The 144,179-nt window shown below is 38.9% G+C and overlaps 2 protein-coding genes across 7 annotated transcripts; both read left to right on the top strand.

Annotated features, from left to right (window-relative positions):
• The first annotated feature begins 17,171 nt into the window (after positions 1 to 17,171).
• Positions 17,172 to 57,844, top strand: znf618 (zinc finger protein 618). Of its 5 annotated transcripts, none has more exons than XM_026354982.2 (15): positions 17,172 to 17,532; positions 27,641 to 27,926; positions 29,247 to 29,324; positions 29,605 to 29,649; positions 36,609 to 36,698; positions 41,425 to 41,505; positions 41,915 to 42,004; positions 42,372 to 42,461; positions 42,742 to 42,831; positions 43,986 to 44,054; positions 45,636 to 45,680; positions 46,292 to 46,369; positions 47,282 to 47,440; positions 47,994 to 49,093; positions 49,352 to 57,844. In XM_026354982.2, exons 2-15 carry the CDS (start codon positions 27,668 to 27,670, stop codon positions 49,895 to 49,897), a joined length of 2,820 nt encoding a protein of 939 aa, XP_026210767.1. In that variant the 5' UTR covers positions 17,172 to 17,532; positions 27,641 to 27,667; the 3' UTR covers positions 49,898 to 57,844. The 5 variants fall into 5 exon arrangements, with proteins under 5 accessions (XP_026210767.1, XP_026210766.1, XP_026210768.1 ...); XM_026354981.1 differs by having other exon boundaries at positions 27,641 to 27,980; positions 49,352 to 57,843; XM_026354983.1 differs by lacking the exon at positions 46,292 to 46,369 and having other exon boundaries at positions 27,641 to 27,980.
• An 8,530-nt stretch (positions 57,845 to 66,374) lies between these two features.
• On the top strand, positions 66,375 to 143,973 carry pappaa (pregnancy-associated plasma protein A, pappalysin 1a). Of its 2 annotated transcripts, none has more exons than XM_026354889.2 (22): positions 66,375 to 67,608; positions 72,893 to 73,988; positions 80,726 to 80,871; positions 81,230 to 81,523; positions 81,818 to 82,010; positions 82,213 to 82,334; positions 88,300 to 88,801; positions 96,845 to 96,973; positions 97,127 to 97,218; positions 99,825 to 100,021; positions 112,572 to 112,682; positions 113,206 to 113,341; positions 113,552 to 113,765; positions 116,880 to 117,054; positions 121,187 to 121,370; positions 121,503 to 121,704; positions 121,806 to 122,010; positions 122,631 to 122,778; positions 123,094 to 123,209; positions 126,441 to 126,512; positions 127,209 to 127,307; positions 137,516 to 143,973. In XM_026354889.2, exons 1-22 carry the CDS (start codon positions 67,218 to 67,220, stop codon positions 137,618 to 137,620), a joined length of 4,929 nt encoding a protein of 1,642 aa, XP_026210674.1. In that variant the 5' UTR covers positions 66,375 to 67,217; the 3' UTR covers positions 137,621 to 143,973. The 2 variants fall into 2 exon arrangements, with proteins under 2 accessions (XP_026210674.1, XP_026210673.1); XM_026354888.2 differs by having other exon boundaries at positions 121,806 to 122,040.
• Positions 143,974 to 144,179: the final 206 nt, after the last annotated feature.

The raw sequence follows: 144,179 nt of genomic DNA, 5'->3' as shown, positions 1-144,179 counted from the left end.
ATTTTCTTTGATATTAAAATTTCAAGTACAAAAGGGGGGTGATATTTCACACATATACAAAACTAAGTGTCACGTCGCAGCAATAATTAAAACACGTGGGCCACATCATACAGTAACACAGTTTAGCCAAAACACACAACTCAAACACCTATTTGATATGTTGTAATTTTCAATTTTTTTAAGCATAAGCAGTAAGCTGAGTCACGTCCACTTAAGGAAGCTGCACGGCGCTTTTTCAGACATCTGAGCGACAGAAATAATCCTAACTGAGTGACCTTTTTTCCACAGTGGTTAAAATATAGTTATTAAAGGGGAGGCAAAGCTGCTATTGTGAGGGGTGGCAGACGTTCCACTCCTTACATGAAGATCTTTGGTTATATGGAAATAAGCAGACAAGGATCAGTCTGTTTTGCAATGTCCAGCTGGGAAAATGGGTTTATCCCTGCATTACAGTTCCTTGTTGCCATCATTCAGGTTATGAAAATGTTACTGAGCAAACAAAACTAAAAACAACATCAACCTTATAAACTGAATTATTTCCAAAAAGGAAATACTGTAATCCCGTAATGTTTCAAAACACTTCCTTTAGTTTGTAAGAAATGCACACATGTCAAGAATCATACAGTACCTGGGCACTTTTACTGCTAATCTAGTGGTTCACTGTGTTTCCAGAAGGAAGTAGCTTTTTCCACGACTCGATTCCAGGACAACAAATGTGTTTTCAGAGTGTTTTTACTGAATAACAAAATTATAAATAGTGAGGCCTGTCAGCGACGCACCGGCGGCACACATCTGAGACACCACCTACTTGTTACATCACCGAAAGCGCACAAATGTGAATTGTTAAGTGTTGTGGATGACTTTGGAAAATATCATGACATAGTGTTTGGTCCGCTCTACTTCATTGAGGCTGTTCTTGTCTTTAAAAGATTTCTTCCTTGTTAAGAAGGATTTAAAATGTTTACGTGGTTGGTGGTTGGACAATGTCAGAATAACTGGCTTTGAAATGACAACAGCTGCCACATAAACCTAGTAAAAACCGTAGTGATGACAAATGAGCTTTTTCCACTGTGTGAATGCTTTCACATCCTTTGGATCTATTCCTATCCCAGACAGCGTGTTCCACATCCTTATGCGGTGGATAGAAGAAATACTGGTATACAAAGAGTTGCAGCGGCTCCAAGTCTCCTACAGTCTTTTCTGCGAGCCTCTTCAACACAGCAGGGACGTTACTGATGTCGTAGATGATACACAGCAATAAGATTATTGCACTCAGAGAGGCTTATTTTGTCATTCTTTGATGATATGCACAACGTCTTACATGCTGTCTTGACATCCGTTGATATTTTCAGAATAATTTAACATCAATTAAGAAATTCCTGAACCACACATGAGCAGGTTTCACTTTCTAATTTCTCTCTGAAATCAGCAAAGTTTGCCGGTGCCACTGTGACTAATTTACATGTTTGAGGTTTTACTTTCCACAAATAAGACTTTCTTTCGGTGACTGTTGTTGAAACTGCACAGTGAAGCAATTTTGTAAATGACATAGTGCTTGCCTGTGTGCTGAAACAGTGCTGCGTTGTACACATCAATCAAGCTGCTCACTCACTGATTTTAAACCTGTCTTTGTGATAAGTTTATTTTTTATATTTGGCCTGTGCTAACGTGTGCTTGTTGTGGATTTTTAAAACATTAATTATCTTATAATCTTTCTGGGTGTTTTTTCATCTGCAGAACCTTTACAATGAGCGCGAGCTCCATCGACTGCAGTTCCATAAAAGCAGCTCTGTAACACACACTCTCGCTTGTTGAAAATGTCAAGGAAAGGCCTCGGTGAACATGCAGTTAATCATGATAAACCTAACAGGAACACATGTCCTCCCCTCGCCCACAGACACGTTACCTAACACCACAATGGTTAATGTCAGCATGTACGTCCAGGTTTTGGATGTGGTACTTAGACCAACTCGACCAATTCTGAACAGAAAAGCTTTAACAAGCTTAAGGTGAAGTGGAAAAAGATGTCACACACAATATGTGTGACACAATTAAAAGGAATTAATCAGTTTTTCCTTCCACACAAACAGAGAAAATGACCAATTCTGGAAACTTACAACTTGTTAGTAACTGTGTAAAAAGAAGAAGAAGGCACCCCACACTACAAACATTTAGAAGTGTGGGTAGGCATGAATATCTTTTATTGCTTTATAAGTAGAACTACTTTCATCGTGCATGTAAACTGAGTATTATAAAAGTGCAGTGTATATTATAAAAACAGCAGGAGTTGTAAATACAAGTGCGCCAGTAGAGTTGCTGAGGAAGGAGCAGATAAGAGAGCTGTTCACATCAGACCTCCTAAGAATACAGCAGAGCCGATGCAGTTCTGAAAGGACCATCGAAAATTGGTCCGGTCTAAAATTCCACCTTGATTTTCCCACCATTTTGATGTTACTGCTGCTAAAAGTGGTTTAACCAGTTATTAACACTGTTGACATTACTTTTTCCACCCACACCCTGTATGTTTGATAAGCGTGTTCAATAAAGACATAAAAGATCACGACTGTTGTGTTTTATCAACTTAGAAATATTGTCTTTGTTGATATCTGTGACTGTGATGGATTTCAGATCACATTTCATGACCAGTGTACGACCAACCAGGAAACTGCAAACACTGCCACGACCTAATTTTTCCACTGTTATTCCAGGAAATCGATGGATCAGCCAAGAAAAAAAAAATTCCAACACGTATTCTGGAGTTTATTCTAATCAGCAGATGCTAGCATGCTAATAAGCTAAACAGTGATGGAGATGATGGTAGGTCCTTGCTTATCCTTGCTTAACTTCAGCATTTTAATGTGTTGTGAAGATATTAGCATCCTGGCTGCAGCATTTAATTCCCCACATTACTGTGCCTAAGCACAACCAAGCAGGGTTGTAGAATTTCTGCTATTACTTTGTAAAAATATCCTTTTAACTAAAAAAATAAATTTCTTATTCAGGGTGTGGTAGATACTTTTCAACGTTTATCCAGTATTTCAGTTTCTGTCCATGAAATAATCAGTTCCTGCATGAGTCCAGACTTACTGTAGAGGCATCAACAGGACATTAACAGTATTTGGGCCAAGTGATGCGTTATAAATGCTTTTAATTTCTCTGCTCCGTGACTCATTATCAAAGACATGTTGCACAGATGTGGATGTGCAATAACACTGACTTTATTTTTAAGAAACCCGTCCAATAAACTCATTAAAGTTCCAGAGGAACTTAGCGACAGCGTACACAAATATCACTGTGTCAATCAAAAACAGCCATTAAGAGCCGGGACTGAGGATTAATGGAGTCGTATCTCGCACGTGGACACAAACATGTGACACATTTGTGCATCACTTCCTCTTCGAATTTTCTCTTTTGCTCATTTCACACACACACACACACACACACACACACACACACACACACACACACACACACACACACACACACACACACACACACACACACACACACACACACACACAGAGTGACTCACTCTTGCCATTCCTTTAGCCTCTGACTTTCCATTAGTCTCTTAGCAACCAGGTCTTGATCCCCCACTACACATGTCAGGAAACTCCTCGTCTAATTTACTGATAGAAAATTAGAAAACAGGTGCCAACGACGACGACCGGCAGCATAATGCGTCATTCTGCTCCCTTCTAACTTACCTAAAAAGATTTAGATAATATGTGCACTAGTGAAGCTGCTAAATCGTATTTGCAATCATCAAAAGAAACACAGGCTCTATTCATTTCTATAGACCCATGAAAACATCTAATATGCCTTATCTCAGTTTTTTCATAATTGAAGAAATTTGGGAACTATTTATGTCATGTCTTGGAGAAACAAAGAATTTTAAAACCCATTAAGCGGACGATCTGTGGTGGACAGAGCCCAGAATGGGGGAACTGTAATGCTGGCCATGATCGACAGGTGTCAGATCAGACAGTGCATCATAGTTTGCTGTGTGTGGACAGTGGACCTGTCAGAGTGAGCATGCTGAGCCCCGTCCACCACAACATTAAAAGCACCAGAGGGTTATAATGTTGTTGCTGAATCGTGTACCTTTCTCTAATATGCTTATTACTGAGCCCTTATCGCACATGCGCAGTCATTTCTGAGTGGGGACAGATTTGTTGCTTACAGATGGTTCTAATGTTTCCAATTTAATTCCAGTTACACAACTTTTTACTATTAATTTAACAATTTTTCAGTTTAAGCTCTTAGGTATTTTTTTTTTACCTCCCTCAAAATGCCCATAGCCAGCAATAATATTTTAACTGGCGGTTCTCCTCCTCTTCAGCAGGGGAAGGATGATAAAACACATTCTGCTGAACTGTCTGAGACTAAAAATAACTGGTATTATAATGGAGGCTCTACCAGGAAGGCCACCTCACCCTTTACTCCTCGTAGCAGCCTAAAAATTCTCAGTACCCTTTTACGTAACATGCATCCTACATCACATTTCTTCCTTTTCTAAAGTTACTCCAAAAACAGACCAATAAACTATTGTCTTTGTTTGTATTTCTTGCTTAGATCGTGAAAGAAATCACCATCTCACCTACAAATGATTATTAACAAATATTTAACTACTTGAGTCAATGTTCCAGCCTGTGCCAAATAATCCTGTAAATAAAAAAGATAATTATGTAATTAATTCTTATTATTATTACTATTATTAGAGAGCAACAAAAAACAAGCCCTACAGAAACACTGAAAGTTTTCTTTTCTTTTAAGGCTGTAATCAAGTGTGTATTGAAGTTTCAGGAACCAACAACTAATAAAGACCATGTGCGAACACTGAGCAACCAACCACCACACATGGCATTTATTAACTGTTTCCTCAACTATTATATGTTTTAAATATCGGTAAATCAGCTGAGTTTATTCCGATTGAACTGATGTTATAACAGGAAATGCCTGAGTGTGCCACTTAAATCAACTCCCACTTAAACACCAAAGTCCATGCGTACAGTGTAAACAGACCATTCAGCAGAGAATTAACTCACAGAAATGTAGGAGTCATACAAATGAATGAGTGGAAAGCCACACACACAAACAAGTCAGACGTGTGTGTGTGAGATGCCACATTTCAATAGCGCTACCCAACACATGCTCAGTTCTCAAATGAGGTATGTTTCACGTCACACTGTGACTAACAGGCTCGGGCAGCTGTTGAAAAAGGGCTGTGAGAATGAAAAACAAAAACAGCAGCAGGGGAAGGTAAAACATTACAATGTATATTAGCTTGAGCCCCTTACTGGAAATCCTTCAAGAGATCGTGTCCAAACACCTCGGCTGCCAGAGTGACGTCTGAGGAGGAATGAAAAACATATAGCACATTATGTTTTGTGCAGGAGTGTCTTGAGTGCGTCACCAGTTTCACTGTAAAGAGTCAAATTCAGATGCATCTGTGGGATTGATGCCATTGTATGATACTATGATGGTTGTCGTGCATGTTTTCCAGATCTGAAATATGTAGTTATGAGGCTGCCCGTGGCCCAAAGCGAAAGGTCATCTGTTACCTCGACAAGAGGCACAGACAGAACTCGGCTTTGTCTGTTTGTGAAGGCCACTCATCAGGGTTCATTTTATTATCTGCTGATTCATTTGAACTCAGTTTCACTTGGTTGGTTTTCTGGTTTCAAAACGTTTCACTTCAAACAACCAATGTGACGTTAGTCGTGAAGTAACAACAGACGCACCAAGAACGTGTTTGTGTTCAACTCATAATCTCACAACTAACAAGAAACAGTTCTTTTTTTCCATTCAGTCTCTCTCTGTCTCTCTCTGTCTCTCTCTCTGTATATGCGTATGTATATATCACTATGAGAGGGTACTCTCCAAGCTGAAGTAAGTGTGCTCTGACAATGCTCCGCTGTTTATGCCTCACACTTGAATTATAGTATGTATGGGCAACAACCTGACAGTGGAGTGCTCAACCCTGAGAGCTCTAGCAGCTGTATTTGTATGGATCCTGTAGTAGAGTTTGAGAAAAAGCACAACTGTTTTTTAGCTTCCTGACTTGTAGAAGAAAGGTGGGCACCGCTGGAGGAAAGTGCACCAAGCAGTATTTAGTAGAATCTAAATAATACTTCACTGGATTTCATTCATGTAAAAAAATCACAGTCTGGTACAAAGCATCTGAGTCACCATGAAGCTTCATTCCCACTCAATCGCCCCCCCCCCCGAAAAAGAGAGATAACTGTTTGAAGCTCAACCAGATTAGAGCTCACGTTTGGTTTAGCGTAATCCGCAGCTCTGGCAGCACGAGCAAAGCGGCGTTATGATTGGAAATGATGCACAGACAAAAGTGCACATTTGCATGTGTGTGTATGATGAATGTGTGCACAGCTGGATTTGTCATGGGGGGAGGGGGTGTGTGTCGTCCATTAAGGATATTTGCTGACTATTTTTAGCTGTGTGCAGCAAAACAAACCAAACGGATTTTGGCACGTTAATACTCACAAACTTCCACGAAAATCCACGTTGGTATCGTGGTCATCAAAGAGGCCAGTAAGTTTGAAATGTCTCTGCGTTTAGCCATTAGGGGCAAAAAAGTCTCACACATGGAAATAAAATCAGTGCAAAGCGCATCTCATTCCCCTGCTCTCTAAGTCAGTTATACCTGTGGGTCAATTATGTAATTTCATACAATTAGAGCATGTGCTTGAGTGACTTAATTTCTGCTGCATGTAAAGATAGGAAAAGAACTAGCATATTCCCCAAAGGAAGGGAGAACAGGACAGCACAGAAATACATAATTGACAAAGGCACAAGTGTACTGCCTTGCTGGACGGATCGTTTTCTCCACAAGCTTTGCATAACATTTGCACATGTGCCCATAAAAGCTGTAGTTTTTCAAAAGGAAGACATTTAGAGGCGAGCTGAAGCCCTTATTGAACTTTGTGATGAAATAGTTCAGTTTCTCTGTCTTGCTCTTGTGTCCTGTGTTACAGTAGGAGTCTGCTGTTGTTTGTTTTTGAGTCATCTGCAGTTACTGTGTTCACAGAAAAGTGGGGATGGTATAAAAGGGTGGAAACAGATGTGTGGATGCTAAAAAATGATTCTCTAAATGAAAAAACAAAACAAAATAAATGATTACTGACTTCACTCAACGCCCATGTGTCATGCACCGGAGGCCAGACATCAGCAGCCCTGTGCAAATTTACAAAAGCCTTGTGCTAAATCCAAGGTGGCCTAAGTTTGAAGTGGAAAGAAAGACTAGAGCACAAGATTGATGAGCCAATTAGTCATTTTGCAGTGTGCATAAATATAATCTTTATCTTAAATGCAACTTGAGTGACAACTCAGGGTTAAGTGCACTTTCATTCTGCATTATTTGCAGTAAGCATACACAGATGTGGAGCTACTTTATCTGGGAAACAATTTGCATTTACTAAGGACCAGTTATCTAACGTAGGCAATAAACCACAGGGGTAAATAGCCTTCAGCTCTACCTTCAGGGATGTCAACCTCACAAACAGACTGTGCTATGTCCCAAAATCAGCAGTAGCAGTGGCTGATGCAAAGATTATGTGATGCAGTGTAAGGATGGATATATTTATTACAACAGTCTCCGATTAGTTCTGGTATCAAACCTACACACATGAATCACTTATTTTTCGATATTATAATCATAGAATGTGTGTATCAATCCATTCACAGTGTAGGTGTGCATACTTATGTATAGGTAGTGATGAAACTAGGCCAGCACTATGAATAACAAGTGCTGCAGTATTTTGTAACATTCCTGTGTAGGCCGCAGAGCCCCAGTTGCAATCTCAGTCACTGACTCTTCATTCACAAGAGATAGAAAAGGCAGCGATAGAAAGGCAGACAGACAGAAGGAGGAGAGGGGAGAGAAGGGTGGGTTGAGGTGGAGTGGGGAGATGAGACTGAAGTAGAAACAGGAAATAAAGAAACAAAATGTGAGAGACATTGAAGAGGACAAGATGTGAATACAAAGAAAGGAGAGCATGAGGGATGGCATGCCGAAAATAGCAGACGCTGGGTCAAGTAATGAGAGAATCAAACAAGTTATAAAGTGAAATTTAAAGAGCAACAACATACAAGTGCAGAAAGACCCAGGGTTTGTTTTTCCTCACACACGCTATAGGTAGAATCGTCAAATGTCATCCACCTACTCATAAATTAAGATTAATAAAGCACTTCTTTTAAATCTCCCTCTGGCTGCACTTATCTTTAGTAACTTGTCATGCTACATTCAGGACAAAGCAGACAAAACCAAGCTGCACAAGTGGACCCTGAGTGCAGATTACACAGGCAGTGATGAATATGGAAAATGAAAAAAAAAAAAAAAAGGCTCTCGACATAAGAATAGTCGCTTCAAAGAGCTGAAAATGTAGCTGTCATCGAAATGTGGCCCGTCAGGTAAATATATTCAAAGGATGAACATTACATAACCTGTAAAATGGCTAAAAAAAATACAAAGGTGGGTGAGGTGACACGAGTATAAACATAGAAGCAGTGGGAAAATTAAGACATATCTAGGGCCAGAAAACTTTACTCTATTTACCATCTTAACCAATACATTTCAAACTCAGCACCGATATTATGATGCAGTTGTTGCTCATATAGTAAGCATTATAAAAATACACCTACACAAGGACAAATCTTGCAATAAAAAATGGATAAATAACATAAACACATATAAATGTTATTCTTGCAGTATATTATTTACATATATGTACGTAAAGTTCAATCGAATAATCAATTACACTAACTATATGTACAACAATGGCTTGGCCACTCCGGTTTACAGTATAATATTGTAATAACGTGAGACATGAACTCCTTTGTGAAAGAGCCTTAGTGTTGCATCACTAGCAGAATTTAAACCCGTAAGGGTCCTTGAGATGCCCTGGCTCTATTATAACAGCCCACTAATGAGGTTCCATTTATAGACTGCTCATTTATATGATGTCAATGCTCAGGTCAAGCCAACACACACACACACACACTCACTCACACACACATTCTATATTCTCTAAATAATGTGAAGATAAGTGTAACTTGTGTAAAGTAAGGAAAAGTCTTACTTTGCTAATGTGTTAGTTTAGTCATTTGTCAGGGGTTCCTCTTGACCCACATATATACTGTTACAGTTACATAACTGCCTTTCATTTGATTAGAAAGTGAAATTGGAGGCTGTACTTGAAAATGAGGGCATTTGGTGTGATCTTAAGAAACAGCTGACAAACCATGGAAGTAATGTCATTGACGCCGGGACAGGCTCGTTCTTTTTTGTCTGCTTTTTGTTTTGTGGCTTTGTGACTCAGCTCTTTTCTCACCACCATGAGCCTGCAATCCAAGGCTTGCATGTGATTTCCTGATGTGTTTTACAATCTTCTGCCTGCACTTGCGTCAGCTCCGTTTCTCATTGTTAAACTAATAAACTAATTTTCACTGATCGTTCCCCTGCATCCATTACATGCACTCCTGTGCATGAGGCGAGGACAATATTAGTGAGAAATACAAAACAGGTTGCGGTGTGTGAATGTATGCATTCGAAATAGTGGGTGTTGTGTGTGTAATCAGCTGTCACTGCAGTGTCTGTCTGTCTGGTCGGAGGTCAAACAGCCTCTGCTCTGGGTCAGGTCAAAGGTCAATTATGAGACGATGGATGTGCCATATGGAGCCAAACATACACACTTGTAAACAAATCCCTACAACAGTCACAGATTGTGTTTATATGGGTTCTTATATTACTCTGCGTGCTGTACTCGTTAATGTAACCGAAATGATTTATAATCTAATACTCTTTAAACAACATGCGTCCAACTCGCGGGTCGCGGTAGTAGTCTCAAAACATATTGTAACTTGAATCGTGTAACCTTTGCTTATAACAACACAAACAGAGGGTCATTTATTGAACAGTTGTATTTGTTCTCCACTTTATAAAAAGCCATCTGCCCCTTTGAGAAAATTTGTCACCATCTGTAATTTCTGGCAAGTGTACTCCTCCATCTGCAGATGGAAAAATCTTTTTGTTTTCCTTCATACTTGGGGTGCTTTGTAATCTGTCTCTGTGACTTGGCTGGCTTCCTGGTTTTGTTCTTTTGGCAAGTTATGACAGATGGTGCATTTAGGTCATTGTCACTGTTTTCAATAAAACTAAATTCAATTTATCTATCAGTGTATGTTCTTAATTTAGCTGGTAATAAACTCGCCAATGCGGAGAAGGGAGTCGGCGATTCAGAGCCAAGATGGGATACAGCTAAACTGTACATCATTGTACAGAACTGAAGCTTTGTGTTTGGCTGTTTGTAGTTTGTCTCCGTCTCATCATCACATCTTTGAAAACCTTTTTAGGCTCAGAAAACAAAGTCTTCCGAGAACCCCTTTCAACATTAAATCACAAGCTCTAGTGGTTCTCCAATGTGTTTGTCTAAAGAGGTTCATTTTCCATTTTTGTCTTTCACCTGAGGGACGAGAACAGGGTTTGTTTTTAGGATGAATCAGTTCTGGAGGACAGCCAGATGGCCGAAGAATGACTCTGGCACAGAAAGCCAAAGAGAAAAAAAGCAGAATAAAAGACAGATAAAGGATGGAACAGAATGACCTGACTCCATATATGTAATTTTTGAACTCAGTGAGCTGCAGATACTGAGTACTGAGGCACTTCTGTGATAAGGTACAATCAAGTGACCAGAAAAATAACAATAAAAAAATCTTAACATGTTGGTAGAGAAGGTGTAGTTTGTTCAGAGCAAAGAGGAAACGTTCACTTTTATATAGTGGGTGTTGGTAATTTCAAACCAGTGCCTGAAAGAAATGAGTCTTTTAGATTCAATAAATGCTTAAAATGTCTTCTTTAATGAAGTCGTGCAGAAAATGAAGATGGCTTGTTTGTCAAATGGAAGATATCCAAGTCAAATGAATCAAACTCTCCAACATGTTTGGGACAAACTTTAATAAAACACAGAGGGTTACGAGTACATGATTTAGTCCTCTAATAATTTACTAATGTCCTCTTTCATAATTGCTACTCTGGCATAGCCAGGTTCGGTGAAAATTATAAACACACTGCATGCATCCTCCTACATTTTCAGTTCTTTGGTGATGATTTTAGGTTGAGGCTTGACTGTACAGTTACCAAAGGTAAAAACAACATCTAAGTGCAGAAAGTGTATAACTATAATTAGCTTTGGAAAGGGCATTGCTGTAATCAGATACATTTTGTCATTGTGGGCAGCAGAGGTTTACTGAACAATCACTCTATGATTTATTCTTAGCTTCTTCCTCAACCTTTCTTGACTTGTAATGCACATGAAAGCAGGTTAAGTCATTTCATACTGCCCTATCATAACTATAATTACATTACTCACTTCTCTTTCCCTAATCGGGTGCTCACACTGTAAGTAAGTGTAAAGATGGCATTAAAGCAATTACGGGCTTTTTTTTTATGTGCTCTTGTGATGATTTGAAATTATATTAAGAACAAAACAGCCTGGAAACTCTGATTACCTGCAGGTTTAGGCTGAAACATTATGAACATTTGTCTTAAAATAAGCTAAATGCTGCTCATGAGGGAATCTTTTTTTATTATAAAAAATCAGCATAGGTATTACATTTTCGTTTTTGTATTATATTTATATTATATTATAAGAGATTTTCTTGCTTTGTTTTTTATTTTTATAGTTATGCTAAACAGAAGTAAAATGATGTCTGCATACTGGTAACACTTGAGTGAAAAACACAGTATGTTGATTCTCTAATCAGTCTTTACTCTAAGCAAGCAAACAAACATATTTTTCCAAAACATCTAACTGTTCCAAGTATAGCTTGTTTTTTTTTCATTATTTGTGGTTTATGGTCTATTTTGGCTTGGTTTGAGCATCACAAGTGAACAGGTTCACAGAGCCCAAATAACACACTGTGCATGGAAACAAGAGGCCTTTGATTGGCCTTTGACAAAAACCTGCAATTACCAGTGGCAAAATAGCAAACAACAGCCAGGATTCATACCTGCTTTTACTTGTTTGTGGTCGACTAACAACTACTGTTTCCCCCCACTAACAATACATATTAAGGAAAGTATGAACTTTTGCACTGTAATGGCCGGTTACACTGAGGTCCTTGACATTTTACCTGACAACAGATATTGTTCAGAGATTGTGTCATTCTGTTTGCCGATCACGCTGGTGCTACTGTTTATAACATATTTTGTTTAAATCAACACTGCTGTCATTCTGTGCTGCGGCTTAAAAGAGACCATCTGCTGTCTTTGCACATAGATGTCGAGGTATTCACAAGGAAAATATGCAGCATAGGTACAGGTACATCCATGCTCTGCTTTGCCTTTTGGTGTGTATCTAGTTTAAATATTTATATGTCTATGTGAGTGTTTTTGTTTTGAAATACTTACTAGTGTTTGATATTATCAACACCTCTTAACCAGTGAAGATGCTGTGGCCAGTTGCAATTGGAGATGGACACACTGAGTTTATGGAAAAGCATGGTATTTGTACTTTTATTTTATAATAAAACAATTGAAAAGAGTCTCTGACAGTAGAACGAGAATCATAAAGTCATAAACTAAGGCAGCATGTGAGTCACAAGGCAACATCTATCTTACTTTAAAAGTCATAGAGAGACCTCCAGATGCTTTATAGATCTTGAGATGAAGAGAATGTATGCAGACGTGCATACAAAAGATGTCATGTTTTGGAGCAGTAACAATATATAACTCTAAATCAAAAGTATTTTAAATAAAACCAGCCTCTCAAATAACAGCAACAACATATTGTTTCTGCTCTAATTCTTTCCATGGCACAGAGGTACCTCTCTGCAAGTTGTTTTTCTCTTCATACGGTTTATTTTTGTCCAGTTTTGGAAGACCTAGATTGTAGCAACAACAGTGTGGTGGGAACTGTCTTCTAATTTATGCCTTGCTCTTGAGCATGCAGCAAGGGTTTAGTGTCTCTCAAGCCCAAGTGGGTCACGGAGAAAAAAATAGCATCCTTGTCAGCAACTCTCACCTGTTGGCTCTTCTGCCAGTTGAAGTAATATTTCTCAAAAAGTAGGTTGAAAGAAGGTCAGGCCAACCTTGAGCTGCAAAAAGCGAGTGTGCTTTGTAATAGTGAGGATAGTGCACTACAATAGCTTCCATCCCAGATTCCTATCACAGTTGTTCCATCAGCAAAAACTGTTTCCTCGCTATCAGGATCCAGTTTGTTTTCCGTTTCTGTGAAAAATGTTTTTTTTGCACCCTCTACTTCCTGAAACATCCATTTTTGTCCTAGTTGAGCGGACTTTTGTTGTCATCACCTTGAAAGAGGTCAAAAACCTTCTGTAACAACACGGTGATTTAAGACGTAACTGAGTGTGTCGCCAGGAACTCTTGGGCACAAATAGCAAACTATTGAGCTGTCTTCAGAAATCACCAGCATCTCAAACCACTTGCTGTCCACAGGAAGCCTCTCGTGACAGGAGCTTTCAATGTAGCTTTCCATCATCCTGGGGGACAGTTCAAAAATCAATGCCTTCATTCCCAGTCAGACCCGGAGATTCTTGCACATGCCTTTGTCACTAGAAGAATAGATAGCTATGATGTCTTTTATATCCTGGTTTTATGTAAAAGCATTCAAGTTCGACCAAAACAGTAGAAACTTATCACTCAGTTTATATCACAGAATCAGGTTTGCTTGGCTTATGTTAGTTTTTATAACACACTCAGCAGTCATATATGTACACGGCACCCATGATAGGAATCTCTGCTGCCATATAGAGACTATCTATACTATCTGCATAACATCCCTGCAATAGTCTTTTTAGCAGCAGCACCTAAAATTTACCACAGTGCTGCATGAACCTGCACCTGAACTGATGAGAGAACTATCGAGGCCACAGATAACACACTATTCGGTGGAGGCAGAAGGACAAAAGTTGGAAATCTGAAACCGTTGGGATGAGACAGAAGAGACCTCTGCAGAGCATTAACAGCAGAGGGAGACACAGAGAGGAAATGGAGCAGTGCCTAATGTACAGATGCAGTGTGCTGGCACCTGCATAGGAGCAACGGAAGTAAGATTGGTTGGAATTCTGGTGCTCTCTGCTGGACAGAGTAAATAAATGCAGCAGTTTCTCACATGGTTAAAACACTGAGAGCAGATAATAAGGACTTCACTGTATATGACCAGTTACTAGTTTCTGAATACATCAGTCCTGATTCCAAAGAATTGTTTAAAATGTAAATAGTTTTTGTGCTATTCTTTCTTGATGTGGGATTTCAGCCGCTCAAACAGTTCAGGGCCTTCTTTGTTGTATTTATTGCTTCATAATGTTTGCTACGTGTGACAGGTCAGGACTGCAGGTAGCCCAGTTTAGCACCTGGACTCTTTCACTATGCTCTCATGCTTTTGTACTTCATGCAGGATGTGGTTTGGCTTTGTCTTGCTCAAATGAACTAGGCCTTCCCCTGAAGAAGACATTTTCTTGGTGGCAGCATATGTTGCTCCAAAACCTGTATGTCGGATTAATGGTGTCTACCCATGCCATGTGTACTACTGCAACCCCATACCATCACAGATGCTGGCTTTTGAACTGTGCGCTAATAACAAGCCAGATGGTGCCTCCACTCGATGATTTCCAAAAAGAGCTTCGAATTTTGACTTGTCAAAGCACAGCACAGTTTTCCACTTTGCCTCTGTCCATCTTTAAATGTGCTCAAGCCCAGATAATGTGGCTACGTTTTAATAGCCTATGTTGTAGTCTTAGAGTTTTAACCTGCATTTGTGGATACAGCAATGAACCATGTTTACTGCTAAAGGTTTTTGGAGATGTTCCTGAGCCCAGTGTAATAATTTTCACTACAGAATTGTGTCTATTTCTTATGCAGTGCAAAATTGGATTTAGTATCTGGATTCTCTGAGTCTCTTAATGATATTATGTAGCATACACGATAATATCTCCAAATTCAACGTTCCCCATCCTTACTTCTGATACTCTTTTTATACCCAGTCATGAGATTGTGCTGTTGCCAAATAATCTAATTACATGATATTTTTTGTTTCTAGCATTACACAACTTACATTAGTGTTGAATTACCCTTGTGTGGTGCTTTTTGTAACATGTTAGTGGCATTATGTTCTAAATTAGCATAATAATGATCTAATCTTCTTTTTCCCTATGTTGTTTTAATCAAATAAATAATAAAATCAGAAATTAGAGAGAATGTAATTTAAGTTTTTCACATGGGTAACAGAGAAATTTATCCATAAATTGAATTAGACAAATATTAAACACAGCACCCTTCAAATCAACCTTTAACAGAGGCACCATTTACTTATAGCCTTAAGTCTTTGTGGTTGGTCTGTATCAGCTTTTTACCTCTGCAGTGTTTCCCCTTAACTCTGTGTGGTTGTACTTGGGGCTTTTTGTAGCTCACACAGTAATTTTCAATAACTTGCCTTAAATTCTTTATTGGATTGAGGTCTGGACTTGGCCACTCCAAGACATTAACATTGTTGTGTTTAGTCGGAGTTACACTTCTCTTGCAGACCACAAAAAGTTTTCCTCAAGAAAGGTGTTCATATTTACCTGCATTCGTTTCACCCTCTACCCTCACATGTTCCCCAAGGTAGAGAAGCATCAGCATGATGCTTCCTCCACAAAGGCCCACGGCAGCAAAGCTGTTTCGGGCTGATGAGAACAGAGATGTGCAAATAAATTTGACCAGTGCACTTCTGCTTTGTTTAAGCCTCTCGAATGCCTTCTATAAAACTGTTCAGTGAGATTTTCTCTTTTCAACACTAATGCAAATAAGTAACTTTAGCCTGAATGATGTGTGGTGCCTGGCAAATTGTCTAGTACACTTCTCCTCTTAGTACTCTTCAGGAACTGTTTAAATTAGTTTGCACAAATTTGTTACTTTTACTTTTGTTATTTAACATAAAGTAAAAATAAATAAAGTGACTCCTAGGGGAGAGAAGGCAGTTGCAAATAAATCTAATGAAAGTAAATCCTAGCTGGATAACATGATATTAATGTATTGCACTTGTAGATGTATTTCTTTCAGTATTGCAGAGGTTTCTGATTAGGTAACTTGAGACAACAATAAAAAAGAAGAAATGTGAGAAGTTCTTACCTGTGAAGTTCACCTTAACCTCCTCAACGTATAAACTAGGATTCAGTGGAGGACAAATGACTTGAATGAGCAAAAAACAGCCTTGATGTTCTCGGTTTTAATGTGAGTGCAGGCTAATCGTGTTTCTTTTTCAAGGAACTGCTGCCATGACAGATATATTATTATAACCTTTAAAATATGGATTTTACTGTAATATAGCTGCACAATACAGCAGAATATGGCACATCACGCCATATCATTGCTGTTGTTTTACTGTTGTTGTTGTAACTTTACATATTACAAAATGTATCTCTAAATAATTCCACCCTGTTATATACAGCCCAAACCTACATGTAAAATGTATTGTGTATTCAAGGTGTATGTATAAGTGAAATGCATTTGTTATTGTGAATATTATTATAAAAAAACAGAGTTTATTAAACATCCAGATACAAAACTTTAGAAATAAAAACTCGACTATTTCTAAAAAGAAGGAAAAAAAAATATTCTTAATTCTCAGAGTGGGGTTTTGAAATCATAATTTGTTGGCCAACCAAAGGCTTTTCCCGAGTAACCTTAAACAAACCGCATTTGGGGACCCTGCTGTTAACAGCTGTGACATCAGTGGCTTTCACCAGCTGCGATTTGCTCGGGATTTATTTGCGCACATCGATTACAGCTTGTAACTCTTCACTTGAAATCATTAAGGACGCAAACATCAGAGGACATTTAGAAAATGTGAAGAGTTGTGTGTGATCATTTTACACCTTAATGGAGGAAAACAGGACTAAACTTCACCTCACCCAATCAGATTCTATTAAAACATGTGAGCAGCACATTGTTTTCCCAGTATCACTCCTGATATGATCATATTCTCAGTTCACATGAGAATTTCCCCCTCTGCGCAATTTCCAGTCTCCTTTTTTTTTTGTCCCAGTGTAACTTTATGGTCGACCAACCTCTTTTTGCTCTTTTCTTCCCAGACTTTTTTTTATTTATTTATTTATTTATTTTTCTTTTTTTTGCCTCATGTAGACTAATATACAGGCCGGCGCTGCAATTTCGGAATCTGCCCTTGTATATGGCGGACGAAAATTTCCACAGGAGGAACCGCAACACCAACCCCGGTGCGCACGGACCGGAGAGCTCGCACTGGACTGATCCATGATTCATTACGCCATTACTCTTTACTCCAATGTAACGCGGCGTGTTGCGGAGGAAAAACACGCCGTGGGGAAATTTTTTTTGTCACATTTGGAATTTCTCATAACTAATTCACAATTTTTTTTTTTTTTTTTTTTTTTTTTTTTTGGAGGAAGCAGTTGTGCAGTCACCTCTGCTCGGGGAGGGAAGGATTTTCTGGAGCGGGAGCCTGTTTCGCATGAGCTGCATCGTTTTTGGAGGTATGTCAAACCGCAGTGTTTGCCTTTTTTTTTTTTTTTTTTTTGCCTTTTTTTTATTTTTTATTATTTATTTTCTCTGAATTAGAAATCTTAAATTTGAGAAATTTCACAAGCGGGTGTCAAGTTTGTGTCTCCTGTGCTCGGTACGCGAGCTGTGGCGCTGGTTTTTGCACTACTGCCTCTGAACCAGGTGCTTTGAAGCCGTCCGACACAAACCTAATCTGTTGATGTGTTTTCACTCAATTTTCCTAATGAACTTTCCTGTAACTGCTGACTAGTCGTCTGTGCGCATAGTTTGCTCGCGCGAAAACGCGTCGACGCGCTGGGTTTCGCTCCGCTTTAGCAGGGGAGATAGTGGCAACATGAAGGACGATGAGGGGAGGAACAATCTGAAACACAAAAACCTCCTGCAGCCATGTTTTATGAATTTTTTTTTCCTGCAAATTTGAGCAGAGCTCCGGAGTTGCTCATCTGAAACTCGCCCAGCACTGACGGCTCCTCTGTTTGCATTTGACGGCTCGTCATTCATTGCAAGCGGTCGAGAGAAACCAGCAAAGTGTCGACACGTCAACATACATTTCGACTTTTATTTTTTAGGCAGATAGAGGATTTAAAAAAAAAAAAATCTGGGTGTGAATGGCGCCACCTGTAGGCAGACATTTAAAAAAAAAATTAAAGAATTGCAATGAGACTAGTTTTGAGACTTGTGAATTGAATTAAATATTGGTTTAGGTGAATTGAGACACATGCTGTCATGCATCAGATATGAATGTGAAGTGAAGAGTGTCTTGTGGTTTTCATGGTCACTAAGTCAAAATGACCTTTTAAAAACTGCCTTCAGAGCAGTGTGCAAACTTAATTTGGTTTCTTCTTTATTTGCTTTAGATGATAATGCATATTTTGGCCTCGAATGTCCTTTTGCTAAAGGTTTAAGCACAAAAAACCTCGTGTCATGCAGAAAGTCGTTTGCTGTGCCGGCACTCGTGGTTGATCAACATTTAAAAAAAGCCAGATATGTTTAAGCCACCCTGTATTTGTTCGGCCTAACATACACATAACGGCACTTCTGCTGAGCCTCTTTGCTTGTTTTCGCTTGAATCTGTATTTGTGTGTGATTTAGTGTATACAGATGTAATTTACCACTTTGTAAACAAGTCAGAATTTGGACTTTTGTTTTATTTGTAGAGATTGGAAATGTGTAAGCGGAAAATAACTATCCAAAGTGAACTGAATAGCACTGGAAGAAGAAGGACCATGTCAGCATAATTTGAGGGCAGGAAAAACAATCACAACCAGTGCCTCTACTGTTTATATTAATCTTGCAGACACCAAACAGTTTCCCATCTTGCATGGCTTGCTTTTATTTTAATGTAAGGGAAATTGCGGAGGCCATTTTGCTGTGGGTAATTTTAATACTGACCTTCAAATCTGTATAAATTCAAAGAGCTGGTGGAAATTGTGTGGCTGGTATGCAAAATCTGGGTGTAAATTTTGACCTTTGCTTGGAAAGTATAATCAAAAAGCAGCTGTTTCTGTTAAAATAAAGAATTGAAAAGAGGCAACCAGTGTCATGAGTTTAATAGACTTGGATCACTCTGAGATATGGGAATGTTTATATGCAGAATACCTGAAGGAACAAGTAATAAGTTATAAAGCCCTGTGCAATAATACTGCAGTGTTACAACAACAAAAACAACTTAAACCATTATTTGGTTAATGGGAGCTTTTATTCTGGAAGGGTTGTCATTTTAACTAAGGTAGGAGGAATGCTGGTTTGTCATTACTTTAATGAACAGAGGCTTTGTTTCTCTGAAGATTTGTGCAGTGAATAGTTTGAAAGGAGAGGTGAAACGCACAAGATGGTGAGGGATCATATCACAGCCTCTGGGTTTGAGTTTTTGAAACATAGTTGCTGCTCTAATTGTCATCAACTTAGCACAGAGGCTTTGCTTTCCATTTGATAGGTAAGGGTTGTTCTGCAGACAGTTTCGGTTTTTCATGTTATGCCAGTTGAAGCTCATTCACAGATTCATTTGTGCTTAGAAGAAACTAATGAAACATACATCATCTTTAAATGTTATGAACATGTTATGTTCTGTTGTTCTCCTAGTGGCATGTTGGAAATGTCTGAAAATGGCCTAACTTAAATTAGTCTCCAGGGAAAGGCATTTCAGGGGTTGGGGCTGCCTGCATTAAAAAAAATCTGTGCATTCTGCACATATTTTTCCTGCCTTTTCCTTTGTAAAAATGAACCTTATTGGTTTCATGAATAATGCATAAGGACGTTCAATTGCTGCAGCAATGAAAATTAGGCCTGTTTACGTGCAGTGGTTATGTACACAGAAGCTTCTTTTTTCCTTGACCATTTTCTGAAGGTAGAGCACAGCCTGAGTAGCTTGTCTTAAAATACAAATTTTCAGCAAAGAAAATCTCATTTCTTTGAGTGAAAAGGGGAGGAGTGAAACTCCCGCGGGTTTAATGAATCCATAAATCACAATAGTGCCAGGTTTGCTGCTCCTGCGTCAGTGTGCAGTGTAATTTTGATTTTCATCAAAAATTTAATCTGCCAGCCTACAAGGGTTTAGCAGCAGACCGGATGCCGCCCTGAATTTCTAATTTTAGGGGCCTGATTTTGAGGATTTATTTTTGTATAATTCAAGTCTGCTTTTCAATATCTCTTGTTATTAAATTTTAATTCGTGGCATTAACATATAGATTGAAAATGTTTTTATGGGGTTTTTTGAGTGTATGCTGATGGAATTTTACTAGACGACACAGTTTTTTTCCAGAGCATCGTGTGTATGTGTGAGGAGGGTGGGGGGGGGGTTATCCATTTCTCTGCATTATTGCTTTTTGAAATCATTGGTCATACACCATCTTGGAAGACATTTATTACAGAGGACAGGAAAATGTGCATTTGATTAAAGAAACAGAGAAAGCAAAAGCATTTAGTGTGAAACAGGTTTTGGTCAACCCTTGCTCCTAGTCACTCACTCTGCTCTGGATAATACAAACATGCAGTGATTGAAGTGACCCCCATCCATCCCTCATTTTAGCTGATTTCTATTTTTAATCCCTCCCGAGTGGAAAGATTTTCATGAGCCTTAAACAAATTTGTATTTTATATTTGGAATCTCTATTCCAGTCTACTCAACATGCAGAGCACAGTGATTTTTGGCAAGGTAAGATACCATTCAAAGTAAAATCTCTGTATATTTGAAGCACACAATTATATTTTTGCTTTAACCAAGCATAGTGATTGATTTACTTCATTATTGTGCAGAGCCAGATACAGTACTGCCCAAATATAGGCCAATTATTTTAAGTACTTTGAATAAGCACTGAATTCCGAACAGCAGTATGTAGTGGATGTAGTAGTTTTATGTTTTCTGTGTATACCTAATCTCCCTGTTCTATAACCACGGGTCCATTTTGTGCACACATATATTGTTAATATGCACGGCTGATATTTTACAACACAGCTGGATCAAATCTCCAGTTTAATAAATTGGCATAAATCATGATGTCAGCTATGCATGCTTACATTAATACCTATCCCACTGATACCATCTATAGATCCTTGATATGCGAAACCGATGATTTAATTTAACTACGTTTCCTGCTCTTGTCGCAGTGTTTATCTCCTCTATTGGTCTTTTGTTTAATTTGGTTTAGGTTATGCTTTATTTGTAAGCAACATCAAGCAAATGTGCATCTGGTTTAGATTTTCTTTTTGCCATTGTGTTGTAGGTTACAGATTATCAGAAGCCTCAAACTATGAAAGAACAGAAGGCCAGATGGCTAATTTAGCATTTTGACTTTAATTAGAGGAAACTAAGTTTTTTTTTTCTATATTCACAATATGCATTTAAAGGGGATTGATTTGATGCAGATATAAGTTTCTTGTCATTATTTCATTTGATCGCAGAAGACAGAAGTAAGTTAAATTTTGTTCAAAGAGGCTATGAGCTGCATTTTTCTTTTACTTACTGTAGGGCTGTTTCAATCACTCAAGAGTCAGTATCAGTCACATACAGCAGATATTGCTTAGCTGGCAGTATAGGTGAACCATAAAGTTGTCTCTCATCACAACATTAAATTCACTGCTTGATGTTTTGCTCACAACTGTGTGAGGCAGCTCTTTAACCCAACAACAGAGGTGGCAGTGTAACACAAACTAAATTCTAAAGTAAAAGTGCAAGTACTCGCCTAAAACAGCACTGTACTACAAGTAGAACAACAACATTTAATTCTTTACTCAAGTAATTACATAAGCTAGTATGTACCTGAAGTAAAAACAAAATCTACTAAGGAAACAGGGTCTTTTGAAACTACTGAATTTGATGCTGTTGATAACATGAATGTCCAAGTCTAGTACAGATTTGTTCCATGTGTGCCTCATCACAATAATGTCTCTTCAGAAATCTAAAATGTTTTGGCCTTGCTAGGATTAATTCATGTGCAGTTTCAAGGAGAGAACAACTTCAAAAACCTTATTTCTGAGAAGTTCATTTGAACAGTCATCCAACATTCAGTTCATTTCCTCTATTCATAAATGTAACCTTTGGTTAATAGGAATAAAAAAACAAATGTTGAGAGCCACATGCCAGTAAAACAAAACTTTCTTTAAACGGAGAGTATATTTATTACTAGACTACATTTATTGATACCTTGGTCTGCAAACATTACTTATTAGTAGATCTTTTTTTTTATTAAGACTCTGCAGCAAATGCCAAATAAACTGTCTGGTGAGTGTATATAATGTAATATAGTGTAGAAGACGTAAAAGTAACATAAAATAGAAATACTCAGATGAAGTACTTATAGTAAATTTACTGTATTTTTACTTTATTTTCCACCATACAGATTGGCTGTTGACCAATTTTTCCATGTGATGTTGATTGTAATTGCATAAAGATAGTGTGAAAATGTGGATTGATTTTGATTTTGTCCAGTACTAGATATGTAAGAAAAGTCAAAGGCTGTTAAACATTTACTTGTAGTCATTTAATGTATGGGGTAGCTCTGTAATGCAAATCTTACAATGTATCTAAGAGAAATTGTTGACAACCTTGAGTTAAAAAAGTAAAATAAAGTGAAAAACTTAATAAGTAGCCTTAAAATGTTTAGTTTAAGATTTTATGGTGCCAGTTATTCTGCTCACCATGATGCTAGAAAAATAAGAAGAGTGAAAGTATTGGTTTTATTGGAGAATCTTTACTTTGAGAAAGAAGCGAGAGAGAAATAAGACACGTTTTCCTCCCTTTTAAAAGGCTGCACTGTTTGGTATACACACAATAATTCACATACTGGGAATTTCACTAATTGTGCAGTACTTATCTAGCCCAAAGACATAGTCTTACTATGTTTATTTTCAGGTGCTCAGTCAGAAATTTTTTTTCTCATAAAGATCATATTTACATTCAAAACTCACCTTTTTCTGCAGTTTTGTTCTGTTTTTAGCCTGAACTCAGTCTATATTTACAGGGGACTGGTCTGTTGTAGATATAGAGTATACGGTTTTGTCCAGTAGGGTCCACTCCCAAAGGGTAACCAGATAAATCTGAGGGGTCAGGACATAATTAATGGGAGAGGAAGGAAAATGTAAAAGGCAGATCTGCTGTTGAAATTTGTTTTCATCCCAGAGTAAATATTCAGATCAGTTCTTTGCCTTTAGCGTGAAATTTATAAAGAAATGATAAATGCATCAGTGTAGAGTGACTGTATATGTGCTGTCTTCATTTTTGTTGTCAGGTATTTAAGCTGACAGAAAGCCTTTACAATGATGACACATTGCTTTTTGTATGTGTGAGGGATTAGACCTGTCACGGCAGAAATTTTTCATACCAGTTTAAGTTCTGGCAGAACGCTGCCAAATACTGGTGTTGTTGTCTTGAAATTGTTTCCCTTAGGCTACATTTGGAGACATAGAAGCCTGGCTTTACTGTATTTTTTTTTTTTAGTGACTGTGAAATTTACACAAACGCAGTTTGCATTGCATTTTCAGCAAGAAGATGATTGTAAAAGCAGAGCCAGTTACTTTCAAAGTGGCTTATTTAAAACATGCAGTCCACAATCTACATGGTCTAGTAAAAATGAAAAAAAAGGTCTTACAAAATTTAAATTTCCTGTATACGTTGAGCAAACTGGCCTGCAGAAAGAAGCAGGCTCCAGGCTAAACCTAAACTGCTGTCACACTGGAGCAATTGTACTGTTCTATATTGTATATTATTTTAGTAGTCAAATTCACAGCCATAATGTATTTGAAATTACGTAATCTCATTCTCCATGAGTCAGAAACTTCTCTATGAGGTGCTGTTTTTTTTTGTGGACATCATTTTTGTTTTCACAGTGACTTATATCATAAATGGTGCTGCAAGTATGGTAAGGCTCTATGAATTCAGTTGACTTCTCCAGAAAGTTGCATGTGCATACTCCAATGTAATAAAGTAGAATACATGTTTTTTTTTTTTTTTTTGTCCACTGCATCGGCCTTTTAAGAAGCTTATTTGTAGAGATATTTTTACCATCAGAACAAAGTAGAACATCAGAAAAGCTTGGTGCTTCTTTAAAGCTTATTCTGTAATTTTTTTGGTTCATTTCCTGAAACAGAGGTAGTTACGTGTAAAATTCATAATTGACTAGAACATTTGAGTGTGTTACATTAACATACAGTAACTTCATAATTGCTTTTAATAGATGTTATCAGCAGTAACGTCTAAGGTGTCCTTGAACAGGACACTAAAAGGGGAATTAACCAACCACAGCTAGAATTATCTTGTGCCATATAACAGTTCAGTCCTAAAGCTAGAAAATGTAGAACTGACTATTTAATTTATAATGTCACTAAGATGTAAAATTTGGCACTGCTGCGTAGACAATAAATGGCCCAATAACTTTGCTGACTCAGATTTGTGTGTGAATTGCATCCAAATGAGGTATACATTTCATTTTAGTCTTAAAACCACTTTTATGACACAACAATTTCAAGGTTTCTCTTTTTTTCTAGCCTCATAAAAAATAAACATACATTTGTATTTCCCAAACCTGTATAGTACACAGGGGTAATTCATGACCTAGTGTTAGGATTGCTGTGTAGTCTGTTGCCTTGATTGAAGACTTAGAGTGATAATATTGAATAAACAAATTAGAAATAATGAAAATTGTGACTGGTTTCTGCATTGGTTTAGATGAAAAGAGAGCTGGTCACATAACTAACTCTGCTCCGTTTGTTTTGGATCAAAGAAAGGGATAAAAGAAACATGAAAGTTGGGAAAGAAAAGAGCACTTTGAAATTAAAAAATTGGAATTTAATAAAACAAACCTTCAATAAATCATTATTGTGAAAAGCAGCAAATGAAGAAATATTTCAAAATAATGTGTTAACTTTTAAACATTTAAGTTATTTAATAAGGACATGGTTACCTCTTATATATGTTATATATTTATTTGTATGATTAGATGTTATGTATGATTAGATGTTCTGTAATTCTTTATTTGAAATATTTCATGTTGAACACATTGACTCCTATTTATAACTGACATTATTGGCCAACATTCAGGTATTACAAATATTGTTGGTGCATGCAGTGCCAAGAAAATGTATGTGAACCTTTTGGAAATTCTGATCTTACGTCGTTATTGAGAACATCCATAAAACCCTCATAGTGCTAGTGGAAAAAGTATTTGAACCCTTGGAATTAATTACTAGTTAACCCCCCCCCTGGGAGCATTAACCTCAACCAAGTGCTTCCTGTAGCTGTAGATCAGACCTCCACATTGTTCAGGAGAAATTCTAGCCTATTCTTTCATTCATGTAATTTCTTCAGTTTTTCTGAAGCCTTTCTGAAGCCTTTCTGTTGTGTGTTGTGGGTCATTGTCCTGTTGCATCATCCAGCTTCTACAGATTTTTAGCTGACGTACAGACGTTCTCAGGTGTCCTTCAGGTGTGCAGCAATGTTCTTTTTAGTAAGCAGTGGCTTCTGTCATGGTGTCCTGCAATAGACACCCTGCTTGTTCAATGTTTTATCTGCTGTAGACTCATGAATACAGATGATAGCCAGTTCCAATGACGCCTATAAATCACCCGGGGTTGTTTCTTTACCTCATGAGTGTTTATTGTGCACTTGGAGTCATTTTCACTGACCGCCCACTTCTTGGTAGAGTAGCCACAGTCCAAAGTGTCTTCATGTGTAGGTTGTTTGCCTAACTGTAGACTAGTGAACTTCTAAAGGCTTTGACATCACTTTGTAACCCTTTACAGGTTTATGTAAATGAACAATTCTTGATCATAGATCCTCTGAAAGCTTCTTTTGGCGAGGCATGGCTCACATAAGTGCAATGCAATAAAGAGTGTTTTTTGTCAGCCGAAGTAGCTCTACACCCTCAAAATAATTTTAACTTATGCTAAAATCGGACTCCAATGAGGTCGAAGAATTCGATCAGAATTTTTTTGTCTAATGTTCTATGTTTAAGACTTAGTTGAATTGGTTAGTCATCATTTATACACATATAGATGTGGATTCCACCAGTGCCCATTGGTGACACAGCTTTAAAAAAAAAAAAAAGGTTAATGTGAAGTCGACATAGATGATTACTTTTCCACTGCAAGTGTAATGATCTGTGACTTCAAATTATAGTTACAAGAGATTAAAGCTGTGTGATTCATTTCTGTAGTAAAGTACCGTAGTTGGGTGACATTCATTTTAGCAGCAGTATTTTTTTTTCCAGTGGTGTTAAGATGCTTAATAAGGTCCCTCAGATAAGCAGTGAATGTAAGCCCAGCTTGGTGGCTGTTTTCTCCTCACATTTTCAATCCATGGAAACTGTGGCTAAAATTACACAGGTGTACAAAATTGCTGCTCACTGTATGCCACTGGTCAAACCATATACTGTGACAAGACTAATGGAAAGGGAAATTGAAAAACCTCAAATGGAAATTCACTGAAACATAAAATGCACAAAAGTAAATGCTTTAATACTTTAGCATTGAAAATGGCGTGTCTAGTTAATGAAACTGAAAATGGAAAATGACCACATTGCAAAAGCTAGATTAGAAATAAAAGCTTAAATTACAACTTTTTGCATTCAACAGGTGGTTTACCATGAGTCTTACTGATTTCGGTCTGATCTTTTTTCTGTAGTGCCATTTCTTTTCAAGCAGTTTGGTTCATGAAAGATACAAAAATTCACTAAAGTCTCATAAAATATTATAAAAAATATATGTAAAATATTATATATGTGTGAGTATCAGTCACGTGTAAAAATTACAATACAATCTTATTAAGCCTTATTCAGGGTTGTTACATACAAAGAATATACAATGTATTAATAACTTGCACAACTTTGCAATTGAAAATGTTGCACATAAAGTTGATTTGGCTAACAGCACTAAATAAACCCGATGAACTGAAAACCAAAAATGTTTTGTCTTGACAATATCCAGCTCATGGGCATATTTGCTGAGGCTTGTTAGTTGTGTGTCATATCCAAAGAAAGGTACATTTGGGCTATGAAAAGGATTGTTGTTGCTGTATTGGTGTGCTATTATTAGAAGACCAATTTTCCCTTTTTCCATAATATCAGTCATCCTGGCACAACTCTGTTTTGCTTGGTTGCATTTTGAGCACCTTCTCTTGACAAAGCCTTTTATAGTCTTGTGCTGAAGTGGCAAGTTGTGTAATTTGGCTATTTCTGAAATGAGAGCATTTGGATGCCATAGAGCTGTGGAATTTGTCATCACAGGTCACTTACAAACAGTTGAGCCATTCTGTTCATCATGGCTAGCACATGTTTTCCTTTCTGTTCTCAAAATTACAGTGTCACTTTTTGAGTTTAGACAGGGAAGGACGTTGACTCACAGTTTGGGTCTTCTTTTAGACTTTGCATAGTTGTCAGGTGCAGGTTAATACTGTTTTCTGTTTGGCATCTAGACTTAGTTTTCTTTTTACTTATATATTAGTTGTGTTTCAGTGTATAAAACAACACTTTGAGCGTTGCTAATACTGTGCTTAGATACTGTTCTGTATATAGGTTAAAGCTACAATTCATGTCCCAATCATGAATTTTAACATAGGTCTTTGTCTCTCTGTGTCTTCCCCTCATACAGAAGCACAGGCTCACAGGAGGTGGAGTCATGAGTGCAAAAGAGGCACCCAATCCTGGGAAGGAGCAGGTGGACGGTGGGAGTTCGGCCACAGATGGCCCCTCGCCAGCCTTAGCCTCAACAACCAAGAACACTAGTCCGCCACCTGTCACAGTAAAGAAAGAGCCTGGGACCTCGGAGACGAGCAATGGGAAAGTGGGCGATGCCAATCCTGCTGAGATCTGTGTTGTCATTGGAGGAAATGATGGAGGAGCAAGTGGAGGTGGATCTCGTAGAGCTCAGACCGAGGGTATGTTTGCCCTTGGTACCCCTCCTCCAACGAAGAGCACAGACTCATGTATAGGTGTGTGAATATACATGTGAATGTATACATGCATCTGTGGAGTGCAATTATATCCAGTGTCTTGACACTGGCCTTGCTTTCTGACTGCAGAAACATACTGCACAGCAACGGTCTGACAGTTTTTATTGGAACTACTTTCTACAGAAGAAATAGCCCCATTAAAAGCTGTCGACAGGGTGTTGTTGCTTTTGAATGTTATAATTGTGATTTTCCAATCCTGTGAGCACAAACAAAATTCTTTTCTTCTCCATGTATTGGGGCGGCAGTTGAAATCTTAGAGGGAGATATCTCAAAACGTGGGTAAATAAAGATTTTCTGCATGACCAGAGACTGTGCCATTAGGATAAGGTTTTTTGTCTTTGTTCATATTTAAGTCTGGTTTTCATTCATTTGCTAACTGAAAAATTCTAATGCGGTGATTGTGATAGTGATGTCATTTATTTAACATCCTCAATTGCACAAATACACAAATGTATGTGTACATATACAAATGCATGTACAGTGTGCACATTTCAGTTGCCAGTCTTTTGTGCTCACCTATCTAAAAGTACATTCTGATGCAACAGCCCTGCTATAAATCCTACCTGTATGACGGCTCTAATCTTTAGGGTTCCATAATTAATGGAATTATGTGAATAATTTGAAAGATCTGTCAGGATAATGCCATACAGCACCACAACCCAGAGACTCCACAATTACCATACAGTAGTTAAGTTAAATGAATACCTCTAAAAAACTAAAAACTACACATTATTAACTAGTTAGTTCTGGATAGGTGTACCTAAACTGTGGCTGAGTATCAGTGTTATCTCTGTCTGTTGACTTAAGTATTTCAGCAAAATTTAACAGGATTTTAAAGCTGTGTCTGTGAACATGAATTTCTGTGTTTCATTGGTTTGAGGGGTTAACATTTTTTTTTGTTTACTTACTTAGGACACAATGAAGGATTAGTTATGAAAAATAGCTTTACATAGCTGATACAGACCATCTTAAGGTACCTTCAATATCCCTGATAACAGTCTCAGCTTATCAATTAAGCCAATTTGTAGTAGTTCCTCCTTTCTTAAACAGTAAATGCTGAAAGATTTTAAAATCACTGTTTATTTTACTAACTGATGGTAATATTTTGTAAATACTCAGAAGTACACAGGAAAGATACCAATTGTAGCCTTAACGATGATTACTGTACTAAGACAGTTACATATGTTGTATGTACTGCATATGCACTCCTTCTAATTCTTCCTTGTTTTCTGAATTTTCTTGCAGGTTCCTATGTATGTGGGGTGTGTGGGAAAAAGTACAAGTATTATAACTGCTTTCAGACACATGTCAGGGCACACAGAGGTAAGACAGTAGTTTTTTTAGGCTTGCTTCGTTTTTCCTTTCGTGACAGTGTGGTCTTAAATTTATTTCCTTCCTCTACATGACTCATGCATATCTTGTTTTGGCAAAGAATTATATTCAAATGATTTATTTCATTTTTTTTGGACCCTGAATGATTTTAATCAGAGAGATAGTGACTTACATTGGAAACCATGAACAGATGTGAGCACACTGTGTAGCATTTTATTTATTCACAGATTCCTTTAAGGCTGACTTTTCTTTTTTTTTTTTTTTACTATAGAGTCAGAGAGCATGGTTGGAGATGGTCTACCACAGACACCCAACAGTAAGTACACACTTGCACACTTTTCCATTAAACATGATCAAACTTATCTGCATGTCAGCACAAGCTTTTTTGCTGCTTGGGTGCTTCAACAGACATTTTGTTATACTATGTATATCTGAGTTTTTATAAAGCAGGCTGAAGGCCAATTCACCTACAAGGCATTTCTTTTCTATCTGTCACTTGACACCTGTCATTGAACAGATAGAATTCCATTTTATCAAATGTAGACATGTACAAGATGTGCTTCAAGCATGAAAAACCTCTTTTCTTTTTTTAAAGACTGTGACATATGGAAGTTTTTCAGAGTCACAATTTAATTGGCAATTCATTGGTCAAATGGCAATTCAATATGTGATTTGGTCATGGAATTTGAAAATGCATTTTGCAGTTGGAGATTCATTTCTCCATTTCTTTAAATAAAGGTTTGAATAAAACCTTAATCAATTGCATTTCATATTGCATTTGGCAATTTAATGTGCAGTTTGAAAATGCATTTTGCAATTGGCATATGGCTAATTCAATCCCCAGTTCCTTTGATTAGGTGTTTTAAATAAAAGTTAAATCAATTGCATTTCATATTGCAATGGAAATTTGGTCTCTTTTATTCAAATGGGACAGCGAAACAGCGCCCCCAACCTAATGAATTTCATTTACTTGTCACCATGTTCTTTTAGTGTCAAAATTCAAACGGAAATACAATCTGTCAGTCCTCTCATCAAGGCGAGTCCACACCAGGATCTGCCCCCCTCTGCCCTCTGATTGGCACTTCTCAGTGGATAATGTTGAGTGTTGGCTGCCTTTTCAAATTGCACATTGAATTGCCAATTGCAAAATGAGTTGCCATTTGAATAAAGACACCAAAAACCCAAAGCAATATGAAATGCAATTGATTGAGCTTTTATTCGAACTTTTATTTAAAGAAATGCAGAATTTATTTGCCACCCTTGGAAATGAATTGCCTATTTCAAAATGCATTGTCAAATTCCATGACAAAATCATATATTGAATTGCCATTTGACAAATAAATTGCCAATTGAATTATTACTCTGAAACTTCCATAAATTGTCACTGTGAGCTTTCTGGTTTCTCTTTTCTCCGCCTTATGTATCTGAGATGGGAAAATCAATACAGTTGCTCACAAAAACATCCTTGATTTCTTTCTGCTGAGCCTCCGTGAAAACTATGTTTGCTGTGCAAATTTCTGCTGTCAGTCTGTCTGGGGAAGACGGTTTGATGTTCCACTGTCTGTTTGTCCTGCTCACAAACATACATACAGACATTATAAAACCCAAACAAACCTCAAATAAAAAAAGCTCATCTGAAATAGAGGTGTCCAATAAAATCAAAGCTTGCATGACAAAAGAAAGCCATGTCTCAATTTAAAAAGAATGTACTGTATTTGCTTTTGTTTGTTTGTTTGTTTTCAAAGTATGTTTCCTGCTTTTAAAATAAGGTCACCAACTAGGCTTCAACTAATAAAGAATGCAAGCTAATGTGGCTAATGCTAAAGCACAATCAGAAGTTGTGCTCTGCCAAGACAGTTTATTGCACCAGGAGTAACCTTTCATAGACGTTTGAATTGATTTGTTGTACAGTATAAAAGTTTAGCAATGTATTTTAACAAGACAATGTGGCTGCTATAACACAAAAAAAGACCGAATTTATTATCGCTGTTGCCTGCTGGGCAATTCTATGGTAAATGGATATACAATTCATTTTTCAATTGGTAATTCAATATGCAATTTGTTCATGTAATTTAAAAAGGTGTTTTGCAACTGGGAATTCAGTATAAAAAGTGGCAATTCAATCCTTTCTTTGATAAAACATTTAAAATAAAAGCTAAATCAAAAGTTTTTGGCCTTATTCAGATGGCAGTTCGAAATACATTTTACAGTTAGCAATGTAATATGAAAAGTGGCAATTCCATCCTCTATTCTTCTGAATGAAAAATTAAATATAAGCCAAATCTGCTATCTACAGTGGTAAGAAAAACTTGGTGAACCTTTTAGAATTTCATGGTTTTCTGCATTAATTTGTCATAAAATGTGCTCCGATCTTCATCTAACTCACAACAATACAAAAACACAGTCTGCTGAAAATAATAGTACACAAACATTATATGTTTTCATGTTTTTATTGAACATAACATGTAAAGTATATGAACCCCTAGCCAGGGTTATATTGGATGTGTTGCTGAAAGCTGTCCTGCCCTTTAAAAACACACACCAGTTTTGGGTTTACTGTTGCAGCACTGTTGCCACTCTCCCTAGGCGTGGTCGTCCTGTAAAGATGACTGCAAGAGCACAGCGCAGAATGCTGAATGAGGTAAAGAAGCATCCTAGAGTGTCAGCTAAAGACTTACAGAAATCTCTGGCACATGCTAACATTTTTGTTGACACGTCTACAATAAGGAAAACATTAAACAAGAATGGAGTACATGGGAGGACACCACGGAGGAAGCCATTGCTGTCCAAAAATAATATTGCAGCACGTTTGAAGTTTGTAATGTTTGTGTAGTATTATTTTTAGCAGACTGTGTTTTTGTATTGTTGTGAGTTAGATGAAGATCGGAGCACATTTTATGACAAATTAATGCAGAAAACCATGAAATTCCAAAAGGTTCACAAAGTTTTTCTTGCCACTGTATTTAAATGTGACAGTGAAACAGTGTCTCAACCTAATGCATTTTCATTAACTTGTCACCACACTTTTGTGTTCCAAAATTCAACTGGAAATGTGATCTGTCGGTCCTCTTATCAAACTGGGTCCCCACCACCCACCATCATGACCTGCCCTCACTCTGCCCTTTCATTGGCTAACTCCAACCCTAAGCTAAACGAACCTAACCAATGAAGGCAATGATCAACAGCCAGACACAGGCAAAGTACATTTTTGCAACATTAGCCGACAGGGAAATGGTGAAATCGGCAGCACAGCTCCTTCGAGAGGCTGCAGAGGTTCATCATTCTCTTGATATTGAATTTCCAGTTGCAAAATACATTTTCAAATTACATGACCAAATTGCATATTGAATTGCCAATTGAAAAATGAATTGCCATTTGAATTATGATCATCTTCCATACTTTCCTCCTCTTCTTCCTTACCACTGATTCTATCCCCTGTCAGACCAGAAAATACACATGGGTCGCTTACAGTGGGACAGGCAACTGCCTCTTACCTTTCTTACCTCTCTGACAGCATTTTTGTTGTAATGTATATTACAAATTATCCTATTTGTGTTGTACCTAAGGGCCAGGTTCAATTAAAAGGAGGTAAACATTTATTTTGAGACTTGCAGATTCTGTGCATATTGACATATTTCTCCTTAACTGAAAAATCAATACTTTGTGTATGGGCACTGTAAGTGTCAAATTCCTCCGTCACACTTTTTAAAAGTTACACATTGGATCAATGAGGATGGATGTTGAAGTGAGATTTAATATGGGCACAGAATAACATTTTCCCCACAGCAGTTGAATGTGAAACAACCCTCTAGTGCCAAGTATAACTCTGCACATAGAGGACTAAACATCCAACTACAGCAACAATAACCAAAACACATATAAGTGGAGGGAGGCTTTCAACTAAACCGTTGTCTCAAACTAAACAGTCACACATTTTGTTAAGCATTTCTGGTAGCTTGTCCTAAATGATTGCTTACTACAACAAGTTATTCTAAATCATTGAAATATATTTCAAAATCAACTAAGAGAAATTAAAGGGATCCAGGTGATAATCAGGATTCTCAGTTTGGTGGTTTGTAAAATGTTACTGTGATGAATTGTAAACACAAAGATGGTACAGGTTATAGTGTTGTCGGGGAGTTCTTGGAGTTGAAAAGAGTATTTCGTGAGCTTTCTAGAATAGTCTTTTTTGAATTCTGACGAAGTGGATGCTAAGACCAAAATCAAAACAGAGCCCTGCATTTAAAAAACAGAGGTTGGTTGGGTGTGTATAGCTTCAGGGGCTGGTGCAGCTAGAAAGTCTAGTTTGCCTAATATAATGACTCTATTTAAATCATCAGGCACTAAAACACTGCACTGAGGTTATAATGTGACCACTATGAGACAAGACTTTATAATAAGTTGTAAATCTGACGACAAATACTGTATGTCTTTCATTCTGCTAACAGAAGAAAACCAGAGTTAATGTTACAAAGTAGTCTTCTAGGAATTTTAGCTTGGAAGTATTTTATTGGCCTACTGCATTACACTGTAGCAAAAATTGATCCAGGTTTAACCTCTTTGTTTGATGACCCTGCGTTTTAGTATTTCTAAGCAGCTTTAGTGCTCCTATGCAAATGAATTAGGCTGAGGTTTTTGACACAGGGTTTAAATATTTCTGTCTGGGTTTGAGGTTATGTTTCAATAAGTCTTGTAAAATGTGAACCTGTTGACTTGATTTGTGGCTACCTTTACACAATAATCATTACAGCTGTGGTAGGGCTCCTGGAAACCTGGGTTCATATTTCTCAGGCATCTTAGTTTTTTTTTAATAAGGCTGCAAGTTAGACTAAGAAAACACAAAGTAAGCACAACATGAGAGGATGCTTGACGCTTCCCACACAAACTCATCCATTTTACACCCCAGTCAAAATAAAATGAAAACTTAATTTACAAGTGTGTTCCGAGGCATAACCCTGTCATACCAATTATGGAATAAAATGGATTTAGCATTTTCAGTTTTGTTAAATTGGCAGACAGTCTGCAACCTAAACTTGAAACTTGAACTTGAAATGAAAATGCAAACTGTATTTTGGCCTCTGAATGTGTCATGGTTTTAGTGTTTATCAAATGAAAATTAAATGGAAGTGCAAGTTTGCATTTTCATTTGAATAATGACTGGCGTGTTTTCTCAAATCTCAGTCATCCATTAGTGGGCAGAGTCTAACATGGAGTTGTTTGAGTTATAATGGACGCATCACAATCAACCGAGCATAGAAAGTTGTTGCATGTTTTACTGGAGGACAGATGGGTGCCCTAACTCTATTCTTGCTATTTTGGAAGTGTTTGAATGTGTCTGAATAATACCCAGAACAGGACAGAACCATCACAATTAAATCCAACCTGCAAGGATCGTGTATCCATAACCAGTTATCTTACTGTGTTATTGATTCACTCTGAATGTATTCTCACCAATGCTTGGGGCAGTTATGTTATGTGAGCTTTAATTAAACTGACAAATGCCAGGAACTCAACAATTTGTGGAAAATTGTTTTAGTCACATTAATTAGTTGGGGAATTATAGAATAGGCATAATATTAGAGCCTTGAGGTGTTATAAGTACAATTACAGTAAGGTACCATAATAACTGCAGTTACAGTGGTATTTCTTTGTTGTAAATTAAGCATACAATTCATTAATCTTTCTGCTGCAAAGTGAAGATGGTATTTGTTTAAATCACCTGTGCTGGCTTTAAGTGACATTTTAAAATCTCATTTCTGGGACAGCCATTTGCTTTGTTTTCAAAATAGTGAAATCACATCTTGACAATAGTTATCTAAAGCGGCATCTTACTTTTTAAAGAGTAGAGTATTTTATTGTGCTGCATTGTAAAGTATTTAATCGATCTTTGAAATGCCACAGAAATTCAACGAAGAAGGTTGCTGACTGAATTAAGATAATTAAATAATTAAAATAATAAAACATTTGGGTGTGTGAGGTGAGAGGTCTTAAGCTGGGGCATTATGAGCCACATGCACATTATTATGGTGAGAAGACTACCCTCCACCACTGAATCGGAGAAAAGAGGTTACAAATATATTTTGTCTTACAGTCACTCTGTACCATGCTGTTCATGCAACAGATTGCCTTCAGACAGGATTTCACTCTGTTGTGCCAAGAGTCACCTCACGTGTTCTTAATTGTCAACAGCCACCTGGCTGCACAATGCCTCCCACTGCAATAAAATTAGCAAGAGTAGAACAAGTAATCTGCATCCCTTATGTCCTTTCACTCTTTTTCTCGCTCAGCAGAAAATAATTGGCTTGGAAAGTTAATAAACTTTTAAATATGGAAATGAGAATCAATATTAATGCACATTCTAAAATTTATGCTTGCGTGATTTGGGTCATTATCATTTCAGTTCTGTGTTCTAGTTAAAATAACTATTTTAAATCATGTGCAAACAGGGATTCTAAATAATAATGCTAAGTCTATATACTGTTTTATTCTATATTATATTAAAGTAATTAAATAAAAGTTAGTGGTATAACATAAACATTTAAAATTTTGCAAAGAGCTAATCTGCATTAGACTTTCATATTTTTTGTATGACCATTCCAGTAAATTAAAGATTTATTAGTATACATATATATTTTTTAATAGACAGAAATAATCAAAGCATTATAAAACCTTTCTCAAGATTTTCCCCTCAAGGATTGATCTGCATTTTTGTCTTATTTAATTTCATCCCTGTCTTTCTATGTGTGGGTCTTAATGCAATCAAATCCTATCCAGTGATCTTACCTGCCGAACACAATACACAACTTATAAATATATACATAAGAAGCATAAGTATATAAAATTACTCAACATACAGTATGTGTTGTGTTTTCAAATGCAAAATGATTGGAACACAATTCAGATTTCTCTGACCTCCTTTTGTGGCATCATTTTAAGTGAAAAGCATTGGGACCCTTTGGGATGTTCAGCTGCTTTTCTGAACTCAAACTGCTAAGTGTTGGCATTCAGTTTGTTTACGCACTGTACCTGCAGTGTCTCGCCCTCTCCTATCCCCTTGCTCTCTGTAAGCTACTCTAAAGTTTGTGGCAAATTAAAGCTGTGTTTTTATGTTATTATTATTTGGTTATCTACCTAGATGCAGCATTTTAGGACTCAGACAACTACATGACACAGCTCGTCATTGTCAATAATAGTCATGACACAGACTCATGATCTGACTGCCTGTGTTGGTCACATATAAACCGTTTCTGTCTTTATCCATCTGTTTTTCTGCAGGTAGCTTCCGTTACTCCTGTGACATCTGTGGCAAGAAGTATAAATACTACAGCTGCTTCCAGGAGCATCGTGACCTGCATGCAGTTGATGGTAACCAGCAGTTTTTACATAATTTGAATAATAATTCAGTTTCATCGAAACTCCAAGACATGAACTTGAAAGCCATTCATAAGTGAACTTTCCCTTTCACCCTGTCACTTTACTGCAGAAGCAGTAAAAGCTGAGTATTATGTAAAGAGTAGTAGATTTATTTATTTTTTACTAAAGAGCTACTGAACGATCTATGAACTGAAAAGTGATGGCCTGTCTGATAATGATTTGTACATAATTTAAAACTATGTTTGAGTCAGTAGTATAAAGACAGTGAACCTGAGAATTTTTGTTTGTATGAAAAATGTGTCCATTTTGAACGTGAAGCTAGCAACATGTTCACATGTACGTAGCATATTTACCACAGTAATGCGTTGTATTTGGGAACTGAGGAGACCTGTTGCTTCAGTTCTGAATGCAGTATTGTCCTCCTTCTTTCTTGATGTAGGATTTCAGCTGCTCAACAGCTCAGGGTCTCCTTTGTTGGGTTTTTGCGGCACATTTTTGACAGGTCTGGACTGCAGGCAGCCCAGTTTAGCTCCCGGACTCTTTTAGTACTGAACCATGATGCTACATACTGTACATGCAGAATGCAGTTTGCCAATGTGTTGCTGAAAGTCTTTTCTGTAAAAGCATGTGTTGCTCTGCAACCTGTATATATCATTCAGCATTGATGGTGTCTCCACATGATATCCATGCTGTGTAATATACCCCTATACAATCACAGATGCTGGCCTTTGAACTGTGTACTGGTAATAAGCAGGATGGTCCCTTTTCTCTTTAGCTTAGAGAATATGGCATCCAGGATTTCCAAAAGAAAAAGAAAATAGAAAAGTCCATCAAATTTTGACTTGTCACATTATAGACCAGTTTTCTGCTTTGCCTTAGACCATGTTAAATGAACTCAGATCCAGAGAAGGTGGCAGCGTTTCTGGTTTTCTGAGTTTTAACTTGCACCGAAGTTCTGTGTTTATTGACAGTGGTTCTCTGAAGTATTTCTTAGTCCATGCAGTGTTTTCCACTACAGAATCATCTCTGGATTTAATGCAATGCCACCTGAGCACCCGAAGACCATTTTACAGAGATTTTTCTAGATGCCCAATGCTATTGTGTGCTATAAAATCAGCAAAGTCTGCTAATTTATGTTGGAAAACTCGTAAGTCAATAATTTCTTTGGCCACGTAGTATTTAACAAAATATTAAATCTGCCCCTATTTGATTTTAGAAACGGGGTTCTAATTGGCTGTGTTAAGTATCAGGTGTACAGTATTTCAGACAAACTTGTTCTTGTTTTGGTATAGGTGAATAAAGCCCACTATTTTAGAATTCATTATCATTTGACAAAAATAACAAAAGGTTGGAACTGAGTATAACTATCACTCAAAATCAAAATGTAGAGCAGATACAGTGGCAATAAAAAGTATGTATATGTAGTATGGATTTCATGGTTTTCTGCAAAAATCTCTCATAAAATGTGATCTGATCTTTATCTTAGTTAAGAGTATTAATGAATATAACGTGCCTAAAATAACACAAAAGAAAGTCTGATCTTTCATGTCTTTATTGAAAACAACAATAGTGTTAGTGGAAAACGTATGTGATCCCTTGAAATAATAACCTCATAATGCCTCATGTGAGCCATGCCTCGCCAAAATGAGCTTTCAGAGGATCTACAATCAAGAATTGTTGATTTACAAAAGCCTGGAAAGGGTTACAAAGTGATGTCAAAGACTTTAGAAAATCACTAGTCTACAGTTAGGCAAACAATGTACAAATGGAATTACTTTGGGACTGTGGCCACTCTACCAAGAAGTGGGCGGCCACAAAACCCATTTTTATCCATCTTACATATTCTGTATATAGTGCCTATAAAAAGTATTCACCCCTTTGGATGTTTTATCCTTGATTGACATTATAAATCAGTCATGGTCAATAAATACTTAATTAATATTCACCCCCTTTAAAATGTCCAGATATTTGGTGCTAGTAGTCCCACAATTAGTGAAATGGGGATCACCTGAGTGCAATGAATGCGTCTCAAGCGGTTGCAGTATAAATAAACTTGTGTCTGGAAGGTCCAGTCACTGTTTGTCCAGTATTCCTGGCTACCATTACACCATAAAGACAAAAGAACACTTCCAGCAACTCAGAGAACATGTTATTGAAAAGCATAAGTCAGAGGAAGCATACAAAAAAATCTCCAAGGCACTGAACATCCCACAGAGTTCAGTGAAATCCCTCATCAGGAAATGGAATATGGCACATGTCTAAATCTGCCTAGAACAGGCCGTCCACACAAACCGAGTGACCGTGCAAGAAGGAGACTGAGAGAGGCCACTAACACACAGCTTCAGCAACTGGGGGAGGAGAGACTGTACATACAACAACTGTTGCCTGGGTTCTTTACCATTCAAAGCTTTATGGGAAAGTGGCAAGGAGAAAGCCACTGTTGAAGAGCACCCATGTTAAACTACTACTTGAATTTGCCATTAGGCAAGTGAAAGACTCCATGGTCCAGTGGAAGAGGGGTTGTTTGGTCTGATGAGACTAAAATGTTGCTTTTTGTCCATTAGACTAGACGCTATGTTTGGCGCACCCAAAATGGCAGCATCATGCTGTGGTGATGCTTCTTGGCAGCCGGCCCTAAAAGGTTTGTTAAGGTTTAGGGTAAGATGAATGCTGCAAAATATAGGACAATCCTGGAAGATAATCTTATTCAGTCGTCAAGACAACTACGGCTTGGGAGAAGATTTGTTTTCCAGCAAGAAGATGACCCGAAGCATACAGCGAAAGAAACGGTTTACCAATAACAAGGTGAATGTTCTGAAGTGGACGAGTCACAGGCTAGACCTCAATTCAATAGAGAATTTGTGGATGGACTTGAAAAGGGCTGTTTACACCTGATCCATATTTAACCTGACAAAGCTTGAGCTGCTTTGCAGTGGGTGAAAGCCTAACTTAGACCTATCCACACAGACTCCATGCTGTGATTGCAGCCAAAGGTTCATCTACTAAATACTGACCTGAATGGGGTGAATATTAATGCAAACACTGATTTCACCTTATATATTTTTATTTGACTGACATTACTTTGTAGAAACCTGTTTTCAATTCAACATAAATGATTTATTTTTATGAAATTTTCTTGTCAAAGTTGCCAACTTCTATTGACCTTGACTAATTTATAATGTCAAAAAAAGGATAAAACATCCAAGGGGTGAATACTTTGTATAGGCACTGTATATACTGGGTTTTCTGTACTGATTATTTTGAATTTATGTTGGATATGTGGATATTTTACTGATGTGGTTCTTTTTCTTTTTGTCTGAGTTGAAAACAACTGTAACAAGGCAAAACAAAATTCTCTCTGGGATTAATAAAGTTTTTTGAATCGTCAATCTTGAAAATGATCCTAAGGTTCTCATCAATGAGGTAAAAAAAACAACACTGAGTGTTAGCCAAAGACTTGATGGCATCATTGGAACTGGCTAACATCTGTGTTCATGAGTTTACAGTAGGTAAATCATTGAACAAGCAGGGTGTCTATGGCAGGACACCACAACTGAAGCTGCTGCTTACTAAAAAGAACATTGCTGCACTCCTGACATTTGCCAAAGAGCACATTGACACTCCACAGCAGTATTGGCAAAATGTTTTGTGAACAAATGAAAGTATATTAAACTTTTTGGAGAGAACACAAAGCTCTACATTTGGCGAAAGGGCAATTCTTATCATCATGAAAACATCATCCTAATCGTAAAGTATGGTGGAGGAAATATCTTGATTTGGGCCAGCGATTGAGGGGAAGATGAATTCCCAAGTGTATCAAATAATTCTTCAGCATAATGCAAATGTCTGGACATCAGCTGAAACTCTGAAGAAGTTGGGCGATGCTTCAGGACAATAAACAAAAACACTGAAGCAAGTCTACAAAAGAATGACCTCAGAAAAACAAAATCCACCTTTTGCAGTGGCCAAGTCAGACCACAGACCTCAACCCAGCAGAACTGCAATGAAACGACTTGAAGAGAGCCACACACAAGACGTCCAAAGATTATGACAGAGCTAGAGTAGTTCTGCCAGGAAGAATGGACTCAAATTCCTCCTGAACGATGTGCAGGTCTGATCCACAGCTACAGGAAGCACCTGGTTGAAGTTATTGCTGTCAAGGGTTTGCCTTTATGGTTGTTCTCAATAAAGACATGAAAGATCTGAATTTTTTTGTGTTATTATTTTAGGCACATTATATTTGTTAATACTCTTGACTTAAATGAAGATCAGACCAGATTATGCCAAATTAATGCAGAATCTTGGAATTTCAAAGAGTTACCATACTTTTTCTTACTCGTATAAATATCCAAGTAAACAGTGGGGTGCCCTCTCTGCTTTCCAGTATTCTGTGTAAACAGAAAAGAAACAGTTTGGTTGCTTAACCTTTCTGTTACGATATACGTTGTGTTATTTAAATGTATGCACTTTAAACTTTATTTGATTTTATTTTGAAAGTACATTGGTGCTTGTCAAAGGAATTTAGGACATGACATTTGACTTTATTTTTTCAGTTCTAGCTTAATTATCATATATTTAAATCCATTAAAGGTGAAAATGGGTAATATCACAGTTTTTGTAAAGGACCAAAATTCTATTTAAAGAGAACTAAGATGAAAATGCATGGGAACGGGAAAGGTTTTTAGGGAAAGGCTAATCATCCCTCTCTCTTTCTCAGATCCTTATGAACAGGTAGTGTTACCTGTGGATGGCCTTAAAGAGGAGGAACCTGTTGAAACCTATCAGAAAATTGGACCAAGTAAGACTGTTTGATGTACTTGATTTAGTTTTTTAAAGAAAATGTCCACAAAATGTTTAGAAATATTGATTTGAAACCTGAAATGAGGTCACAAGAACAAGACAACAAAACTATAAACACAGTTTCAGAAGAAGTTTTCATGTACCACAAAGTTAATGTGTTATTTCATATAATTAGTGTTACTTATTACAATTCACTGAGAGATGATCTGAAATTTCTTTACCTGGCATTGAGAATCCTGTGACAGCTTGAGTCCACCTTTGTCCAGTTCAGTGTGTTGGACAGTATCTAAGGAAAGGCCTCAAGTCATGGTTATGATCCATGTTAGAAAACATAAATACCTATGCATATGAGCTAACACCACACTGGAAAGGTTTCAGAGCATGAGTCCAAAAGTCCTCCTTCACAGGGGAAAAAGCACTCGCCCACCTCCGCAGAGACTGCGGGCTCAGCCGACGGCAGCGGGTGTCCCTTCAAACACAATTGGCAGTATTCGCAGGTGGGAAGCCTGCATTTATAACTGCACTAATGACTCCTACTGACTGGGGAGATAGTATGAACCTTACATTTTGCAGTGCAAACTTTGCATTTTTGTTGTGACTACATGGAAACTTAAAATTTGAATTTTCATCTGGGAAAAGACACAGATGTCCCTTTTTTTTCACTTCCCACTCTATTAGGACTAGTTGTTTTCTTTTTCTCTCTTGTGATACAAACATTACTAGCAAAAATACTAGCAAAAATATTGTCCCTTTAGTCCCTCCAGTTCAAAAGTTAGATATAATTTTAATATAATATAAGTTTTTTTTACCATCATTGATTCTGATGAAAAGATAGGGTTTGTTTGTGTGTTTTCTTGTCTGCAGAAACTGGGAGCTATGTCTGTGAGTTCTGTGGGAAGCAGTACAAGTATTTTAACCCCTACCAGGAGCATGTTGCTCTTCATACACCAATGGGTAAGAATGTTTAGTTACTGCTTAAAGCCACTATGCAATGGTCAGAATTCAATATTGCTTAAGAGTTAAGATAAAATTATCTATGTGTCATCATTTTGTTTGTTTCCTGATATAATGTATAATTGTTCCAAAAATGTATTTTACGTGTATTTTAAGTTAAAACCCACTTCTTCCCTACTTCAGTTTTATTTAAAATGTTTAAGAATGATGAGAAAAATTAATCTGTATTGTCAGAGTTGATGCCACAACTACAAATCACTCTGAGACTCTCTTGATGTAGGTTCATTTGACATGAAGACTTCACGGGTACAAGAATGCAGTAGCATGGAAATGAGTAAATTTGGCCACAGCCAGACTGGTAAAATAAAAAGTAAGCAAGCAAGTTGGTTTCTTCTGTAATTTGTAGTAGTTATGTTGATTGATTGCATAATGCTAGTGAAGCTTGCATGCCTCATAACATCATGAACACACACACACACACACACACACAGGATAGCAACTAAACCATTTGATCATCAGACTTCAGTATCATGCACTTTGGCAGTGTGTGCAGCCTCAGAGCAGTGTTTTTTTAGTTTTTAGTCAGAGCCAAGTACAATATTTACACATTATGTAATGTGTAATTTTTTTTATGTGACTGTTGTGATACAAGTGCTGTTGTTTTACAAAGATCTTGGCATTGGGTTTGAGGGTGGAGATCACTACATTCTAGTATCACATACATACCTCACTATGTTGCACTGATCTTGTGGAAAACCGCTAGAAGAAAACCCTAACGGATTGGATGTATGGTTCTGGGTCACCTTGCCAGTGTATTTGTGGAAACCCTGCTGGAAAGTATTAACCTTTAGTGAATGGTTAATTGCACAATTTAAATAATTTACTGAGAATGATCTATTTCCTGTTATGATTGTTTTCTTAATTGCCTCGAGCAGCACATTAAAAGTATCATTAAAAACACAAATATAAAAATACAGACTGCACAATTTGTCTAGTTTTTTACCAAATATCTCCTAAGAGTCACTGTTATCTTCAGAAAGACCCAAAGATTTGCAATTTATCATCATGTATTATATACAACATAGTCAGTAATGCAGACAATTCTAAATTATTTTACTCTAATCTTCGTTGCTTCAACAATTTTTTTATCTGTCATAAATCATTGATGTTTCTTCCAACTAGTACTGTATTTTCTGGTACATGACACCCCTCCACCCCCTCCGATTTTTCTGCTAAGAAGCCATAAAGAACTATTTAAAGCAACGCTCACACTCACATCTTAGAAGTGGGTCAAAAAGATGAAATGAAGAGGGCGAATTATTCCCATATTTAAATCTAAAATTAACATTTGGGTCCATCGTCAAAGCTTTTAGTATGGTTGATTTGCATGCTAAACTAAAATTAAGTGTAAATTGCATGTCATTGACTTTTTGTCCATCTTAACTGTTGTGTGGGCTGACAGCTTATTATCCACATTATTTAGCATGGGCATGTGACTCGTTTCTCATGTGTTTTCACCCATAGACAGTCCATTCAGGCGGAAACTGGAAAGTGCAAGTCTGCTTGATACAAACAGCTCGCAGAATTCAAGTGGTGAGCATTGAGTCAGTTATTTTATGCAGAAGTGTGTTCATTTGTATAGAAATTGATCATTTGTGCTTCGAACAGTGAAAAGTATTTTCACTTCAGCTCCAAAGCAGGTATACTGTATGTTGATGTTGGTATAGATAGAAACAGTATTTCTGCAGACAGTGCTTTGCTACTGACTCCTGGGCTGAACATTGAGATGGAAGGGGAGTAGGGGATGTAAAGAGGTTTTTTTGTATGACCTACCTTGCATGAGTTGTTACTAAATAAAACTCAAGTCCAGAAGATCTGTTGTTATAATGCAAACTATTCTGCCAATTATGAAAGTCCTAGTTTTGTGTGATGTCTGTGATTTTCTTAATGATTTGAAGTGGGTTGGTTAAGTTGGAAAAATTATGTTACACATTCCTGTGCATCAATCAATAATGTTTGGATGAAAATCTGATGACTGTTTTGAGGTTATTTGCTTTCTTTGCCATGCCAGTGGCAATTAAACCTGATCAAACCAGACTTTGTTTATGTAGTCGTGACTAATGTTATCTAGATGATCAAAAATTCAAGACTAGAGCTTTGAAACCAAGTTTTCAAACACTTTAAGTTAAAGCGGGCTATACGGACATCAGTGCTTCACTTAAAGGCTAAAAGCTGATGTATCTCTCTTTCTGTGTGTCTTTTTCACCTTCAGTGGAGAGCAGGCAGGAAAGACATACAGGCAAATGTGAGAAATTGGTTGTCATACCACTAGTGTTTGGTGATAACTTTTGCATCTTGTTACATCTCCTTTCCTCAACTTTGGAAGGTCACCTCTCTCATTGCAGGCATTTCATTTTACAGTGCTGGTGAGGCTCAAATGAGCTTACATAGGTTCCTATATGAAGACTCACAATTACACCCTGTTATTAGTAAATGTGGAGCTGCTGGTGAACGCTATTGTTTATGAAGTTAATAAGTACAGAAAACAGTAGGCAAAACAATATTCTCTGTGGGTGTGATTCCACTGATGTGATCACTGTGTATATGGTTCGTGTGATGACTTGTAAAGAAAAGATTTGTTTTTTATCTGAAACTACACATCATTATGCTTATGTTTTAGTAAAAAAATGTTTTCCTGCAATCTGTACCTGAAACAAATACAGTAATTGAACTGGTTATAGGGTAATGGTAGGATCGCTGCCCTCCATGTGGGACTGGGGTTTAAATCCCAGCTGTGGCCTACCTCTAGTAGAGGTCTTTAGGCAAGACCTCATTACACTTACCCTGCCTGTACCTTGTACCTCACTTATAAATCGCTTTGGATAAAAGCATCTGCTAAATGACTAAATGTAAATGTAAATGATTATATACAGTTACCATCACCATCTGCCCCTGATCACAGTTACTGACGTCATGCAATCCTCTGCACCAAATCAGATACATTAAATGTTTGTATCTATATTGATAAAATGCTCATATTTGCACAAATGAAGAACATTTTCGGATAAAATTAAATAATAAATGAAGAGTTTATTGAATAAACAACGGAAAGAGCAATGGAGAATAAGCCACTGTGCCTGTAGTCTGACTCCCTCCCTTTTCTCTTGTCTACAGGAACTCCGAGCCCTCTGGTGGCGAGCTCCTTCCCTGCAACACAGAGTAAGTCTAACTCCACCTTCCTTCTCAAAATGAAATCTATGCATGCTGCATTCCTTCTCATTTCACCTTTTTGTCTGGTATCCATCAAACTTTGTTAATCTGCCATTGTTTTGTACAAATACTTTGTTTATAATCCACTTTATAATAAACACGTTGTCTGCATGGTCAACATTAGTCCTAATGTACAACTGCATTATGTTCAGATATAGCTGCGTCTTGTAATGACCGACATCTAAGCATTAGCTGGCACATACTGTTACAAGTATCTTTTGGTAATCAGAAATGCTGTTGCAAATGTTAGTATTAGGGTGTTTTAATCTAAGGATGTAAAGATTCATGGTGTGCTTGTATTAGAAGATTAGAGGGGATTTCAACTTCAGCCAGATTTTAACAGCTTTGCCCCAATGTGCAATTTTTGAACCTTTAAAAGTAATGCAAGAATCTTTGCAATTTCCCTCAGTTTTCAGAAGTGAGAGCTTTGAGAGCTGTTGCAGTTGGCAGAGATCCATTATACAGCAGTTTATAATAGAGGCTAGTAGGTGGGCAGAAAGTATTTTCATTTTTGCCTCCGACAAAGAGTCAACACTCTTCTGGGCCTTTTGATTTTTTAGAACCCTACACTTGTGGTGCTTGTGGCATCCAGTTCCAGTTCTACAACAACCTGCTGGAGCACATGCAGTCCCATGCTGGTGAGTCCACAACTACAAACTCACGTTAAGGTCAACAGAGAAACAAGTACAGAATGTGAACACACCCTCAGTGGCTGCAATGCATGCCAAAGACCGAATGGTTGCATATAATACCTTCTATTAATATCGAGGTTTAGGCATAAAAGTTTTGTCTGTAAGCCAACATTGAGTTTCACATGTTGTTGTAATGAGGGTTGTTGTTGATCTGGACCTGAGAATGCTGGAAGCAAATGTTTTGTGTTCTTGCAAGAGCTTTAGTGCAGTGTACATGTAGCCATATGAATATGCGGCAGGTGTCTTGTGTGGTGGTTATTTTATCATTTTCTTAATCACCTTGTCAATAAATGTCAGGAATAAAGGCCTTTTAGTGAAATGAAAATGAGGATTACGAGCAAATGTGCAAATTTAAGAAGCTGCAACAAGATCTTTGATATTTTTACTTCATAAATGACAGAAGTGTAGTTTCTTTACCCACTTTTATATGAACTTGGTTGACCATTCCTTCATGCAGTTTAGTATAGTTAGTATAGCCTTAATTCAGGACTCATTGAAAACCAAATTTACAGTGGTTGATGATTTATGTTAAATTACACAGTCTGATGTTACCATTGGGTTCTTACTTATTTTTTTACTGAATAACATAAAGTGCACAATTTGTTGCTGATCTTATTTTAGAATTGACTGAGAAAATCATTGAGTCAAAATTCTCAGTGTGTGTGTTTTAAGGCAAAGACTCAGGGAGGTATTTTTGTCCTTTTTGTTGCTGACAGTCGTTTTGTTTGTTTAATTTTGTGTTGTGATTTTAATCTTTACATTTTTCTCCACTGGACACACTTAACATACAATTTCTCCATTTTAAAAAAGTACAGTTTTCCCGGCTCAGACTGATCTTTCTTCTCTGAATCTCTTCAGCTGACAACGAGAACCATACCAAAGGGGACTCTCCCAAAACCTCCTCTGCCTCGGGTCCTCAGGAGCAGCTGTGGAGAGGTTCTCAGGCTCAGGCCCATTCCTCAGTTAAACTACAAATCCAGCCTCAAAATATCTCCCAGAGAAACCATACTCTCAGTCGTAAGTTCCCCGTCAACCTTAATTATTTCAGACACTTATTGGTCTGCAGTAAAGAGACATAACTCCAGTACAATTCAAGAGGGAGGAGAAGTACTTTTTACTCCACTATTTATTTGTTACTTTGCAGATAAGGTAACAAATCTGTCTTTTAATCATTTATGTAGTATTATCATAGCTCCACCTTTACCACCTACAACAAAAGTATACATGTATTATCTAGTAATATAATGTAAATACTTCTGAAACGGGTCAATCTGCATAATAAGTATTTTTGATACTTTTAAGTATTTTACTTTACTTAACACTTGGGTAAAGAATTGTGCTTCTTGTATTTATAGTGGAGTACTGGTTTAGACAAGTATTTTTATTTGACAATTAGCTTTGTGTACTTCTGCCAACTCTGCATCTTGGGCAGAACTATGAACTTTCTTAAAGTAAATCTGCTTCCTAACACAAAATTGAATTTGTTACAGTTTTATCTGTGACATTGTTATTAGCACTGATGATACTGCTCTGCCCTTTTTATCCATCTTTCCTCTGTTTATTCTGGCAGAGAATAATGGACTACCTGAGAAGGAGCGACAGCAGGTGGCCGAGCGCCTCTTACGGGTAATGTGCTCAGATCTGAGCATGCTAAATGTGCTAAACAGCAAAGACTTCCTGAAGCTGGCACAAACCCTTGTGGATACGGGTGCTCGTCATGGTGCCTACTCCACCCGTGATGCTCTTGGCAACATGAGTGCCTTGGCTCTGCGCCAGCTTCCTCGCATGTACAACCAAGTAAAAGTCAAGGTCACATGTGCTCTAGGCTCCAATGCCTCACTTGGCATCGCTGTCACCTGCCACGCCCAGACATCTGGCCCAGATGCCTGCTATGTTTTAACGGCCTATCAGGTGGAGGGATCGAGATTGAAGCGCTATGTGCTCGGTGTGAGGGAGGCTGAGCTGAGGGAAGGTCCTGAGCAGGTTCATCACTGGGTGCAGAATGTACTATCTGAGTTTGTGATGTCAGACATTCGCACTGTGTATGTCTCAGAGCCCAGAGTGTGGGCAGCAGGATTTGCGGGATCACCACTGGGAGGCGGTGGCCGCGGGAGGATATGCTTGCGATGTGCAGGGTGTTCACTCGGTGCCGTTGTCCAGGCTGTCCTTGGGAAGCGCAGCCTCCAGGCTCGAGGTCTGCATGAGTTAGCTGAGCTTCTCTCAACATGCAGAGACATTGCCTCCTCCACCACCCTGGCTCTTCGTGAGGAACAGTGCATCAATACATCCACAAGCACAACTGAGGAAGGTACTCAGGGTAGCCCTCCACAGTGCCCCACTCCTCCTTGTTGGGATCGTATGGCTGAAGCACTTCTGCAGGTTCATGCCCACTTTGAACAGATTTGTGAGGCTTATGGACGCAGTAAGGCTACGGCTCCATTGCTCCAAGGTCTCAACAAGCATCTCCTAGGCACACTGGCTTGTCTGCTGGCACCCCTGCGCCTGGCAGCTCTCGAGCTAAGTAGCCAGAGGAGACCAACCTTACAGCAGGTGCTGCCTGTCTACCTACGCTTGGAGAAGTTTTTCACATCCAAAGCTGGAGAGGCTGGAACAGGCACAGCTAGCAAACTCTGCCACTATTTCCTAGAAGCACTTAAAGAAAACTTCAAGGTATTCTACTGGTATTTCTTTTATCAGTTCCACTTCTATTGCTTGCGTTGACAAATCTTTCTGTGGAAATGATAAAATTCCTCTTCAATGACTGAAATTCTGTAAATATGTCAATGCTAAAGCTACTGTATTACATTTGAAATAAAGAGAACCTTGATTAATGATGGTTTCATAAAAGTAAAGATAATAAGTAATGAGTAGCAGTAGGTAGGTTTTCTAAAACAGTCAGAGTCACTGAACAGTTTGTTCTGTCTCCAGGTTGAACGAGCTCACCAGGTAGCCATGGTCTTGGACCCACAGCTCAAGCTGCGTTCGGTGCCAGCCTACCAGCATGAAGATATAATTTCCCGTGCTTGTGAAATGGCTGCTGAAACCAGAGATGGTATGACGGGTGGTGGAGGCTCAGGTGGTGACGAACGGGACACTGATGGCCCACCAACCCCTAAAATAAGCCGCATAGAGGGAGGCGGAAACAGTGGCGGCACCTCAAGGGGGACTTCCTCATCATGCACAGTGTCTGGTACTGATGAGGGTCAGAGCCAAATTAGACAAGAAATTTTTCAGTACCTGGCAGAGCCTCTCCTCCAAGGCACACCTGATCTCTTCCAGTACTGGAGCTCAACTGTGGGTGACAAGTTCCCCAGGCTTGCTCGCCTGGCACTGTGGCTCCTTGCTGTACCTGCTGTGGGTATACGTAGTGAGTGTGTGACTGTGTGCGAGCAAAGCCTGGCTATGAAGAGGCGGCAGCAGGTAACCGCTGAGGAGATGAACAAACTCATTTTCCTTCGTTCTAACCTAGGCTAGAAGAGAATCCCAACCAATCCTAACCAACCAAACCTTCACCTCCAACCAATAACTCAAGACTATTATTTATATGCTGTAGGTTTAGACCAACTGTAAACTTCAATGTGTATGGACATTTATTACTTCTTGAAACAGATATCTACAGGAAAACTCATTGTATAGGTGGCAAACACCCATAAAATAATATGGCTTATTACATATTTGATATGGAGAAAGGACTGTTGTAAAGTACTGTGGACAAAATGTAGGGGTGGAACGGTAACTCTCAAAAGGTTGTCTTGTTTGGTATTGTATCCTCGGTTTGGGATGCACATGTACGCAGGATGGGCTTTAGTCTTCTTATGGCCAGTGATTTAAGTTACTCCAGCCTAAACTGCAACAAGGCTATAATGCTGTTATTCTCACAGGATGGCAACATTTTCAGGTAAAATCAGCTTTCACTGCTTGAAAGTACCGTCATAGACCTCTGGAAACAATTCTACTGCATTGAAGTAGTCCAACAAGGAGACAGCAGTAAATACTGTAGTACATACAGCATGAGGTAGAATATAATGTTCATAGGTGTATGACAATCAAAATCAAGCAGTGAATCTTCACTGCCATTGCACCTCTGACAATTAAGTGTACTAGGTCTATGATTTACAGTTCTGCACCACTGAAAAGTCTATTTTTTACAAGACGGGCAGATAACAGAGCTAAATCACTGCAGCTAGTTTGATAGCTGCTTCAATGGCCTCAAAATGTAGCTGCTGATTATTTGCATGCACTGCACTGCATGCATTTTTAAATCCACTAGGGTACACAAATAGCTGATTAAACATTAATTCCTATATAATGCCTTCCTCTTGGTTTTATGTAACAAGTTGTAAAGAAAATCGCAGTGTTTTTTTTTTCACTTTTTAAAATGAACTCTTATGCTGCTACATATGCAAGTCAGATTGCTAGACTTGCACAAAAGACTGACAATGGTAAAGTCAATTGAATCAAATTAGGCTTATGATTGTGTTTTCTTTACAAGTACTTGTTTTAAATGCACAAAGAGGACTTAGCATTATATTAGGACACAAGTGTGGTCAGCTTTTACACTCAGTCTTACTAATTCCAGGCATTGAATAAATTAATCTTATATTAACCTTTCATACTTGATGCCACAAGCTAACTTGCAAATCAGACCATTTTCTCTGACTTGATTATAGTTTCCAGTGCTGGTAATTCAGGAATGTCAGCGATCAGTCAGCTCTGTGAAAAGACACACCTATGGTTGTGTCTCCACAATAGCATCATTACGTGTCTTTTTAAATTCACGTTTTTCCTGTGCATTGCCGTCAGATAAACTGCATTAATGGTGTTAGCCATCAGTTTTGTAAGCTTCAGTCTTCCTTATGTGAGCCACAAATATTCTTTGTTTAAAGCAATACGCTTTATCATAGGCCTTGGTTGTCTCTTTCATCTATGAAAATGACTGTTCTCGTTATGCTCCTACAGTTAATCATGAGAAGTCAATTCTTTTCTTTGTTAAATCAATGGGATTTTTCTCAGGAATGAGTGCACCCAAGCAGGCACCACCACTTTTCCTTCACTGTACCGACAACACACCAAACTGTGACCTCAATGCCGAGGTATGTACTGAACCGTGACTTTTGTGAAACGTTCCACCCCAAATGCAGTTAGTGCCATTCGCAACAAACAAGAGAGAGAAAAAAGCATCTCTGAGGGTTTATTTTTTTCAAGATGAAGCAGATTCTGCCAGTACATTCACTCAAGTCAACACATGCATACTAATGAAGTGGAGATTTTTTTTTTATTTTTATCAACTCTAGAATACATTTAACTCAGCTAATACCTCCTAAATGACTTAGATGAATGGAAGTTATACTGTAAAATTTGTTTGTTGCCTCTGGTACTAATTTGTCAAGTACTAGTTTGTCATGTCTGTTTTTGGGCCTTAAGTTTCTTTCATGTGATCACCTTAAACCCTAGAGTCGGAGCCGACATCATGCCTTTATTGCTGTTTAATGGCCTTCTTTTCACCATGTTTTCAAAAGCTTGTAGTGTTATTATTTTTTTCTAAAAGATTCTGATGGACTTAATGGCTCATGCTTGGAAACAGTGTCCTCTAGTGGTCAAATGTGGACATTGTACTTATCGACAAGTGTCACATTTGATAAGAGATTTATTCCACTTTCCCATGGGTTTTAAAAAGGTTGGAGTAATTAAACATGTCTGTTTTTAGAGTCATGACACAGTTCATAAACTAGGTCAGGAATAGTTTTAACAATTACACACTGAAGCACAAGTTTCCACTGTATAAACTGAACTTGAACGAGTCAGTAGTAGATTCAAAACCAAACCAGTGTGCGACACATTAGCACATTTAGAGTAAGCTGCTCCACATGAAGGAACAGGGAATGTTTCTAACTGCTTGGCCAAAACTGACACTTTTTCTTGCCAGAGACTACATCATCTTTCCCTTTTATCGTCAAACACTAATAGTTAAGCATGAAAAAAAAAACAGAATGGTGTCTATTACTGTTCACATTTCCCAACTTTAAGCCCCAGTACAACTTAAGGTATAAACTAAGACACACTCCTGTTCAATGACTATTCCCTCAGTCTCACTTACTTTACAAATACAAGCACCAGAGTTCACCTTTTTGAATTTGACACCATAATACTTTGTTGTCTATAATATTACATAGACTACAGACTGCTACATGTTTGTGATCTCTCTGATAACATAATGTGACCACAGCTTTAGGTCACAGGGACAGAAGGAGTTGGAAGTCAGTGCACTGTACACAATAGATTGAGGGGCATCTGAGTAAACGGTCCACTGTAAAGCCAAGAGCAGCTCTTGCTCTCACAAATGTGCATCTTCTTTGTCTACCTAAATACTAATCTCTTTTAAACCTCACCTCACCTTTCATTAGACATGCACATAAGTTCTGTAATGCTTAACTGATGTCGTTCAAAGCTGAATGACTTTCCATTGAAGAGAGTTTCACAACTACACAAGACGTTCAAGATACTGTAGCCCTCCTTACCTCTGTTCACAGCTTTGTTAAATGAGTTTCTTTTTAATAATTACTAAAGAATTATGGATCTGTTTGTTTTACAAGTAGGTTCTCAAAAGGAATTATTATTATTATTGTTATGTCTGGGTTAATTTTGGCTATTTAACATTTAACACCGTTTTAAATTGTTATTTTTTTCTGTTTTTATGAGGCTTGTGGAGGTCGGTTTGATTCAGTGTAACCAAGACATACAATAATACTTACAATCAATATGTACACTGCTGTTTTTAAAATGATTATGTCACATTTATATTTTGGTAGAAAAAAAAGTGCTGTAAATTATATTTTAAATTTAATTTTTTTAAGTATCAATCTACTGTTTTACCTCAGTACTCAGAAGGTAAAGTCATTTAGTGATTGGAAATCAGTGATTCATGCCAAATTTAGCTTTGGTCAGAGAAATAGTCAAAATACTGTACTTTGTTTTGCAGATTTAGCAGCGATTGAACTGATGAAGGGATTTTTTTTTCTTACAGTTTTTAAATAAGTATTTTACATAGGATATGCTCTGGGACAAAATGCCATTGTTGACGTAACGATGTCAACGTAATTTTACCTAGAAATAGTGTTCTTTTTGTTGAATAAATGAGAATTATATCTAAGATATGCATGCTTTTAATAAGAGTACTGATATATAAAGTTATAAGCCAGTGTTTCTCATCAGATGAAAGCGAATCATCTTGGCTCTGAGTAGATGTTACCTTAAGACAGTCATCAGGAGTCAGATAAGCAACACCAGACTGAATTGCAACCTTTCGAGGTGGGAGTAGCGATGCTGATCATAGGTTGGTGTTTATGGATCAACATCATCCATTTTCAGAGGATGTATTATGTAAATACAAGAGAACTGCTGTTTTTATGCCACAAGGGGGCGCCTTCATTTCAGAGATAAAGTAGGGAGCACCAATAACATTATACCTCTTTTTTCTACAGTAGCATTTCAAAAGATTTTGATATACTAGAAAACTCAACTTAGATACTGTTATTAGAAAATTGAAATCAGCTGTAAGTTTTATTTTGTTTCAGGAGTTTAACTTATTCAGATAATAAAAGTTCAATTGTAAAATATGGTATAAGAATGCTTACATGGAGATCTGTTCTGTTTTAACTATGGATTATAGTCTGTATTATCAATTCAGGTTAAGAAATTAGTGTTGCTTTCATCCTATTTTACAGGCATTTCTTCTTTTTATACTCTGCTAAAATGCAAAAAAAATGTGTTTGATTCTCTTCATTTTGTCTTTTTTATCGCACTTTGGCAGCAGATTCCTGTGTAGATTCAGATCTGAGTTGTCTTGTTAGTAAGCCTAATTTATACTTTTGTAGCAACACTATTTTTATATAATGGCAAAGAAAGGGTTCAATGTCTTTTTTTTTTTGTTTGTTTGTTTTTCCTGTGTCATATATGACAGCGCTGTTCGATGTTTCTTGAATACATTACCCACTGTAGTATGTGATGTGTGAATAAACTCCAAATCTGTGTCAAAAACTGTTGAGAGAGGGTGGACGCTAACGGACCTGGAACGTAATTTAATGCCAGAGGTCCAGTTTTATTCTACTAAGTGTGCATTGAAAGGTCAGACAGATATTTAAACTAAGATGTTTTGATACCTTTCCCCTGAATTTTGGATGAAAGTATAGTTTCTTTTCCAGTCAGGGGGGTGAAGTACAGTAAAATATTTAGAAAACCAGCTTCTTTATGTATGAATCATGTGAACTTGAGAAGATATTTGACTACATTCTCGTAAATGGGAATGGTTGCTTATTTTCAGTTTAAATGAGGACTCCCACCCAGAGCGAAATGAAGCAGAGCTTTCCACAGTGGTGGAGGGGAAGACTGAGGGCCTCAAACACATGTAGAGGGGAAAGAGGCCTTATATAAGAGCAGAGCGATTGAGGACTCACATATACAGAGGCTGCTCAGAGGTGCGTGCAAGGGTTCCCCAGGGACTATGGACAGGGCAAAGAGCGAGCGAGTGAGATAGAAAGAAGGAAAGAGCGAGGAAGTGTTCGTCCCGGCCTGCTGTCTCTTATCCTCCTCTCGTACCCGGGTCAGTCAGCTCCCAAGGTGCAGCAGCCTGCAGCCATGCAGAAACACCCGCACTCTTGTCTCTTCCACAGCTCCCAATACAAGGGCTGCCCACCAAAGCTTAATTTGCAGCACATGCATTTGCACAAGTTTTGCCTCCCCCACTCTTCCTCCACTGCCTCAGCAACCCCCTCACCTACCACACGCACTCACACACACACACACACACACACACACACACACACACACACACACACACACACACACACACCACAACTTCCCTTCCTCCACACCCCACTGCTGAAGGTGACGTTTTTCCACAAGCTATTACTACAGTGAGATGCTAAGTATGTTTTTGCTTTATATGGCACAAAGTTTTGCGAGCAGGCCCTCATTTTCAGTCATTAGGAAAAGCAAAATGTGGGGAAAACGACCCACCCGCCGGACAATTGCTTCCGTTTTGTTCTGCCTTACAGACTTAAGCAGTTGCAGATCAGCTATTTGTCTAAGTAAGATGTAGGTGGGGCTGCTTTGCATTCAGCATACATGCACACAAGTCGTAAAAGCTGAGTGTTTTAAAATGCTTTATTTGGGCTTAAACTGCATTGGAAAGGGGGTTTCCCTCTGTGTAGCAGTATGTGAACACCAGGTGGCACTATCTGGCTTTTTATAACTAAAAAGGGATCACCTGTGCTGTGTGCATGTTTAAACCCTGTGAAGAAACACTGCACACTAAGGCCTCAGACATTACCCATTTGAAAACCTGATCAAAACCAAGTGATTTCTTTTTATTATTATTACATTATATTTGCCCATTTTATTTCTTTTCTCATGTAAAACCCCTAACCCTAACCCTTGCTGGAAACATTACTTTTAGTTGCAGATTATCCAGGTAGGACTCATGGAAGACGGTCTTCCTTCCTACATAACATGGGGAGAGACTTTTCAAGACAGCCACATGTCCGTCCAGTTATCCAAAATGGGTTTCGCCTAATTTTTTAGCTTACGAGCCTGTGTTGAGTCCAATTCTGTGTTTGCAAAAAATGTATTTTGCCCTTTCATGTTCCACTGTTGTTGTTTTATTAACTCTTTTACCGTGATGCATTAAACATTTCAGTGTTTGGCTGTAGCCAAACGTAGCCGTCCAGTTACATTTGCTGTTACAGAGAAAGTTCCTTAGACTTCCCTTTGCCCTTGTCAGTTACGCAACTAAAAGTAAGACATCCAGGTTTTGTTTTTCAAGCCCAAATCAGGTGGTGCCACGCAGCTTTGTTCCCACCTCTGGCACTGACAAGGTTGGCACCTTCACCCCTGCCCAACCAATGGCCATCACAGCTGTCCCGACTTGTCTGCTCAGTGAGCAGCGGAGGGACAGGGAAGGACAGGCGGAAGGAAGTGTTCACATCCTCCTGTTCTCGTCCTGTATGGAGGACCCGGTGCCCAATGCCGGCACTGTAGTTTCTCCTGCTCAGCAGGCGCTGATTTTATCAGTAGTGACATGAATGTACAGAACTGCCAGGCCGCATCCACCCAGTTGCTGTCAGGTGTCGTTCCTGCTAACACTCCACCTAGACCCTGACCTCACAGGTACCCAGTGCGCCTGTCTGTTTCTCTGCCTGCTCCCTCTGCACACCTGAGTAGACTCACACTTATACACATGCACACACATCATACACTGACTGAGATTTCCCTCAGTTGGCCACATGACTGAGTTTGTGACTTTTTTATCTAATTTTTTGTCTAATACCACATTAGACACAATATAGTGACAGAATAAAGTAAAGCTTTCTGATTTTTACTCACCAGACCCGGTGTTGCCAGCAACTTACTTCCTGTAACTAAGAGCACACAGGCTGTGATGCCTGTGATGATCCTATCACAGTACGCCGAGCTGAATTTAAATGTTTCAAATCTAAGTCAGACTGATGAGATAACACTGAAGTGCTGAAATATGATGTTTGACTGCTCGAGGAAGACGAGCGTGGTCACTGTGGAAGAAGGAGGTCAAGGTTAAATTTGCTCCTGTGGATATAAATAGCCTTACAGTGATGTCCCCCCGATCTCACCATTATTATTTATTAATCGTTGCCATGATCTGGGGAGCACATCCAGCCTCACCGTGCGGTTTCAGACAAAGACACATATTTTATCTAACCGGATTATTCGTCTGTTATAGCGAACCTATGTCAGAGTGACGCTGCTCTTTAAAATTATTGGTATTGCCACGGAACATCGTTGGTTGTGTTCCCGACAGGCTCTGCCTTTTGTTAAGTCATTTTCTTTCACTGACATCATTTCTCATTTGTAAAATTAATTTGCACCATGAGAGCCTACAGCTTGACAGGTAACATTGCACACACCAATAAAATTGTGTTATTTGGCTGGGAAGTTATTACAAAATGTCAGAAGTTGAAAATAATCAACTCCTCAGCTTTGGCTCATTATACAATCTGTTCCTTCTGGTCCCTACTCGAGTAGGGAGTCTGCACAGTCTTCAGCTGCGCAGTCTGTTCACCTTCTACAGTATCTTTGCAGCTTTTTTCTCCACAAATGAGTTGTTTGACACTGAAGTAAACCATAAACCACGCACTTGGAAAGGGGTTCGTTCTTCTTCTTTTGCCTCTCTTTTGTTTCCCCTGTTTGAAGTTTGTTACGCTACCTCGTACAGTAGGTCCAGCTTCACATTCAGTGCACAGGTACAGCGGTGGAATTAATGGTCTCCTCTAACTCTTGACATTCCTAAAATATGAAATCTTTCATGTCTGACATGTTTCATCTTGCAGGATGTCACAATTCGCTATTCCTTATTCATTCTTTGTGTTTTTAAAACTATTTAAAGAAATAAAAACTGAGAAGAAACAAAGACAAATCAGTGGTGTTTGTTTCCATCTTGGGTCATCGCATGTGATGTGATTTTAATCCTTTTTATATGATATTTTTCCCTTTTATTTCCTTTTTTATCATTCTTTTTATAGTGGAGAGGGATGAAGCTGGTTAATGAATTTACTGGCTTTTTTTTTTTATTAATTGTAATTGAAGCATGTGTTATGTGGTCTAAAAATTACACAGTAGTGGGATGAGAGTAGTTTTGTGAGTGACTTCTTGCTTCCATCATCACTTAAGTATATTGTTCCATCTCATTTTTGAGTACACAAATATTATTACAAACCTTTTAAATCTGATTTATGGCTGCATGTCGTGACTGTGTTGTTAGCATATTGCCCTGTGGTTAGTCTTTTTTTTATTTTATTTTATTAGAATTACTATTATTTCTTACAGCCCAGACCTGCTCATGCTTCATGCTTGGCTCTCTACCAAATAATGTCATGTGAGGCGTCACTCTGGAGCTGAGGTAAAGAAAGTACACTTTTAATGATTTAGCATCAAGTGCCTTTCTATTCTATATTCCATCATCTCATTTCCATGATTTGTAACTACTTGGTGGCTGGAATTATTCCTTAGGGGGAATAATTCCTTGGCACAGAAGCAGACATTCAATTGAAAATACACACTGGGCAATTTTAATTTGAGAGGATACTGAAAAATGACCCATTTATTAAACTGGTTTTAATAATCAAAGCTAATGGATCATTTCGATTTTCTTAACTCTGCAATTGCTAAAAGGAAATGATGAGAGGCTGCTTGTGTCTTGTAATTTGGATATATAAAAATGAGGTGATTTACAGTTAAATGTAAGTGTGCTTTTGTAATAATGTAGTTATTTTGTTAAAAGCAAGGATTTTTTTCCACTGTAATGATTTAAAATTAGTGTATACGTCTACAAATATTAACATTGCTGCTAAAAAGATCACAACGTGTGTGTATGTGTGTGTTAATGCCATAAGGAACTGATCACTATGCAGCCACAGATCTAAATCTCCCACAAGGTGTCTCAGATGTGGAGCCAACACAGAGGGACCCAAGGGCATTACAGGTGCATCCTGATGACGCACACCACTCATCAATGTCCTAGTCCTTGACAATGTCATTCTAAACTGAGAAAAAACAGAAGCTTCTGGGATCTGTTCACTGAGGCAGGCTTGTTTACATTCTCCGTTTTCATACTCCTCCTAATTCTTTCTGGCGTTCTTTTTCCTCTCACTCCTTTGTTTTGGTGAAAGCTAGTGTCTTATTGGTGGAAGCGAAAATTCAAGTTGATTGATCAGCCCGGGGGGTATTGATCAAGCTGATCCTCTGCCGTGACCCTTGACCTTCCAATTGACAGCAGCCCCTATAATGAGGACTCAGAAAAGAGACCGTAGGATTGGGGGTTTTAAGAGCAGCATCTGTTGGGGGGGGGGAAAAGAAACCTAAGAGGCACCAAGTTGATCGAGCTGGGTTGTATGTGTGTACACCACAAACACACACACAGCCCAGCTCAATCAACTTTGTGCCATTGTTACATTGTATTGCCCTCGATAACCCCAATTTTCATAATTGGCTTTTGCATTGTTTGGCTCCGGCAGATGCGCTAGGTGGTGCGCTATTGCATTGTTGACTGCAAATCAGCATGTGCCCACTGTTTTCTCCTCTCTGTTCAGCATTAGGCATTAGTATTACATTAGGTTTACTTACGCTGCAGCATGTGTTTTTCTGCTTACTGACTTTAGCTTCGCGTTACATGCATTATTTTTTCCTTTCCCGGTCAGAGAAACAGAAACATCACATCTAACACAGTGTATCTGTAGAAATCCTAACATTGTTTGTGTCGCAAAGCACTTTGATTATTTACAACACACCCAAAGAGCCAATGGTAAGTATGTTCTTTACAAAATGCTGCATTTTACGTTGTTTACCAACCACATTCTACACATTCCTGCCATTTTTGTCTTGCTAAGAACCACATCTCTACTGTGAGATGTTTGTACCTTGGATTTAACAGTACACACCGCAAAATCTATTCAATGCTAATCGATCTTGCCTGTCAGGAACAAGGGGGGGAAGTTGGAATTCAAACATAGACACCAGGAGAAAAATTGCAGTCATTGTTTAGGTGAAGTTAGGTCTGATGAACACGGCCATGAAGTACATTTTGCCTGTATGCACACACTGTCCCACTTAATTAATCTGATACTTATGGTGCGTTGATAGTTCAGGTGTAACATCACCTTGGATATTGTACAACGACTCTTAAAATGATTTTGTCTATTTAAAATTGATTCCCTTAACAGATGATGTGTATGATGTGAAGATGTCCTTATCTCCACAGCACAGGGGTTTGGTATGGATCAAATTGTTTTTTTCGAGGCATCTCCACAGCTGAACTGTGTCGTATACTTGTTCTAAAGCTTTGATCTATAACGTTTGAGGTCTTCTCTCCATGGTGTTGGTCCGTTGGTCTCTGCTGTCAAATTTGATTCACCTTCATGAAGCTGCACAGAGGCCATTAGAGCTGGTCTACAAGCGTGCATAATAAAGTTTTTTTAAGTTTTAAAATAAATATTAACCTCTTTAGTTGGAAAACGCTCCACTAAGTTCACAAGCTAGTTAACTTTGCACATAATTTGGTGCTAGGCAGTAAAGCTGTGATATGCAAAACCAAATTAGTAAGTAAAAAGAAACTGTAAACTGTAAAAAAGCCAAGCTTGGTGATCATTGTCTTTGGATTTGTCATTTTAAGTCACGAGAGTGAGAAACGAAATACAGTGGTTAAACTGTCAAGGGCTGCAGTTTTTCATGCAACTTTAGCACAATTAAGTGTCATTTTCCCTTGTTTCGCATTTCCTAATTAGCCAGAATTAGGTCTGTACTGGCCTCTATTTGATTGTGCAATGGGTGTTAAAAGGGCAACTCTCCCTTTAAAATGGGTTAAAACTTACTATAAATGTTAACTTTTATGGGAGAATTTTACAGCACGGATAATCAGTTTGTTTTATCCAAGGAGCATCTCTCAAGTAAAGAAGGGGAAGGTTTGAATTTTAGTTTAATGAGTTCAATGTGTGAATGCAGTGTTGAAAATCCAACAGTGACAAGCTGGGAACGGCTGTTGCATGAATTCGGTCTTTGCGCTCTCTTCCTCAAATCTTTCCCTGCCCTAAAGCAAGCTTTTGGTCACCCTAAATGTTTTTAATAAGACCAAGCCATTTTTCTTCCAATGGGCCATATCCCATTCACCTTACCAGACATTTTCCACTCTTCCTCACCCAGATGGATCAGACTACCTCAAGCAAAAAGTTCCAGAAAATTTCCAAGAAATAATTTCTTTCCTTATTCCCTTCTTGGAAAGCGTTCAGTTTCAGCCATCGTTTGGTGAAAAGAAGGCCTGCGCCAAATTGTTGTCAGTCCTGGAGGCTTGATGCCTCAACCTGGTTAATACCACTGCAGAAACCACTCTACTTTGTGTTTTTATGGACAAGCGTCACTGCAACTGTATTTCAAGTAGGCCGGCTAATGAGCTTTTTAACCATCTCCATATGGACGTGCTCTAACGTCTAGACGGAGGGGCAGTAGTGGTGGCAAGCAGTGGTGTGCTGACTGAGCTGTACTCTGCACCCCTGAACACATAATTCTTCCCCACAAGCAGTAGAATTAAACTAAGGGCAAGCCTTGGTTGCCGTTGGGGACCCATAATGGGTTATTGTTTACCACACAGCTCACAACAGTGGCTAAAATCCAGGATGTGAAGATGATGAGGAACACACTGTTCATGCACATTTACATATGTAGACAATGGAGCGATGTCCAGCATGCTTCTGATTGTTATTATAGTTAAACCTGGCATTCCTCTTCCTCATAACATCCTACACTCCTTAAATTAAACTAGGCATTAAAATAATTAAAATTCATATATTATTGCTATATTATTTTTGTATATCTTAGTGAATTCAATTTGATTGTCTTATTGTGTCTGGGAACCATGTGCAGAAGTACTTTTTTTACATTTCGTCTCTCCAAAATGGATACAGTAAATTGAAAATGCATTACATTAAACTCTTCTAAAAATGCTGATGTGTGATTGTTGTGTCATAAAGCTTATCTTAGCTTTGCTCTGAAAAACCCGAACAATGCACTTTCACTTGTTGGAAAGTGACCAACTTCCTACAACTTCCAACTCTAATATGCATTAACAAGTGACAAGAATTTAATTTAATTTATCATAAAATGTGTTCTGATCTTCATCTAAGAGTATTAACAAATAGAATGTGCCTAAAATAATAACACAAAAAAAAATTCTGATCCATGTCTTTATAGAGAACAAAATTAAAACCTCATAGTGAAAGTGGAAAAAGTATGTGAACCCTTAGAATTAATAATGCTACCCCCTTGACATCAATAACCTCAACCAAATGCCTCCTGTAGCTGTGGATCAGACCTGCACATTGTTCAGGAAGGATTTTAGCCCATTCTTCATTCCATAGCATCTCTATTGTGTTGAGGTCTGGGCTCTGACTTTGCCACTCCAAAAAACAGAATTTGTTTTTCTGAAGCCATTTGGTTGTGGACTTGCTTCTGTGTTTTCGTTTATTGTCCTGTTTCATCACCCAACAGCTACATAGTTTCAGCTGATGTATAGACATTATCACATTATGCTGAAGAATTTTTTAATAGACTTGGAAATTCATTTTACCATCAGTCACTGTAAACTGATGCAGCAAAGCAGACCCAAATCATGATGTTTCCTCCACCATACTTTACAGTTGGAATGATGTTTTCATGATGATATGCAGTGCCCTTTTTACACCTGATGTAGTGCTGTGTGTTCTTTCCAAATAGTTTAATACAGTTTTATCAGCCCATAAAACATTTGCCAATACTGCTGTGGAGTGTCAATGTGCTCTTTGGCAAACTTCAGGTGTGGAGCTATGTTATTTTGTGATGTCCTGCCATAGACACCCTGCTTGTTCAATGTTTAACCTACTATAGAGTCATGAATACAGATGTTAGGCATGGCTCACATAAGCTTATTCTTCTTGTGTGCAAAAAAACTTAAAAGTTAGAGTGTTTTTTGTCAGTCGAAATAGCTCTAGTCCACACCTCCAAACAAATTTTCTTAACTTAAGTTAACACCACAATCCAGTGAGCTCCCACAATGTGAGGTTTTCATAAAAGATCAGAATTCTGGGGAATTTTGTTAATACTCTCGACTAAGATGAAAATCTGATCAAATTTTATGACAAATTAATGCAGAAAACATTGAAATTCCAAAAGGTTCACATATTTTTCTTGCCATTTTCATGTAAAAAAATTGAATTTTGCTACTACTACTACTGCTAATAATATGTTTTGATTATCAACCACAACACAATAGCAGTCTCTATCTTCAGTGTGCATATGAAATGCGCTAACCCTAAACTGGCTGCCCTTCCCTGCTATGCCTATATAAATGACAGCTGTTAAAAGCATTAGAAAAGAATTAACCCGATTTACACTAATGTATACATTTCCAGTAATCTAGATGTATATTCTATTTAAAAGTAAATACACCTCCATCTCAGTTAACGCCTTTGTAACTGGGATGTGCTTTCTTTATACTAGAAACTGCCTGCGTGACTGTTCTCATGGAATCACTGAAAATTCGACCTGGTACGAGTTTGTAGGTAGTACAGGATTATACTCTTAAGGGCTTTAATGGGTATTCTGTAATGGCATTATATTTAAAAGAGTTCACTATAATGGAATCCCATTGTCACTAGAGCTTTACATAACCGCTTTTATTTTCCTTTCACATCTCTTAACCATTCAGAATTTCCCCATATTTACCAAACCTAATCTGCATTACTCTCTTATGTGTTAACATTGTTGTTACTTGAATGTATATCCTTTTACTCTGCAGATCATCCACACAAAAAATGAGGCAGAAGCATTTAGATTTGCACTTTAGAACAGTCACAGATTAATCTGGGTGCACTAATGGATTATAGGACAATGCTTTTATTTATTTTTTATACTTGCACTGCTGTACAGTAACTTGGATGGCAAAGTGGGATTATTCCACAATAGTCCAACCACTTTTCTATAAAAATAAATAATAGAGCAGCAATAGCTGCATCACAGTTGGAGCATTTTGGAGCTATAGCTGAAATGTAACCATGTGATTTACATGCCAACAACTTTCTTTGTGTAATTTATTTTCCTAACACAATATTACTAATGAGACCAAAGCAGTAGGAGAAAGGTTTAGATCCATTCTTCTGTTGAATATGAATTTACTGAGCTTGGTGTCCTTGGCATGTGGTATTTGTTTTAACCATCTCACCAAGCTGATGGTTTAGACCACACAGATGCACAATCCCTGGATGAAAAGTGAGTGTGACGAGGAGAGAGAAGCCACAGCTATCTGCAGTTTAGTGTAAATATTGCATACATGGGAACAGCGCAGTCTTTAATGGACATAGAGAAGAGTGAATGTCTTCCTGGCTTTACGACAACACAGTCTGAACTCTGCGTATATTGATCGGCCCATGTCCTGAAGGTGTTAGCTGCAAGACTATACTAATTCAACCCATTCTCTTTGAATAACAGATGGCTCGTGTATGATCTTGGGAGCATGTTCTCAGAGTTTGCTCCTCTTCCGATGCTGACTGTAAGACGTCAGGCTATCTTTTCTAACTTCAGCACTCATATTCTTTTACAGAGACAGGCTGACCTGAAGCGAAGAAGTGAAAAATGTAATTACAGGACCAGAGACGTCTTGCACTTTCAGTCAGGATACTTTGGCACCTTGGTGCGGTTGCATTTCCACTTTCCCTCAGTGTCAACTTCTGATATCAGGTACATTTTTATGAAAATCCACTTCTAGCTCATTGTAACACTAAATCACATTCAGTTCTGTGATCCAGTGGTATTTTTCTGAATGAAAAAAAAATATATATACATGTATATAGGTCAGTTAAAAAAAGTATGTATTTTACCACAATGAAGTCATCAAAAGCAAACCAACTCATGGGAATCAGGAGTCTTTGAGACCAGCACCCAAACAAAACCTCTTGTGTGTTAACAAGTTGTCATGTGATGGTTTTCCCCTGTCTTCTTTGAAAAGGCTAACATTTGTGGTCCATGTGAACCTCATGCTCGCAGCAACTTTCAAGGTCAAACACCTTTCAATATGTCATTTCCCCCTGCTCAAGACACAAAAGGAAAAATGCGGACCGAAGTCGCAACACCATATGAAGAAGAAAACAAATATTTAATGTTTGTTCCCTCTCTCCTTTATGGTAGGTGGCAGGTTCTGTCTCTCTAAACACACATTTCCAACAAACAACTGCGGGAGAACAGAGAGGAAACACTGACATTCCAGCTAACTGTCTCCGAGGAAAGCCATTAAAGATAAAGTCACTCTCTTTTCTGTGTCAGGGTACTCACAGAGTAACATTGAGCAAAGGATTGTTTTCATTTCACTCAGCGGCTGAGACTTACACAAGGTCTCAAAGACTTACAAATCTTAGTCAAGAGCATAATTTTGAAATTCGCATCCATCTAAAGTGACGGGTCGGTAAACATTAGGATGTGTGAAACTTTAAAAACCCTCCACATTTTTCTTTTTCAAATACCTCTGACAAACATCCTTGTGTGGTAGTAATGTGGGGTAAACTTACACTGGATTCTACTAAACATGCTCAGGTCTAAACACAGTGTGCTTCCTGCCATTCTGTGGTTAAAAACATTAAACTATTGAAAGAAGAAAGGACACGTGATCTATCAAATTAATTTTATTATAAGGAAGGGGGGCCACATCTTTTATGGCTTTGTCATTTAATCCCACATTTGTCTTATCTACTGCTTACTTTATTTTGAAAAGACATTAATGGGACTTGTGACTTTGTCGGGACACCCAGGTCCACCTTTACAGAAGACATCCTGCTTTGCCAAAATGAAAATGTAGGACTTTCCTAAAAGTCAGTGAGTAGCCCAGTAGTGCTTTGTACACTTTATAACACCCCCTGCAATTTAGATTTTTACTAATAGCGATTATATTGATTTTTTTAACTCTTCAAAATAAAAGCTTTGAGAACTAGTGTAAATGAAATTTGACAAAATCTCGCAATCTAATCAAATCAGTCGATGGAAGTCGGTCAAATGAGCTTTCGTGTGCGTCAGATGGCTTGAAATCAACTTTAAAGCCGCCCTGGTGAGAGAAGGTATCATTTAAGGACAAGGATAGGGATACTTCTGTCTTCTCAGCTTGCTTGCTCACAGTCCTGTGTTGTGGATCTGGTAGAAGTGGAGGATTGTTAAGAGTGTAACCGCTAGAGGGATACATATACGCCTTCCAAACTCCGGCAACACTGTCCTATGACTATACCATAGAGAGAATAGCCGTCAGTGAGAGTTGCCTACCTGTGTGACTTCCCACTTTGAAAAAAAAAAAAAAAAAAAAAAACACGCACACACACACATACACACTCTCACTCACACACACACTCGCTCACACACTCTCACACAGCCCCGGAACATTTGAAACACGAGTTGTTCTTAAAAAGACTTAGAGAGAAACTGCCTCTAAAGCGGATGACGAGCTCCCGACTCCTGCAAGTGTAGCTGCTCCAGGCAAATCAATGAGGACCGCGATGCTTACTTCTGCAGCTCTCTGTCCCTCTTTCTCTGTCTCGCCTCACCAGATACCATAGTGCATCTGAACTTTTATACAGACACACAGGCAATGGGAAGTTTGGATTCCATCTTAGGGCACAATTTACCTCTTGTTTCCTGTAATAAATATGAGAGGTCGCTTTGTTGTCACTTTTCTTTGGGATTTCAAATGTGACATTTCTTATGCTGTTTTACGGGTAGGATAAGGAAACAACAGAAAGGTGTGACAGACAGCAGCTGGGCGGACAACTGTGGATTTCTGCGAGTAACTCCTGCCGTCCACAGGGGATGAGGGGGGCATCGGCCGGACTCCCCTCTTGATTGATTACTTATTAGTCATCCCTTTGGCTAAATGGGACCCATTGAAAAGGCACCGTGGAACACATACATGAATCAAATATTCCTGTGTCCCCTGAATGTCTCCAGAGTAGTTTTGCTTAAGAGAGGGGGTCGTGGCTTAGCATTATAAAGAGGGAAAAACAGCATAGCTTTATGGGTTTATTTAGACAGTTTCTACGGTTTGAGATTCTACCGCTGTAAAAAGAGAGAAGGAAAAAACTCGAGAAGATTCCAAAGACGAGAACATTGTGGACATACATTTTTCTACTTATCCCGTTCTTTCTTTCTTTTTTTTTTTTTTTTTTTCTTATTTTTAAATATTTTTTTTTGCAATTTCCTCTCCCGAAAAATGAAACTTTGGACATCTCCCTGGCTGTCTTGCCTGCTGATTCTCATCTTGTGTTTTGGATCAGAGTGCGGGACAGTCCGGAGTAAGGGAAGATCCAAGAGGGAGTTGGTGCGCATTAGGGAGGCAAAAGCCACCATCCCAGGGGCTTGTGCCACACGTCTGCCCCGGGGCAAACGCTCTTTGCCCGGCTTGGAGCAACGTGTGTTTCGCCAGCGCCGGCGCTCCTCGCAGGCGGAAGAAAACTCTCTAGACCGAGGGAAAGCTGTCTATTTTACCGGCAGGGGAGATCAGCTACGATTGAAGCCTGGCGTGGAGATACCCAGAGGAAATTTCACTCTGGAGATGTGGATCAAACCGGAGGGAGGTCAACGATCACCCACAGTGATTGCAGGTAGGATAGACTCCACATGTTCCATCCTATTGTCAACCCAACTCTTTTTATTAGTGCAACTCAAAGGCTGGCGAGTTCAGCTGGATAACAAGAACTTAACGTGCAAATGTCTTGTCATAATCCCTGTGTCATGTGGTGTATCAAACAAAGCAACATACAGTTTCAGCGAGTTGAAACTGAGTTCATCCATCAGACTAGACAATGATGTAATGCTCTGAAGTGCAGCGGATATTTTTGGTAGTGCAAGCATAGGGTCACTAAAGATTTTGATCACATTTAAGTTTGCCACCTTACAGAGCGATAACCGCCGAAATGATTGTAGTTTATTTGCATTTCCCCATTTAAGAATGATGATTTATCTGGGTTAGGATCCTAAGATCTGAGTGAGGAGTATGGGCAGCACATAAAGGCTGCTGCATCATTTGACCGGCAGCTGATGTCACTGTGCGTAAAATGTAATTTCTCAGAGCCGACTTAGCTATTTTAAAACTATGATGTAATGGCCGAAACTTTGTGAGCGAGCACGTAACGTCAGGCACAAAGCGGGAGATATTCGGCGTATATCGAGACGCTCAGAGCTCGCCTCTCAAGCCGCAAGCTTGCGTGCCCCCCCCCCCCTCCCACTAAGATTGACACCTTTGGATTGGCTACCGGACTTACGAGACAGGACTGAGACATCCAGGGTTTCCCCTCTGCTTGTGTTTGTGCAGTGGTGCGCCTTCGCGGTGTTAGGTGCAGTCTATCCAAAAACGCAGACGCGCAAAAAAAACACGGGCTGCTCGCCGAGTTTCTCATTTAACGCACAATCAGACAGCGTGTGACGCGTCTTTATCCACCGACTGCGCAGAGGAGGATACACACAGACAATTGAGCAGATGCCTCCAGTCAGAGGAAAGCTTGACACTTTGTCGCTGTCATCTGTGCGCGCTCCTTTTTTTTTTTTGACCTGCCAAGTCTGCAGCTATGCGTAAACGAGCACCAGAAATGTGTCAGGAGTGCTCTGCATCTTACGCTTTGACCAATAGCGCTTTTATGCATTACGAAATTGGACTATTTTGGCTGCTTTTCCTTGCCGATAGGGAGCGTAGCAAACACAATTGATTGCCTGGCTATAATACTTGTGCAGATGGCTGCCTTTCAACTCCGTTTCCTCAATCTCCTGCATGCCAGTCTGCACGTTTGGGGGACTTGACTAAACCATATGAGTACATTTACTTGCTCCTTTATTTTCTATCTGCTCAAAACAACACCCTCCCCTCCACACACATAAATAATCAGCTATGTGTGCCTCTCTGTGCTGAGATACAGTGCACTTTTAGGTAGTGCTAGCCAGTTGGCAGAGACATGCTCTGCAAAGCCAATCCCTTGTAAGAGTCTCATATTGGAGAAGAGGGGGGTGAGAGGGTCTGTTTTGACCCCAGTGACTCTTAGATTTACAGAGGATGGACACAATAACAAGAACATCTGTACAGTGTAATGCAATAGAGTACAACAACAACACAAATGATGACCTCCACATTGAACAGAGTTCAATAAACATTCACTGACAATCTTAACAGAAAATGAACAGCGCAGGCTTTACAGATGTGGTAGTGGATCACATGATTTTGTACAGGTGTTATTGTCCCCTGTCCCTATCTTGAATCGGCCTCCACCAACTAGAGTTTACTGTTCATGCATAATCTTATATGCTCATTTGTAATATTTGCTCTGAGCATGCTCACACCCGTCAACCAGACAGGGGACCTAAAGAGAACAAATGTGATGATCACACAAATTCAATAAAGCCTAATCTTTTAAATCCAATTCGGGCCTCAAAAATCCCAGTGCCTCTAAAAATGCTCCATCCCCTTGTTTTTATCCCAGCACATGTTTTTGTTTTTTGTGGGGTTGTTTTTGAATTTCATTCTTTCCTGCTTTCGTTCCTCCACGTTTCAATTCGTCCCTTTTGTTACATGTATGTTATTGTTTTTCTGAGCACTCTGTGATTTGAGAGTATCAACAGTGAGCACAGCTTCTGTCTGGAGTGTTTGCCAAAATATCTACTTTATGGAAAAATAGAGACAAATGTAACTGACCTCCTAAGATGATAAGTTTATTATAATATATAAAGGAGAAACGTATGAACTATTTACATTGCGTTCATGTTTTTTTTCCTGGTTTGATGATATGATAACCTTTAGTTGTTCAGTTGTTGTCTTGATGGACGATCAGATCAATAACCGTTACTGTAAACTGTACAGATGACAAATCATGATTAAATACAGATATTCTCTTTTGCCCTTTAAAGGGTATCTGTGCTGTAATTTCCCAAGTGTGACAGTTCGATATTATCAGAATTATTCCCAAGTTTGAGTTGAGCTACACACAGGTATATGCCCCCACCCAAATCCACACACCCAACAACACAATCAGAACATCAGGTTCTACGTCCGAATGTTATGCAGACTTTGTTGTGCCCTATTTGCCCTTGTATCCGGGTCATGTTAGGTTATCCCGCATCAAAGGAAGAGGAAAATAAATCACAAGAGGAACAAACGCTGTCTTCCATGACCTGCTGGGGACAATTATGTGCAGACGCTGTTAGATAATTGCTGTGATAAGCGATTCATCTTGATGTTGTTATCTACTATGATAATACAGAAAAAAAATATTCAAAACTAAATTTTACTTGTTAAGGACTTTTTGTGATTATGTAAAAACAACAGTTACACTAACAGTGTACTGTAAGGTACAGTGCAGGAAAAGTGGTGTTAATTTATATCATCTGACATTTAAGACTGTTCTTCCTTAAGAAAATGACCCCTTAGGTCAATGACCCCTTAGGTCATTTGCACAAACATCTTATTATAACCTATAATACATTGTTTTGTTAGGTGACATCAAACAGTTGCATGAGACGGAATAAGTCTGCAAAGGAAGAATTCAGATGACAAATTCAAAATCCACATAGGGAGGAAGTCAGAGTGAAAGGATGGGTCAACAAAACATAGACTTTAACATGCACTCTTTGTTTCCTATTTCAGATGAACAGCCACTGATGTTTCTTTTAACCATGACCTTTAGCTTATCATTGTACTGTATTGTTACCAAAGTCCCCTAACCTTAAGAAAGTACTAATTTTAACCTAAGTCGTGATCTTTCGCTAAATCTTATCCAACCTTAGTGTTTTGTGACTAAACCTAACCCTAATCAAACCTTTACTATAACACTATCCTATCATAAAACCTTTAGGTATTTAATTAAATTTAAACTATTTATTGGTGGCATATAATTACTATAGGCCAAACCAGAAGGAGTGAACTTACAGTACATTAATGTTTTGGGTTGAAGTACCTATTGTCACAAACATGTTTTTGGTAGATCATTTTTGACTCACGTAAGCCAGCATTTAGTTGAATTAATTCAGAGTCAGCCAAATCAAATGTTTAAAGTCAAGTGTTTTAAAGTGATGTGATGACACATTTGTAATCAATATCCGTGTTATGTTCATCAAGCCTGTTTTTAAAATATCATTGGAATTTTCCATTGTCTAATCAGGAAAGCTGCTGTGATGGTCACTTCTGTATGACTATAAAAGTGCCTTTCTTTGACCTTTCAGAGCCAGAAAAACTCAAAAGTAAACGGAGTATTCATTGTTCCCTTCCTGCCTGCTTTTTATCAAGTCCTTGTGACATTTTTCTTTGGTTGTGTATGCATGTTTTTTTACTTTTTCTTTTTTCCTGTGTGTGTTTTTCTTGGAAGAAGACAAATGGCAAATGTGAGGAAGGTTGCCTTTGAACCTGACAGGAACAGTTCTCCACTGTAGCATGTGCCCATGCAAATTCCTTTGCGCGTGTGTTTCAGAATGGAGACAAATGTGTACTTCTATGTTTCACTGTGTGCGTGCGTGTGTGTGTGTGTGTATTTGTTCATGAGCTTGTATGTATGCATGTCTATATAAATATGTGCACGTGTGTGTAGGTGTATTTGTGAGAGCCGAGCAGTTGCAGTGCAGGGTCTGGAAAAGTGTAGTGTGTTAGATTAATTGAGCATGGCAGAATTATGACAGCTGTTTACACTAGGAGCCCTACAAGCATTTTAGCACACCTTTTAGCCTTGAGTGCACTAGCTGACAGATGGAAGGCTTTTTCCTTCCAGTGTAGTGGAAAGCCTGAAAACGTCATCCACCAGAGGACTGACCTTGACATTGAACCTAATCCTCACTCTTTGAACATTATTTCATTGAAATACCAAGTTAATGAATGTATACTGGACTGGTAAACTAATTAGAAACAGGTAAAAGTTAGGAAGATGTCTGTGTCAGCACCATTAGCAAGCCATTTACAGCCCCTGGTAGCCTAATCTATGAAGAGCAGAGATAGCTGCAGACTTAGGCATAAATTCAGACCATGCTAAAGGTAGCGGAGAGAAAAATGCAGGCATTTAATGCACAGATCGAAGAAGCAAAAGTTAAATTCAGTCCATATTTATTGGCAGTATGTATAGGTCAACGATCTTTGTGGATTGGTTAGAAGTCCTGTCCTAATGTCAGTAAATCACTGGCATGTATTCTTGTGACAGGAGTGGTGTCCAGCTTTCTCCCCAGCATCACCTGTGCACACACAGACTTTCACATTCTCACACTTTATGCAACACACGGACATGCATTAACAAACACACTTGCACATGCACAGGCATGAAATTGTGTGCCTCCACACATGTACCTCAACAAGCGCTAAACAAACAAACAGTTAGCATTCAGAGATCCCCTAAGAAGTGAAAACACATTACCATGCTGAAGCTGACATAAGCGGTCCAAGTGAAACAGGAAAAAGGTGTTTTGGTGCCTCTAGAAAAACAAGGCTTTAGTAGAAAACTAGCCTTTTTTGGATATCCCACTGGCAAGAGACATTTACATGAACAACTTTAAATGCACTCAGTGTTCATGAAAAGCCTATAGCAAGAGATTTCCATGGGGTCTCCCTTACCTAAACATGCACTTCAACCCAATTTCCAGGACAACATGCCCTTAGATATTTTAAGAAATACCATTAATGCATTTATTGGCTTTCAAGAACAGAATAATCTTTAGTGTGTAATTTGCATATTGGCCAACAACTACCTAAATGAAATAGCAATAATGATCATGTGCATGTGTTTATTGAAGAGAGAAGATGGGCACTGAGAATACCAGTTCCCTTGAAGGGGAACCAGTGCTTGTTGCTATTGTTCATTTACTCATGTCCACAATTGAAAACAAAGGCATGCACATATTAACTAACTTTTTTCATCCTCTCTCCAGGTCTATACGACAAATGTTTTTATGCCTCCAGTGACCGTGGTTGGTTGCTTGGCATCAAGGCAGTTAGTGAACATGGAAACCGTGACCCCCGCTTCTTCTTCTCCCTTAAAACTGACCGTGCCCACAAAGTGACTTCCATCAACTCTAATGCTCGCTACGTACCCAACCAATGGGCACATGTGGCAGTCACATATGATGGTGTCTACATGAAGCTCTTTGTCAATGGAGCCCAAGTTGGCGTCAGTCGAGAGCAATCGGGTGATATCTTCAGTCATTTGACCAAAAAGTGCAAAGTACTGATGATTGGGGGAAATGCACTGAATCATAATTACAGAGGGGCAGTGGAAAGGGTGGGTCTCTGGAGGCAAGCCCGAAGGCAGAGGCAGATAATCAGGGATATGCAGGGCCACGAGGACCCCCAAGATCTACCTCAACTGGTCATTCGTGAAACATTTGAACACCCAGGCCGGAAGTGGCTAACTGTAAAAGATGGTAGCTTTCCTCAGCCTGAACATGGTGGAGGTGGACGATTAGGCGGCAGTGGAGTTAGAAATGCTGAAGGATTATTGGATACAACTCTGGAGCCTCCAACTTGTGGTCAAACTGTGTGTGACAATGTTGATGTCATCAAAAACTACAACAAGCTGTGGACCTTCCGCCGGCCAAAGAAAGTGCGCTATCGTGTCATAAATGTATGGGATGAGGCTTGGACGAGGCCAACTGTATCAGACCACCAGATCAGCCTGCAACACCAGCAGCTAAATGATGCCTTTAGCCCCTACAACATCACCTGGGAGATCAGCATTCACAACGTGACCAATTCCTCCCTTCGTAATAGGTTGATTTTAGCTAACTGTGATATCAGTAAAGTTGGTGACGATGCATGTGACCCAGAATGCAACCATCCACTAACAGGGTTTGATGCAGGTGACTGCATGTCTGGGCACCGGAGTCGTTGCCCTGAGCACAAACAGGGGAATGGTGTGTGTGACCCTGAATGTAATTGGGAAAATTTCTCCTACGATCTTGGTGACTGCTGTAATCCCAGTGTGACAGATGTGACCAAGACATGCTTCAATCGCTCTTCTCCACACAAGTAAGATCACTTAATTTACATTTTGCATGTGGTCATGTTTTCAGCACTGGTAATGCTCTTTGGTAGTTGATTATTAAACACATGACTTAAATTCCCCGAAAAGCTTTAAATATCTACAACATTCCTTACCTAATTTGATACACTTTTTGGTTGACATGATTAAATAATTTTGGTAAACGAACTCCACACCGTGGCCTTACATGCCTTGAGTAAATCAAACAAATCTTTCCATACATGTGTCCCTGAAGAGAGGTTTTGATGTCTAGTCCTACTGTTTCCTGACCATTTAGACTGAGGTTGAGTGTAACTCAACTCTCAGCATGTGTGGCCTGGGAAATCCTCGGGGGACAGCTAGTCCAATCTAGCTTTGGCCTGGTTCAATCAGTGTTCCACACTTAAGCAGGGCAAAACAAACTGACTTTCCTGGTAGCGAGTGCGCAGGCCAGACCGCTCATTTTTGTATCCATTTTTCAGCAACTCTTTTTCTACTCTGTCTTCTATAACCATTGGTCCTAATTAAGGTGGCTAGATTGGAAAATTGAGTGGGTTTGGAAACGCTGGCATTCTAAACAGTGTAAGGGCAATTAGAAGTGAAAAAAAGAGAGTCCAGTATGTCTTTTGCCTGTAGCAATGGAAATCATTTCAAAGACATACCACTCTCTCTAGGAAACCACAGACAGATATGTATCCTGGAGAGGCAGGTATGGGTCTTTAAACTTGGGTGCCTGAAAGAATTTTCCAGGGAAAACAATAATGAAAGTTCACTTTACTTGCATGTGAATACCAGTATTACAGAATCTCCCAGGTGTACTGTACATAGAGAAAGAGATGATACGGTTTTACGTGGCTACTTTAGGAGAATACAGAGGCCCTCACAAATGAATGCAAATTTTTGTTTTTGTGGTAGTCTCATTGTGGCTTGTAGATGATGAATAAAAGCTGGCAAGGAGAATAAATATCTGGAATTCGCTGTAATGAGGTTTGTGCCAGACCTCCAATAGCAGACTTGTTTGTTTCTTGGTACACTGAAACTCAACACAGTAGACTGAGACATTTTTGTGGACAGTGTAGGGGGTCTTCATGGTCAGGGCAGAAAAAGAGACAAAATGATCAAAATTCTGTATTATTTCCCACTGTCATATGGGGACAAGCACAGAAAAGACATGTCTAGTGTGTGGGATTGTTTGGGTCTTTTTGATAACATGAAATAAGGAAACAAATCTGTTTTCAATCACCTTCGAGGTGAAAGTTGCGTCTGTTTTGACTCTGTCCTGTTCTTTAAAATTACTGCTAAATAGCTAAATAATGTCATCTAATTAACAACATCAGAGTGGAAAAGCAGGTGGGTTTGCCGTTGCTTCCATCTCTTAATTCCCACCACATCTCTTTCAGCTCAGTTATTATTAGAAGCTCATTCATCAAGTGGCGAGCAAACTACTTAATTTAGACATCAGCCATTGGCAAAATGCTCGCCGTTGCAATGCTCAAATCTCCCTACGGGCATTTGAAAGATGTGTTTGTGAAAACAAGGATACCAGCAAGAGCAAGAAAAAGACAGACAGAAAGAGGACAAGAGAATTTTCTGTCTAAGAAAATAGATATAATCTCCCCAAGTGGTTGCTTATTTTACTTTGATTGTGGTATGTCTAGAAATCTGTGCAGAGAGCTGCACTACAAACAGTTCGACATTCCTCCTTAATTATGAAATTCTGGATGAACAGTGTTCTGTGTACTGTATGGAGGGAAACAATAGTTGTGAGGGCCTCATTTATGCGTCTGTTACCAGTTACATTTAGTGTTCTGGCTAACACAGGACACAGGTCTTTCCCCAAAAAATGCTATTGACAGTAACCTCCCTCCCTCCAGATTCGAATGAAAGAAATATTTTTGCATTGTTTTCACAGCTCTTGGTTTTGACACTTAGAGTTTTTATAGTACTTGAAGTTATCTGACTGCACTTATGTTGAGCTAGTACATTCTGTGAATTTAAATTGTGCTCAGGGAAGCATAAAACAAATGGCATTGCAAATAGGTTGTTTTAGAAGTTGGTGTGTATGTGTGTCTGTCAGTGAAAGGTCAATGCAATACCTGAGCCACTGGATTAAAGATCAGTCCCATATTACTGAAATTTGTCAAAGTCACACTCACATCTGAAATTGAAATAGTTTTTAGAGACACCTCCCAAAATGAAGTAAGTTGGATACACAAACTTGGTCTTCACAAGGTGGACCATTTCAGCCTCTATAGATTTTGGGGAAATGAAGTTCTGGCTTGGCTTTGTCAGAGGCTAATAGGTCATCCGTTCTCCCTTGGCCTCTGTCTCTCTACCCCTCCTGGGTCAATACCTCTTACTGTGGCAGGTTAATGGATGGACCACCCTTTCTCTTTGCTTCACCCCTTCTCCCCGCTGTATTCTAACTCAGCCCTGGTCTAATCTCCAGGGCCCTTGACTTGGGTGTTTTACAGTTGGTCGTCTAAACCTTAAGCTCCTGTCCCATAAAACATAATGGAGTGCTTGGGCATAAATACCAGGACTTTGCACTTCCCATTTAAAGCCATAGCACACTTATAAAAGCACCTGTTGTCAAGGTTTCACCTGTGCTCCCCTGGGGGCTGATAGCCGTTTTTCTGTATATCTAGCAGAGTTGGAGAACATGGAGCAAGAAGGGGTTTAACTTGGGCCACTATAGGTAGGCACAGGAATTTGCTCGGCTATAACTTGATAGCAGCTAGTCTATGTAGGTGGTCATTTGAAAATCTGACACACCAGGGAATTCAGTTTGTAATTCACAAGACGGTGAGTTTCAGAAGTCAAGGAGGGCACTGATGAAGGGGTTCATTCATGCCATTGCCCATTCCAACCTTTTCAAATTCTGCTCTATGCAATGAGTAGTTGCTGCAGGATCTCTCAAATCTAAAAGGTGTTGACACAGTTTGTATGCATGTGTCTTCTATGGAGGAAAAAAAAACAATCAGAGTAGACTGGAAGGTTAAAGAGGAGAGCAAGTATGGTAATAACCCCAGAGATGAATGATGGGTTTAGGGGCTACAGTGCTGACCAACTTGATGACAGGGGAACTGAGGGCCCCCTCCAATATTAAAAGTGTTTTGGCTGTTAGACTGTCTTTGCCATGCCAGCTAACCCCAGCTTTCACACTATGCTGCTCCATACATGTGCATATGAGGCAAATTTATGAGCTTATATGAATTATATGTAGGTGTAAATGGATGAAGTCATAATTCTCTGTTTAACATGTATCAGATATAAAAGCATTAACACGGGGGTTTGAGCTGCCTATTGAACCCCTGAATCTCGCCACAGATGCCCTACAATGATGCTTGAATTTAGTGATGCTCAACTGCACTCACCTTACCTTTCTCTCGCTCCATCAATTTTCTTTCTCTGTCTTTCTTTCTCTTTCTGTGTAAGTCTAAAATATTTTTCCCAGGATGTGTCTAAAAAGTAGTGTGTTTAAATGCATGGAAAATCTGGTCTTTCCCAAGTGGCTCATCTCTGCTGAAAAAATGTATGATGAGAGGGAAACAGGGGCTATGGGGGAATTGTTTAGGGGCATGAGAGAGAGAGAGAGAGAGAATACCGGGGGTGGGGTAAAGCAGGGTTATTTGGACGGAGGTTTGAGTAAGATGAGGTTGGACAGATAGAAGAAAATAGAAGTGTTTGAAAGGCCCAAACTGTTCCGACACAAACTTCTTCATGATGAAGTCATTGGGTACTTACTTCCTACAGTGGCAGCTAACCATAGCCTCCACAAGACCTCTGTGCGATCATTAGGCATAGTGTGAAATTAAAAACATGCACACATGTGTATCCGCATGCAGACACACACAAAGGGCCTTTTTTGATTACACTAAAACTGTCTGCTTTTGCTTTGAAAGTTCCCCTGTGCATAAACCCAATGTGGGATGCACATTGTGTTATTGCAACAGTACCAAGGACGTTAGCGTAATTGAACTCAGATTAGTTACATTTTGACCCTACAGTAGAATTGCTGCTCTTATTCATTGCTGACTCAATAATTTCAGCATCAAACTTCTCTGACCCCTTTCGCCCTCATTCCTGTCCAAAAACTTTGGACAAATATTTTCTAAGGAAATAATGAAATTCCTGAAATTATTAGGAAGAGGGACCTTATGCTGTATCATCTCTCTACTTAGACCTGGCCTCAGCAAGTGCCCTGAGTTGCTCTCGCATTGGGTTGAAGAAAGCATTAGCTACACTGAACCCTTTATTCAAAGCGTCTGTTTTGAAGAAAACGGCATCTTCACTTGGCAGCTCCTTAGCCAGGTTGTAATTTGAGGCAGAAACGTGTCCAGTAAAGGTTGTATACTGTAGGTATTATGAAACATCTTGTGTAGCTGCATGTGCGTTGGTAGGCTTGTTGCGGTGGGAGAATAATCTCACTGGTGTTAATTCTTTCAGAACATTGCCAAACATCAGTATTACTGATTTTTAAATTGCTTCCTTTAGGCAACATTGAACATATGCTATAAGACAGCTTGGTTTTACACTCAGGTTTTAATATTTTATGCAGATCCTTGCTTTTCAAACATAGAATTAATAGAAAAAAAAGTAAAAAAGTCTCACTGTCACAGCAGGCTATTTTATTAAGTAATATATAAGGCTGTTCTATTAATTGGGCAAATAAAATTATCATCTACAAGACAATATAAATCGAAAGTCGCTAAACACTAAACATCAAGTTCTGTCACTAAAGCAACTGAAATCACTAGATGTCAAATTTGACTCCCTCTACTCTGAGCATCTTTTTGTTTTCAGACAATGCTTTGTGTAAATATATTTTCAGTACATATAATTTTCAGTTAGATATAAATAGCCCATTCCAGATATATGCTCTTCACAAAGGTTTGAGTCTTTGATTTTTTTTTCTTTTATCCTTACATTTACCCAGGTTCCCTTAAGTGGGACAAATGTGATATGCACATTAAGAGAGATTCTATCTTGCGTTTGCGCCATGATTCAGCCCTGCTGCTTTTTACTATTTCTGTGTAGATCTGAACACCTAACTAAAGTCACATGTCCATTTTAATGCTAGCAAATGAAAAACAAGACTCAACTAATTTTTTCAATCTGCAGTAAGAGCTTTAGAGATATTTACAGAAGAATACCAACAGAATGCAGTAAATTTTATCTTGTAAAAGATTTCTTTATATTATTTCAGCACACACTGCCCCTTTAACTGGAGAAATGTTATATGGAACTGATCAGCTGCTGTCACCGTTGTTAGACTTAATCTAATGATTTGAGTACATAGAAATATGAGGGAAGCAATTGGGTGCAATACCAATACCAAATTGTGTACCTTTTGCAAAGTGCAAAAGGTACACAATTTGTGTCTGTTTTCTTATAAACTCATGTTTCTGTATCCATTGCATATCTATTTCCAACACCTTTAACAGCCAAATGAAAAGAATAAACTATCACTTGAACATATGCAACAGATTATTGACTCTTCCAAGAGATGACTTAGCTTGTTGCCAGGACCACCAGCCAGGCTCATAAGAAAATCTTGTTTGATGTGTTCATAAAATGAACATAAAATGAATGACAGTTTCACTGCTGGACAGATATTTCATTGTGTTGAATGATTGCAGTTATTAGTAGTACAGTTTCTGTTTCCAGATAAATTATTATGTCATGGATAGGGAGTCAACAGAATACCTGGACCTTTAATTGAAATCTCATGCTGACTTCAGTAGATGCAACCAAAGTAAGGAAAAACTAAACATGTTTCTGGCTGATAGATATTGTGTCATATCTGGAAGTTGTGGAGGTTGAGTCATGGCAACTGGTGAAGAAAGAAGTCCAGTTGCCAAGACTCAACCTCCACATATTTTCACCTGAGTGACTGAGAAATGTCATAGTGTGTCATAGCAATGCTCACGTTTCCTTATATAACATATAGTACATAATATCAAATGACACGTGTCGTAAATGGCCAAACATGAGTCAGTCACTGTTTATTTCACTCAGGAGGAAAATAAAAAAGGGGTTTCTCAGAGCTGTGCAGCCTATGACATTGCTGGATGTCTTCAGCAATGTCATAATATTAAGATATCCAAAATTCCCACATTATTTTTAGTCTCAAGTTTATTCCCAGCAAGTACCTGTTTGGTACTTCTGTGATTTGAAATCTCTTTCTGCTCAAGGGGATAGTCAAAAACAGATAAAAATGGAAAAAGAAAATAATGGAAACAATTGCATGATTCACTGTCTTAACAACAGCAGCACAAAACATCCAAGATAATCATCCACTGAAAAACACTGTGGCTTGGCTTTTAGTGTCTCTGCACTATGCTCATAGTTGGGCACATATTTGGAGTACTGTACTGTTCATTTGCCTTGTTGTTAGTCAAAAAGATTGTTGTGGATTTTAAAACTACACAATTATTTGTAGTAAAGTCAACCTTGGTTCTAGTTTATGAAAGAAGAATATACTTCAGGTGTTCTTAGACCTAGGTGAGAAGGACAGAAGTTAAATTAAGTCTTTATTTAAATTAAGCTAACTGGTTTTAATCTCAGTGATTCCTCTTTAACCTAAATCTATTGGATTAGGTTTTTCTGAACAGTAACTCTACATAAACCCTTTATGGCTAGGAACACTGTTGTTGTTTGGTAAACTTTGCCTTGATGAAATCTGCATTCAATAGCATCTTCATTGTAGAACTACTTTTTTCTCACTTTTTGTGTTTTCCAGGGCTTATTTGGATGTAAAAGAGCTGAAAGAGATCCTGCATTTGGATGGCTCAACTCACCTGAATGTCTTCTTTGCCAATTCTTCTGATGAAGATCTGGCAGGGGTTGCTACTTGGCCCTGGGACAAAGAGGCCCTCACGCACTTGGGTAGAAGACAAATACAAACACATACATATACGTGTATATATATATATATATGCATGCATTAACACACGTATCTGCACACGATAAGTACATTCCCATATCCTTTCATTGGCAGATTGTTGATTTTGAGTAATTAATGTTCAAGCCTCAAGCAGTTTCTGTCTTCATCACTGTTCTAACAGGGAAGAAGGTGATAATTAAGCTGAGGAGGCCCATGAATAATGCATGGTCTAAATCTTACTCCAGTTCCACAATTACTTCACACTACTCCAGGAACAGGCACCTGTGTTGTGCACACACTAAAGTGTTTTCAGGATTTACTTCATATGTATGCGTGCATCCTTTCTCTGTATTTTCTCAGGTGGAATTGTGCTGAATCCTTCCTTTTATGGTATGTTTGGTCACACTGACACAATGGTCCATGAGATTGGTCACAGTCTTGGGCTTTACCATGTGTTTCGAGGTATATCAGAGATTGAATCATGCAATGATGCTTGTTTGGAGACTGAGCCCTCAATGGAGACTGGAGATCTGTGTGCAGACACCAACCCCTCCCCCAAATACAAAGGCTGCCATGATCCTGAGCCAGGCAATGAAACCTGTGGTTGTCGGCATTTCGCACACACGCCATTTAATAACTATATGAGTTATTCAGGTGAGATGTGCTTTCTTAGTTCATTGACACACACAGATCACCTTAGAGGAATTTGTTGAGTCTCTGTTTGTACTGAGAGAGGTGTGGAATTTAGTTAGGCCGTTTAATGGCAAATACACTGTAGGGGGCACATCCTTTATGTCATTGCTTATGTGCATATGTCCAAAAAGATACAGCTAAGCACCAAGAGATGGTTTATTTTATTCATGTATGTCGAATGATCTTTCTATTCCTTTCACATACAAATCCAAAATCCAATCCCCCACTCTAAGCAACATCCTCTTGTACCTCCAGATGATGCCTGTACAGACTCCTTTACACTCAACCAGGTGGCTAGGATGCACTGCTACCTGGACCTGATCTACCAGACCTGGCAACCCTCCTCCAAACCTCCTCCAGTGCCAATGGCACCTCAAGTGGTTGAGCAGCATCATAATTCAATCACGCTGGAATGGTTTCCACCAATTTCTGGACACTTTTATGACAGGTGAAATGAGCTAGAAAGGTTGTCAAGCAGATGTTGCTCTTTATGGTGATAGAGCTGAAGTAGATTCATTATGTGACGGATTATTGTGTAACTTAATATGACAATGTAATTTGATTTAATTTGTCACACAATTATAGTTGTATAAATGATGTATTTGGTCTGTATCTAAGTTGTTTGATGTGTCTATCTGTTGGTTTCCTAGAGAAGTGGGATCAGTGTGTGATCAATGCACTGAAGGGAGAGTTTTACTGCAGTATGCCTCCAACTCCTCTTCGCCAAGACCGTGTGCCCCTTCTGGACACTGGTCCCCACGAGAGGCTGAAGGTACAGTACTATACTATGCTTTTCATATTTCATACTGCTGGATGCTGTCACTGTGAGGTTGTTAGTGGGTTTGCAAGTAGGAACATATAGTAGTTCAAGTGCACTCTCACTGCTGCTAATTATAACTTTAAATATTGTTTTATTTCTTTATATTTTGCTCTTTACTGAAATTCTGTCTTTTTCTTTTGTTTACGAGGAACTGATTTTACTCAAACATTTTACACAAAATCCAAGACATATTCACGTTTTACCCATATTGTACAATGTGATAACTTGACCTGAGGTTTGTCTTTTGTTGGTTTTCTGAGTCATTCCAACATTCAAAAAATTTGGTGACTGACTCAACCTCAAAACATGCAAATGACTCACTGGTTTCATGACACTTGGGCCGTGGGACAACATGGAAGGGTCAAGGAAGGCGATTCCCAAAGGGATGGTGCTGTATGGTACCACAATTCCCATCTGAGGGCTCAGGCCCAAAACCAAGGTTAAAGTTCATATGTTAACTGTTATTCCCCGTTTAAAAAAATCAGTTTAGGGGGATTTGAGTGCAATAAATTAGCAGTATTTTTTTATTTTTTGCCCTGCTAGTGAATTCATAGAATAGCTATACAGGGCTCGGTATTAGGGATGAGGTATTTAAGCTATAAAAATAGTGCACCTCTGATCATTCTGTGGTTGTAGCAGTGACAGCATCAAGCATGCTCTGAATATTATGGATGTGACTGTGCAGCCATGTGTGCATGCTGTGCTTGTTCAATAATATACCCATATTATACACCTGCCAATAAACATGTATTAAATAACATTCTATATATTTCTTGGTTACACATCGATGCACTCGATGTTACACATGTAACATCGAGTGCATGTTGTATTATAATTTGCATTTAGCCTTAATGTTCCTTGACTAGCAGGTGAATATAGTCTACAATTTTAAGGAAAACATGCAGGGTGGTAATACTACTTGTTTAATATTGATTACTAGTAACTGGAAAGAAAAAGGATTTTCTAAGCTGATTCAACGGCCCCCAGTTCACTAGTATTCTTGGGTTTGCAATCTGCAACTGCCTTCTTTAAATTCCACCAGAGATTTCCAATGGGGGTCAGGTCAGGTGACTCTGAATGCCACTCTAGATTCTATCAGGACTCCATCTTGCCCTCCACATGCTGCTGGTTTCCGGTGCCAGAGGAAGCAAATCAGCCCCAGACGATCACTGGACCACCACCATATTTCACTGTAACCAAATGCTTAATTCTTCCAAAAAGCCCCTCTGAATACATTCCCAAAACTCCTATGGGTTACTTTTATAATTTGTATTTTTATATTTAAGCCAACTTTTTTGTGCTTTTGGGTCAGTAGTGTACGTGTTGGAGTCCTGGCATTAAATCCTTCAGCATTAAGTATGCACCTTACTTGGATGCACCTTGTGAATATGGATGCAGGTCTTGATAACTTCCTGTTTCTGCCACATTCAGGTAGAATAGCCACTGTTCCTCTATTTTGTATCCTTGTCCTCATTTACAAAAGGAAATTATCTCTTTCCTTATCTTTCTTGACTTTTGACTTTGTCTTGCTTAAGTAGTTTGTTGCAAAGAGCTGAAAGTCTGTACATTTTACCCACACGCATTCATAATTCGAGTTCAATATCAATAGGTTTTAGTCTTCTTTCTATAGGTCTAATCCTACTATTAGTACTATGGTGTGATTGACTGATAAGTATGATAAGTTGTGTAATACCATGTGATTTGTGCTTCTACACTCAAACCATCATGACAAAATCACCTGCTTGAACCAAATGTTGACAAAACAATAGTCACAACCTACCTATAACTTACCACTCCAGTAATATCAAAACAACTGTGACTACTACTACTACTAGGAATAATATTCACAATTCATCATTCATCATCCAAACAATTTATCTGTGATTGAATTGAGTGTTTTTACTATGTGTGTGTGTTGTACAAAGATGCTCTGTAGGTTCTAAATTCATTGAACCTTGCATTCACATTGGCTTTAGTGTGTGTGTGTGTGTGTGTACCAAAGGCAAGTCTGGGCTTGTCTAACTTAGTGTGTGTAAACTGTACTCTATTTTCCCTCTTGGAAGGGTCCCTCTTTGTGGCAGCTCTGCATTCCCTCTTAACTCTGCTTGAGCCAGCTTCTAACTAGATACCACAGCTGCCGTTTCCTGCTGTGATGGTGCATACAGCATGTGTCCATCTGCCAAACTATTAACCATTGCTATTTTAACACAAATATTGACATATTGGTATAAACCTCTCCTATTTTGAGATAAGCATGTCAATACGTGCACTTGTGTGTGTCCACATGCATTTACCAGGCATTCATGCACATGGCACCTGTTATCTAAGGAGGTGAGGGAAGTGTCCTCACATTACTTGACTGGGAAACACAGTTGTGGTCTAAGAGAGCCAGAGTATCTCTCTTAAATCTTTATAGCGGGAGGGAAAAAAAGGGGCAAAAACACACATGGATATGGAGGGGGTGAGAAAGGTTGGGTAGGGTGGAAACCACACAAGATAGTTAAGTGAATTACATGTGGTTAGTGACATTCACAAGGGAGGATCCTGAGTTGATTGAAAACAGCAGTGTGCATGAATGGAAGTGAAAGGTCTGCTTTGCCATCATCATATGTGTGTGGGGCCGTGTGTGTAACTATGTGAATGCACATTCCTGTGCACATGGAGGTGCACTTACAAAATAATCATCTTCATATGCATTAGGAATGTAGAAAATATTTGCCTGTGTATAGATTTACTAAGTAGGTCTTAAAAGCAAGCATGCCCTACAGTATGTGTGTCTTTATGCATACTATATAAGTTCAATTATCATTAGTCTTATTAGATTATTATTTGAAAGACACTTCCTTTAGTGTTAGGCTTTGTTGGTTTTTGTTAGGCCACACAAGGTCCATAATTTTATTGTGGACCTTTCTATTCAAAAACAGGTTGTTTTTATTATGTTAGATAAAGTGGTACACAAAGTCTTATTTACTTTTTTTGTAGATATTTTCCTGTGATGCATGACTGCCTTGCAATAAAAACCAAAGATCTATTTGGGAGGACGCAGATAGACAGCTAGAAGGCCCTGGGTTTTAATCAACAAATCGGCCAGGTGCTTTTCTATGTGGAGTTTGCATGTTCTCCCCTTTTTCTATGGGTTTTTTCAGGTAGTCTGGACTCCAACTGTCCGTCCTTTATGTGAGCCCTGCAATAGACAGCCTGTTCAGGGTGTACCCCATCGCTTGCCCAATAACAGCTGGGATTGGCTACAGCACTCATGTGACTCTTAATGGTTGGATGAATGGCTCTATTTGGGAGATGAAAAAGGAATGGAGTGAGCACTGCCAATCATTCCTCCTGGACAACTTTATGTGATCTCTGTTTAACTTATTACTCAGTGCTCGACTGCTCCAATATATCAAGTAATTGGATGCACTGAAAATGCAAAGCAAATGATCAAAGTAAGAGAATATGGTCATCTTTCATCCCAAGTTCAATCAAAGTACACTGGCCATGTTTGACAAAGCGAGCTAGTGTGTGATGTAGCTGAATTAATTTTTATTTCAAAGTTAAATACATATTCAAACTTCTAATAAACTGTTTTACTTTGCCTTGGCTAATTAACCAACATGTGAAGTGCTGCTTACAATATGATATTTATTATTAAGTAACCTGCTATGTTCAAAACTTGCTTTCTGGAGTTTGCATATTGCAGGTCACCAAAAAAAAAAAAAAACATCTGCCAAGAGCTATGACGGATTAACCACTGAAATACACGGAATACAATGTGATGTGACATTGATTCCCAGGCCATAGTGTCTGTTGCTTTCATAGTATCTGTGAAGTGTCTCTCTGTTTGTGTGTCTGTCAGGGCAAAAGGGCTCGAGGAGGTTGATGTCTGCTTTCTGAGTGAGGAAGTGTGTAACAGTATGTGACAGTGAGTCATCGATAGTGAGAGCCAGAGCCAGACACTTCTTAGAAAGCATAAAGCGTGCATGCCCTGACATATCCCTGTCTGTTTATTCATCTGGCACGCTGGACTTTTTGTGCATCAGTGTGAGTCTCCAGAGCAAAAGGATTATGATTGGCACCAGCATCTATCCTCAAATTATAATTTGCAAAAATAGCCATTTTTTGCTGAATTCTTTAAGTTGTTACAAACACTGATCATTTTAGCTTCAGAAAAGCAAAGTTGTTTAGTTTCTTCTGTAAGTGTAAATGGTTTTGCTGATTATGAAATTCCCAGTTGTCTGACATTGCCTAATTATCAGATGATAAGAGATGGTGAACAGATAATTGCTTAGGGTATTAATAAGTAATTTAAATATGTGGCAGAAAAATGACACTAGTAGAGTACAGTAGTTCAGTTATAGCCGAATGTTAATGTTAAAAGTCATTAATGTTGAACCTAACACCAATTATAATCCAGTCATGTCTGCTGCATTCAAGATCATTTATTTGCAGACAAGATGGTAGACTGCTAACATTGGCCAGAAGTTGACAATGACAGCTGGAAGTTGCCAGATCTTTTTCTTTATTCTTTTCTTTTCAGCAATGATAACTTTATTCATTTTTGTAAAAATGTATTTATTTATCACATTAATGTTCAACTTCATATGTGTCAGTGACCAAGCAGGTAACTCCTAAAATATTTAGATAATTGGATACTTGATAATTACTTACTTTTACTATTAATAATTTGGTGTTCATAATCCACACTGAAACTCTACATCCACTTACTTTTATTAAAATTGTGTAATCATACAATACAAACGCCACATCCAGGAGTCAAGTAAAAGGAGTCTGACTGCCACATTTACCTCAGTAATAAAACTAAGATTGCAACATTCATGTAGAATTTGTCTTTACATAGCAATTTTTAATGACCTGTTGCAGGTAGCCATTCTGTATGAAACAGAACAATACCTTAATATTTTTAAAATTAAAATGTTGGATTTTAAACATTGCACTTGTACAGATCTTTCATGTTTTCAGATAAAGTGCATTGCCTTGGGTTATGCAGTGGATGACACCCCTGTTCTGTCTCCTCTTAAATTTCTAACCACATTAGCATCAGTGCCAGAGCAGGAGTAGGGCCCATCATAACAGCTGACATTACAAAATATTTTCTGTGGCTACAGCTCCTTTCCTTGCAAACTCAATGAAAGTGTACCCACAAAGACAGGACTACATGAGCTGAGCATAAAGCCAAAAAAGCCAAGTTCTTGGAGTGTCTTAGGTTATTCTCTCCCAGCACAACACCAAGCCCCCTTCCTTTTTCTCTGTGTCTCTCTCTTCTCTTCCTTTAATTCACCTTCACTGTGACCACACACACACTTACAGTACAATAATAAATGTGTTGAGATAATGTGGCTTGGAAACCATATTCAGTCTTCACTTGATTAAACATTGGAATTTTGTGCAGTGCCCAGAAATGAGGTTAGCAAATGGCTTCATTAGTTGCCAGCTTGGAATTGCACAAAAGGAAATCGAAGGAGAACATAGTGTCTGCCGCTTGCTGGCTTCTAAAAGTGCTTGATGAATGTTAGTGTACGTCACTTGGGATAATGCAAGTTAGCTGTGTGTGGACTCCAAATATGGCTGGAGTGTGACTGTTAGAGTTTGTAATGACTGCTGAAGTGAGAACCCTGAACGGGGCCCCTCTCAGAAGGTACACACCTCAGCTCTGCCTTTCCTCTGCAGATGGACTCACAATGAACTCTCAGTTTCACCTCTACTTTGATGCTGCGAGAGGTGTTGATACACAAAAACATCAGTAAAATCATTGATGCATATGTGTTAGCACTCATATAAATAGTATTAGCTCTATCTTACCTGTCCAGGAAATTGTCAAAGGACCTGCAGCACAAAATATTAGCAATGGAAATTGTGTATATGTTGTGTGTGTGAGACACTCTATCCTTTTGTAATCCTGTAGGACCCCCAGATGTTGAACAAGCTTGTGAGCCAAGTGTGCGCACCTGGAGTCCTAATGCAGGGATTGGGCAAGGCGTTGTCGGCCTGTCTGAGTGTCCTCTCCAGGGATGCATGCTTCAGCTACAGTTCGCCTACCCACTGGTGCCAGACTCTTTGACTGTATGGGTCACCTTCTTCAGCCCTGAGGAAACAGCTCTCCCAGCTATCCACAACATCTTACTACTGACTGTCAGTGGGAACAACATATCCTTAGGCCCCAGTAATGTCTTCTGTGATACCCCACTGACTCTAAAATTGGACATAGAGGAAGAGGTATATGGGGTACAGTTTTTCACTATGGAGCAACACCTAGAGATTGATGCCACCCTCTTGGCATCCAAGCCAGACTGCTCTCTTTGTAGGCATTGCCAGCCACTACACTACCGCCTGTTGCGTCAACCACCCTTCACCCATGCACCACATGGTCTGCTGCTTAATGAACCCACCCGCCGATATACAGACAGGTGAGTGACCTGGTAGGTGAACGTTTTTATATGAATGCGCAGAGGTCTACATCATTCATCACTAATTGCAACTCAAAATGGTTTTTAAGGACTTCTTGTGTTTATAAATTAAAGAAGATAAAATAAGTTTGGTCTGTTTCAAGGTTTGAGAAAAACCAACATTTCCTTCTAGCAGAGGATGTTGGTTTTGAAATGGTTGTTTTTACCCGAAGTATTTTATTTTAGAAGTTTCTTTTAGAATTGCTGAGTGGTTTACCATTTAGCTTCCTGTGCTAGTGTGATGTAATTGGGGTTTTTTAGAAACAACAGTAAGAAGGTGTTTATTTATCTATGGAAACTATTCACAAAAATATGTTCTTGTAATACCAGATATCCTTTTTAATACCCCCGGGAGCTCTAGCAAGCCACCACTGCTTCTGCAGTTTCAAATCTGCTGCCTAACATTTGTTTCCTAAGTCACAGGTCAATCGTTGCCCACATTTGTTTTTTCCCATGTTCCATGAAGCAAGGGCAAGCAGATGGCTTGTTGAATGTATTATCTTCACACTGTGGTGAGAGTGCAGTGCTTTGCTTTCATGGAATGTGCTGACTAGATAAAGGTTGTGCTATACATGGTGCTGCTGTGTGTTATGCCATCTCACTATCATGCTGTCAACATGGTTTACATGAGATGGAAAATGCTTGATAAGACACAAAAGGGTGAGTATTCCAGTTATGCAAGATAGAGTGATGACACCTACGTTCCATAAAGTGTCCATATACAACTTCACGGTTGTGGGGGGATGGTAGCGGGAGTGTCAGTGGAAAGCTGCCTGCAGGAGATGTATTTGTTTGGGGGGATCTGGCACAGATCAGTGATTATTGATGCACTCTTGGTAGTTTTACTGCTGTGGTATATTTCACTAGCTGTGGTTGCATTCCGGTGGTACTGGTCAGTGGCACTGGCTGATTATTTTCTGTTGAGCATATGGGATCTTGTCTCTGTGGGATGGTTCAGTTTTATAACAAGTAAGTATACGTGTTCTAGGCATTAATGTCTTTAAGTTAACTTAAATCAAGATTAAGAGTACAAAAAACAAATAAACAAACATAAAAGATTAAGTATAATAAGAAAAAAAAACACAGAACTGTGTGTCTATTACTATTCAATGGGCTTTGATTTAAATGAATAATAATTATGTCCATTATAGTTTAATTTGTTACTTATTTCCTTGATTAATTGATTAAGAATCTTTTACATTATATTCTGCAGTGTGAGTTCAGTGAGGCATTATAGCCTTGGGCAAAGATAATGCTCCATCATACTCACTGTCACACAACAAACATAGCCTTTGACACTATGGCGTAAAGAGCAAAGTTCACCAAAATGTTTTGGCATGCCACAAATACAATTTAAAGTGCTCTGTTTGATCGCCTTGCTCCAGCTGCTAAAATGCTTTTGTTGACCACACAGTAAGCTGCTTCTTCTTTCTGCATGTTTCCATGGTGGGAAGAGCGAGGAAAGTGTTGATGAGAGAAGGTGATTGACCTCCCACAGTCAGAACAGCAGAAAACTGAGCGAAAAGAAGAGCTCACATCTTGTCTCACTTGGCTCCATCCATGGTTGGTGGTTTGTTTGGAATGGCTAAGGGCTGGGAGGTCAGGGTGACAGAGTAAATTATAGACATTATGGGTGGAAGGTTTGACCAGTTGTGGGTAAATCATTGCTAGGCTCAGGAGGGCAATAGGTGAAGGGGAGAACACTAGGGGGTCAATAAAGTATGAAGAGAGAGGGTAGAGGGATTGGGTTAGTTTGACCCCATCCCTCTAAAGCACCCTGGCCCATAGACTAATCCTATTACTCACGTGGGTTTCAGAGCTGTCATTCAGTCACAGCCTATCTCAGAGCTGATGTGAAGAGACCTCCCAGTAAAAAGAGAGTTGGCCAGCAGCCCCCAGCATCAATACTACCCCATACCCCCTCTACAACTGGATTCTATCAGTGGTCTGAATAACACTTTCAATTCCCACATCCCTAAGTCTACAATCATTTGAATACTCATTCTAACATATAATTAACTTATTTAATATTTTATAATTGTAAAAAAAACATTGGAGGTGTTTTTGTCAAATAGTAAAACAGTATCTCTATCCTTATCCTTATCCTTATCCTTATCATTGAAGCTTCTTTTTTAGTATTCACACCACTATGAAGATATTAATATTTCTGTGACTTCCAGGAGATCATCATTTTGAGTATCTGCTGGGCTTAAGTATTGGGCTAACTTAATATTTTTCCTAAGACAATTACATTAAACTGTATTTTTTTCTGAATTTAAGCTGACAAAGCTTTAATGTCATTGTTAAAATGGATACATTATTTATATTTATACATACTAGACCTTGTGGTAATTCATTAGGGCAGGTGCACTCAACAGAATTTCTCTATCACTTTGCTTTTAATGATAGGAAACCAACAAACAAACAAAATTTGTCCATATTAGATTGGCATCAACTGTGACTACTCCAGCATACTGCAAAGCAGTAGTGGGTTGCGGGAATGTGAATATCTAAAAAAATAAAAATTAAGAACAGCAACTTTTCCGGGGCATATGCTGGATATGATCTTTTCAAAAGCACAACGTTAGGGCTAAGCTGTCTGGGATTCTGGTAAAGATCAGGGTTCAGGAAAGACTGTTATATCTATCACACTGTCTTTGCCTCAGTTAGATTGATGACTGCATCAAGGAAAATGTACGGATACTGTATATGAAAAAGCAAACTGTTGACTATAGCAACAGAGACCTTAAACAAATGCATGAATTTGCATTTGAAATGTTCCAAAGTCTCTTTTAAAGTACATCTATTAAGTCTTAATATGTAGCATTAGTTTGTTAGGCATATCCCTGGTACAAAATTAATAACAGTGAAACCTCAAACGCATGTCAGCTGCCACATTGACAAAAGGAGTATTGCCCTGTTTGTTGTTTTTGCAGACTCAATCTAAGATTTTTTCTCAACTTCCTTAAATGTATTTGTTTTTCTCATCTGGGATCTCTTAGCCAAGAATAACAAGCAGCTACACAGAACAGAAACACATCCATATGCATGCTCACACATAAGCCTAATGCACACACCAGCTTAACACTGAGCATAAGCCAAGATAAAAACTTGATGCACAATGATACAGCAGTGATGAAATCATGTCTTGTGACATATTCTCTGTGACTGCAATGAAGGCCTTTCTAGTATGAGCTGAATATCAGATCATATGTAATCAGTTACAGAGAAAATGTGGGTTTAGGATTTCTGGACGGCTGTCAGACGTTACCTGTTGATAGCCATCCAATATCAAGTAAGACAGATGTTGGACATCAGTTCTTTCACAAATACATTGTTTATTTTTATCCCTGCAATTTCAAAGATTGTGTTTATATATTGTATTATTTATGCATTCATTTGTCATAAAATGTGATCTGATCTTCATCTAAGTCAAGAGTATTAACAAATATAATAAAACAAAAAAATGTAGATCTTTCATATCTTTATTGAGAACAACCGTAGAAAATGTACGCTTATTGGAGTCAGGTGTTAACGTAAGTTAAGAAAATTAGTTTGGAGGTGTGGACTAGAGCTACTTTGACTGACAAAAAAACAATAACTTTTTGAGTTTGCTCAGCACAAGAAGAATACGCTTATGTGAGCCATGCCTCGCCAAAAGGAGCATTTAGAGGATCTACAATTAAGAATTGTTGATTTACATAAAGCTGGAAAGGTATACAAAATTATGTAAAAGACTTCAGAAATTCACCAGTGATCAGTTAGGCAACAATCACAAAACAAAAACACTTTGAGAATGGGCGTCCATGTCTGTGAAAATTACCCTAAGAGCATATTCATTAATGAGGTAAAGAAGCAACCCTGATTGACGGCCAAAGATTTGAAGGCATCATTGGAACTGGCTAACATCTGTGTTCATGAGTCTACAGTACGTAAAATATTAAACAAGCAGAGTGTCTATGGCAGGGCACCACAGAGGAAGCTGCTACTTAAAAGAACATTGCTGCATGCCTGAAGTTTGCCAAAGAGCACACTGACACTCCGGAGCAGTATTGGCTAAATGTTTTGTTGACTGATGAAACTATATTAAACTATTTGGAAATAAAACACAGCACTACATCTGGCATTAAAAGGTGCATATCATCCTGAAAACATCATCCCAACTGTAAAGTATGGTGAAGGAAACATCATGATTTGGGCCTGCTTTGCTGCATCAGGGTCTGGCCAGCTTGCAGTGATTGAAGGGAAAATGAATTCCCAAGTGTATCAAAAAATTCTACAGCACAATGTGACAATGTCTGTACATCAGCTGAAACTCTATAAAAGTTGGGCGATGCAACAGGACAATGACCCAAAACACACAACAGAATGGCTTTACAAAGACTTTATGCACATTATATTTGTTAATACTCTCGAATTAGATGAAGACCAGATCACACTTTATGAGAAATTAAGGCAGAAAACTATGAAATTCGAAAAATATCTGTTCTTCCTGTTCTGTTTCATTCTTTGTTACTGTCAACATCATTGCCCAACAGCAGCATGATTATTAGCAGTGAGGTCAGGAGGAATCAAGCTTGCACCTAATTGGGAACAGGTTGAAAGCCTCTTTTAAACAGTTGTTATTATGTTGCGTGCAGTAGCACTGTTGACCCCGTAGTGCCAAAGGTGCATTATGACACCCTTGTAACATATGTTGCTTAGCAGAATACCATAGTTTTAAGGATATAGAACCATTATTAGTGGAAAGGTCACAGATGTGCCTTGGAAAACTCTATGGTCAGTATAGAAATGATTAGTTTTACCACTGTGTCTTTTTCTCTTATTCATTAGGTAGCATGGTGGAGGTAATGCCTAGTTTTATGTTTGCTCTGTGTCTATGGTGTTGGCTGTACAATGTGAAAGACTCAGAAGACTGGAGTGCCCTTACCTGATGATCTCAAGAATTAAGTGGGTAAGGTGCTGTCATTTTCTGAGGGAGAGCTTTCCCTAGAAAAAGTGTTTACCTGCCTTGATTCAAGCATCTTTGCTCCTGAAAAGCTTTTGGAACCACAACACATCACTTGTCTGGAAAATGTAAACTTACAACCGGGTAATGTAAGCATGAATAATAACATCAGTTCATTCAAAGCTGTTGGTAGGGCAATACTGTGATTCTAATTATAATTGTGGAATACATGTGGCAGACACAAGATTTACAGTTAGAATTACTCAACTAGAACTACTCACTACAACCTTGACCTTTAGCCACCAAAACCTGATCAGTTCATCACTGACTCCTTTTTTGTCACTTGTTCCAAATTTTAAATAGTATTTATCATATGTAATAGGCCACATAAAGTGGATAACCATAAACCTTTGGTCATCAAAATCTAATCAGTTTATTATTGACTCCAAGTTGACAGTTGTGCCAAATTTAAAGGAATTTCTTCGAAGTGTTCCTTAGATATTAGATAGGAATTGGGTTGCCCAACGGACAGACAGACGCCTTTTGTCTCCTTGTTCTATATCTGTCCATGTGGCCTGATCAATCAGGACAATCACTTTTCTGTGCATTGAATTACCTGCAGTATCATAGCCAGAATTCCTCATTATCCACTAAAAGGACATTCCTGTGCTTCCTTGTTGCAAAGCAACTCTTCTCTTCTTTCTGTCTATTCTGTGTGTTTGCTCTCCTCTGAGATAAAGTCTCCCACAGCTTGACTTTTCCAGGGGCTAAACTAATTCAATTAGAGGGGGCATGTTTGAGTGTAGCCTGGAGTTGCACCAGCACGAACCAACATTGCAGAACAGGACATACTGTAGCATAAAACAGTCTGTCAAGTGAAACATTCTGTGTTGATAATGATAAAGCCAACACAAACATCATCCTAGTCACAAATTTTGCTGTTGGGAAATTCGTTTTGTTACTTGATCTTTAGGTTCATTGATTTTTATACTTGGGACAACACTGCTAACTTGAACTTGGTCTCCAGTTCTTTCATCTGCCGGGAATGTGATGAACAAACAAAGGAGTTGTGGAGAAATGAACATCTGCAGCAATGCCGTGAAAAAACAAATCTTTTCTGTTTTATAAAGAAACATACATGTACACTGTTCACTCCACTGTATTCATGTGTGTAACGCAATTGTACTTGAATCTCCATATGTTTCATGCCTTTTAGAGCTTTTGTGGTATGGTTCACTAATTTCTTTTTTTAATATGAAAGTGAAAGGTTTCACTTCAACCTCATCCAGTTGTGGTTTCATGGCTTGCCTGATAAAAAATCTCGCATTGAGGTTTAAGACTTTCTTGGTTCGATCGCTGACATAAGCACTGGCCTTGGGTGAAACCTTTGTGGTACCAGAGCAACGTTTGATGCTGGTGGTGCTTTGCACTCATACTTGGGATTATATGGCACCAATGGAATGACTGGTTTATGCCTGTGTACTCTTGTTTGACTTTGAAGGTCATAGTTGGCAAGCAGTGCATTACTAATTACAAAGGTGTGTGTGTGTGGTTGTCTGTGCCAGCATCCATGTGCATGTATCTGTGTGTAAGTAGCTTTTTAATGGACATATGAATTTACATATACTGTACCCTGGTACTTTTGTACATGTACGGTACTTTACTTTGCATTATTGTCACAGGATTTATAGTGTTGCAGACATTAAATTTCAGCACCACTTTATGGTCCACATCAAATGATCTATTATAAACTATTATTTCTATTTACCTTTAAATGTCACAAAAGCACATCATAGCCATTAAATTACCATAAAGGACAGTGTAACATGTCAGTTATATAGAGCCAAAAGGATTTTCCTTTGTAGCCTAGCATAGTAATAACCTGTAAATCACACCACTAACAAACTGCAATTACATCCACAGATGAATGCGTTAATAAATTATTTATTAGTGAATGCTTGTCTCACTCAAAATGAGAAAAAACAACCCACACACTAAGATAACACACTAAACGTTGAAGAAGGCTGAAGACTCTGCGAGCCAAACAAAAAACAAACCAAAACAAAACATGAATGAGAATCCATGACCATATGGGGCAAATCAAAACTACGAGTGGGAAACCAAAACTATAAGCAAAACAACAAGGAAATACAAAAGTAAAGAAAACTGTAAACAGTACATTTGCAAATGAGAGTGCTGATGTGAAGATCAGTTACCTAGTTTTTCTTGTTTAAAATAATTTAAATAGATGATTAGATACTTCAACTGACAAATTCTTTACATACTCTTTAGATTTTTTTTCTGTTTCTTGTAAACGTAACACCATAGATAATCTGAATTTTTAAAGTTGACTACTTGCTCTAGATACGTGCTTCTACATTATTTGAATAATTCAAATAAACAAAAGAAAAAATAATTATATTCAGAGAGAAACAATAACTACTCAACAGGATAAATGCAGAACAACTAATGTCATGACAGCACCCTCACTTGCCCACTACAGTTGTTACAACTACAGTTTTCTGTACTTTAATTTCTTTCATTCTTTTCTTTTCTTTTCTATTTTTTTTTTTTTTTGCTTTGCTTATGATTTCGGTTTTTCATTTAAAGCTTTGATTTTCTTTGTTTCGTTTATGGTTTTGGTCTTCTCATTTCTGTTTTTGTCCTTTCAGACCTTTTTTTCAGACTTCCTTATCATGGTGACTCAAGAAACTATCATGGCGACTTACACCGTCAAAGTGAGTAGTCCACCAATATTTCTCCTGTCCAATATGTATTCATCATGATGGTTCCTTGAATCACTATGATAAGGAAACAAATCACAACTGGACCCAAAGTGGGCAAAGGCAGCCTTATCAACGTGTGACCGGATAGGTAGATGTGTAGAAGTGAGTGCCGAGACAGATGCTTTTTTATTTTTTATTTATTTATTTTTTTATATTCTACTCTTCTTTTTCATTTTCATTAGCTTTGATTCTTTGAATTGCATCTCTCCTAGGTGTTCTATAATCCCAAGATACTGTGACTTACTGTAATTTTCGCCTGTCTCTGTTCAGGGATGTCATTCCGCATGTTGTGTACACCTACCAAGTCCAAACCATCTCCAGCCAAAGCCAAAGTGAGCCCTCTCCAGCTTTGGTGCACGAACTGGGGTCACCCTACTGTGGGGATGGACGCATCCAAAGGTAACAGGCATTCGGATGCATACACAAACAAAAATGCATGCATACAGATAAGCAATGAAACATTTAAAACGTTTCCTCTATAATCATTTGCTATGTTTCAGTTTGGCACTGCATATGTGGGTGTTTTCTAAGAACTGTTTCGTGCTATTTTAGTTCCAAAGGAGAGGAATGTGATGATATGAACTCTATGAATGGGGATGGCTGTTCCAGTCAGTGCAAGAAAGAGCCCTTCTTTAACTGTGTTGGTAAGTCATATGAGTAATTATATCCTTCAGGTTAAAATAGGAATGCTTGTACTGTATTTCTCTGAATTAATATTGAACTAGTACCTTTAGTGCACTGTTGTTCAAGGTACTTAACCCTGTCTTCTTAAGCAATCTTTAGTAGAAATGTTTGCAAATGTTGCTGTTTTGCTCTTAGGATGTGGATTTAATGCATACATTATTGGTAGCTGTTAATGAATGATTCTATTGGATTCATGGCAAAGAGTTGTTTTGTAGTAAATAAATTTTGTACAGCAGGTTGTTTCCTAAAAACAAATTTCTTGTGAAACAAAACTTACATAATTTATCCAGCTCACTTTTAAAGTGATGCATACAAACTGTACAATATGTCCGCTATTCCAATAAATTCCACTGACAAGGTTCTGGACAAATTTTCCTGGCCAACGGCGATGTTCACATGTTATGTATGTGCTGCCACAGCGTTTTATCACTCATCGGTTTCTTATGTAACGTGTTCTGACTGACATAGTTGTTTCATTATTCCACAAAACAGAAGAGTTGCGAAGTTTTGGATGAGCCCCATGGGCAATGTTTTTGAAACAACGGATTTCTATGTTATCCAAGTACTCTGTGCCTTTCACAGCAGAATAAAACATACCATTCAATATCATAATCATTTTGACCTGTGGAAAGAAAGTCTGGAAATCATTTATATTTAAACGGTGAATTATTTTACATAGCCGAGCGACTGGCATCTCCTACATTGTTTTGCTTTATGAGTAGACAGTTTCCTGTCCAGTTCCCCTGCTGTCTGACAATCAATTTGCCCCCTTGTTTGATTGTGTATGTCTTTGTGCATGTAGATATACACGCATTCATACTCACATATGTGAGTCTGTGCAAAGTGGCTACTTAATCCCTGTCAGATTGCTAAATGACTGCATTGGCTGTGTTGTTTTTCCACCAACTGCAGTGCACAGAGTTGTGTGTAAGCGTGCTCATGTTGCGTGTGTGTGTGTGTGTGTGGGTGTCTGACTCTTCCTGACATAGTTGTAGTTTTGCACAGAAATCTGACACTATAATGACGGGACCTTCTGTCCATCTGTCTGTATGTGTGAGAGAGCGCCTGCTTGTCAGTGTGCTGGATAGTGAAAGAGAGAGTTGGATGGAGAATTGACACCAAGTATACAACGGGGCCAATGTTGTACAATTTGGATGAACTTTAATAGGCTATTCACACGATTGAGCTGAATTATATCTGGAATCGGAGAAATCAACACGTTTTTTCACATGACCCCACCTGGCTCTACAATCCCATTGGCTTTGTCTCAATAAGATGTCAAGCCACAGTAAACACAGGTGCTGACATAAAGCATAAAGGAAATGTAATCTGATTTTCTTCACTACAGCGATAGTTGGAAGGTTGGATTTCACTCTTTGCACCACTTTGAAATGTCAAATGTAACTTTGGGTGCTGTGTTTAAAGACAAACAAACAAGTGTAGTTTATTTTGTCAGCCTGTACAGCATTTCTCTGCCTCTATCCATCTCTGTTCATCTCATCACTCTCTTTCTTTCTCCAACTGTAGAGCACTTCTCTCTCTTTGCTCCCGCACTCAATCACCTTTCCTCTGTTTCTGTTATCTATTTATTTTATCCCGCTCCAAATCCAAATACTATAGCAATACATCTTCTCTTTGTCTTTTTCCATCCCTTTTCATCTCTCCTCTCTTTAGCTCATACAACCTATTACTCCTGCAGTTTTCACAATCCACTGTTTGAGCTTCCTCATGTCTCAGTCTCCCTCCTTGCCTCTGTTCCTGCTGAGTGAGTGGCGGGAGCGTATTCTGTATGCCCCTTCAGTAGCCCCTCGTTTCACCATTGCCAGAGCACAGAACTAACTTGAGTTTTTGGCTGAGCTGGGGAGGGCTGGAATTTCGTCGAGGAGGCCCCGGCCAACTTGGCACAGAATGCCGCCTTTCCCCCTAACTGGAACCCCAACGGCTGACACTGCTTTAGCTGAGAGCTGAGAGCAATGAGGCCCAGGCAACCTCCCTGTTCTGCTCACCTCTCCTCCAAGCTTCCAGTTCCAGACCTTAACTCCGGGTGGGATGTCTGGAAAAATTACTGCTGTATCTTTCTTTACCTCTTGACTTGGCTGTCTGGTCCCCCCCTCACCTCCCTCCTCGTTCTGTGTTTGGCTCTGTTGCTCCCATTTTATCGCCCTTTCTCCCTTTCATTCTTTCTTTTTTGTTTCTTTCTTCCTGACCTTATCTTATTCACTCATTTCTATTTGAAGATCCTCACGCTTTCAAGAAATGACCTTCCTTTTTTACATGCACCCTCACCTTCCTCCGCTGTCTTTATCTGGACCTCTAACTCATGACTTTCCAAAATAACAGAGATAGGGTTAGAAGTTCTATCCCATGGGGTATAAATATTCTCCCATAAAAGGATGAGAGAAGGTGGGCAACAATCATCTGTAAGGCACTGCATCCTTTGTAGTCAAACCAGAGCAGAGTGGAGTAATTGTGGGATATGCTAAATCTCATCAACGAACATTAGCTTTACTCAGCCCCAAAAAAACAGTTATAATGTATTTGAGGTCTGTTTTCTTTTCTCCTACAGAGGAACCAAGCATGTGCTACTACTATGATGGTGATGGGGTGTGTGAGGACTTTGAACGAGAGACTGGCGTGAGAGACTGTGGCCTCTACACCCCCAGTGGTTTTCTGGACCAATGGGCCTCCACAGTTGAAGTTTCCCATGAAGAGAAGCCCTACTGCTCTGGTGAGGTGGCTGCTGGATACCCTGCTGTTACTAAGGTAAAGCTTTACACGGCTCATCCACGGAAAACATTTTGATATAATTTAATGGCAAATGTTAAAAGATGAAATGGCATCTCATCATTACCAACAAATCGATTAATTTAAAATCTGTAATCCTATTTAATATCAAAGGGAATTGTATTCGATGATCTTTCATGATTTTCTACTATTACTTGATCATTGATACATGTTTTACACATGATAATGAGAACAGTGATTAAGTTTTTGGTCTGATTGCCCAAAACATTACGGTGAGACATACATACATGTGCACACACAAAGGTTTGGAGACAAGTGCATTAGACTAAATCCTATTAAATCCCCTCTCCCTAATACACATGGTCAAGACTAAGGCCTTTTAGTGCAATTAAAAATTTCTTTGAAGTTCTAAACATAATTTTACTTTGTCAATGTGCAGTCACTTGATAGATTTTAGGAACTAGTGCTTACTGATTACTGATTTCATAGGGCCAACATGGTAATTATAGTGGAACAGCTGTGGTCAGGTGCCTTGCTCAAGAACACTTGGCAAGGATGTAAGCAATAGCAAAAGCATTGACTTGAATCAATAGCACTCAATGCATTTGATAATGCATTTAATATGGTATCACTTTTGTCAGAGCAAAACATGGAGTGCGCTCTAACCAACAACGCTGCAGATGTTCTCTGAGAAGAATGACTCCAGTGGTTCTGCTATGAAGTACACATTGTTCATACAAAAAACATTTTTACTGTGAAGAGCACACTGTTCCCAGAGCATCACATGTGATGAGATCACCTTTTTTACGCAATGACTGCACATTCTATGTGCAGACAACTGCATGTGTATACAATATGCAAACACAAATTAATAAAGCTTGTAGCTTCACTGTTGTGTCTAAAAATAGTTTCCTCAAAGTCCATCAGTACACATCAGTACAGCAAGCATCTTGATGTAATCAGTGACAGTTATTTTTCGCCTCCAGGAACATGTGCTACAGCAGCATCAAACTCTAACATCATCTTCATCTCCAAATTAACTGTGATTACACTGTGTCCTTGTAACTTTGAGAATGTGCACACACTGAATCGTGCGCACTTGTTTGTTTATGGTAGTCCCTTGGAAAACAAAGATAACACAACATGGTCTCGAGTAACTCAGTTGAGAATCTCATTCAAGCAGTTTTCCAAAGCAATTGTGCAACTGCGTGCGTGTAGCTATGATGGTCGTGGAGTGGTGGAGGCTCATGCCACAGATAAAGTTTGTAAGGTTTGGTTCTGCTGATGAAGACCAGACACTAGGCTCAACTTTGCTCATACATCCAGTGTAATGTGACCACTTTAAAATAACAAATGAAACACCGCCAGTGGTTGAGGAATAGCAGAACAGAGTTATTGAAGATGTTACCTATTTTCGTTGATGTCTAGCCACCTGATATTTTCATTGCTGTTTGTACTGACAATCACTCTTAATGGCTTCTGGATCATATTATCTGCTAGAGAAAAAAATCTGTGGCTTTGCTGATACATGCTCACATATTGATCTTGACAGAGAGTTAGAAAACTGTTGGGGTAGTAAATAGCTTGGCAACTTTAAGATGGCTGTTCTCAATATTAAAATGGCTGTGATTGAGAAATGGGGACTGATGCTTGGGTGCTGATGCGGATGAGTCCTGTAGTGTATTGTAGTCACCTTTAACTTTTTCTTTCTCTTGAGTTCAGCAACCATTTCTCTGAAAAAGACTAAAGCCTTGCCAGAATCTTTAGTATCTTTACTAGTAAATTCGCTCTCCTATTTGAGGTTTGCATGCATGAGGAACCTGTTGTGAAACACAACAAGAAACAACTATTGAGAGTGCTAAGTGACCATGCAAAAATAAGTTTAAGGGTGGCCCTGCCAGGAGTAAGGCTGCTTTTGGAATGGCACTTGGGTTAAACAACATTTATAATGTGGTAACAACATACTCATTCTCTCTTTGTCATCCCACTGCCTGTACAATAAACTTAAAATAGGTGTAGTTATAACCACGATACGCATTGAGTACAGCAAAAAGCTCTGACACAGCAAGATTGGAATGCTTGACACAATCTATAATAGAGATACAGAGGGGGGAACAGTTGTTTCTTTTTGAGGACTTGGCATATAGAGTAACTCTTTGATGTCAGTGGACCACAATCCCAAGACAATGTCATTACCACAGTACGTTCTCTGCTGGAGTTAGCGTCTGGTTAACCACTAGCATCCATGCCACAATATGTACCAGCATGTCCTTCAAGTGCTTGTCCGATGGGTGCGTGTGTGTATTCTCGTCTGAGAGAGATGGATAAGGAGAGAAAAGCAAACTGAGGAAGAGAAGTGCAAGAGAAATGCACAAATAAAAAAGAAAAACCAGCATTAATTGTCGTAGCAAGGTATTTGCTAGTTTTGATGTTTCTGGTTTCTCTGAATCTTTGTATCTTTGTAACATATTCTCCCAAAACAACAACAACAAGAAAAATCTAGCATTTCAGCAAATGCCCCAAAATGACTTTATGTTTAAGGGCCAAAATATTCTTCCACCCATAGTATTTATGACCTTTTTTCATCGAGAGCAAATGAGAAAATAGTGTGAGTTTGACATAAAGCCACAAAGACCACAAAGGTGTGACAAATGGGTCAACAAACTGTTGGAGTTTGACCCAGAAGAATGTTGTTTATTTCCTGCTTCCTACCAAAAGCCAACGCTGGTTTCTTTTAACCATGATGGCGATCTTTCCCTAACCATAACTAGTTATTTTTGTGCTTAAACCTAACCAAAGCAAACCAAATGCTTTTATTGTTTCAACAAGGATTTGTATTGCTTTTTGGTGGGTACTGACATAAGATGTCAACCCGATGATGGGGTGACAGATCAACAACAACAACAAAAAAAACCTTATTTGTCATTGTGGAGGTTTTAGTAACAGTAACAGCTTTTTTCTTTGGGAAGATTTGTTGTAAGGGATAGAACACATATCCTGTTTTTTGTTGCAGATGTATTTTGCAATATATCGAACACTGACAACAGGTAAATTGTTGAACTATCTACCAAATGTTGCCTTATTTATGCTTTTCAGTACTTGTTCAAACTGGATGTGCAAGTGAGTCTGTGCTGGTTGTATTAATCTTAGTTTTATCAGAAACCAACAGCACATTGTCCTGTCTTGTTAATAGCTCACTTCATCCTTTGTGGTTTAATTTAATCATGTTTCTGAGTTCATGGCATGGTTCATGCAGTTCTTTGGTCGGAGTTGGGTTAGAGATGTGCTTCTGTGATACAGAACAATGCAAAAGTGTAATCTTTCTGTGGGTTTGTGAGTGTTTTTTTTTAGGTAGGGGCACTTGATAATACATCATTTCCTTCTAATCTGGTAAATATGTCCTGTATTGGCTTTGTGTATCAGTTCCGTTTGATGTCTAAAGATGGTGTTGATTCTTTTTGTGTGTATGTCCGTGTGTCTGAGAGAGAGAGAGAGTGAGGCGGGCAGCACTGATAGAGATCTTTGCGGATGCAAGAAAGCAACAACAGCACATGAGATCTTGACTACTCGGGGAAAAAAGAGAGATCATATATCTGCACGAAATCTCAAGTGCTATGTACTTTTGTGCATATGTGTGTAAGGGGTATACACGGATATATATCTACTGTAAAATATACAAACACAGGATACAGAGGGATACTCTGTATCTGTTGACTCAATATTCAGTATTACAGCATGAGAGCTGAACTTTTTTTCTTAACTTCTGAATCTTCATGCACCAGAGCAAAGCCAAGGAGAAGGATGGGTGAATGCTTCCACATTTAAACCACAGCTGAGGGAGGGTTCAGCAACATAAGATTAAATGGTGCATACAGCCATAAATACATACTGCCCTTTTGTACACAATAGCTTAGTAGTGTGCAGTCTATCTTACAGACTGCACTGTAAAGGTGTACTATATCTTGGTAAGGATGACACACATTCATTTTTAGGTCATAGAGTGTGAATCACAGCACTAACTTGTAGAGTTGTGTACACCGTTGAGGTAGAAACTGCAATCATAGTGACACAGTATATAACGGTGAATAATAATGGAGAAATGGCAGGGAGGAAAGATTAAAAGAATATAAAAGAGTTTGAAATCATAGAGGCTAGGCCAAGATTGGTAAATAAAACTTAATATTAAACCGCATACAGCATTTAAGTGCTGTTGAAACAAACACGGTGCAAGAACAAGGGAATGACATATGAAGATACATTATATAATGGCTCAAATGACAAGAAATAATGCTGTCAGGAACACAAATAACAAATGACAGAACCAGTGAGGCTAAGTTGTTGTAACTGGAGGTAAAACGATCTGGATGTTAGTTTGACAGACAGTCTTGCTGCATTCAAACGAAAATACATCACTGAATAAAAATTATTGTGAAAGTAGAAAATGGTCCAAAACCACTCTTATTGGCCATTCCCACATTAAAATGTCCTTAAATGAGCAGTTTGATCCAATCAAAATACCACATAGACACCAGAGAATGTAAGTTAAAAATGCTATGACACATTAATGATTAGAAAAATATCCAACTGCCAATGTAACATTTTAGCCAGGTTTAATAGTTATGTTGCTTTCATGTTTTGAACCTTTCAGTGGTAGACCACCAACAAAATGTTACGGAAGACCTTTTTTTCACTGGTTTACCTGTAAATACTGTAATATGACTTCAGTTCATTTAAAAGATCCCCCTTTCTTTCAGGTACACACAGAGAGAAACATAGGCAAACACACAGTGCTGACTCCATGCAGGATTATAGGGCAGGCCCATAGGGGACTGAAATGTACTACTGCTGTCATTGTGGAGCAGAACATAATGTTCCCCTACTACCACACCATGGAATATAGTGAGCCAGCTCAACTCGCTCTAGGGGGATTGGATTGGAGAACTGGCCCTAGCAACTGGCCCTGTGTGTGCTCGTACGCGCGCATTGATGTACATGTGCTGACTGTTTGCTCTCACGTATGCGTGCACGCGAGTTTGTGTTCACGGTGAGTGTACATGTACGCCCAAACTTTAGGATCAAACAGCAAGCCAGGTGATTTCTCCAGTGGGGGCTGCTGCCCAGGCAATCTCTGACGCAACCCAGCATCCCTGGAGAACACTTCCCTTAATTATACATAAGCAACAGAAGGGATAACATTTTAGTCCTCTCATGCTGCAAGAAGATGCCTATATGTGAAGTTAACCCATGTCAAGATGTAAAACAAACACATGTTCATGAGGTCTGGATTAAATAGACTAACTTCCACTACATCCTGCTTCAGAAGGAAAGGAGATGGAGAATAGAGGCGCTGTAAAATAAATAAAAGGAAACAATAACTGGCCCGACATTGTACAATCCCAAAAACACAGGCAGTGTGTGTTTATGTACTTAAGTGGAGGATACACGCATGCTGCAGAGGATACATACACATTTACACACTTATCACATGCAAGCCAACACATGGGCAAACTTGTACATACCATCGCACGAGCTTACCGTCGCACACATGCTTAGCCACAAAAACAAAATCGCATACAGTAGCTGAGCTGTTGCTTTGAGCAGCACAGGAAGGCCGGCGTCTCTGGCACCGTCTCCCTCGCCAGCATTCCCTCAAAACCACACAGCTCTCGTCAGGTACAGTGCCAGTGACATAAGCATGTGGTAACATTAAAAAGAAACCTCTGGGATGGCGTTCCTTTTTCCCTTTTACTTTTCCCATTTCAATTATTATTGTGGTTCTACCATGTGGAAACCTCATTGTGGCTGGTGTTTTTTTTTTCATGGCACTGATAACCCCCCATAACATTTTAAAGCTGTTAATATACAGAGTTTTGGCCCTGTTTTATTGAGCATAGAGGACCACTGACTGAGGGCCATTCATATTCTCTGTAGACCCATGTGTTTTCAACTTGCTGGCATGCCCACCAATCCCTATACATTAGTTTGTGGTCTGTGTTGCCCATGACCCAGTCACTACTCATGTCTGCCCTGATGAGAGTGGGATAGGTAAACTGCATAATTGCAGCCACTCACAAACTTTTACTGCCCCATTCTCAGTAGGCCATGGAAGTCGCCCATCATTAGTCTTAGACCAATAAGACGGTGAGCTTCAGTGGGTATAGGTGGGGCTGGGTGACAGGACATTACCTCACACGCTAGGCGCTCACCAGCATTCCAGTAAACCATGGGATGGTGCTTGGAAACTCATACTAGTTTCTCTCTGTTGCTCTTTCTCTTTTTCTCTCCACAAATGCCTCACAGATGCTCAATGCTGCTTCCCCCGCTCAGGCTTCAAAGTTGTATACAGCATGTGCCTTTAACAAAAAGTGAGGGAGAAATGGAAAGGAAGAAAACGAAATACCTGTTGATGGAAATAAACACATTTAGGAGGTGCTGTGACAGGATAAACATCCTTTTAGGAACCCGTTTTCTTAATTTGCACATTTCCACATGGACATGTGTAAATTAACAAAGAACTAACTAACAAAGTACTGAACTTACAAACTTACTTCAGCTTGCATAGTTCAGAACTTACATAGTGATACAACAGCATCACAAACATAAATTAGTGCCATAAGCGTGTGGTAATAAAATACAGTACTGAAATGGTTGGCAGGTCTCCTTGGCTCCCGGTGAACCTGTACTTACTGCACACGGATGACCCCGCTTGACTCAAAAGGAGTGAACATTTTACTGTTGTAATGGTGTTTACCACTGAATAACTGAATGAAGGCAAGACCCATGGACAAACTTAAGATTTAAGATGATGGGGTTGGAATCATTTTGGGAAATAGGAACTTGCAAATTGATGTAGACAAGGGGAATTGTGGGAAAGTTGGTTGACTAAATTTTAAGCACTCCTAACAACAAAAATTGTCTACAAGCCAATCCACTGATGATATCTTGTGTGTGTTTTTTTTGTTTTGTTTGTTTTTTGCATCCTTCCACATGGTACGTACGTAGAGATTATGTTGTCATGATGGCGTCTTCATGTCTGTCTGTGTGTAGATGTGATGCATTCTTTCTATTTTTTCTCTGTGCTTCGTTTAATGAAAAGTAAAAAAATAAATAAAATAAATGACCATGTAGTGTCAGAAAGATTCTGATTTGTGCTAAGATCTTCCTCCACCTCCTCGGTTGTCCTCTCGTCTAGTAGCATACAGGAAGGACCTTTGCAGGGCCTCCTATAAATGTCTGAGGGCCTCAATAGTCTTTCAAGAACATATGGTCCATGTTTGTGTGTATCTGTCAGTGAGGTTTATTGATTTGAATCCAAGATAGGACATTTTGAAAATCTGGAGGCTTCAACTTCAGTAACCAAGCCAAGGTGAGTGTAGCACATGTGTATGCTTGTGTTTGAGTCTCTCTGTATGTGTGTGTGTGTGTTATGTGCAGACTTCCCTCTGAACAGGGTGATCTAACTTCACCCTGGCACCATATCTCCATCACTAGGGGAAAAGGCTGTGATTAAGGTACATTTTGCTATTACAGCCATTATTATTGTCATTACTCTGTCTTTACTAAGAGCGCCACTCTCCCACTCTTGAACGCTTTGTTTGCTTTATGCCCTTAATGAACATTTTTACAGTACAGACATGTTTTCAGGGCAATGCGTCTGACAGTTGCACTGTCTCTTTCACCCCACCGTTATCTTCTTTGGTTTCCCCCTTGGCTCAGGACATTTAGCTCTCCTTTTATCTGAAGTGGTGATTTACAAACACCAGTTTGTGTCTACAGACCTGGGGTTGGCTGTTGTCTGCCAGTGTGACTAGCCAGCTGGTACAAATTAAGACCTTATGTGTAACTATGTGTGTGTGTGTGTGTACTTTTGAGGTAAGGAGTTGAACTCATCTCCAGTGTTGCTGTGCCTGTTTTCCAAAGAAGGCGAGAAGTTGTTTTGTTCCAAATACACGTCTAACTTTTGACTTATGTACCTGGAACAGTTACTGATATATTCTTGTTAGAAATAAGAACAAGGGAACCATGTGTTGAGAATGAGTGGGGGTAGAAGAGGAGAACTCATCATTGTACAAAATTAAGCATCTCCTTTGCCTCTTTCAACAATAGTAATGATTTCCAGCATGTATTACACATTATGAGCATTACAACATTAGACTTTTGTTTCTTTGTCTATTGTCGGTGTAGTTTCAATCATTTTCTCACCTCACAAATAATGGATTCATGTTTCCTGCTGAGAAACAATGATCTAATAAATTCATCAGACTGTCTTGTAGCTGCATTCAAAGAGTCTGTTTGAACGTCTGCTGGCCAGTGATATATTTTGTAAGACTGTAGAACAAAAACAGCTCTTAGTTTAGATGCATATGTGCCATTACTAATACTCAATTAATGAATTTCCTGTGTGATCTATGCAAACTTTGTATGTAATGCTTATGAAACATATGCACACATACAGTAGACACAATATCTATTAGCATTATTATACTGGTGTTACACACACACACACACACACACACACACACACACACACACACACACACACACACACAGTACAGACACGTGCAAACCCTGTGCATTGTTTTTCTCACAGTGAATTACTGTGTGCACTGTGGCTCTGAATACCATGTCTTAAAAAGATACAGTAAATAACATATTTAACATTAATTACCTTCTTCCAAATGTTTTTCACTGATTTAGTATCACTAATATTAGAGGCGGTCTGATTGATCATGACTTTCAGTACGCCTGTGATAATGGAAATCGCATCTGTTTTTTATTTGGTCTCATTGGATTCAGCTGATTTTAGCCATAAAGTTTATTTTTAAAACCGTGCTGTTGCTGAGATATATTATGAAACAAGGCCAGCAAAAGGGCACGCCAAAGACACAGAGAGAAGTTGATTTGTATTTGTCAGTAACAGGTACATTCGTTATGCAAGAACACGTTTATGCAGTGATAATACTGACAGATTTTACTGCAACGGTGCTCATTCTGAAAGTAACCTTTGTGTATTTATATTAATAGTTTATGTCATATGTTGTGAACTTAGGCGTAAAATCATCAGGTTTTGTTACTTAATCTGTTCTAAAGTGAGTGCTGTAAATGTTTCTGGGCACTCATCCCTCCTCTCGGTGCATTAATCAATGCACGTCTTTTACCATCCTTGCAGACTTATAGTTGAGACTGCATTTACCCAAGTCCATAAATAACACCTACTGCAATCATGCTATGCATAAGAAGCTGTGATTTCTTCCCAGAATCTCCACTAAAGGAGATTTATTTTCAAAGAAGTTAGTGTATACAAGGTCTTTTTTTTTTCACGCATGTAGCAAGACAAAAAAAGATTTCGATGTACATTTTCATGTTGATATTTTGCATATAATATAAAATGTGTAATGATACAAAGGAAACTATAAAAAAAAAAATCATCAAGGAGGTTAATAGGTTTGTGTTTATTTAAATGTATAGGTGGATAAATTGCATACTGGTTGTTAAATAAACCCTAAAGTCCAAAACTGCATTAAACTGCTCACTAGACTTATTGAACATACTGCAATAGGAACTTGCTAATGTATGCAGTTGCAACCTAAGACACTAACACATGAAGGGCAGGAGCACTATGATGCTCTATTAAAAACATGTGGCAGGTTTAACATTTTGAGAGAGTGCATATTTAGGATTGCAGGTATGAGCTTGCATGTTTGCATGTGTGCTGTGATAGGTGCTAACCGCAATAGATATATGGATAAACAGATAAAATTTGAAAGCTGTTTGAATGAGGATTCCTATACCCTCTTTTAATGACTAAATAAAATCAATGACTCTTATTGCTAGCCTAGGAGCTTGGAGAAAGTGTAATGAGCCCCAGAGGGGTCCTGTGAATTGCCCTCTATTGGTGCGAGGCTTTATGTGGGGTGTTTGTTTGAGGGCAGGGGTTTTGGCATGGCAAGCAGTGTTTACCTATCTCAAACAGTAGGCTGTTAGAAAAGCACACTGCGAGAAGGGAGGGGGTCGTGAAGGAAGGTGTAGCAAGTGCCACCTGTGTTTACATGAATAAGTCATCCGTTTGCACATGGAAAGGGTTTTGTCACCTGCCCTGCCAGTAAAGGGTTAGCAATGGAAACAGTTCCTCTTGACTTCAATTCATTACCAGACCTACAGTCCTTTTAAATCATATTGGTTAATTAAGTCATGCAGTCAGGGTGAGTTACTCAGAATGTTGTGGTTTTTTTGTCAAGGCCAGACCAAAGTCAGAGTTTGGCTGGGAAGTAATGCTGGATTCTGGGAAGGTCTGCACTTGCCAGAGTAAAATAACCCATGGTTATTTATTTTAGTTACTGTATTTATTACATTAACATTTAGCAGAAAGACAAAATTCTCTGAAAACTACACTCTGACGTGGAAATGCAACAGAGAGTACCTGCAAAGAATATGGAGATCTACACAACTGGGGCCAAAGGCTCATGGCATCTGATCTCAGGTGTTTGTCACCTGCATTTCTCATTTCTGCCACTTCAGCTCTGAGCAGAAAGGTCACGTCAACAGATCCAGGGGACAGATATATGGAAAGATAGCTGGTCTGGCCAGTTTTCCATAGTGGCAGAATCCTACAGTAGCCTCTCTAGCAAAACTCTCATGTTACTGGTGTCTCATTTCACTAGCTCAGGGCAGCAGGCGAAACTCACTGTCCTTGGGTCTGTGCCCTCTCTCCTTTGTGTCTGTTTTTATGTATTGCTCAATACTGCTTTATAATCTATCACTTTAACTTTTCTGTCTCCTTGCTTCTTTGCCTGTGCTGTAATTAAAGTGTTCCTCTGCCTTTGTTTCTAATCCTACCTTGCTAATAGCACCCTAACAGAACTAGTAAGCCAATAATGTGTGGCATACAAATCCTGGATAGGCGACCCCTCCTTCTCTACCTCCCACTCCCACTCCATCCCTCACCCGACCACTTTTGATCTTCTGCATGTCAGCAAAGCCACAGTAATGAGGTGACTTTGTCATCACAGAATTTACGATCACTGAATGATTTAATCAGGAATTCGATCTCGTATTATTTAAAACGTGCCAACGTGCCATCACTTTTACTTCTCCTGAATTGGATGGCAGAGAGGTAAACTGAGAGGCCTCGTAGCCAGTTATGAAACCTGATATTGTTTTAGCTTAAATACAGTATTTTACATACATGCACTACAGCAGGCTTGCCAGAGCAGGCAGCAATAATTGAAAATAAAAGTCTTAATTGCTTTTTTAAAAGTTGTTTTGTTAAGGTTCTCCTTCCCCAGATACCTTGGCCTGAGGCTGTGGGTACTGCTTTATGCAGCAGAATTGGCCGAGGGAAAGTGACTCAAACACTGTGGTTAAAAACAAGACGGACTGGATTGAAAGCTTACATTGCTGCTGGGTTTTTTGTTTTTTTTTCTTTCTTTTTCTTTTGCAGTTGAGTTTGCATTTTCTTTGCATTTGTTTTGCGCATCACCATCAGGGATGTTTTTGGTATTATTTATTGCACAATTCACATTTGCATTTGCACACTGGCTCATATTTTGGGACATATTCTGTCTCTGAGTAAATCCAACACCAGCATTTAAAAAGAAGAGGAGTCTTACTATTACAAAAAACAGAGTTCAGTGAAATTTCATTGCTGATGTAATCTTTTAGTTGGCATTTAACCTATTAATTGGCTGAATGCATTTTTAAGTATTTTACACTGACCTGCCACATGTCATTATTTCATTTAACTAATATACAGATAGATTTTGAGACTGTCACACTGTACAGCAGTGTGATAAATATGACCACAGGTGATACAGGTGGATTTTAGAAACTCTTTGAGGGCTTCTAGTGGACAGGTGCGGCATGACTGGGTTTAAAAGCCATTACAATGTGAGTACGCAAAAAAAAAAAAAAAAAAATAGTACAATGAAGAATCAGTATCATAACAAGAGGAGAGGTGTGTGGGGGAATGTGATGCATGACAGGGTGCTGGGCATGTTGATAAAACACAAACTAGTGCTGCCAACCACATGACACACAGCTGACAGTTGTGGAAAACATGGGTCACAGCATTTTCAAAATGCCAAAACTGAAACCAAATATAGATTTAGTTGTTTTTCATGGAAATATCCAGTGTGTAGAGTAAAAGCTATTTAGCTACTCAGTTAAGGCTCATTTCGTGTGGATTCTAATGCGTTGTCTGCTGCACTCTTCATGCTTTTCTTACTTTAAGGTCTGGTGTGATGAGAGGCATCACACTAGATGGGCGTGGGTACAAGCTTTTTCAGAGATGATAACTGACAACAGAATCTGAAATACTGAAACTGTTTTCTAGTTTACTTAAGTAGATAGTGCTGAAATAATTTTTATATCATGACTTGTAAACTCAGCATTTTTTCCGACTGCTACTAAAACACTCTGGGAGAACTGCCTTGTTTACCATTAAGAAAATTGTTGCTTACTGAAACAAATATGAGTCTGTAAGTGCTTCAGAGAGATGTGTAGAGTACAATTGCATTGCAAAGCATGAAATTACCCAATTTTGTTTTTGTTTCTTTTATTTTTTTTTTAGACATGTCAGTCCAAGGTGTTTGATCTGTCAGATGGAGTGTCCCAGTATGCATGGTTCCCCTGTCGTGAGGCCCGTGAGTCACCGTGGGACTATACTAACTATTGGCTCAAGGTAAGACATGTCTCCTAATGTGGCTCAGGTGACGTCCATCTGAAAAGAAATATGCATCTTGGTGTACTTTAGCATTTGAAGGAAATACAAGCTGATACTATAGTTAATGCAAAACTGCTTTGCTGTCACCTGATATTGATGCAACCTAAGAGTGAAAAGTGAAAAGGTAAAAAAAAACAACATCGACACTGCACTGATAGACTGGGTCAGTATTTAGTGTCGCAAAAACACACAAGCCAGTTGTAGATCCCAAAGGTCCATGGCATAATAATCACAAAATAATAGTGATGCTCTTGTCTCTCATGATTTTTATGGAGACTGAATAATTTTATTAGAGCAAACGTCAAAAATAATAACAACAGGGCAACATGGTGTGCCATTTCAAATGAATGGACATGTGCACCCGTCATTGTGGCAACAACATATATGATGCATTAAACATCATTCAAATTATAAATATGAGATGCACGTGAGGTCCTAGTAACCTAAATTTGTGCTATGTTATTTGTATTCCTTCGCCCAGGCCCACTTTTCTCATCCTATGGTGGCGGCAGCAGTGATCATCCACCTGGCTGCTGATGGGACTGGCTACATTGACCAGACTCAGTGTAACGTTACTGTGCAACTGGTGGACACCAAAGAGGTCAACCATAGTCTTGGTGAGAACTGCTTTGTGTAACAAAGTGGAAAGTCGAGCTCAAAGGAGCTTTGATCTAACTAGAGACTGTTACGATTTGTGGACATTACATAGAACATAGAACCCATAGATCCTTTCTGCTTTGTCTCCATTAGGGCTTCATACTACTCTTAACATAATTCTTTCTGTTGTCTGCTCCCTATGTTTCCTCTCCTCTCTCCACTGTCCACAGGTGAATGGCGTCTCAGTTGCCGCACCAACCCTTTGGTGATCCCAGTGAGCCATGACCTGTCAGTAGCTTTCTACCACACCAAGGCTATCCGGATCATGTTTGCCTCACACCTTGTAGCCATCTCCGGTGTAGGTCTGCGCTCTTTCCAATCCTTCGACCCCATCACCATTAGTGGTTGCCAGAGCAATGAGATCTACAACCCAACAGGCCAGAGGTGAGCCTAAGAAACACTGGTGCGCATGAGGCCTACATATGTTGAAAGAAATCACAGCCAGACGTATTCAAATGCAATTTTATGGTTCCATATAAATGTTTGAGTGGAGCTACACCTATCTTCTCCCCCTGCTTGGATAGAAGACAGGCGAAAGAAGACAAGACAAGACAAAACCAAAGCTGTGTTAGTATGTGAATATTTTAACAAGAAGAGAAAGTCATGTGTTAATTAATGGTGCCAACAAGCTGTTTAATGTTAGACATCTGCCCAAAGTTACAGCTATAACAGTAAAACTTTCAACTTTCAAATATAAAATCACTGGAAATTTACAATCAATTTAGACCCATTGCCGAGGTCCAGAGATTTGCAACAATAGAGCTGGCCCGCTGCCCCAGCACTAAATCTTGTTTACTACCCCAGTTTGCTTTGTTTTGGCTGAAGTGCATACGGCATATTAATATATATATGAAGTGCATACGGCATATTAATATATATATATATATATATATATTATATGTCAAACAACATCCTTTAATACTGTTTTATTTGCATTACTATACTCAGTTGTCAGTTGCCATTACTTAATTAATTAAAAGTCAGGCATTAAGGATGTTTTTTGTGTTATGAAACACACAGCAGCAGTTTAAAACCTTGCATTTAATCCAGAAAATATAGATGACGAATAGTTGATCACACGCCAGTGAAAGAATCAGCACCTACAGTACTCCGCTACAAACAGTTTTGGAGCCTCACGTACCTTTAATTTGAGCTAATAAGCATATGGCGTCAAGTCATTCCTCGCAAACATAGCTGAACCAGACCACACACATGCACACTGTTACAATTGACCAATTTCCACACCACTGTCTTGCATGAGGCAGTTCATGCTGATGACGCTCCCACAGTCTTTTCAAAAGGAAATGCACTAATAAACACCGCAATTGACAAGAAATGGATGGTCGGGGGTCTGTGCGGAGACATAGAGCTGTTTGTGAATTCGCTGTGTGCCAGTGAGACATCAGCTAAGAACACCTAAATAGATTAAAACTGCTCTGTATCTGTAGCAGCCAGGAAATCGTTTGTCACAGCACGCACACAGACTAGTTGCTTTCTCCCAGAAAACTTTTCTTTTTTTTTTTTCATTATCCCTTCACATCGTCTCATTTCCAGAGGCTCTTGAAAACTAATATGGTTATATGACGGCAAGTCAACCAGACATGTCCACCTATCAGAGGTTTTCATTGTTACGAGCTAAATGTTATTTACGGGGCTGTGGGCGGCTGTGTTTCAGGATGTAGAGCGGCCATCCACCAGTAGTGTGGTTCACCAGGGTGCTGAAGTGTCCTTGGGCAAGACACTGAACCCTAAGTTGCCCCTGGTGGGTCAGGCCAGCTGCATGGCAGCTTTCCATCGGTGTGTGTGTGAGATTCTGTGTGAATAACACAGTGTAAAATGTTTAGGTAAAAACAGAATGATATAAGCTCAGACCACTTGCTTTCATCACTACAGAATCTTGTTTTTATCTTAACGTCACTGATCTTTTTGTTTTCTTTAATTTCAGTTTCTATATTCTGTTCATACTCCAGTTTCCATATTTCTTATCTCTTCTTTCCATTTTTGCCTCACTCCATCTCCGTTTCGTCCTATTCCATGTTCCGCGTTTTCCACATCTCCCCTCCTTGTCCCCTTCATCATATCTGTTATCCCTTGCTGTCTTCTCATTCTTTACTTTCACATCATTTTCCTTTCCTTCTGTTTGCCATCTCGTTCTTCTTAAATCTCCCCTTTCGGTGCCTCCTGCTCCCACTTTCCCTCTCTTTTTCTCCTGGGCTGAGCAGCATATTTCCCGTAATACTTATTCCTCCACAAAACACCACATCCCCTTTTGCCTGAGTTGTTAACAACAGCCTCTATTAACGTTTTCTTCCATGCTTGTCTTCAAGCACATATAATTTTCCTTTTTGTCTTTTTTTAGCACCTTTTTTTCTCACTTGTTTTTCTCCTTTTTTTACTCATCACCTCTAAACATATCAAGAACTGTTGGTATCTTGTTTTTTGTTGATGGGATGTTATTGTTGATACTAGTTTCTATTCTGTTCTCCTTTTTTTGTTAATCCTACTCAATTGTAGTCGTCATTCACAGGGGAAGAGGATAGTTTTCCAGGTAGTTAGTTATAATTTATGTCAGAAATTCCAGAGTGACTAGTAGAAAACCATAAAGAGATTTAGTTCCAAGCCCAAACGTCCACAAACAAGGCCTCTAGGCTTCCCTAGCTTGTCCTCAGAAACCCTAGATAGAAGTCTCAGTCCTCACCTGCTCAGCCTAGTTTTTCTTTTTTCAGGAGAAGCTTTTTAATTATACGTTGGTTTTACTGTCACTAAGTGGGAGAGACGGTGATATTAGTACACAGTAGGTTTGCCTCATTAATAAAATGAGACATAAAGCAAAGAAAAGGAAAAGAGTATATGTTCATAAATGAAGCAAGAAAAACAAATGGACGAAAAAGCAAATAGAGATTCCATTTGTTCAGGAGTGAGTTTAACAGTGTTTCTCCAGACTTGTATTTTCTTACATCCTCTCTCTCTTTTTCTCTCTCCCTCGGCTCTGCACTCGTTTCTCTTCCTCTCTTTCCCTCTTTCTCTGTCGGCTTCATAAGGGAACCCTATACCGTAGAATGTGTACTGTTGTAAAAAAGGTGCCTTAGGCACCCAAGCATTCCGAAACCATTAAATGCCTTCTCCATCAGGCTACCAACATAGAGATGTGGCCAAGCTATGCCAGTGTAGACTGCACATAATACATCCTGTCAATCTTCATTTGCAAACCACACTCTTATATGTGTGCACACAGGCATTTATTTAATGCACATAACACATGGTTTATTGATTTGATATGTTGGGCAGGATACATATGGGTGTCACGACGTGTAGCTTCTCTATTTGTGAGCTAATGAGTGACCACTTAGTTTGAGTGTCTGCAGGAAATGTATGTTGTCTGTACATGTGATTTTTAATGTCTTTGTCTCTCTCTCCCTCTTTTACTTTCTTTTGCCACCCCCCACCACCCCCCACCTCTCTTACACACAATACACACCCTCACACACTCTCTCATAGTTGTGTGCATTATTCGTGCGAAGCCATTGACTGCCAGGAACCCTTAATCCGCAATGCAGAGCTCAAGTGCAGTAGCCTTGGTCGCCACTTCTACAATGGAGACCGCTGCACCATCTCCTGCAACTCTGGATATGTCCTGCAAGTCCACCAGGATGATGACTTCATCAAGAGCCAGGTAAGCACACTGCTACACACATGCCTAAACGCACGCAGGCATTTAAAGAGCTCGGTGCACAGAAATACACATGAATTTGTGCTTGTACATGTGCAAGCATGCAGCATATGGGAAACAAGAATTTCTAAATGCACACATGAATGAGCATTGATGCAAAATCGAGTACGCAAATGAGCGTACGAGAGAGGTGCAAGCGCGCTTTGTTTCTGCTCTCCTCTCTCTGCATTTATTTTGTCACCTGCAAAAACTAGGCTTGGCACGGCGAGCCTCTAGGGAGGATGACATCATAAGCATCCAGGTAGATGAGTGCAGCACTGAGGAGTGGAGACGCCCCAGTCTCCTCCTCTTGCTGACTTGCACCACATATACAAGCACGCACATGCACTCACACACACACAAACACACACACACATACACACACGCTCGCAATGCACACATTCTGTACAAGCACAGACATAATAGTGTTTAGTCTCTTGCTGAGCATGCTGCACCATCACCTCAAACAGTCACTTTGTATCACTACTCCACTGGGACGATGACATCATTGCATAGTGTCTGCTCCTTCTCCCCCTCCCTCGCTCCATCCCTGCTCATTTTGCACACATTGAAGTCTCTGTTAAGGCACAGAGATTTGCTACTGCTCCCACAGAGCAGCACTCAATAAATGCTTCCATGAAGATAGTATACACACAGATGAATGCACACCACAAGTTAACAAACAAGAAAGGGTAGTTGACACTGTAACATCCACCTTTTGGATTAAGGCCAAGCTGCTGTAACAGCCATATAAATGCTTTATCCTTCTCTGTGACTTTGTAAAGCAGTCTGCGAGACTATCTATTAATTCTCCCTCAGAGAGATGGGAGGTTCAGGAAACAAGGTAAATTTTGTTTTTGTGTGTATTTGTAACATACGCTTCGTTGTATGTTTAGCTGTGTGCGAGTAATGAACATAAAATGGAGCAAAAGAGGCAGATTAAAGAGAGAGAGAGGGATATTGACAGATTTAAAGAAAAGGAAACATTAATAAATTAATTGTTATTTGGTCAGGACTGTTAATGCAGTTTATTTTCGCTATCTCTTTTAGTGCGATTATCAAACGTTTAACATTTGTAGTCTTCCACCCTCCCTCGTGTAAGATTTATGCAGGAGCATCATGCTTTTTATATATAAATGTCAGTGTGCTGCTCTGCAGTAAAGAGCGTTCAAACCTATAGAGCCCATCTCAGTGCTCCATATCGGCTAATATAACACATGGAAATGAAGACAAAACCTTACAATTCTTTCACTCAACGCAAAACCTTTCAGTTAGTTGTTTGTAACATAAGCAGTTCTGAAATCCGCTCAGTATAAACTAATATAAATTGGTGGTTATTTAAAAAAGAAAAGCACCCCCCAGAATTTTACATACTTAGAAGTATTATTAGATTCTGAGTAACACCAAGCCGCATTATGCTGTTCTGAACATGTTCTACCAGGGAGAGTGTATATTCCAGGAGGCAAATAAAACCTCTTCTAAGTAAAGAGGACTTTCTCCCCCCTAAAACAGTTTTATAAAGGGCTTTTCCCTCAGGACGAGACAGTAATAAATTCTACTTAAATCCACCACTTAACATTACCATAGTAAGTCTCCTTATCAATATACAACTTGTACTTTTACAATATCGTCTACATGTGCTTATGTTTTTGTGCCATCCACACTGAGGCAAACCCCTAAGTTGACGGAAGAGACCGTCACTTCATCCGTCTCTTAGTCTGTCTGGCTTGAGTTAGGCAGAGTTGCCAAAGGTTGTTAAAATTGCTACTGGAAGAGAAGTAGTCAGCTGTAAATTTTTTAAAGGAAGGAAAATTCCCACACATTTACACGCATAGTAGTACACACAGGCGCACAACCCTATATACTCTTACACACTTGGGGATACGCGCATGATTAAATGCAAAAGCAGCTCATTGAAGATTCACGTAAATGTAAATGTAAATGTGTTTCTCTCTCTTTGAATGTGTTGTGTGTGTTGTGTGTGTGTGTGTTTCTGTGGATCTGTGCGTGCTTGTATGTGGATACACTTGGCCACAGTTTTAAACAAACACTTTAGAATAGCCAAAACTTTACTTAACACACATATACACAATTTCACAAACTTACTTAACATTCCATTTGCACACATACGTATTTGGAGTTTGCACATTCACACTAAATAGATCCTTCCACATTTCTTCCATGGAGACTTTGTTCGCAACCTCCCAACATGATTGACTCATTCAACTCTACACCCAGCTATTTTTCAACAGGCAGTCACATGTGATGCATATGTTACTTTGTTGGATATCCAAATATGAAAGAAGCATATTTATTTAGACGTAACCCGATACTGTTATGCAGTATCATATAATGGGATCAAGATGAAAGATAGAAATACATTGGAAGAGAGAGAAGGTTATGAAGCAATAGATATGTAATGCTAACTGAGTCCAGCTTGTGTGGCCTTAAAGTTTGGCCACTCTTTAAAAGGATGTGTGTAATTAAAGTCAACCAAAACACGGGTAGAATGTAATTCATGGTAAAAACACAGGTTTCCCTTTTTTGTTCTCAAACAGAAAAGTCAAAATGATTGAGTTCTCACAGCTTTGTTGTGAGATTTCTTGGCACCGCTATCAATTTAAGCATTCCTGTCGCGTTACATGGTGCTATTTAATGGAAGAGGATGAAAACAGTTGAGGTTTGGATGATGCAGTGGATCCCCATTTTGGTCTCATCTCTGCAAATATTATACAACAAGCCAAATAATTTACAGGAATCGCAGCTATTTCTAATAGGAAATAGACCTAAGATCCGAACTTTTTTTTGTGGTGAAAGAAGGTCAGGAACAAGAGATTGCCATTTAGAAATGTAATGTTTTGGAAACCTGCTGTTTGCCCCGTCTGTTTCCAGGAGCACTCATAGCAGTAAATATTGTGTCCTTAATGCTACAGTATATTGTCCGCACAATCTTCTCATCACTCTCGATCGGGAACGGTTAAACATTGATATATGCTCAGGGTGTATAAACACAGAGCTCACACACACACACACACACATGTGCACACACGATTAATGCAAAACATGTGGCTTTTGCAAGTCTCAGTCAGACCTTGCTGGGTCATACCTCCTTCAGCAGTAACCTGAATGGCTGCTGTTTCTAATCAAGGACTATTCTCTATGCTAGGTCCACAAAGGGAATGGAAGCGATATTAATCTATTATATTAGGCCTAATATTGTGCTAAAGACTTGAGCATGTTTTTGTTTGTCAAATGAAAGCGGCGTTACGAGCGTCGGGTTCGACTCCGGAGTTAGTTTCTTGTGGATTATGCATGTTCTTCCCATGTGTGGATTTCCTCTGGGTTCTCCGGTTTCCTCCCACATTCCAATAACATGTAAAGGGCCCAATTGCACAGGATGCATCTTTGTAGGCTCTGTGTTGATTTTGAGAACCACTGGAAGAACACAGTGTTGACAGGTAACTGAATAGTTCCCAATCACAGAGCGATCTAGCATAGTTAATGACATGTTAATGTTTGTGTGACTGTTCCTTTAAGTCATTGAAAGGCACAACATGAATATGAGCTTTCACTTCTTAGAGAGTTTAAACCCGTATGTCAAAAACATGTCACTTAATACAAACACATTCTTAGAATCATGACTGCACACACGTGTGGTTTTCCGGTTGTGGAAGAATCCCTTTCTCTGTGCGTGCTTGTGTGTGTGTGTGTGTGTGTGTGTGTGTGTGTGTGTGTGTTTCTCAGAAGTTGTCACATTGCCACTGAAGTCAATCTGTTTTGTGTTAGGGGCTGATTGTGCAGTTGTTGGATATCAGTTGTCTGAGTGACATGACTTGACCTTACAAATGCTATCAGCAGTTACTTGAGCTGCTGAGTAGCCTGTGAGGCTTACTGACACACAGTACGCTAAGCCTGATCAAGCTTTGTTGAGTTACATGCTGATTGGAGACGTGTTGGTGTGCATGCTGAATTGCTGTAGTCGTTTTTCGGAGGCAAACATTTATACACGCTCAGTCTGTGTGTCACTGTGCACACTAACTAACCAGCGCTTGTGTCTCTATCTGACATTCTCTATATTTTCTGTCCTGTTCTGCAGTCTGACTCCTCAGTGAGTATAACCTGTGCAAATGGGAAGTGGAACAAACAGGTGTCATGTGAGCCCGTGGACTGTGGTCTGCCCGACAAATACCATGTTCACCCTGCCCATTTCAACTTCCCGGAGGGCACTACCTATGGCAAGAAGAGTACCTTTCAGTGTCGAGAACCCGCCCAGCTCGTAGGTGAGATGTGAAGTTGGACATGTCCACATTCAATTTGCCATTTTTTTCATTAATTAATTTTTATCTACGTGTATTTTCTTTTTCACTGACTCTACTTTACGATTGAACCTTTTTTTTTTGTTTTGACCTCAGGTACAAACAACACTCTTACCTGCCTAGAAGATGGTCTGTGGTCTTTCCCAGAGGCCCTTTGTGAGCTCCGATGCCCAGCCCCGCCTCCTGTACCTAATGCTGTGTTGCAAACTAAGCGCTGCAACGAGACCGGGCTCAAAGTGGGCACCCTCTGCAAGTACAAGTGCAAGCCAGGGTACCACGTCACAAATAAACCCAAGAGGTGATGAAAGAAATAGCCCTTTGACCTCTTTTCGTTTTTCGTCTGAAAGTTTGCAGTTGACGTCTGGATTCAGCTACACTAATCATGTCGTTTCCCTTTAGGCGTGCATTTAAACGCCAGTGCACAGAGGATGGCAGCTGGCTAGAGGGGGCATGCGAACCGGTGACTTGCGATCCCCCTCCTCCCATCTTCCATGGCTCCTATCATTGTACTGATGGCTTCCGCTTTGACAGTATCTGCAGACTCAACTGCTCGGAACCTGCTGGTAATACTGGTATCACCGCCACAGGAGGCTCTGCCCATACGGTGAGGCCGCTGCACGCGCCATGCAAGCAGGTCCGTCCATCACTTTCCTCTCTTTCTATACCTGTATTTTTGTCTTCTGTTTGTCATGGAAACAAAACATAGATATTCACCCTTTTTCTCTCTTCTTCACATGCTTTCTGTTTAGGATCAACATGTTTTAATGGCACAGAATTATTGCATAATATAATAAAGATAATGAATTTAAAGTTTGTTATTTCTAAAATACTGTTATTAATTATTCAGTAAAAACCTATTACTCCCAAATGCACTTTGTCCTTGCCTTTGTTTTTCTGATTCCTCTTACCCTGCCCTCACTGTCTGAATGCTTGTCTCTGTATGCCTGTTTCTCTCCCTGTCTCCCTTAGCCCTACTCAATTTGACGCCATGCTAATTAGATTGCTATTGATTTCCAGAATAGTCCTGCTGCCACAGACTTTTGAAATGTATACACCTTTTAATCTGTTCTGCCGCTCAGGCGTTGTGGGTTGGATGCCTGATAAAAATTGGATTGTATTTCCCCCTTTGCACAGGATGCCATCTCAGTGTCCTTGGTCTTCTAGTGTTTGTGTGTCATTGTGTGTGTATAATTGTTTATCCGTCAATGTCTGTGTTATTTTCAGGGCGTGGGGTCAAATGTGATCCGCTGTAGGAAAGATGGAAACTGGACAGGATCATTCCGTCTATGCCCAAATAGTAAAGGCCAGTGTTCTTTACCTCAAAACCTCCATTATAGCCTACAGTACTCATGCAAGCGAGGACATGGAATAGGTTTGTATGCACACATTTTCTGTGATATAGTCAGAATAATTCTGTTTTCTCACATCATCTTTCATTGTTTGTACACGCAGCTTTTGTTAAATGTGCAATTATTCTTTATTGTTTACATTACTCGTTCATTTTCAGTGATTTGAATTTGTTCTTAGTGAGAGTCAACAAAATGTCTAAACCACCTTTATGTAACTAAGCACCTTAAGTGAAAATGGGAATTTGAAAGGGAAGCAGGAAAAGGGTAAAGATATGAAATTAGCATATACTTTTTATTGTTTTCGGTCTTCCATCTCTCCTTTCTGTGTGCACACATAGGTGAGGAGTGTGAGCTGACGTGCAGAGAGAGTAACAACGACGTGGTGATCCTCCCTAGCAACATGACATCTGAAAGTGTACTTAAAGAGCACTGGAGAAACCCGCACAAAGTCAAGGTACGTTTGTCCGTGTGTTCGTGTCTGCCTCACAGTTTTGACAGACGCACTTCACAAAGTTCTGTGATCCACTCTCCTGTAAGGAATTTCACATATAGTGTCCACATCCTGGCTCTATTAGACACAATACAATATCTCAGCATGTGCCGATCTTTTATGCCCAGTGCCATGCAAATGTTTGTCTTAGAAGCATGGCAACCCCTCCACATTCGTGTGAAAACACTATGCTGCCCTCTTCCATCCCAGTCCTCAATTTGACATATGAACCATCTTCCTGAATTAATAGTAAAAAGCAAACCATCATGGCAATCAAAGAATTAACAATGAATCGTGTGTATCATTTAGTTTATGATGTCTAAAACAACACTTGCATCTCCTGAATTCTTGTGAAGCACCTCACTACCACTCTAGCCAAGTTGTAAAACCTTATCAATTGACTGGTCTTCAGTAATCACTGTAATTTTCTGCAATAAACCTATGATTCTCATGAGTTAATGGCCTCATTAGACCTCACAGCTGCTGGCTGTATTAAGTACTGTAAGTACTGTTTACTTAAACTACCAGATAGCAAATCACAGAGATCAGAGGTTATGGTGGAGGAGGTCATTAAACACAGAACTGTACACCTTGTCCCTATGGGAGTGCTGCTCACACCGCGTTTCTAAGATTTGGGAATTTTATGAAGCCTGTGAGTGGGATCAAGGAGTTTGGCATGGGCATGTGTAGTTGGTTAAGATTACTAGACTACACATATTATGATTTTACTCGACACTTTTAACATCATAAATGTCAGCAGTGTGCAACTTATTTTATATGTTTCAGTCAGCTTAATGTTCTTTTATTTGTAGAGTCAGAGAAGCATCTTAGTAAATTGCATCAAGTTTTATAACTAGAGAAGAAGCAAAGAGAAACCACGGCTGAGTAAAAGAACACATTGTATTTCTGACTGTATTTTTTCCTACAACTCCTTTTGTTTTCGTTTCGGAGTCACACTAAGTCAGCAGCTTTTTGCAGCGGTTGTTGGGAGAGAGGGATTGGTTGGACCACATGGACATGAAATGATCTGTTTTTCATGGATTTATGTAATTGATATGATTTGTGCTCAGTTGCAATTTGAGACCAGAGCCTTTGCTTTTGGGGGCAGTGGATAGCATAAGAGAAATTAGAGAAGTGGGGGTGATGCACCAGGGGCTAGAAGGTTGGAGAAAGTGGAAAGTGGTAGTGTCAACTACAGCAAGTCGAATGTTTTGTCCTGCAACAATGCTTCTTAAATGGCAGCAAAATGACGGACAGAAATGAGGAAAGACAGAGACTCTTTGGTGATCGATCATGATAGCACTGCACGTTTGATTCCAGTAGCGAGAAAAGTCACGAGACATAAGCTGCATTAACAGAACACACAGACACATATCCTGTAAAAGAGACAATAGATGCAGAAAATGCGCAAGGCTGCTAAAAAATGGCACTAAGAAACAAGAGGAGATCATCGTCATGGTGGAAAAAAAATAAATATGGCAATGGAGAACAGGTAACAACGGGTTGGTACAAAGGGGGAGCAGGTATCATAACATACAGAATCCTCTTCATGTCCTCAAATGCTCTTTCTAGTTCTACTTTGCTGAGTTGGAGGTTAATGTTGCCCACTGTAATAAGTGATGTTGATTTATTGCCTTTAAACTAGTTGTATTTCGGTTCTTGGTGTGACCCACTTAAAATTCTCTCCTGCTTCCCTACCTCTACATCCTCTTCTACTTTTTCCTGTCCCTCTACATCCAACAATTCTGCGCCCCCAGCACCCTCCTCCCCCCTTTATCAGCAAAATTACCCTGTCGGGCTTGCTGTGGAATTAGTCATTTTCTATGTGACATGACCTCATCTGTGGTGGCGCTGAGATAGGGATCTATTTTTATGTGGTATCAGCCCCAGGGAGGCTTCAGAGGGTGAGGATCCCATACATAGTGAGGGGTGAGGCCAGGCCACGATCATGGATTATCATGATTTACGGCCTCGCTGAGAAAGGAAAAAAGAGTGAAAGAGAGAGAAAATGAGAGGGGAGGAGAAAGAGTTTCTGGATGACATCATCATAGCAGAAAATAAAAAAGAGAGAACAGAAGTACAGTAGTTGCAAAAAGTTTCAAGTCTAAGACAAAATATTGTCCTTAATTTTGCACCACGTAGGGAGCAACCATCACAGCTCTCTCAGCTGAACACTCAAGTGTACACGCAGCACAGTAGACTTGCATTCTGCTACGCAGCACCACATCACAGTAGTAGAACGGTTACTCCATCCGCTCTCAGTTGTCCTCAGATGCAATGTTGCTCTATCTCTCCACCTTCAACCCCCCCATCTTTCTTTTTTGCAATTATTTGCTGACAGCACTGAAATGAAAAATACCTTAGTTTGCAGCAACACAAGAAAAGCGCATCAACTTTGTGAGATATTGGGACACAAGGGGGTCTGAGAAATGGACCATCTGAGGTCAACCGACTTTGCTGTGGATGGCATTTTACATCATGCACGCTACAATCCAAGTCTGGAGACACATTTATCCTGTAAACAAAACCTTTTTGCTGCCTCCTGGTTTGAGTAGACTCATATTACGGCCAGCTACCCCTACACACTTAATGGGAGCATCGTGAGACAGCACAGGGATACATGAGTCATGTGGACAGAATGCATTCTCATGCACCTAAATGAATGCATTTACACATAAAGATATATGTTCTATGCTCAGTACTACCCAGTTCACCCTGAGCACAAATGTTTTTTCTACAAGCATAGTTGAGAACATGGTGATCCCTACCTCAATCTCTCTCTCTCTCTCTCTCTCTCTCTCTCTCTCTCTTGCTCTCAACTTTCTGCCCTCCAGGGGCCATGACTTGGTTATAAAAAATCAATTTTTACAAAGCAATATCTTGTCAAATTCAATTTATTCAGCTTTGTTCTGAGGTGGAAAAAGGTCACTGTAAATCAAAGAAGGCTTCACAATGAAAGCCTCCATGTGTAACACATGAGCCCCGTTGAAAACACCTATGTTCCACTGTCTTATGTGTGTCTGTGTGCCGTTGAAAAAATGCCCAGTGAGTTTAGTTTAGGTTGTATGAGCTGAAATGCAGGTAAAAAGAACAAAGTCTAGACAAATCTCCCCATTTACCAAATATAAGGGAAATAAAATATACATATCAGACAATATCTTTCTATCCTCACCTCAACTTTCATCTTATTTACAGAGTATAGTTTGTACAATGGGACTGAAGTGGTATCCACACCCAGAATTGCTTCACTGCATCAAGGGATGTGAGGTAAGGGCTTGACCTGATTTATTGTGTTTGTGGAGTAATAGTCTAATCTATGAAACATGGTTTTAATACTGTTACACTTCCACTTTCCTTGATCTTCGATATGTACTATAGAGAGTATACATTTTATTCACTGTTTATAGAGACAACACATGCTGTACAAGTAAAATCCTCACACCAACCTGTGGACGGTTATTTAATCACTTATTGTCCACATCAAGAGTTTTTTGTAATACCTCCTACACAGTCATACCTATAGGGTTATTTGAGATCGCACTACATTCATATATGAAAGCAACATACGAAATAATTGCTCTCCAGTCTATGAAGAATGACATCATCTACTGAGTTTGGGCCAAGTGGATAACCTGATTGGTAAACTAAGTGGAGTGGGTGGAGCCAACTTAATAAATCACCTTATTGGAGTGTTCTGTGCAGCAGATACGGTGTTTGATTTACGAGTTTGGCCCACTAAGGCCTTAAAAAGTCACACTGAAAGATGAAGGAAATTTAATGTATTGGATTGGTCAGCAAATACAACTAGAAATATCAAAAGCTCAACACAAAACTCCAATTAAAACGAAAGCGTTTTTCAGTAATTCCCCCCTCTTGTGACAGAAATAGAAAAATGTTTCACCTAATTGGTACATTTTTCTCTTTCTCTCTCTCTTTCTCTCTCCCTCTCTCTCTCTGATGTAGCCATTCATGGGAGACAACTATTGTGATGCGGTCAACAACAGAGCCTTCTGTAACTACGACGGAGGAGACTGCTGCCAATCCACTGTCAAGACCAAGAAGGTTTGTGGAATACTTATACCTCAAAATAAACCTCACCACTCAGAGAAAGAGATGATGTTGGATTTTGTCCTGGTCACACTGATCAACAATCAGTGTTTGCTCCCCAACTTTGGAGTCACACATAGCTTAGGGATAAATCCCACTTCCCACATGTGAGCATTTTTCCTTTTCCTTGAGCCTTACCCACTTGGACTCCTTTACTTTCTCGCTGCTATGCATCCAGTGGAGCTTGACTGTTGCCTTTATCAGCATCTTTGACATTTACAAAGAATCATTTCTACTTAGAAAAGGCAGGAATATACTGTTGAATATATATCACGAAACAGCTTCTTCTTTTGCTTTGTGTTCAGCCTTATATCACTGGTAGACAGATTGTTGATTCCACATCCAAGAGAGTGGAAGTTTTCAAACTTCATCAATAGTCTTTTCTTTTCTGCAGTATTCTGTTTCTAATGGGTAAAACATGCCTATTTGTTTTCAAACCTCTACCCAACAATGCTGAGAGTACTGTGAACTTGGTATAATAATAACTTTTATTAATTGAATTCATACTAATTGTATTGTAATTGCATTTGAGCATCAAGCCGTGCTTGTCCAAAAGTCATTCTTGTGGTAGTGAGTCTTTTAAATTAAGGAGGGTACTCATTCCACTCAGCTGCTGGCAAAAGATCTGATTCAATGTGTATAGTAGCTTCTGTGCTGCAGCATCTGCTTCTGTGGTCTTTTTCTTTGAATCTGGTGAGGGACTTCTGGCATATCAGTCTGTATGTCTGGCTGGATTTATACTGCAGTCTGTATGTCTCACAGCCTGTGTCAGTGAGTCTAACAGGAGAGATTCTTCATTTCCTCTTTGGGGAGAAGGGCGTACTAGGGACATCTTGCTCGAACTATAGACATTTTCCAGTATAATTAAAGTTCCCATGATTACTTCCAGTCCACCTTTACAGAATTTTTCATGCACATTGGAGAATAGAAGTAATTGTGTTTCTTTCTTAGCCAACTGCCTTTTTTAGAGGTAGTAACCCTTGTCTTTGGTAGCGTTTTTTAAAATGGCCACATAGACAAGATTTTGCTAAAAGAAAGCTTGCAGAACACCATGGCCCATCTTATATACAGTGTAGATGGCAGTATAGTCAGGAAGGTTACATTGTAATCATGCAGTATTAAGGATCACTTCATGGTTTCTATGGACACTCATGCTTCTATTTCCACATTATAAAACATGACATGGTAAAAACAACAGTACAACAATAGTGTCAAGGGTGTCATAGCAAACAAGACATACCTCAAGTCCACTTACTTGTACATGTGTACAATGTGCATTTACATGTGTAGTCAGCATGGACACTGGTTTTTGGGTGTACAGAGTCTGCCTTGACCCTCACTGACTTGGGTGACAGATGACAAAATGTATATCCTGCATACTCTAGTGTACTACAACGAATCAACATATATTACATGGTAATTTGCTATTTGCTATACAATCAAATTGTTGAAAAGAAGGATTTATACAGGATCATAAATCACGTTTACAGATATTACAGACTACTAGATGAATGACAAATGTAGTTTCTGGCAAACTTGGGCTTGAGATGCCAAAAAAACTACTCTTCATAGCTTTCATTTCAGTGTGCCACTTGGCTGTGAATGGTGAAGTGGCACAAAAGTTGTGAAGTCTATGAATCCTTTGTGTCTCTTATTTTTAACAGCCGTATTAGATGTAAGGTATTGTATCAAACAGCAGGAAACTCGGTTAGCAGCCAGCTGGGTAGTGACCTCACTACTGAAGTGGTTTCGCTGCTGTTGATTGACGCTATCTCATCTCTACATCTGCTGGCCCTAATCCAGTGCAGGGGCTCAGCCAGAACTTGCATAACTCACTTTTACTGACAGGCCCAAATGGGAGGATAGACTCCATGGAATTACTGTAGCCACAAGAGGTCAAACTGGGTGAGAGGGGCACGGGCAATCGTTAGAAATTGTTATGTTGTACATTAAGGCGAGATGTGGTTTAAATGTCCTATGCTTTGATGTCAATTACAAAATCTATGGTTTAAAAATGAAACGCCTTTGATAGTTTTGACAGTTGGATCTACTACCTAAAATCTTGTCAAGACTAAAAAAAAATCAGTGGACTAGAGCCACCTGTTTGATGGACAAGCCACCTGCTGCCAATCAATTCAACTTTAATTGCAGTTGGACTTTAACTTAGCTCAGGTGCTCTAGACTTTTCAAGCCAAGGATGCTGCATGCCGATGCTCAATAGCAGTATCTGTAAAACAGGTGTTACCAGTTCACTGAAATATCAACTAGAGGAAAATGAAGGGTCGAATTACCCAGTGAATGCTTTGTACTAACTAATAGCATGATCAGAGATGGATTGGGTGATGTGCCGTTACATTTTATTTACTGAAAAATTGTTGTATTAAGCTCCTACAATATGATACAGTAAGTGGATCACCTGAGTGACAAACACCAGGCTGCTTGTCCAACTTCTACTTGGAGGAATTTTGATCTATCATTATTTACATAAAACAGCCTGGCTGGTGTTTTCCACTAGCAGGTCCCCTGGAAACTATTTGGAAAGATACGAAAAATTACTCTGAAATAACCCATCATAATTTGATTTATCAGCTGCCAGGAGCAAAGAGGGGGGAGGTTACTGTGAACAACAGAAAAGAAAACACTAAGGCATGAACTTGATATTGAAATTGATACAGGAACAGAGGGAAGCCAGATGTTTGATATAATCCCTTTTGCTTGTTAGCCCATTTCCTAATTGATACAGCTTGCTTGAATGTTGGTTAATGCCTTGGCTAGTATAAACATACCTTTGTTGCATGAAACTCAAATAAACATGAATGTCAGCTTTAAATTATTATGCTGACGACCTTCTCGAAAACTTCAATTTTAAAATTTACTCATTATTTTTTACTACTCTTTTACTATTATTGTATTGGCGCTTGCATTTAGTACTGCATTTGGATTTAGTTGTTTATTCCTCTTGGGCAAAGCTTATCCTCACAGTCAGTCAAAACAAAACAGGGCATTTTTCACCTGATTCTGATTTTCCCCAAACAGAACACATGTGTGGCAGGTGACCAAGGACAAAGCTGCATAAAAACTCTAAAAACAAAAGGACAGAGCTATAGATCCCCCACACATTATTTTATTATTACGTTATTAGTGTTACATTGCTTTTGAAAATAAAACTATACATTTACATATATTCAGTAGGAATGAATGGGCTTGTCGCCACAGTGAGATTATCATATTATCCGTCAATTTATATTATAACTTTTTTACCTTTCTGTGTATTAATACTAGACAGTCCCCTTTCCTACATGGTAGAGGCACCGATTGAACATATTCAAACTAAAATACTTAATGTAATACACGTACCACATTAATCACCTGAGTCACCATGTGGAAGTTGTTACTAACATTTTTTTAAACGTTTTTGTTTTGTACATGTTCTTCTATATTTCCTAACACAAGTCATCTTACTAATGCCTAAATGATAAGAAGTATAATGTGTGTTGATTATTCTACCACTACACACAGCTTAATTGTATCACCCAGTGATGTATCTTATAAAAAATATTTTTACAAATATATCTAGAACTGCAATTGCTTTATGACTTTGAACCTTATAACTAGCTAACCAAAGACTTATTAAAAACCACATACTGTACAGCTGCAAGAAAAAGTTTTCTCCATTCATTTGTCATAAAATGTGATCTGATCTTCATCTAAGTCAAGAATATTAACAAATATATTGACGCTTCCTTTAGCTGTGGATCAGATCTGCACATTGTTCAGGACGAATTTTAGCCCATTCTTCCATGCAAAACAGCTTTAGTGCTGTCATATTCTTATGTGTATGGCTCTTTTATAGTATTTCACAGCATAATGCTCACAAATGTCTTGATACACTTTGGGAATTCATCTTTCCCCCAATCACTGCAAGCTGGCCAGGCCCTGACACAGGCCCAAATCATGATGTTTCCTCCACCATACTTTTTGATTGGGATGATGTTTTCATGATGATCATCATTAGTCAAAGTAGCTCTAGTCCACACTTACAAACTATATTTCTTAACAATACTCCAGGTGTACTATCACCTGACTCCAGGTGTTTTTTTTTGAGGCCTTTTTTTTCAAGGGTTCACAGACCTTTTCCAATAGCACTATGAGGTTTTTATGGTTGTTCTCATAGACATATAAGATCAGAATTTTGTGTTATTATTTTTATGCACATTATATTTGTTAATACTCTTGACTTCAGATCAGATCACGTTTTATGACAAAGTAATGCAGAAAACTACGAAATTCCAAAAGGTTGACATACTTTTTCTTGTCACTATATGTATCAATCCGCAAGCGTCCAATGAATCCCCTTCCCCATTCTCACACACTCTAGTACAGCGTATTTACATTCTCTACATTTTCATTCAGTTATTTTTCTCCACTCATTCACGTTTTCTTTTTCCCTGTCACAGTCTCTCTCTCTCTCTCTCTCTCTCTCACACACGCACACACACAAACATACAACACATAAACATAGACACCAGCCGCCAGCTGACTCACCCAGTGTTGTTTCCCCCAGCGTGTTGTGACACAGCTCGTGACAGCAATTGTATGACCCCTTCCACACCCACACTCAAACACACACGTACACACACACTTTTTTGTTCTTCAGTCAAATGCTTTTCCATCTATTTCCATCTGGACTTTGGGAAAGCAAAGTGTAAACAATGGCATGAAATAAAAATATACAGGAAAACATTTACAACAGACTTTGATTCTCCCTTATTTTATAGAGTCATCTTTGTCCTTGAGTTTGTCCAAAGAATTCATAGGTAAAAAAAATTATCATCTGACTTTTATGAGCGAAATGTTCATATGATAGAATAATGAAAACATCTGCTTGTCAACCCTCAACAAAAGACACTCAAGTGACTTCTTTATAGCAATTCCTTGTTTTATTTATTATCATGTTTCTAAATATGCTCTCAATCAATATGAAATATGAAATTATTCAAAATCATAGCTTTTGGAATGTTCTACAGATATAACAACTGAATTATTGATTTTCTTTCCAAGCAAGCCTAAAAGTTTAAATCTGTAATTAAAACTTCTCAGATTCCCTCTGTTTCTCCTCTTTTTTCTTGTCAGCTCAGATTTATCCTGATAAAAAACCTTTGGAGGAGAAAAAAACTGGAGTATGGTGAAGCTGAGCTGCTCATTTACTTTTATTTCCCTTTCTAGCAAATGCTTCTCTTGTCTCTTATTTTGGTAGAGATTTATGTATTAAAGAGTTCTGGATGACTTGCTGTGTATTATTCCACCCCAGGAGCTTTGAAGGTGCAAGGACTGGCTGCACGTAAGGTCACCACAGGATCTCCCCTTAATAGTTGCAAGCTGTTGGCTGGATTTGGAGAAGCAGGGAGGATAAGAGGCAAGGGTATGGAGTATGCCTTTCTAAAGGGTTGCCTGTGCAAGACCTTTTTTGTAGGTCCTCCCCACCCCCTTAGTTTGGAAGGAATTTCTTTCTTGGATGCTGGAAGAAGTATGTAGAGGGCACCGATTATATACAGTAGTTATACAACATAGCCTCTCTAAAACAACTATTTCAAGATCGACCTCTATGTTTTTCTGTCTGCCTGCTGTGGCACGGTCTTGGGTAAGTACTGAAATCTCTCCCAGACCCTCACCCTTGTTTACAGTTCTTAGTCTGGCACAAATATGCTCAATACGTGACTTGCTTTACGGCACAATTGATGTTTGTGTCTAAGCTGATGATCCGTGATAGCCACTGCTGACCACTGAGCTCTCCGTCTGTTTTGTGTGACTCACACAGTCGAAGTAATTTTTGGAAATGTCGCTTTTTTTATTTTAACAGTACATACTTTACTTTTCTCTTTCACAAATTCTGCATTGTTGGTTGATGCATTGATATAGATAGGTAGACAAACATCAAGATACAATAAAATTAAAATTAAAAGTGCAAAAATAAGATTTTTATTGTTTTCAGCGTTGTAATTGTGCAAAAAAGAGTTTGGTGCCTTTGACAACCAAAGTTTTTTTTTCAGCAAATGGGGTTTATAGTATGCTGCTCCATGTCTGTGCCCTTTACAACGCTTACCTTCCTTTGGGCCTTATTTGACAAGCACATAGTGCACCCACAGAAATGTAGTAGAACTCAGTGTTATTTTGACCTGTTCCTGAGATTGAAGGATGGGGCTTTGACAAGGTCTGCATTTTTCAGAAGGGCTTTCATGTTGCTGTTAGTGGGTGTCCTTCCTCAGCCCTCCTCTAGCCCTGGGACATGGGGCAGGATAAGGGCCCCCAGGCCCACAAGGCCAGCCAGTCCTATTTCCCAGCCACCCTGAAAGAACCTCAAGTCAAGGCCAGATGTGGCAGCTCGCCCAGACACCCTGGAGGTCAAGGTCAAAGGAAACCATGTCAAATTTGCCACCCAGAATCATTCTTTAGATAGAAAGATTAACAGAAAAGTTGGAAAGTAAGCAAGGTGTTGAAAGGAAGTGAGAGACATACAGGGGAAGAGTAATGCAATAGCATGGAGTAACAAAGCAATGTAAGGAAGAAACTCTAATGGAGAAAAGTGTAAACTGAGAGATAGTGTAATGAAACTAAAAAGCATTAGGTGGGACAGAGGAGCCCCGTGTTCTTGGCTTCGAAATGCCCCTGGGAAAACACTGCTCACACGATTGACAGCTGTTTCTGAAGTGTGTCCGGCCCTGGGCTTGTAAAGTCGTCACATGTAGGCCTCATTTTCTCCCTGCCCACCTGGCCCTAACATTAGGAACACCCTCTCAGACATAAATGACTTATTTTATACCCCATTTCAAAGGGAAGCCTGCGTCACTGCTCCTCAGTGTGCTCCCGTGCCATTCCACTAAAACTACTGTCTACAAATCCACAACCCTCACAAACTATTGGCTACCAGACTCTAGCCCTCTGGCACATAGTGGCCACTACAGTGTACAGTTATTTAAAAGTAATTTTCTCCTGAATGCAATGGTTTCTCTGGTGGAAGTGCCTCTAGTCTCTAGAGTATTCTCTGCTGCAGTACTCTATTGAGTTTTATTTAGTGGCCAATCATTGTAACTGCAAGCACATTTTTTCTGAATCCAAGATGGCAGCCACACCTGTTAACCCCTGCTGACATATCCTGTCTTCCTTTACGGTTGCAGAGGTAGATCAGCAAGTGCAACGGCATGGTTATATCACTCTTGCATCCTTAAAGAACTTTGATGACTCACAATAATTTTCTTCTTGTGAGAGATGTTTTGAAACATGACTTAGGTCAGAGAGGTATTGCACAAAAGCAGAATTAAGAAATCCAGGATAAGTGAAATATCCTAACTTGACCTATTCTGATAAGCTCATACTATCTTATTCTGTTGCACGTTGGTCAGAATAGGAAGGTGCAGCTAAGTCAAGCCAGGTGTATATATCTGGGATAAATGCACATTCACTGTGTTGTTTAAAAGACAGCAGAGTTACTAAGTAAACATGGACAAAACTCGCGCAGCAAACTTTTAACCCACAGAGCAGCAGCACAATATGGAGATGAATGAAGAGGTAAAACATATAATATGTATTATGTATATGTATTATGGCTGAATGCGTAGGTAATCCAGAAATACTTATTAAGCAGTGTTCGAGAGAAATTGTTGGAATGCATAGAGTTACTGAACATATGCAAATGCCTTAAATGTGATCATCGGCAGTGCATATATTACTCAGGAAAATTCACTGGTCGTATTTTGTACATTTAATTTGTTTTACCGCCTCTATTTTTTTTTCTTGGTTAATTTATTTAACCTAATCTATAACATCATAATTTAGTCATCTTATATCAATTTACCTTTCTTATCATTTTCTATTGACATAGTCTCTCTCATTTTCCCCTGAGGCTCATTTGATACGGATGTGGGTGCATCCACTGCACCAGTGACATTAGGGAAGCCTGTAACAAACTAAACTGTGCTTGATACGGGGTAAGACAATTAGAGACCTGTCCCGGAAAACTCTCTGATGCCTGAATCATCAACTTCGTCTAAGAAAGGCCATGCCATTGAGAAACTTGTGAATAGAACCTTTACAGTTTATATACTACATTGCATGTTGCCCACTTTATGGACTTAACTGAAACTAAAACTAAATTCAACAATTGCAATTCAAACCACAACCATATGAACAGCAATCTTCAACCGAACCAATGTAGGCCTAATTAAATCAAACACTATCTGTGGTATTTTAAAGCAGGATATATGAAATGAAATATATAGCCATAAACATTAATTTCTATTAGTTCAGACAGCTAAAGATAAAATTAAGTCCCTATAGCATTTATCTATTCTGGATGTTCCGGACAAGGCTAACTTCAGAGAATAACTCTTCATAGTAACTTAATTCAGCTCAATTCAACCTGCTTTTGGGCAACTGAGTCTGGGCTAAATGAAGCCAGGATGAGTGGATAACCAAAAGACAGGCAACACAGAACTCACTAAATTTGACATGTCTTACAGAAAAAGAAATTACATTTTTGAAAAATATAATAAGAATTTTTTTCCATGCTCTGAGAAGTATAAAAACAATGACCCAGGCTTTCATAATTCATACATCAGAGGGCTAGAGACATCTATTACCAAAAGATTTTTACCAAAAGATTTTCTACATTTTATGACTTTTCTTGCTTATTAATGTCACTAAATCTTCTTGCAGCAAACAAATTTTTGTTAGAATCTGTAAAAACTAGCGTATTACCCTTGATGGTAGTCGACCTGTCGCTGCTCACAATTAGGTTTCTATTAAATCTTGCATAACAAAATCATTGGATTCAAAAATTATGTCAGTCACTTAGAAAGTGAGGCATCCTCAAAAGTTTATCACTGTTATATTAGATATGTGTCTTTTAGTGGATGGAAAATTCTCATTTCTTAGTCAGTCTTAGGAATTACACCATTACCCCTCGCCAATAGTATTTGATCATGATGTGATTTGTTTGATGACACTACAGTAATAGTTTGGGTAATTATACAGCAGCCAATGATATTATTGCCATGGCCCTCCCTTGGAAAGAACTCCTACCATGCTGTAGCAGCCAGACAGCCTTCACTAATAACTAATAGTTGTCTTTGGCAATAGGCACAATATTAGCTGTGTTAGTATCTGTGTTGGTTACAGTGGCCGAAATTGTTGTTGTATTTGCATTGTACTGAGATCCACTGTGCCAAAAAGGCAAAACCACTTAACCCCGATAAGAAAAATGACACCAGTTGCAGGCCCCCACATATTGATCTGATAAGTCGCCACAACACAAATGCTGACATGACCTTGGTCTGCTGCCCACCTTCTATGACTTACACCACATGTGTTCTTTGTTTGCCCTGGAGTAGGGGGACACATTTTGTGTACCCAAACAGCTGAAGCGAGCCCCAAGAAATAAGCAGCCAAGGCAGCTGGTGCTGGCAACGCATTGCCAACGCTATCCAGTGACGTCAAACACCAGGGGCAATAGCCTCTTATGGTTTTATTTTTACATTCACATCAGGATTTAAGTGAATATATATGTTCTGAAATTGTGATATATTATGGATCATTGAACACCAAATGTACCAAAAACTCCACCACGATTTTCAGTAGAACACAATAACAGTAGTGAAGCTTCAGCACCAACAGTTTAGCACTGACTTTAGGTACACTTTGTACAGAGTTTATGTACCCAATACAAAATGGGACAAATAGCTTAATGGGAACCACACGGATTTAATTTCAAACCTGTTTAATATTTGTGAGATCTGGTCTACATCAGCCATGATGGGAGAGAAAGAGAGCAAGCTAGCTTGCTGTGTGTGTGTGTGTATGTGTGCCTCAGAGTGAGAAAGAGATGAGGGAAGCTATGTGATGTCATGTACACTGGGAAAATTATATAATAACTTAATCATTTAACAGAACATTGAAAACTGCAAATCATTTTGAGGAATAACAATATATTTTGTATTACTTGTATTACTTTTTCTTGATTGCATTGCAGCTTATTCAGATCACATGGATTTGAACTACTATAACCACCCCATATGCATTTGTAATGGATGCACAGACTGAGCCAATGGGTTTGTAGAGTTCAAGGCACTTAAACTTTAATTGTGAATATGTTTGTCTTTCCTTCCCAGGTAATTCCATTCCCCATGTCCTGTGACATACGGGATGAGTGCTCCTGTCGGGATCCAAATGCTATAGAGAACAGAAAGGATGAACATGTCCATTCTCTGGGGTGACCAACCTGAGCAGGGACTTCTGGTCATTGTCCCAGGGATCTTGCTCCAACACAACACAGCCAGAGTGGCCGAGGCAAACCCCTCCTTCATCCTTCTCTCGGCCTCCAATTTCCTGCACATGCTGCTTAACAGGCATACCTCTTCATCCATACCGCAACCCCAATCAGCTGAAATGCCTCCGCCTCCGCATCACAGAAAGATCTAGAAAAGGGGATAGGATTCATGAGACTCCACCGAAAGCTTCATTTCTCCGCTAAAAGGAAAGTAACCCTGCGATATCATCAGGAAAAAATATAGCAAAAAGGAAAAAATTACACAAAACAGACTTTTTTTTTTTTAAGGAAACAAAAACATAACCAAGCCTAGGTAGCATGCCTTTTGTTCAGTTTTGTGCTGGCTTCAGTGTCTATTTTAGTGACCTACAATCACATGATTGAACCAAAGGTAAATCCAAATGTGCAAGCTGGGGATTGTGTTGATGTCATCTTTGTGTTTTGCAAATATGAAGGAAATCAAAACAAAAGTTAAAAATAATCCTCATACACTTCGAAGACATGTTGAGCTTTTTTGGAGGGCTAGACGTATACACCATTCCTGGTTTCAAACTGGTCAGATATTCTGTATCTCTATATCCTTTTCAAGTGTCTTTCTCAAAAGGCACGTCAGAGGCTGGTATTTCCCAGCCCAGTGGGGAATGAGATGAGCCATATTGTTAAGTTTCAAGTCACAGATTCACAAAAGCCAAACTAAAAACATAAACACACACAAAAAAAGTCAACCAATTGACCACATCAACAAAATTTCTGAACTCCTTAAAAGTTAGAGCCAAATCCTGAATGCAAAATTCAAACAGTTTTAGCATGGCTTCTGCTACTGTGTTTGCTGCTACTTGCCATCTTCCCTCATAATATCTAAAAGGGTTAGACAGGTTTGTCTGCCTTGCTGCTTACAGTACCTCTTTATACCATTCATTCACACTTGCATGTTATTACATAATACTTTCAGCTCACATTATACAGAATACATGTTGACACAACATATGAAATGCACTAAGAACTTTAAGAAAAACCCAGAACCTCACTTGTTATTCCTATTTAACCCAACTTCCCAAGAAAAACACTACATACATTGACCACGACTTAAAGAATGTCATCAATAACACCTCACTTTGGGTTGGGGTGATTTTAGTTTCAGTTTGAACTCCTTCCTCATGGCGCTTGACACATTGTTACCTCAAGCACAGATTTAAAATTGTTTCAACTGAAAATAAAATGACCCCAGCTCTGTTCAGAATGTAGTCAGGAGTCAGTGGCTTTTTTGATCGCACAGAACTGCACAGCACAGTCACACAAGAGTACAGAAACAAACGGCTGGATAGGCCATGGCTCTTGGCTCTCAGTGAAAATGAGTATAGATGGAAGGAGACCACATCGGACACATGAGTATAGAAATGCATACACACATCGCGCTCATTCTCTCCCATGTTAGTAGTTCTGGACGCTCAGCTGTAGGCCACAGTGTTTTTTTGACATTTGGATGTATATGTCAACGCAGCATTTGCAGTTACAACATGACTCCAGGTCTCCCACAATCTCTGCTGGGTCTGGTGTTTAGTTTTTCTCTGCAGTAAAAAAGTGCACTTGATTGTGATCTGTACTTCCCAGTATTGCAAATTTGGGTGCACGTCCCCACCATTGAACTCCATTCAATTATATTTCTGCTACCAGTGGCGGGCCGTGCATTTGGTTCTTGGGCCTTTAGTGGGGACTTAATCCACCTCTTAATACTACCGCTATCACATCGCAATTATAGAAACCATTAATACTATACAAAAATGCAATATAACAAGGCGTGGCATTGCAGGGAGAGTGGCATTTCACATATTGAGGGTGAATACCATTTTTACTTAAAACAAGTAACCCAGTTAGGACAACTCCAAACCTCTACACTAGGAGCCTGCAAATGCACCGCTGTGGCTTGGTGTCGCCCCGCTGCTTTAGTTAGAAAACTCAAGTTTGCAAACACTCCAAACACCAAGTCAATCACTTGCAAATAACGGCATCGGCCACCACTACTGATTCTGAAGGCCCCTGGACAAATTAGACTAACATGGCAGCACACAGAGGCTAAAATCTGATTGGAAAAAAATATAACATCCATATAAATGTACTGGAAGCAGTGCAGCCAAGAGAAACAGTACAAAATGAAGAGAATAGACTTTTGGGAATATATTAATACAATAGAATTTAGGTTATAAATGTAGATCAATGCTTCTGATAGTGTTTAGGCCAACAAAGAAGGCCTTGCTGGCCCTGACGGCCCACCACTGGCTGCTACAATAGCTTTATGTTTTGTTACTTCCAGAAACATATAAACATTCTCAATCACATTTTATAATGAAGGCTGCTTGGCATATTGGTCAAAAATTTGCTGCTCCTATTTAGCTGCAATCAAAGGCATGATTACAATCAGCATGATTACGACTTTTCATTTCATTTGAGCCAATGGCACGGTCCCTCTGACTCATACAGGCTGCTAAAGCATTCCAGACCATTCTTATAAGTAGGGAAACAACTGTACACAAAAAGTTGTATAAGTGGCAATGTGAGAACGATTTTTAAACCAATATTAATGAAGAACTAAGACAATATCATAGCATGCAGTGAAAGTGAAAAGGTATTATTTTCCACCAAATACAAATACAAAAAATGACAGAAGATTTGTGTAAATACAAATACTATGTATGTTCTTGATGGACAGGAGTGTTGAAAATGTTTTTAGTTTTTTTTATTTCATTTTCATTCATTTCATTTTTACAAAATGTCATATTTAATCAGTGTTTGTATTATTGACCTCAGTTACTGCACTTTTTAGTTGCCATGTAAGAAGAAAAAGTATATCTTTCAAAACAATGTTTAGAAGCTGCTATTGTCAGAATGGTGATCTGAAACAAACTGTATGATATTTGGTCATTTGACTCCCTGTGTTGCTATTACCTTTCCTGTCATTAGTGTTTTATTTGTATCTACATACCACCCTAAACTGATTTTGTATTTAATGCTATCAATGAAGTAGGGTGGTATTGTCACTATAAACCACATATTAATCTTCCATCATCCACAGAGGCCCCAAATCCAAAAACAGAGAATATGACAATAAATTCTATTTAGAAATACAGTATATTGTCACATAGGGTCTAGCTAGACAGCAAGACTGTTTGTTTGTCTGTCATTTTGCCCCGATGTTTGTCTAATGTATTAGCTTTAGGTTAAAGGTGCAAATATTGGAGACATTAAGAGATGCTGAAAGGGAAACTTATGAAATGCCCAAAATTCCCCAAAAATGGACTTTTGTAAGACTTTGGTGAAACATTAAACTTTGTAAGGCTACTTCATCTTTAAAGATTACATTTAAGACTTTATATAAAAAATATATAGTGTTGATAAAAAAAAGACTTATTATGTTGATATTATCAAATTATATGTAATATTAGTACTCCAGATACTGCTGCTTCATATAGAACTGTAACAGTGGGACAAGACTGACTTGCACTCACCACATTATACCAATGCAGTACTCACCTGCCATTGAGGTCACTGGAAAGCCATTCCAGCCGGTTGAATGGATGAATCCAAAATCATTAGTGTCATTGGATCCTTCCCTTCATTCTATAACACAACATAACCTGTTTTTGCTTCCACATACTTTGACTAACTTTTAAATATTCTCGTCAATAATTACTTTTTCCATCAGCTGATGTCTGGATACCAAACTGTTGTTGCTATCAGAAAGGCTCCTCAATGTGACTGCATGTCAACTTGAACATTTAGATTCTTAGAGAAGGTACCCATAAGCCATAGTTAATTAAAAATATTGATGGAAGAAAGTGTAAGATTGGATGAGGACATCACCTCTCTACTGTAGTCATCACAGGATCCCTTGCTGTACCTCATGCCTGTAATGTTTGCTGCTTCTATATTTTTGGTATTTTAGTGACATTTTTGCGTCTCATAACAATGGTGTAAATAGTAGATCTATTTATTGAGAGTGTTATACTTTTTTAAGTTATATTTAATGTCCATGTAAGTTATTTTTACATTGTTCTTATAAACAATACAAAGCATTGTTGGTTGTGAGTCAAAACTGTATTTTTGTCTCTGTCATCACTCTCTGTTGTGATCACTGCTGTCAAGCACTGATCACATGAAGAGTACATTTCAACCACAACCTTAAAAAAAAAAAACCAAAACTCTCATTGGTCATTAAGTGTAGATGGACACTGCTTGCATCCAATGAGGATTCACCGTGTTTAAATGTTACTGAGCGCAGTGTATCTTCTTTCCTTTTCAAACCAGAATGTAAAGTTGTTTTCTTTTCTTTTCTTTCTTTTGTTTAATGCAAACATTAGCCATATGTACAAGGGGATGTGAAAAGTAAACCAAGTATATAATGGTCAAGTACATGAATATATAATATAGCAAATAATGTTTTGAGAGTCAGCTCTCAGCACAAAGAACATATGTACACAATCTGATGAGGGCAGGAGAGATCGGGCAAGTGGCAAAGAGAGGGATCAAAAATACAGGGAAAGAAGTACTAGAGGTCAGAAGGCAGCCAAAGCTGCCCCAGTTTGAGTGTTCTTGGAAGGTGGAAAAGTAGAAAGTGAGAAGGAAGAGAGGCAGGGATGGGTGGGCTGCTTTTCCTGGCCTGTCTAGTTATTTGTCCAGGTGTGAAAATGTGTACTCACAGAGGCAGCCCCTGGGCCAGAGGTGGCCAGTGCTGACTGGCAACAAGCCGAGGCCAATGAGTCAGAGTTTCTTCTAGGGGTGGCAGCCATTCCTCTCTGGGACTCCCAGCACCCCTCCCTCCTGCCATCTCCACCTCCCCACTCCTCGACACACTGCCTCATCTGTCACTGTCAGGTATGCCTGCACAGGGCGGCCAAGGTCAAGCTGGCCCTGTGAAAATGAGAGAGGATGTTTGCCCAGCTTACAGAGCCTTTTGAAGTTAGGCTGAAGGAACACAGTTCTCCTCGTAGAGCCTATGCTTATCACATAATATGATTTGTAGAGCAGTCGTCTATGACAGGCTTTATTACCTCTCCACACTTTCCACCAACAGTCGCTCCTTTGTTTCTAATTTCACACCTGGTTGTTGTATTACTCGTCTAAGAATGACAGAAACTGTGTGGTGTCTAACTGATTACAAAGCAATGGGGGTGTAAGAAAGTGTGTCTGAAGCCGTAATGTTTTTGCTCAGATCATTGTGGAGAAAAATACTGATGTGCCATCTTGTTATAAGACATTTTCATTGTGTATTGTAACACAGGAGTACCAAGTACCTCTCACAGGCCTCTGGTTATAGAATGGTCCACTTATGTCTGTTTCCTTATCCTTTAAAACATATAAAGGTGAATTGTCCCTTTTTCTAAGTGGGAAGTACAAAAAAATTGTATTTACATATTACGTGGATATCTAGTGGTATTACTGCAATGTTTCATACCTGATTGCTCAACAAATACATTTTAAGATGTAAATAATAATATTATATGATGATTGTATTTGCAACCCATGTACTAACTGTTTGGGAGTAGCTCTCGGATTAATTTTTATCATAACTATTATACAAAGAGATGAACCGTGAAAATGTTGTGCATTGTGTCAAACTATCACCTGCAAGAAAAAAAAAGAAAAAAAAAAAAGACCTGTGATGCTTTACTACACCACTCGCTGTCAGCATTTATTTGTTCAGAATGGCTTAGTACAAGCACTGTTGTCAGTTGTCTAAACCATGAATTTAACCATTGAGTCATAAATTATTTATTTGTTGTCAAGATGAATAAAATCATAGTGGTCATTTCTGGGTGTTAGGAGTCTGTAGAAATTGATCCTCATAATCAAACTTGACAAATTTTTTGTTTTGCATTGAGAAGTTCATTTTCATTTTTGTCTGTGCTGACTGGCACCAGCCAACACCTTTCATTTCTCCGCAATTCACAATGTATAGCGTTGAGTCTTATCCATATTGCCTTTGTGTTCGCTGAGAATTTCACCAACACTGTAAAGGTAGCCATCAGACTCAGTAGTCCTCACTCCATCTGATGGCCTCCTCTCTCTTTGGTTCCTACACAGTATGCACTTTTTCAGGCACATACAACAGAATGGACTTTTATGTTTCAGTCAATGTTTCTCTCTGTTTTCACAGTTGCAATTATATATATTTTTGGTGCTCTAGTACATGGCAAAACATGTCTGATGTGTAGTATATTTTCATAAGGAGGAGTCATAAAGATGAATATCATGTTCATTTTGCTGTCATTTATTGTGTAGAAATAAAACACTGGTTAAAGTGAATCTAAACTGGAGGAGTGTGATTAATTTGTTGAAGGTTATAGTGCTTTTTTTTGTCATAATTTAAAACATCCTGTTTGAGTCTATCCAGGTTCATGTTGTTGCTGCTGTACACCGTATTTTACCTCTAGTGTGCCTCTAAAGGGTCTTTTTCTTTTGAAAGTCATTGAAGATTCATAGTGAGCCCTTTTAAAAATAATAAAAAAAAA

This window comes from Anabas testudineus, chromosome 12, assembly GCF_900324465.2.
Source record: "Anabas testudineus chromosome 12, fAnaTes1.2, whole genome shotgun sequence".
In the NCBI taxonomy this organism is placed as follows: Eukaryota; Metazoa; Chordata; class Actinopteri; order Anabantiformes; family Anabantidae; genus Anabas; species Anabas testudineus.
This window is presented reverse-complemented; position numbering and strand designations above follow the sequence as displayed.

What these genes read in the sequence shown, in the direction of transcription:
- pappaa (XM_026354888.2), top strand. Translation starts at nt 67,218, where the DNA reads ATGAAACTTTGGACATCTCCCTGGCTGTCTTGCCTGCTGATTCTCATC. An exon ending in GATACCCTGCTGTTACTAAG is followed by an intron (nt 100,022 to 112,571) that starts GTAAAGCTTTAC and finishes TTTTTTTTTTAG; the next exon opens with ACATGTCAGTCCAAGGTGTT. An exon ending in CCACTGTCAAGACCAAGAAG is followed by an intron (nt 127,308 to 137,515) that starts GTTTGTGGAATA and finishes TTTCCTTCCCAG; the next exon opens with GTAATTCCATTCCCCATGTC.
- znf618 (XM_026354981.1), top strand. Translation starts at nt 27,668, where the DNA reads ATGAGTGCAAAAGAGGCACCCAATCCTGGGAAGGAGCAGGTGGACGGT. An exon ending in CCAGACTGGTAAAATAAAAA is followed by an intron (nt 42,832 to 43,985) that starts GTAAGCAAGCAA and finishes TTTCACCCATAG; the next exon opens with ACAGTCCATTCAGGCGGAAA. An exon ending in GAGAAACCATACTCTCAGTC is followed by an intron (nt 47,441 to 47,993) that starts GTAAGTTCCCCG and finishes TTATTCTGGCAG; the next exon opens with AGAATAATGGACTACCTGAG.